General features: G+C 40.8%; 3 protein-coding genes across 12 annotated transcripts; all 3 read right to left on the reverse strand.

The window, feature by feature from the left end:
• Positions 1-46,227: 46,227 nt before the first annotated feature.
• On the reverse strand, positions 46,228-106,644 carry LOC125010492 (rho GTPase-activating protein 12-like). Of its 10 annotated transcripts, XM_047589146.1 has the most exons (19): positions 106,406-106,644; positions 95,936-96,710; positions 60,939-61,208; positions 59,114-59,320; positions 57,845-57,925; positions 56,772-56,900; positions 56,555-56,617; positions 56,139-56,213; positions 55,471-55,532; positions 53,013-53,094; positions 51,265-51,363; positions 51,066-51,164; positions 50,572-50,674; positions 50,190-50,312; positions 49,528-49,626; positions 49,091-49,168; positions 48,817-48,951; positions 47,631-47,736; positions 46,228-47,456 (listed from the first exon to the last, which is right to left on the reverse strand). In XM_047589146.1, the coding sequence occupies exons 2-19, from the start codon at positions 96,635-96,637 to the stop codon at positions 47,282-47,284; spliced, it is 2,688 nt and encodes an 895-aa protein (XP_047445102.1). In that variant the 5' UTR covers positions 96,638-96,710; positions 106,406-106,644; the 3' UTR covers positions 46,228-47,281. The 10 variants fall into 10 exon arrangements, with proteins under 10 accessions (XP_047445102.1, XP_047445104.1, XP_047445103.1 ...); XM_047589148.1 differs by lacking the exon at positions 57,845-57,925 and having other exon boundaries at positions 106,406-106,643; XM_047589147.1 differs by lacking the exon at positions 56,555-56,617 and having other exon boundaries at positions 106,406-106,643.
• Positions 106,645-109,281: 2,637 nt separating this feature from the next.
• LOC125010358 (kinesin-1 heavy chain) lies at positions 109,282-132,004 on the reverse strand. The gene is made up of 26 exons (XM_047588931.1): positions 131,585-132,004; positions 125,499-125,586; positions 125,329-125,402; positions 125,132-125,236; positions 124,577-124,625; positions 124,054-124,109; positions 123,870-123,957; positions 123,640-123,764; positions 123,426-123,530; positions 120,447-120,592; positions 120,208-120,356; positions 119,938-120,125; positions 119,562-119,630; positions 119,048-119,254; positions 118,392-118,535; positions 118,115-118,306; positions 117,896-118,013; positions 117,375-117,430; positions 117,152-117,261; positions 116,886-116,987; positions 116,674-116,734; positions 114,662-114,733; positions 114,442-114,546; positions 114,134-114,350; positions 113,050-113,185; positions 109,282-112,103 (listed from the first exon to the last, which is right to left on the reverse strand). Exons 1-26 carry the CDS (start codon positions 131,708-131,710, stop codon positions 112,100-112,102), a joined length of 2,892 nt encoding a protein of 963 aa, XP_047444887.1. The 5' UTR covers positions 131,711-132,004; the 3' UTR covers positions 109,282-112,099.
• Positions 132,005-136,935: 4,931 nt separating this feature from the next.
• pold3 (polymerase (DNA-directed), delta 3, accessory subunit) lies at positions 136,936-141,649 on the reverse strand. Its single transcript, XM_047589469.1, has 12 exons — positions 141,516-141,649; positions 140,995-141,050; positions 140,647-140,746; positions 140,527-140,566; positions 140,244-140,376; positions 139,887-140,148; positions 139,708-139,780; positions 138,913-139,081; positions 138,708-138,811; positions 138,414-138,499; positions 138,245-138,326; positions 136,936-137,315 (listed from the first exon to the last, which is right to left on the reverse strand). The coding sequence occupies exons 1-12, from the start codon at positions 141,570-141,572 to the stop codon at positions 137,119-137,121; spliced, it is 1,359 nt and encodes a 452-aa protein (XP_047445425.1). The 5' UTR covers positions 141,573-141,649; the 3' UTR covers positions 136,936-137,118.
• Between the last annotated feature and the right edge of the window lie 2,530 nt (positions 141,650-144,179).

Below are 144,179 nucleotides of genomic sequence, written 5' to 3' on the forward strand. Positions count from 1 at the left end.
ATTTAATTTTCATGTGTTTGAGTACTTCTTTAAATGCAGTTTGGGGAATATTTAGAAAATCCGTGGAAACAGAGTGAGAGTATTTAGACTTAGACTGGGGAAATTAATTGGTCATAGCAGCTTAGTTGTTACAAGATGAACCTTTATAAAGACGGATGGAGAAGGTTTAGTAGTAGTTGCTAAATCTGTTTGGATCTCTGGATTAATAATGATAAGAAACTCCGAAGCTTTTCATTTGGGTCAGGATGTTCTCACACTCTGTCTGATCCCGTTCATTTACATATCCACTATTTCACTGTGATTACATTTTACAGCGATGCATTCCTCACCACTTTAAACTGTAGATACTTAAGACAAATTAGATCAAATTAAATCAAAGGCATTTAAAACCCTGAAGCTCCCTAATGGAGACAGTTTGCTCTAATGGAATCGCAGATCACAGCCAAACTTTGACCCAGAAATTTCAGCTCTCGTTGAACACAAAGAGATTTCCTAGCTTGGATCCCAGTGGTCGACCTTTGAGGCCGCAGAGAACTGGAGATCGAAAGGAAGCTTTTAATACATGAGGAGCAGGTCTCATGGAGCGTTTCTTTTACCCCGGAGGGAGGAATTCTGCCCTGGGAATGACGAGTCATCAGTGTTCCAGTTACAAAAGTCTGGAAACTAGACGGTCACGTCCATGAAAGCTCCCGCCTTCTCCCAATGTAACTTGATGGAAGTTTGTTTTTTTTTTATTCCGATGACGTTAAACTTAATTCTGCACCTGGACACACCTCAAAGACTACAGCCAACCAATAGATGGTGCATTGTGTAGACCGTATTGATCATTTTCCTGAATCAGTATCAGTAGAAGCCCAGATTTTAAAGTAGTCAATGACATGTGACTTGTTGCCAGATACAGCTGTGTGGTTCAAAAACCACCAAACTATTAGCTTGATACATGTATTTAGTCTAGTCATCATAAAAACTAAAAAAAGCAGTCAGAGTGTCAGAGTCAGAGTGTATGTCCACACATGCACTAAAGGGTAATTATGCTTTGGTTTGGTTTCAAATCAGCTTCAAAAAATAATCAGATCAAATAATCAGACAAATGCCAAAAGGACCCAAATCCCAAGTTCACCCATTTAACTTGGTGAAAAAACCTCAAAACCGTCAAATCTGGCAACACTTTCTATGGAAAAAATATTTGTCTGTATTCGCTGGCTTTCATCGCTTTGTTTTCTCTTCTCATACAATGGATCAATGACAGTGTCATCTCTCATCTGAACATTTTTGCCGCCTCTGACCACTTCCATTAACACAAGACACACACACACACACACACACACAACTGTGGCGCTCACCAGAAACCCTGGCGTGCCACTGCCCTTATCGGTGAGCTCATTAAGAGACGACTGCATCAACAACAATCTCGTCTTTGCGAAGATAAAATTCCCCGACTGAAAGCGGTGGAATCACGCGGCAGTATAAACTGTTGGCAGCCCCACAGTGAGCTCTCAGCAGAACAGTTATTAGCAGATAACAGAGGAAAATGAAGCATCAAAGGTTCAAAGCGTGTCTGAAATGATGAGTCAGTTTGCGGCTGAATGATGTGAGCCCGAGCCATTTCTCCTCGTATTTGTGTTGAACGCCAGATGGGGAGAGCTGGTGATCAATGAGCGCTGCCTCTGCTTTATATTCACAGCAGCAGCTGCAGGCTGTTGGAGGCCTGCTGCCCGGCCGGCCGGCCAGTTGGCTGCGGCAGAAAAGACTCTCAAGAGTTTCTTTGAGAGCGGAGCACAGATCAAGCTCCTGTGAGCCAGAAAACAGAGAGAAAGTGAAGAGGTCCACAGAAGAGTCGTCTGTGTACAGTAATCACATGCACTGCATTCTGGGTAATGGGAGTCGGAGTGAGAGTGCTGCTCCTCTGTCTGCTGTAAATTAAAGACCAATTTAAGTCGTACGCCACCCTGAGGCACTCACTCTATCTATCTATCTATCTATCTATCTATCTATCTATCTATCTATCTATCTATCTATCTATCTATCTATCTATCTATCTATGTATCTATCTATATTGTTTGTTAACATGGAAAAGAAGCAAACAGATTACAAATTAAAGTCTCTTCACAGGAGCTGGATTCACTAGATTTAATTTGAGGCATTTGGGTCACAGTTAGTTAAAGATTACAAGTTAACATGGACTCAAGACTACAGTAGTTTCACAGTAATACCAATATCACAGATATTCTCTTTAATCTCAAAAATGCCGGATGTTCTTTAGATCAGGGAGCAATGGACGCATCGTCTCAACACGATCTCACAATGAGCGAGATCAACTGATCCACAATACAGACAATGCACCTATATGAAGAAGAAGAAGAAGAAGAAGAACTTGATGCACCTTTAGAATACTTTGCAAAGATAAAAGATATAAAGTACAAATCACAAAACTCTTACATAACTAGATGGGTAACTAAGGGGGGGTTGGGGTTATTAGATGATCCAAGCAGAACTTTGCTACTGAGTACAGTCCATATATATATAGTTTATTTTTCAAAAACAACTTCATGTTCAAAGATGATGCTTAATTTTTTTTTTTTTATGTCTTAGGTCCTACTAATCGCAAATATCTTGTGGAAATTAAAAATGCATCGCCAACAAAAGCTCAGGTCTCAGGAGGTTAATCAAATTCCAGGTGTTACCTCCAGGTGTCCCTTGTTGCCCAGTCTGCATCTTTTGAGCTGAAGTGCAGTCAAACTTTGGACCGACTGATGCGACATAACGTGTAGCGTCAGCACAGCTATAGAGCTAAAGGGGGCGGGCTGCTGATGACCGACCCATGTTATTGCCAAAATGAACTGGAATGACTTTGTTTTGTTATTTGTATTTACTAATTTTCAATAAAGTGGAAGGAAAAAGAAGCTAAGTTGTTGGTAATAATTAAACATTCAGTGGCACCGAAATGAAGCAACGAAAACGGAAAACATTTATTTTTCGGTCTAGTTAACATCAGCGTTACCGAGTATCTGTACTCGTCACTACTGATGGAGGAAACATGAAGATGTCTCTGGTTACGCTCACTACAGCAAATATCAAACCTTGATTATGATGGATGTGCATTAGTAAAGAAATCAACATTCGCCTGATTAACAGGTAGCAACTCAAGGTCCTAAGGTCAACACACCACAAGCCTGGTTATACGCACTCATACACTATTCATATAAACTCCAACATTATAGTTGATGTCAATTTAAATTCCAACACTAAAGGGTGTCGAGCATTTGTCTGTTGAAGATTGTTTAGCTACTTTATTAATTTTTTAACAAATGAACTAATGGATCCATGTTCGTAACCTTCAGAAACCCGGTAGAAGTCCTGTCTTTACGCTGCTGCCTCATCAATAACCCATGGAGGAGGAGGAGGTGCAGCGTGGGAGGAGCAGAGACCAGGAGGCTGCAGCGAGGCCACTTTCAACAGGAGTAAACGTGACCTTGATACCTAAAGCTGGTTTGTTTTTAGGCTCTGGGTTCTCTCATGCATCTAGACACACGTTTGGAACATTATTGACACTTTATAAAATAAAACTCTCCTAAGAATCACTACATTTTATGTTAAGTTCCTGCAAACTAGTATCTGGCTGGACGACACGTCTCTGATGTGAAGAAATAAAATCTTATACATCTGAATTATCTTCACTCTACGACTAATCCCTTTCTGAAGAGATTAAATCTAAGAATATCTAATATTAATCAGGGATTGATAAAAAAAAAAAAAACACCTACCAGCCAAGTACTCACATAATTACCTCTGCTGGCTGGATTTAATGAACTTCACCAAAAATTAATGACTGAAACGTGCACAAAAAAAAAAAAAAAAAAAAAATCGTGTGCTGCTGTTAACTAGATCCAGACTCGTCTTTGTTTCTGGGGGGGGTTTGTGTGAGAAGGTGGATCGTTAGTAAAATAGAGTCGCGCTGTTTAATCTGTACCTGACAGAATATCTGAAATGCCTCCGGGCTGCCGGTCGGATGAAGACGGCAGCACGTTTATACCAGAAGAGGGAATTTTCCTGCCTCTGCTGGGCGGACGACAACAGCTGAGCTGCATTTCATTTGATCTGATTTTAGAGGGAAGAAATTAGGTTCTGTTGAGCTTTGCAGTCTCTTGTCTGCCTGGAGGAAGATGCTACAGGGGGGAGAAAAAATAACAAATGTGTGTGTGTATATGACCAGTGACAGGAGAAGAGAACAACATGGATCATCTTGTGACAATTCAGTGTTGTACTGGGAGACTTTTGGACCTGGCAATCATTCATTCAAGTGGCAAAGTCAGACAATGTGTCTCCACGAAGCGTTTTGAGTCATCTCATCTGATCGTCACAGCGCGTAAACATCAGTCTTTAAAATTCAACAAAAGCTGCACAGATCGTCGGGTCAGTGAACCCGTCTGCCCTTCCCAGACATTAAAACATCACAGCTTTCTCTTGTTTTTATCTCTGAAACAGTGATGTCAGACAAACGCAGGTGTAAGCGACTTCACTAATCTTTCACCGCATTTCAGCTTCCCGTTGTTTTTGGAACAAAGCTGACCGGCGTCCTGGAAGCTTCAGACAGTTCGAGGTGTTTTTTGTCGCTTCGCGGCTCGTCTCTTTCAGGATATTACAGGAGGATTACAACGCAGCTGCACTCGCACAAAACTCAAACAATTAAAGCTCAAAATAACATAAACTTTTACTTTTATACAGGAGAAAAACGATGTTTAAATACACCTATAAATAAATGTCCCATTCATCCATATTTCTGGTATTAATTACAGGTGGACCCTAGTAGAAAACACAAGACCACCGTCATGAATAAATAAATCACCAAGAACAGATGTTCAATGGCTTTAAAATTGGTTTTCTGACCATTTTATCTGTATTACTTACAGATGTGAAAGGATTTTCTTACTCTTACTTTTCCATTTACGGTAACGTTGACGCACATCACATCCACTTACCGCAGTAAGACGATACCTTCGCTGATAACCCATTGATCAAATGCACGGTTTACTGGAACGCACATGGATTTTACCTTGGCTGAAAATAAACCATTTACTACTTTATATGTGGTGATCTTTACGAAACGTGTCGTCCAAGGAGCTCGCTAAACAGTGTAAAATTATCGTTTGGAGACGAGCTAATGAGAAATGAATCAATCAGTCAGAGCTGTGGAGTGTAAATGGATTCCACCAGAGCTTCGCTAGTTATGGCTTAATTAAAGGGAAAGCAGAAAAGGGGGTTTCATTAAACCCCAAAATAGCTTTTCAATTCATTAAAGGGGGTTTTGAAAGGAATTTTGTCCGAGCCACAAATCGTCAATCCCACAATCGCAATTACAGGGAGGAAATTAATCATCGTAAATTATTCACGCGCGAGAGTTTAATATGGATTTTCTCTGATTGTATTTTAGTTGTTGATAAGTTTCTCCCCTAGTTCCTTCCTCGGCGTCGCTGCTGTATGAACAGTGTGTTAGCGCAAAGACCACGAGCAGCTTTAACCACAACCAGCTTAATTACAGGCCGGCAAACACAGCAGGAAGCAGAGGGAGAGGAAGCAAAATGTGTCGAGTGACGGGACGTCAGAAAGATAAAAATATTGTGGAGGAATTCAAACTTTTATTTTTTTCTTTTTAAATAAAACCCTCGACCCGAAACCAGAGTAGTGAACAGTGAAGCAGTGTGGGTGACTGCAGGGGCAGCCTGCAGCAGAGGCTCAGGACCGTGAGTTTGCCGAAGACCCAGGAAACCGTGATGAACACCCTGAAATCCAGGGCTTTAAGATAACCTGGGGGAATGAAAACCACCTTCCTCTCCCACCTCTTTTATATTTTATGAGCGCTAGTAGAAATAACAGGGGTGGAAAGTTATAATGTCACGGTCACGGGATTCACAGAGCAACGGGAGAATGTGAAAACACAGATTTGAGTTTACGCCGGGTACGTACGGCTGAATCAGAACACACCGGAACGTGACACAAGCATGAAACAGCCTCTACTTAGTCGACTGCGGGATAAATTTCGTCAGGCAGACTGATGCAACGCAGGCGAACAGATGCAGAGCCTGTCAAACTAATGTTCATTTTATATCCTACTTTAGTCACAGACATGTTTTCTGATAAATCTGCTTTTTATTCCTTTAAAATTAGAGCATGTTGCATTCTCATAGACAATTGGATCAAACCTCCAACATTTTGTTTAGGAGTTTAAAAGTTTAAAGAGACAAAAAACATCAACAGAACTTGGTAAAGCAGGTTAACATTCAGCATGTTGAAAAAAAAAGAAAAAGTTAAGTCACACTATACTACAGGAAGTCACCAACCAGCTTCGCTAAGCTAATCTACTGGCTTCTGATGTTCTCATAGAGCTTGAGACAACTAATCAAAAAGGCACTACTAATTTATGTATTTATTTGTTTATTTATTTATTTTCAAGAATAGCTTTGTTTAAAGTTTAGAAGTTATCACAATAAGTATCGAAACTGCAGTTCCTTAACTTACCACTTGAGGCTAACTCCAAAAGAGAGTCAAGATTTTATCGTCTTTTCCAACAAAATGCAACAAATGATTTCAAAATATGATATAATAACACAATAGTAGATACACGTACAGCATAAACACACATTTTCAAGAGCTATGTTGAGTTACGCTCATGGTCGTCCATTCACAAATCTGTCACTTTGCACAGCACCGGTAAATTTCATGGACAAACAGACTTTCTAATCGCCCGCTAAGTCCACAATGCATATGAGCACTGCGTCTTCCTTCTGAGCCCCATAACCCTCTACCCTGTCTAATGTTGTGCCAGTCATGTCAGTTTCAGACTGTTCAGTCAGTAGACTTCGAACAAGTCAAGAGCTTCGTTGCTCTCCAGTCACATGACCACTGTGTAAACAAACCTCATGGCCACACACAACTCTAGTCAGAGAGTCTATGAAGAACCATTTGCTATAGAAAAAAAAAACAGGCAACCACAGATGCAGGTGGTAAAACATCCAGTGAGGACACAGCCAGGAGTTAAGCTACTCCGAAAGTTTTTTAGAAAGAATTGCTGAGAAAACAATTAGGTCAGAAGACAATGGACACAAACAGTGACTGAACAAACAATGTGTCTGGAGACTTTCGGCTGCAAACCACCTGGAAAACCCAAACAAACAATCAAGGACAACGACAAGGAGAAACTGCACAGCTATTCTAGTAAAAAAAACACAGAACCATTGAGGTCATAAAATTATCATGCAATTAATTAAGTGCAAAGTTGCTGCCCTCCCCTGAATCACTGGACACTGGACACTGGAACTCCAGTTGTGGAGTCAATCGAACTTTAAAAAGTAAAATGTTTTGTTGTTGTTTTATTTTCAATTTACTTAAGCTTTGAATGTCCTGTGTCTCATTTAATTTAAAGTAGACAGTTTAAATCTGATCTGAGCCTCGTGAAGGGAACCATTCTTCCTTCCTCTATTCACTCAAATGACCCTTATTTGACAAAATGCAAATGAAACCTTTTTGTTTTTTTGTTTTGTTGAACTGTGCAAACTTTAGACGCCGTGTTTGGTTTATCTCACCTCACAAGTGAAAACGGCTCTTTCAAGATAAGCAGCAGCAGAGCTCTTAAAGCCTCCTCAGCCAAACAACGTCTACACAATTACTGTTTAATCCCAAGCCAGGAGGTGAGAAGTTGTGAAAGAGCATCTGGTCAAATAGCCTTTGATTGAACTGGCATAACAACAGTCTAAAAGCAGAGTTCTCTCCTTTCACCTGATGCCACCTGATCTTACAGCGAGGCTTATATAATGAACCGCCATGAATGTGTGTGAGATTATCTCCGTCTTATGAAGTGAACAAACGATCAAACAGCTGCCTATTGTACGACTCCCAGAAAGAGATAAAAAAGACAAACAGAGCCGGAGTTTGTCTGAAGGTGTCAGGGTGATGCAGTAATTTGAACAGAGAGATGTTTGGCCGACATTAAATCTGTGTGTTCAACAGAAACAGACTGAAATACGCCAATCAGGCATAACGTTAGGATCACGTTCTAATATTGTGTAGGCCTCAAAAGAAGTTGTGACTCATCAGAGGATGGACACGGACCTTCTGAGGGTGGGGGGGCTTCAGGTCCTATGGGCTGAGGGGAGTCAGTTTGGGATCTAGTGAATTAGGAGATCAGGTTAACACCTTATGCTGGGCATCGTGTTTTTTGGCTGCTGCCACCAAAGAGTGTCATTACTATGTGGGGTGGGGGGGTCTGGTCTGGTCTGGTCTAGGTGGGTGCCTCATGTCTAAGCAACATCCACATGAATGAATCCCAGGTCCAAAAGTTTCCAAGTAGAACATTGAATTGTCACAAGATGGTTAATGTTATTTACTTTTCCTGCCACTACTACTAACTTCTCTGGTCATAATGTTGTGGCTGATTGGTGTATGTTGCTGTTATTATGTCTGTTTGATGTAAGAACTGGGACGTGCATCTGATATTAATAACTTCACATGAAGAGTGAAGTGCTCACGGTCTAGTTTATGTCAGATACTTTGAATCAGACAGTGGATAGAAGGAAAACGTTCCTTCCTAACGTGGCTCCAAACTTCAGGGAATTAGAAATAAAAGCTGCCGAAAGAAAAAAAATAAAATAAAATTCCCGCATCACTTCTGCTGGTCGGGGAGCTCACCAACCAATTTAAAAACATCTGGAAGCAAACACCGACAGCAGAATCCATGTGGGAGTCAGGACCCTGAAGAGTTCAGACCTGCAGCTCTCAACAGCAAAAGGGAGAAGCTGCAGCGTTTCATTTCAAAAAGCATTATTGGTTCCTCACAAATCAGCCCAAGGGACGATCACCTGATCTCTGCCAGCTGTGGTGAAGCAGCTGGACGCGAGAGTGCAGGTATTAAAAGGTCGATCTATGAGCTACAGACTATCATCATTATAAACATTAGTTCTCGTGTATTCTGTAACTGTTTCGTTAAAGAAGCTGGAAATGTATTTTTGATTGAGGTTTGTGGAAGGTTGCCTTTCTCTCAGTATCCACAATGAACAAACTTCAGCTCCGTCAACATTTCAGGGAGTTACCGTAGGAGGTTTAGAGGACTCGGAGCAAGAAGGATGATTCTGACATCTATAGAGAAACAGCAAGAAGTGGACCTGAGGCTGCCATCTGAAGCTGTGTACTGAGATTTATCTACAGGAACTTCTGCAGCAGTTAATCCCTGCTTTGTGTTCAAGTAGCTGTGTGTGTAGGAACTTACCGGGACATCAGAGGATTCAGGAGATGGTGGTTAAATGTTTTAATCGAGTTCAATATTTGCAACATTTTGTGCATTACTTTTTAATGGATACGTGTTCCATGGTTTATTATTTAAATGTAGTCAAGGTTTCTACTATAATTTTTTCTGTTATATATTATGTAAATGAGGTTATCTTAGCTTTCCTTTGTTTGTGTTTACTGTTTTCTCCTTCTGTATTATGGTCTGTTTGATGACTGTTTTAAATAACCTGAGGGGAGGCCCTTTGCATCTATTTTTTCCTTTATTATCTGGATTATAAGTATGTAGGTTTATATGTACGTGTGTGCAGCTTTCATTGTTAACAAACAGTAAATGTGTCTATAGATGCTCCACTCCACATCTTTGACCATTAATTTAATTTTCTTAGGCGGATTTAGGTATTTCCAAGATGGCGTCGGCTGGAGACAAAACGTTGAGCTTCAAAAGTTTAGGAAACCTTTTATATAGTCAGTGGTTCGCTCTATGTCTTCACGCGATTGTCACATGTTTCATCCTGGTAACATTTTTTTAAGAAACTGCGCCATTTATCAATCTTTTACTGTTTTAATACGTCACAACATTTTGATGACTTTCTAAAGGATTGGTCCCACGTGTCCAAATATGTATTTTACATGATAAAGGCAGTTGAAAAACTATTCAGTCCCTTGTTTTACATTGGTTTTCTTCTTTCAGAATTTTCTCTTACACATGTTCGTTGCATTCACCTTTTGTCACAACTCAAAGTAAATTTAATGATGACTTCCAAGAATAAGGAGACAAATGAGACACAGGTGAAACCACTGAGGGCAAAGCTAAGGCATCACAACAAGAATCCTTTTAAAATAAAACAAGAATAAACATTAAAACCTAAACTGAACTAAAGTCCAAATGACATAACAACAAAAAAAGTCCAAAATTCAGCACCACAGCACGTTTAAACTTGATCTAATCAGACATTCCTCTCCTGAACTGTTACCTCTTTGTAAAAGAGACTTGACTGTGTCTTAAAATGACTGTGTTTAGAGGTTTACATCCAGCTGGGCAGAACTCGTGAAGCATGATATTACACCCTGAGCCTCAACGACCCGTCTGCTGTGACTGACAGCTGGAACAAAACGGCACTAAAAGAGAGACGTCGGCTCGATAGTGTGAAACGACGAGGAAAAGGGACGGAGGGATAAACCCACTGTTAGAACACAGCCACTGTACAGATTACTGTGCTCTGAAAACACTGGACGACACTGAGTGAACCTGTCAGGACAGTGGACACAGATCGCTGGCCATGTCAACCAGTCCCTTAGGACCGTGAGAGGAGGGAAAAATAGATAAATAAATAAGTCCAACGTTTCTTTGTAACTGGTGGAAGTGGAACAGAGCGTAGTATTAATTACATGAAGACGCCAGTGAGTAGGACTGGGTGTTATGACCAATATGTATCTTATTTTTCAAAATTCTGACAATATCATGGTATATCACATTTTGTTTTCACGCATAATCATCTTCTACTGGTTGAGAGAAGAATTACTGCAGTAGATCTTATTGTCATGATGAGTGAATATTGTAGAATAATTACACACTAGCAGTAAAACAAGACAACTGCAGTCAAAATATTGACTTTTACTGTGCAAACTTCACAAACATCTTTTAGAAAACCGATACAGGGCTCTTCAGTTGTGAACTTAGCTTGGAGTTAAACACTTGGATAAAATGGTTATTTGGTCGATTTTTTGAAACCAAAAAACATCCAAAAAACAGGCACAGCTCCTTTTTTTGGACCTTTTTTTCACCTTCACCATGTCTCACAGTGACGCAGCAATATTAGAAATGGTCCAAACCTATGTAATCAAATACATTGATGGCGGTATATTAGAAATTCATATTCGTATGAACCGCCCAGCTCTACCAGTAAACCTAGAAGAAGATTTCAAGTGCTCTCTGACAGTACAGTACTGTTCAGACTCAAGATGGCGCCACCAGGTCTCATGAATTCTGGCCTCATTCTGACCAGTGGAAGGAAGTGGAGATGTGTCATCCATATTTTATACAGTCTATACACCCATTATTTTCTGTTCGTCTTTTTGTTTTCTTTTTAGTGTTTTCCTCCAGAGCCATATTAGACTGAATAAACTGTCTTTATGCAGTTTCCACAGGCTCAGAATCTCTCCAAACGAACAGGTACTTGACTCTGGCTTTTTAAAATGAGCAGAGTTGACTGTTTAAAAAGTAAAAACGTGGGATAAAAGAGGGTTGCAGCACAACACAGGACGGCTGGAGTCATTTTATAAAACTGCTGAGTTCTGCTTCGCCAATTTCGTTGCTTAGATCTATAAAAAGAAAATTGCCCACATATACATTTAGACAATTACTCAGTTTTAAGAACCTCCTTCACACTCCTTGGTAATAACATAATTTCCTGCTCTTCACTAACTCTTAATGCATTTAGCGCTGCCTCAGGCCACGTTCTCTATTGAGATTAAATTTCTGCATCACATATGTAATTTCCTCCGCTGCCTCTCATCCTGTCTCACTGCGTCTACACCATCTTCTCCCCGTCTCCCTCCACCTGCCGTCTTTCTGTTCATCTCTCATTAGCATCTCCTCCCCCCTCACTCCTCACTCCTCCTCTGTCATTTCTCTCTGCAGGGCTTCCTCCTGTCACAGCTGACACTTGTTTCCCCTCCACCAATCTCCTGCTGACAGCAGCCGGGCTGATATGAGCAAACTATTTCTCCTCCCATGTAAACATCCATTACTGACCACCGACAGAGAGAGAGACGGAGGGAGATGGTGTATGAAGCCAAAAGGTTTTTGTGTCCTCAACAAAACAAACCCGTTGAAAGGTTTGACCTCAATTCAACAACAGGTGAGGACATTTCCATGTGACCGTCTGCTTCCATTACACAAATCCAGAGCTTTGGGATTTCACAACAGAGGGAGAAAACATCAGCAACACACACGATGATGTGAAGTGAAGTGAAAAATATCTTCTACAGATCGAACGCGGATGTTTTCTTTTACTTTTTCTCCTTGAGCTGTAAAGTTAGCATGTTAGCTGACATGTCTGCAAATGGCTAAAGACAGAAAGAAGCATTTATCTGATATCACATGTCTGGACACATGTTGAAAATATATATGGACAATAAACACTCTGCTTTCAGGTCTGTTTTACTGTTCAGTAACTCTACAAATAAATGTGTGGTCGCTAGATGCTCTGTTCTACGATACAGAATTTGAAAACAACTACTTACTGCTGTGGAGCTGAATCTGTAGGACGTGTAACAAGAGCTGATTTTAAACATTTTAAGGAGGTTCTGGACATGGTTCATCAGATAAAGGTGCAACAGAACATGCAACAAAGCTGACAAAAGAACAAGGGTGTCAATAAAATACAACTTTTCTATAACTGCACAGATTTTATCATGGCACCAGAAAGTGTTTAGTGGAACTACACAGCATCTGAAAGTCACATGGGGCAGTGACTCTTACAACAAACCCATTAAGTTCATCAAACATCCAAACTCAACAAGTCTGGAAAAGCCTTGTTCTTGTAAAAAAAACTCTGATAAAACCACACCTGATACAGATTTACGCCTACACTCATAGAACCCCGGGTTACAATGTGTAACCCAGGGGTTTGGCAACCCTTGTGACACGTAATGCCAGTTTGAAAATGATCAACATTATCAACAATAATGCAAAGTTTAATCATGACATCCACCCACATATAGCACATCCAATCATATTTTTACAGAACAGATTATCTCTGTTGCATGTAAACTGGGACAAAGACCACGTTCAGAAAGTCGAATTTCAAGCATAGCTCCATTAAGCTGTGCATGTAAACTCACTGAGTAACGGCAGTAGCTTCCTGTAATACACCTCCAAGCAGATTTGGCAACGGCTAATAAAGCAAAGAAGGCAGGCGGCTGCCGGGAAGCTGGGGAACTGTTAAGTAATTTTATTAAGTCATGTAAGATAAGTTAGGTTAAGGAACCTCGGATTATGTAGCTCAGCTGTAGCAGCAGGAGTCCAGTGTGGTCAGTTATATTACATGTACCACTACCATCCACAATGTTTTCATTAGTTATTTGAATTTGATTATAGCAGCAAATGATTTAGTAGCAGCAGATACAAAATGTCTCTCTAACTCTGCTGCTGTCAAACAACTTGAATAAGTCCTTGAATGATGAGCCCAAGTACGGCAGCACATCTTAAAGGAGCATCGTAAAATAAAATGTCGACTCCTGAACGAGAAGCTGACAAATCCTTTGTATTTCCTCAAGCCGAACTCAGTGCAAAATTGGCACTAATGCTCAGACTGACAGAGAATAAATTAAACACCTCATTTCCCGGCAGCCCTTTCCCTTCTAAAGGTCAAGCAATCGCCAAACAATTCAGCAGTTTTACGATTGCGCTGAACTGCTCCTCAGAGCTCTGGACCGTCCCTGTGCTCGCCATCAAAATGTCACCTATCATCTGTTGATTCGGCTTCGTGATGTCGGATCTGCTCGGCTATATTTGAATTGTGACTTTATCTGAGCTGAATTATTCTGCTGTAATGATGCCTCTCTCAGTAACTGCTGACCTGCTTGTTTAGTCCATGGGCTGTGTGAATTGTTATCTGCGGGAGCTGAACTGCTGATTGTAGAATTAATGGAGACACTAATGACTCCACTAAATCAGACAGAGGTTGTTTTTGCTTCAGTAGCTGAAGGTTCAAAAGGGTTAATGGATTATTTTTGCTTTAGGGCCGGGAAGGCAAATAACACGGTGAAATGTTAATCTGAGGAGATGAGATCCTCCAACTCTTTTGTCCTTCTCTCTTGTTGTCTATCTAAACCTTTAGCCTGCGTTTTTCTTCTTAAAAAGCAGTAAATAACATCAGGTCATTTATTCATAGTACACTCATTTATGTTCTGCCAAGACTAATTAGCTGCTTAATATTCACCTTTTGTCACAGCAGAATTAATGAACGCCCTTACCCAAACAAAAAAGAAGAAAAACATTTTTTTTTTCTGTAATGAATAAATATTAAAATTGAAAGTGACACCGTTGTGTTGACTTTCAGCAGTTCAGAATCTTAATTATATTATAAATAAATGAATTCTGTTGACAATAATTAGAAGCTAATTCCTGTTTTTTGAAATAAACTCTGCCCCTTTTATGAGCCCCGAATAGCAAATAGCCGTTGAGCCAAGTTGTTTCAATTTAAAGGGTTGTAACTCTCCTAATTCATAATTTTAAAGTGCATTTTAGTCACCAATGGTCACTCTTACCATGTTACAGAAGGGTAAAAGTAATGCCTCATTAATAGTATTTGGTTTTTGTATAAGAGTTAGAAGGGAAGATTTAAGGTATTTGTTAGGGAGAATAAAAAAGTTAGAACATTAAAGGTTATAATGTGTCGTATCTCCGCCCATTTCGGGCTTCATTTTCAAGGTACAAAATCCAACAGGTGACGTCACGATGGGTTTGTGAATAGTATATACAGTCAATGGTTGTATCCTGTTAAATCTGTAAAAAACTAAAGTTACATCACCTGCACTACTCCTGGACTACTGCACAGCACCAAAAAGTACTGAGAAGAGGAGATTTAAATGAATAAGATTAAAGAATAAGAAATTTCCGTTGTCATTGTCTGGCGAAAAACAACGAAACACAGTTTGTCAGCTCTTTGGTTTGAGAGCAATAAAAATAGAAACTAGAGCAGCATAAAGATAAAAAACACTATTGCAGCTATACACAATAAAATACAACATAGACAATAAAGGCGCACAGTAGCACAAAAAATAGCAGCTTTTCAAACAGCAAACAATTACACACTAGCACAATGGCAACGTACAAACGCATATAACTCATAGAATCCGGGGTTGCAATATGTGACCACTGTAGGCAGCAGCAGTAGTTGAAGGTAAATTAACTTTAAAAAGGTTTGCCAAACGCCAATAAACCTATCGGACACGTATTGATGAGATTATTATAAAATGTTGTATCTTGTTAAATCTGTGAAAATGTATAATTTAAAGCCAGATTCATGCATCTGCATTAGATTCATCCTTTTCACCAGAAATATAACTGTACGTTGTATATGTATATGTAAAATACCTTTTTATGTCTTTGAGTGGCTGGAGAAGAATAGAAAATTTTCCCTGACTATGCCTCCTACACACCATGTATTCAAACATCTTCTCTTTTTTATTCTGCATTACATTTATTTCTAGCTGTTCAAGGGCACTTCGACCCTGGAAATGTAATGGAAATGCATCACACAATCAGTAGATTAGTCTCATAACCAATAGGCTCGACTTTCTCTAACAGGAATGTGAAGTGGTATGATTAAACGGTCTTATCAACAATTTACTATCTCAGGACCTGTTCCTAAGATTTTCATATGACTTTATATACAGCCCTGAGCCACAGGTCCACTGGTGCCACTCATATAGGCGGCATCGTATTCTGGGTCTAAATCAAGCTGAAGGACAGGGGTATTCGGTCCTTTAATAGAGGTTAAACCGGCATAAAATATAAAAGGCAAAAACATAGAATGCCTTCTAACAGCACGCAAAACGACTTGGCATGTTGGTCCTATACCTTTAGATGATACCAGGATTAGTTTATGAACTCCCAGCTTCATTAAAAAGCAGCTAATGGCAGTCTGCTGTTGTAACAAAGCAGAGCTGTGTATCGTGGGCTGTGCAATTATCGTCCATTTGACACAGTATGAGCCTCTTGTCCGGAATATGAATGAGATAAAAAATACAGAGATCACAGTGAAGCGGAGCCTCGTACCTGAAAGGATTATCAACGCCTCGACTCCCATCATTGTCCTCGCCGAGCCCACGCTAGCACACAACAATTATCTCATTCATGGCCACTTAGCTTCCTCAGATCTTCTCGCTTCTTTTGAGACGTGAGTTCCTGCAGAAAATCCCAAATATCAGCCGGCACTTCCCAGGTTTGTAGAGGCTATATGGCACAAAGCCCAGACCTGCTATTGATGTGTCCAGCTTATAGTAATGCTGCTAATAAGAGCTTAATGATTTGTGTGCATGTGTGTTTACTGTTTCGGTGCTAACTCTAACGGGAATCTGTTTCCCAGATAGCCGAGGTCAGGACCCCGGAGTTCGTTATCACATCCTGTTTACTGAACTTTGAGAAACAAAAGTAGAAATCAGGTCTTTCATACTTCCTCTTTAGCATTGACCTTTTTAACATATGCTAATCCTAAACACATCCGTGTAAACTGAATCCAATTATTTCCTTTCAGGTCCTTCTAAAGACTGATATTTGACAAAGAATGGTGTTTAAAATAACCGAAGGAATGTGTGTTGATTGACAGAGCTGGTTTGGCAGCGATGGGCAAAAGCTCAGTCGTAACTGGCATTACTGTTATTTTGAGATGATTCAAATAATCTTCTTTGTACATTTGAAGTGTTTAACCTTGTGTATCAAATAGACTTGGATGCACCTTCTACCTAAAAGAAATTGTCTTAAAATGGATTGAGTAGCAAACAATAATCATCGCTTCATTTAGACCTGCTGTCCTCATAAGTGGACGCTTTATTCTGGCATCTATAGGTAGCAAAGTGTCAATACACTAGTGACAGTGAAGAATAAGAATGTGACAGTGGGTCAATTCATTCTACAGCCAATCATGGGACAAAAGTGGACAAGGTACAAAACCTCATTAATTCTAGGGTTGAAACTTGTTCATTTATACTTATTAACGTTTCTAATTTGATATGATTGTGCAAATTTAACAAATTTCGTCAATAGAAACGAACTTAGACGTCAATAATTAGCAAGTACTCTTTTAAAGGAAATTGGGAATTCATTGTTTGCAATTCTGTCTTTGCTCAGCTCAAAGATAGTTGTTGTACTTACTAATCCCAAATATGAATTTGGAGAAATTAAAAAATGCATATCAAACAAGAGCTTGGGCTCCAGGAGGTTAAAGGGATATGCCACTCCTATGTACGCCTAGGGCCTAGGGCAGATATAAACCTGGGACTATATTCTGGCAAAGCACCAGCAAAGACACCACACAGCACCTGAAAACCCCCAACTTCTGTCAACACACCGGCGTGACTGGTTTTCATGTGCTGCTTTGCTGGCGCTTTGCCAGAATATAGTCCTGAGTCTCTATCCCTTTGTGTTAATTGCATTGACATTTGTACTCGATGTGGATGTACAGGTCACAAGAAGTAATTAGGAAAGTTTATTTATCACATTTGCAAATGACTGGCTAATTGGCAACACTACATGACAGCACCTATGCTAAGCTAAAGCTAACAGCTGCACTGCCGGATTAGGACAATGCCTTAATGAATATCCAAGGGAGGAAATTTTGCTGATTTGAGATTGGATCAGTACTAAGATCAGCAATTCTCAATATCTAAAGAGCTGAATCAGATCAGGGGACAAAAACAACTTGATCAAGACAACTCGTGTATCGTCCTATTTCAGTTATCTGAATAAATTTACCAGTTTCTAAAAGTCAAGATTTTCTATTTAACCATCCACTGACATCAAGGCCCCTTTGCAAGTATGCATAAATTCAGTTGTGGTATTCCTATCTTCAGACTTCACACGCTCAAATACTAAACTATCATCTTGTACCTCTGACTAATACAACACGAGGTTGAACTCACATCCTTAAGATTTGCTTGCCAGCGGCTCATAAAATCATCCCATCCAGCCAGTTCAGGTTGTCACTGTCCCCGTTCAAAACCTAATTTATGTCTGAATGTTGTCTCCTCCTGGCTGCAGTTCTTCCTGGTGAGGTAAATATGGCTTCATTCAAGATATAACAGCCCTGACAAAGGCGTTATAGAAAATTCCGAGCTTTCAAATGGCTGTCGGGTACAGTAATGGATTTCAGTGTAAGAGGCAGAAGAAATAAAGAGATAGAGGACAGAGTGCAAGGTAATAAGAGGAGAGACGGCTCAGGGAACAAAGAGCAAAGACAGAGACGTTTGGATATTCTGCCAGCTTTCATCCAACAAGGGGCCGAATAAAAAAGCACCAGAGAAAGAGAGGAGGCTGAAACGGAGAAATAAAGGTTGTTTTTGTCCGGCAGTTCTCTAGATGTCGGTGTGGGAATAAAAGACGGCGAAACACTGGAGATGTGCGCTCGGCTGGTGAATGAAGCTCCTCCAGGAGACAACACACCAACACATTGACCGTCTCTCTGTCATCTATCGAGGTCGGATCTCTGTCATCTAATCCACTGCACCGTCTCAGGTGAGCTGCCGACCAGCCCACGAGCAAGGCAGCCATTGTGTCGGTGTGAATTGACCCAGCCTGGACACCAGACGGCATTCATGGCGCGGGACAAAAAGTCTGGCACAGAGTTCCCTTTAAAGTTGAGCACTACTGAAGTTTATTCCTGACTTTTTTTGGGGACACTTTATGTGACAGCTGTGGTGTCTGTTTCATGGTTTTCTGAGCTTAGCCTACTTTATTTCAGGATTTATTACCAAAAAGAGAGAATACGCTTCAAAACAAGACTCTAAGTCAGCTATAGGTGAGCATTGGAGCTTTGGATTTATTCTGATTAGTTAAGCTTAAAGATAAAAAACAGAAGGAATTTAAGTAAGTTTCCAGTCTTCCTATCTAGAATAAATAAACTTTAGACCAAGTGATCAGCATGAGGTTTGTAGCTCTTCCAAGCTTCACAGCTCATAGTAGCTCCTCGGGTTTCCTCTTTTGAATGATGCAGGAGAATATATAATGACGGTATAGAGGGTCTGCATGTGACGTCACTGCAAGCGAAGTGTCCATGGTTACGGCCACAGGGTGACAAAAGGTGACAGTTGAACATGGAGATTAGCAGCATTAGATAGAATCATAGGCTTTGATAGATTCTTAATTGTAAAATTAATTTAAAAAAAATGGTGAAGAGATGCGATTGACTGAACCAAAAGACTTGAGTCAATGTCGATGTTGTTGTTTTGTCGTAGTTACGGCCGATAGTAACTATTTCAGTTCCAACAATAAATAACAATAAAACAATAAACAGAATATTTGTGATCACTCCTCGTCATCCTTTTAACATCGGGTCGGGTGCTACAGTATTGTATGGTTAACTAAAGCTCTTAGCGTTACCATCTTTTATTTAGCTACATTTATCATAACTTAAATGACCTAAAACTAACTGAAACTGAGGCTAATCCACTTTTCTAAATCCATACTGGTTCATATGGATCATTGTTGAGTCCAATTATCCTTCATTTTATCTGATAATCCATTTGTCCTGGTCTCTCTGCATTTACTGATACATTTGACGTCAGTGCATAACCTCTATATAATGTATTATTTTGTATATTGCAAACACACATATATATCTATGTATATAGTTTAAACTTTATATATACTTTTTATTCAGCTCTACTTCACTTTACTTTGTATTTTTACTTTTTTGTTGGCTCGTGATTACCTATTCATGTAATGATGCTACTAGATACCAATTTTCATGTTCATCATAAGTACCTCACATCATCATCATCCATCATCCTATCATCATCCATCATATCACCCATCCATCCATCCATCCATCCATCCATCCATCCATCCATCCATCCATCCATCCATCCATCCATCCATCCATCCATCCATCCATCAACCAGGATAGTAAAAACTGTAACTAAATCCACTAATTCAGTTTATCAATCAGTGATGACAAATCCTTCACTTCAGAGACTAATTTCCATTATTAACCCTCTTCCTTTCTTTCGCTAATGTTGTTTTCCTGCATCAGATGTTCGCTTTATAACATGATAATGAGGCTAAAGGGGTGAGACTCTTGAACTTCCTGGTGGCAGGCGATATCATTTCTGTCCCATTTCTTGTTGGCCACTTATTTCAAGTCCTTCATTCAGTTTCTGTCCTCGGGCACAGAAGAGGCTTGTTTGTCGCTTCTGATGCTCGTCCAATCAGAGCTCTTCTTCTTCTTCTTCTCTCACTGATTACATTTTAAAAACAAGAAGCTTCAGTTCGTGCGGCTCACAAACGAGATGCTCCGGGTAACAACTTGAGATTCTTTTACCAGAGAGTCTGATTGGACTGTATCATCATCATCATCATCATCATCATCTAGTGGCTTGACTCACACATACACACTTCAGTAAACTCTCCATCCTTCCATTACGCGACCATGAAATGGAAATTGACAAGCTCAGACTGTGAAATGTGGCCGGTAATGTGAGATAAGATAAAGATTCACACCTCCACTCATTACACTACTCCCATCCGAATATTTATACTGAGCTAAACTCCCTGCACTGATGAAGAGATGAAGTAAGTAAGAAAACTGTCAGTGCGATAACAAAGCACTGCAAAAGAAACACATGTAATTGCAGTCTATTCAACTTTTTATTATTATCATTATTTTTTAAAAAGACGTGTTTAACTAAACTCTCATTAAAGTCCCTACCCTGTCCCTGTGGAGGACTGGAAACCACTGCCAACACGATGACTCTGCTTCTTTGTATTTGCATTTCAGAAGCAGGAGGATAGCGTTGTCTACAGACTCCTCACACACAAGTTTGTATGGCTCCCTTTGTGAGGACCTGCATTGGCATGATGCATTCACTGGCCCCTTACCCTCTAACCCTAAACATAATGGAAGTCTCATAAAGAAGGAGGACGGGCCAAAATGTCCTCAATCTGATGGTGTCTCAACTCAAACTGGTCCTCAGAAAGATAGCTAGACAAGAACACATGTACACACACACACACACACACACACACACACACACACACACACACACACACACACACACACACACACACGGAAGTGGCCAATTTAATCACAACTAATCTTAATCTGTAACCTAAATCCAAGATCTTAAAAGGTTTTAACCTTCAAAAAGTCACGGGGCCCCACAACGTTAGTAATCCATAAAACATTGGCCCCCACAACTTCATAAGAAAAGAAGAACACATACACACATGCACAGCGCGATCTCTGTGGGAGCAGATTTGATGGATGCTTAATTAATGATTTCATAACCGCTCAGGCGTTAAACTGAGCACAGGGAGAAAGGAGAGAATCCCAGATGAGGAGTGAAAGCGGAGGCGAGGCGCTAACACAATGTGAAGGGTTTCTCCCCACCACCCGCCTTTTTCCTTCCTCTCCTTCTTTCCTCTGTCTCCCTCCTTGTTTCTCCACCTTGATCTCCGGTCAATCAGTCAGCAGGAGCCTGCAGCCGTGCGTGAGCTGTAAAGTGGAGAGGAGAAGGAGAGACAGAGGAGGAGGAGGGAGGGAGGGTAAGAGGAGGTTTCTGCACTCCCTGTAGACCTTTTACTGGAAACCAGAAGTGTTTTATGTTTTGTTTTAAGTCTGAACAGAGGCTAACTTTTTAATTGAATGATCTGTGTGCGCACAACCGAGATGGGATCAAGTCACCCATGTGCAAGTCTCAAGAAAGTCTCAAGTCATTTTGTTTTTGGCAAGTCACATGTTATGTCAAGTCCAATCAAGTCAAGTCCTGTAATAGATCAAGTCAAAACCAAGTCCAAGTCCAATCGAGTCAGATCCTGCAACAGATCACCTCCAAGTCAAGTCCTGTAATAGATCAAGTCAAGTCAAGTCCAAGTCAAGTCAAGTCAAGTCAAGTCAAGTCCTGCAACAGATCAAATCCAAGTCAAGTCCTGCAATACATCAAGTCAAGTCCAAGTCCAAGTCCAAGTCCAAGTCAAGTTCTGTAATAGATCAAGTCAAGTCCAAGTCAACTCAAGTCAAGTCCTGCAACAGATCAAATCCAAGTCAAGTCCTGCAATGCATCAAGTCAAGTCCAAGTCCAAGTCCAAGCCAAGCCAAGTCAAGTCAAGTCAAGTCACGTCCAAGTCAAGCCAAGTCAAGTCAAGTACAAGTCAAGTTCTTCAAAGCCGACAAATTCAAGTTGAAATGGTTGTACCAAGTCAAGTCAAGTCATTCAAGCCAAGCCAAGCCAAGCCAAGCCAAGCCAAGCCAAGTCAAGCCAAGTCAAGTCAAGTCACGTCCTGAATAGATCAACTCCAAGTTCAAGTCAAGCACGTACTCGGCAGAATGGTTCTTCAAATGCCGGACAAAGATTGAAGTTGAAGATGGGTTGTCCGAAGTCATTGCTTTGGTCATTCTGAAGTTTGCTGTTTCTCTTTAACGTAAGTAGGTAGACATGTAGAGAGGATTGATTGACAGTCAGTACGACACCATTCCCAGCATGCACTTGCATACCAGGTGATATTACAGGCTATAGATATTTATTTTATATTTCATACTCAAGCTGAAAACATGAACAACAATCAAGTCATTGTGTCTAGTCGAGTCAAGTCCCGAGTCTTAACCTTCCGAGCCCAAGACGAGTCTCAAGTTTTTTATCTTTTTTTATCTAGTCATCAAATCAGTGACTCAAGTCCAAGTCAGAATGACTCGAGTCCACATCCCTGGTTCACAACTTCACAGATAATTTCAGAGACCCAGTTTTACAGTCCATTTTTTCAATTTTTCTCAAATCACTGTCACAAAGACTTAATGTGTCAAAAATATCTGCATGCAACTGTGTAGTCCTACGACCAATCAGAGCCATTTTACTGAAAACAGATCTAACTTCATGTCATACTGGGAAGATGTAGGAAAAGCCTTGTGAAACCAAATAAATCAAAATGAGGGGTAGTAGGTGCACCAAAGCATAAATTAGAAAATTGCATCAGGTAATACCCCTAAACTGTGTTAGAAAACATTGGTATTCTGACATATTTTCACACATAAAAACAATGCTGTGGTGTCAAGACGTGTCCTGAACCTTCAGACCGACTCCTCTGCCGTCATTAACAACCTGGCTGCAGCTCAGCTCTGCTCTCTGGCTGCAGGCAAAGTCAGCCAATAAAGAAACAGGACAATTACGCACATAATGAACGCTGCCGAGAGGAGAAATTAAAGTTTAAACTGAGCCAGGTGTACTGCTGAACAAAGACAGACAGACAGAGAGAAGGAGTCTAACCTGCAGCCAGGTTTATGAAATTAGACAGAAGGACGAGAGGAAGAGGTGGGACTGAATAAATAACGGTGAGAAGTAGCCCTACGCTTCGTGAATTCAGATTTTGGTTAATTCCAGATCTGGTGGACGCAGAGGTGATGGACACAAAGAGATTAAAACACCTGAGGATGTGAAGAGCTGCCCAAACATTCACACTATTAGTTAGTTTTAGTGAGTTTTTACAGAAGTTGCAAACAAATCTTGTTTGAGGATAAAAGTGTTTTTATTCAGAAAGTTTGTGTTCAGCACAGAGAGAACTGCCTCATAACTCTCTGGCTCTCTTCTCCGATGACCTTATTTTCTCTACACTATAATACCGAGGTCTTGTTTTGATCTAAATAATGTTATTAATCAGGACCACGAGCAGAGGAACCACTAATGACCTTCATAATGAGAGCGCTGGAGTCCAAATCCTGTTTCTTCTCTTCTTCCTCAGCCTCATTCTTTCTTTAGTCTTATTTTCTGTTCTTATTTCCATTGGTTCCCATTTCCCTTTCATATCAAAATCATGATTTAAATCTTTCCAGGGGATATTTTAAGCTATGGAATGAACAATTATTGTTCAGACACTTTCAGAAGAAGAAAAAGAAGAGAAGAAGAAGTAAATGACTACATGACTAAATATGTGTGGAAGAACATTACTCTGTAAAATGAAGTCAGTCAGACATAAATTTGTAAATTGCGCAATGCTGATGTTTGTTGAGGTGGTAGTAGGGGACGGTCAATCAATACTAGCAAAATGACTGGAGAAAAAAGCACTAAACTGCATTGAAACAACAGCAAACAGTCAACACTTTCCTGGAGACGGCGTGAAGGATAAAAATAGGGCGTTTATAGCCCCTTTCACACTACACTGAACCTTCCTGGGTCAACAAGGGTCTTCTGCCTTTGATGTGCAATGGAGTGAGAAGGAAAGTAGCAGAGCCATAACGTCTGTGTGTGGATTAATATCAAATATATAAAACATCTGACTCGCTGACGTCCATGCTGTCCATTGTTTACCTCGCAGTGTACTTAAATGTGTAATGATGACGTTGTCAACGCGATGACGTATGAAAGGGGGGAAGAAAGCTAAAACACACCAAGACAGGTCGACCTGGGTCTGAAACTTCCACATCAACCCGCTATTTCCAGTGTGAAAGCAGTACATGACAGCACTGGATGACCAGAACATTTCTAGAGGAGAGGTATAAGCTTCCCTCTCCACACTACATTAACTGTCAGAGCCCTGTTTATTGGATATAATATGGTCACATCGTGCACACATGATCCAGGAGAAAACAGGGGAGAGAGAAGAAAAGCCTTTATGAATCTCAAGTGGAGGAAATAGTATTGATTTAACAAACAAATACAAAATGCTCTCACCAGTGTTGCCCGCTATGGCGTAGACCAGTTGCAGGAGTATAAACCAACCTTAAAAATAACAGCATGAGGTCAATGCTAAATACTCAGGGTAAGCTTTAGGAATTTATCCAAAAAAAATAAAGAAATTTGCTACTCGCTGAGCTTGATATTTTGGCCCAAAGAAAGACAAAGACATGACATTAACTGGAAAGATACATACTCAAAGCCAAAGCTAACATTTGAGTAGACACTTGCAACATTTCCATTACGACTAGAAGTGTGCAACACTTAAATACCACAATAAAAAACTGGCGTACAATTCGAAAACCCTTTCAAATGTCGCTAAAACATTTTTACACTCTCATGAGGTAGTTTTTCAGATGCATCGATATAAAAGTTTATTGCAAAAGCGCAATGGAAACACTTTTTTCGCATTTCCCCATTATTGGCGTCACCGGAAATGAGGCTGAGGGTCATGTGACCAGTTCATCTGAAGTCCATCTTCCTCAAAGTGAAGTCTCGCATGACTACAATTTAAGAGAATTATAGGACAAGATTTAACGAGAGTTACAGCTCAACAGCTTTCAATGGAAACATGTACAAAGAGCAATTGTACTTTATTGAAATTTCAGAAATATTGCTTTTATTTAGTGAAAAACCGCCATGGAAATGCAGCTGGAAATCAGCGGCTCTGGAGACTTCATCCTGGATTTTTCTGTCCTTTGTGTTTGAATTTAGCTCACTGTGAGTCTGATGTTCATCTCACATCTTCTCTCTTCAAACACAGGTATCAGTAACTCTCCACTAGCAGAACGTTCATCATTAAAATATTGTGCAGAGAAGTGTAAAACAGTCAGGCTCAGCTGGGCCTGTCACAAGTGAACGAGTTCTGCATAAAAACCTAATGTACTCTACTCGTACTGTGTATGAGCTAATGTTACTCTTGCCTTCTGTTAATTAACTGTGATTTGGTACTAATGACATTTGAGACTGTTTAAATTCAGCCATCTGTGTTGAGTTTCTACTTTAATTTCCTGAAAATGTGCTTATAATGATGGGTCCATTTCAGCCCTGAGCGAGGATTCATTTAAATTTATTACTGAGAATTGTATTTGTTTTTGTTGAATTTGTGTGTTTGCCTGCAGACATTTTTATGTCCTGTTGCAGTCAGACCTGCTGTTCACTGACTACGAGATCACACCAGCAATTTACTGGATTTAATTAACTGGAACCGAATACTGTGTTAATTTTACCCATAATTAGTGCCAACAAATGGGAGTCATTCCCAGGAAAATCATGATTTCGTAGTTAAATATTAAACCCATTCCAGGAAACTAAAGAAGAATGAAATATGGTGAATAAAATATGCCATCGCATTTTAAAGGAAGGAGATCGACCTGATTCAGTGTTGTTGTCCTGGTTTTCTAATCAAGTGAAGAGCCAAACTGTGGACGGCTGATTAGTGATGTTGACGTGACAAAGATATTAAACATGTGTAAAGCAATGGAAACACAAACTGTGCAGTTAATTGCCTCGTTGTGTTAATTGCCTAATGATTGCGATGGCACGTGCACAATCTATTGTAGTTATGAAGCTTTTGATAAATACTACTATATCTGATTACTGTGTACTGAAAAGCTAGGGACACAGGCACCAAAGAAAAAGTAGAAAGACAAACTCTGATGTTGCCTCATGTCACCAGTGTCTGGACAAAAAAAGTTGCACTCGAACATGCTACATACAATCCAGTCAACGGCAAGGTGTCACATATGTTATGCACCGGCGTGAAAGGAAGCAACTTGGCACTATAAAGCTTTTGCACGCTACAGATATTTCTACATTTCTGCATAAAAATATGACGAAAAACATCAACTCTTTTTTGACCTCAAAGTAAACAAAGACAACCCAATAAAACAGAACTATTTACTTATTTAGTAAAGGAAATGAATTATTTGTGCAAACCTGTGAGGCGTAAAACTAAGTGAACCACTGATTTCAGTATCTATGTCGCAATGGAATAGAATAGAAATTTATTGTCCACTGAGGTGGAAAATTGTCTCGACTCACCAACACAGAACTAAAATACGAAAGGTGACATATGTACATAATAAATACAAAAAGGCAGTGAAATAACAGCTCGAGTTACTATGTGTGGATCGGTCACTTAGCTGAGTTAAGTGGCATTAGGGATAAAAGTCTTTTTAAAAAAACTCCCTTGAGAGGCGCCTCATAGATTTCAAAAGTTCAAACTGATTAAAAAGAGGACAGGAGCTATCTACCAGGATGCTCCCAGCTTTCCTCCCTGTCCTTTCAGTATAAATGTGGGCGAGAGGCTTTTGGTGTTTCACACAATGGACTGACACCAAGACAGCTCAGTCTTCTCAGAAGGTTAAAGCCGCTGTAAACATTTCTTAAACATTTCCTTATCTGGAAGTCCAAAACTGTGCCAAGGTATTTAAAAGTTTCCAAAGTTTCAACAAGTTGACCATCAAGTAGAACCAGCACTGCTGTCAGATCTCAATCTGTTATTGAAACACTAATTTCTAGCTGGCTATCTAAGCACCATGCTTCAAAAGCCTGAGGCCACGTCCACACATAAGAGCTATTGCCAAACCGACAGACAGGTGGTAGTACATATCACAGGCCTATGTGTGGCACTGTTTCTGCTAGAGACCTCAGCCAAAAAAAACAAAAGAAGAGGAAGAGGCGGAGCATCAACATGGCACAGCGTGTACAAACATACAGTCCAGATTACAGTCCATAACCCTTTTTAGCTCATCATAGTGGCGAAACAACACTATATATTGGAACTTGCATGTTTCAAACAACGTTGGGCTCCTAATTCTCCTGAAATCATATGTATGTGCTTGAATTATTTAAAGAAAGATGTTTAAAACCTGGAGGAAAAGACTCCAGACGTAACGTGAACTAGCTAAGCTTTATAAGAGCTAGCTAGCAAAGTTAGATTAAAAGGAAACTATTCACTGTAAGTTCAATTTATTTGCTGATACTTTATTTAATCTTACATACATTTATCCATAGAACCCATCGTCTCAACAGCTTATTTTTAGTTTTCCTGTATGAACTGCACAGGCTGCTGCTTTTTGACACTAAATCCAATTACTGAGTTACTGTAATTTAAGGACGGACTGATACCAAATAAAAAAAAAAAAGCATGATCTTATTCTACGTTCCATATACTGTATAAATAGGTTTTAATAGTTGAAATAGGATTGTAATTATGGTCTTTTGACAATAGACGACCCCCGAGTAGGAAACACCTGATGGTGGATTCATGAACAATAAGATTAGCCAATGAGAGAGAGGCCTTTAGTTGTCTGAAGTTACCCTGAACTCCTTTGTGACCGCTAAGACTTTTATGTCTCGTTGTTGAATGATCTTTGTTGGTCGACCACTACGGTGGAAGGTAACAGTTGTCTTAAATCTGGTTAGAAATGTACTTAGGTGTTCTAAATATGCACAAGACATACTGTACACACTGCAAAAACTGTAACCAGCCCCTGGCTTCCTTTAGGCAAACAGCAGGTCTGAGATATGTGACCGTCTTCCTTCTGTCCTCCCATCTGCCGCAGCTGAAATGTATTGAATATAGAATGAAGCAATCTGCAATTCAGAATGTTTTTTCTTGGTATTAAAGCAACACATAAATAATAAGTGTCGCCAGAGACTTTAAATCCGTTCATAGTTTTACCAGCTTTACTTTTATCAGGGCTCAGAAACTGGAGTTCAGCCAAGGACACCTGTCCACCTCCACAAGCCAAATCCAGGTCCCACTGGACAGAAACATCTCCTGTTGTTGTGATGAAATGACCTTGGATTTTTTTTTTTTTTGTTTGGGGGAAATTTGTATCAAACATGATGAGGAGTTTTGTTGTCCTTAGGCATTCAGCTGCAGCAGATAGAGTCCCTCAGAGAGCCGGAAACACACAGCCTTTGTTTCTAGCTTTTCTCGTCACGTGAGAAGCACTTCATTCGTTTAATAGTTTAGCACAGGCAGATGCCTCAGCAGTGGAGGATTTTCAGGTTAACAAGTAATGAGAAGCACATGTATCTGCAGCAGCTGTGAGTTGGTCGCTTGACTACATCATCAGCTGCGCTGTGTCCTTGTAGACTTGTTTCTCTTGTTATTGTGAATGTACTGATCTAAATCCTGAAATTCAAACATATTTGATATTAAGTGGGGTTGTACCAATTAATCTGTGAAGGGTTGGGGGGTAGGAGATAATCTGGGCTGACTGTTGGAAGTAGGGTCCTGATCAAGTTCTTTTACCCCCTTGATCCCATACGGATCATTTAATATTCAGTATTAAATGAACTGGTTCGAGTCTTGATTCAGATCTTAAATTAATTAAAAAGTCCTCCCCTAGAGATTCAAAATGACTTTCCCTCTCTTACATGTGTTCTCCTCGATCACATGTGCACCATGTGACTGAATTATGTCCAATAAATGAAGCTGTGATAGTTAATGTGTGGAGGACGTAGCCTTTGTCCATCTATGGAGACATTTCTCATCTTTTAAACGTTGTTGTTCCAGTGCTTTATGTGAGTAGACTCCATGTAATCTGTTTTGTTTTTTTTTTGTGGGTGGTGGTATTGAATAAAGATTTCCTACTACCTGGGAGTGAAGTCCAGAACTGATAACATGGCATTAAAACAGACACCAATACTCTGATACCGATCGGAAGTCGGAAGAGTCGAATTCAGTAATAAATCAGCCTGAAACTCCTGCAGTCAGAGCATTATCCCAAATCCTCCACAGCATTAATAGTAGCTGATAATGATAGTTAATAGTAAACAGCTGACTATCAAGCTAACTTTGCTAGCTACCTCTTATATAGTGTAGCTCGTTCATGTTACGTCCGTCTTTTCTTCTGGTTGTCTCTCTTTAAATAATTGTGCACATACATTTATTAGTACAGTGTGAAGTCTTTATTTACATGTAGTAATGAAAATATAAAATAACAAAGAGTTTTTCAGGCTCTGTTCCATAATCAACAGTGTGGAGGCGTAGTCAAGTAGGTAGCGGTGAACTTAATGACTGGAGGATGGATCTAATGTGATGTAAATTAAAGACCTCGTACTGTACTAATAAATGTTCACAGAGAGTCTTGAATGAGTGACTGTGCACGGCTTAATCTTCTGCACTACGGCCAGAAAGGAAAATAATTAAAAACAGAAAGGAAAGGATTTTCTCTGATTGAAGTACACTGGAATAAAAATGATTAATGCACAAAGAACTGAGGAGGAGGAGACTGAAAGGATGCTTTGGATCAGTGAAGTCTATTTTCTTTCAGTGACGATACACAATACACATCACAAACCAAAGTCTGCTTGAACTGACTAGTCTTAATGTATGGTTACATTACTTCTGTCTGAAGCTCCAAATATAAATGAATTCAGTCATCACCCATCTCTCTGTTGGTGGATAGAGGATAAACCAGGAGGCCTTGGCGTGAAAAAACATTCAAATGTTGCCAGTGTACGGACAGAGTCAGGTCTCCTTGGTGTCACTGTTATCTTTTTATATACAGACCACACATCTATGACTGGGTTTGATGGTGAAGGTGAAGCTAATGGTGCGTTCCATTTAGCTCCGAGGACGGGATTCAGTGCTGGGAATGACGTCACACGTGAGTTATTGGCGTTCCAGTTACAGAAGTCTGAAAACTAGATTACACAAGCTCTTGCCTTGTCCGAATATAACTTGTGTTCAATAATTTCATTTTTTGAGTGCAGATGTAATACTTTTTTTTTAAATCTTGATATTAACTAATATTATTACTATAACGTTAAACTAAATTTAGGCTTTTTAAGATCCACAAATTGTAAAAAGAACAGATAACTTGAACCAACTCATGAGTTTTTTATTGGAATTATTAAGTCATATTTCAACTCAGAAAGTCGTAGAATCCTCCCCACCCCGAGTTGAATTTCCAAGATGGCCGCTTCGTGTGTAAACACTAATTAAAAGCTCCTATAATATTCCGTTTATTAGCACTTCTGATTACTTTTTGTTGCATTAAATTGGTCGCACAGACCGTACTTCACCACATACATATGTTTCAGTTTTTGATGTGTTATATGGGAGCTACATGCCCATGTGGCGCTCAACAAATAGCTTGATAAAACCAAAACAGTGGCAAACTGTGATTGTGTGTTTTATCCTACATTTACATTAAACAATTCAATATTCAATATTTTTATAAATTTTTATAAATTCATGTTGAAGTAAGATGTTGAAGTCAGACGTTGATTTAACCATTTCCACGTCCATTGCTTTTAGCATAAAATTCCGTCTTCTGAGCACAAGTAGAACGCACCATAAATACTGATCAGCTAGTTTTTAAATTCTCCCACTTGAACAACTCAGTCTCATCACATCATGTTTGATTTTTAAAAATATATTTTTTAATAAGAAACCAAAGCTGCCAAAATGTGTAGAGGTATAAAACGTATGGTGGAAGCAGAAAGTAGTAATGTCTGAATCACATGACATGACGTCCCCAGGTAAAACTAATCTGGTGTGACTAATGCTTTTCATTCTGAAACTATACGTGACTGTGAAGTAAACTGTCCAAAAAAGTTTGTGATGAGGTCACAGGCAGCAGCTCAGAGAGCAGAAAGCTGCTCCACGGTGGGTGGTTTTATTTCCTCTGGGACCATCTAAACTCAGAACCTGCTGCAGATAAGAGGGTCCAGCGAGACCTGTGCACATATGATGACACTGAGGTGCTGGTATCTGTCTCCGTCTGCTGCCTCCGTCGTCTCCTCACGTCTCTGCGTCATCTTGTTTGGTGCAGAGAACTACTTCTATCAAAATAAAAAAAACAACATCCTCCTGGCTGCCTGGAGGAGCCAGCACTTCCTGTCTGACGGCCTCCTGATAGAATCCAGTGGGGACGGGACTCTTCCAAAGGTTTATCAGCGGCAAACAGCAGCACAATTACACCACAGTCGACAATGGAGACGATTACTGGAAACGGCTCCTGGAAATTTACATGTTCGGAGCGAACGGCTGTCTCTCTGTCAGCGTCTCCGCCTTTTATTTTGCATTATTCTCAGTTCCACAGCTAAACCCGTTACCTCGAATTAGATGGAGCAAAAGGATTCCCCCCACTTCAAATCCCTCTGCCAGGCTTCAGTTAAACAGCGATTAGTGATGGAAACATGTAGAAAACATTGTCTTTTCCTTCCAAAGCAGCTCAAACATCTCTCGTCTCCGCCAACACACCTCCTACGTCTTCACAGGCAACAGGTTCCACCCTGGATTTCTCCTTTGTCACACAAGATATTTAAAGTCTCGTTTCTCCTACATGACGAGGATCGACTGGAGTTTGGAGAACACAAAGTTTTCTTCAGGAGCTCTCAGTGACCGAGAGGGCAGCGATTATGCAAACGTCTCCAGAAATCAAAGCGTGTGATGTTTTTCTACTGGAAACTTGTCGACGCCAAATGACTGGAGAAGTGGAACTTGTTGGAAGCAATCAGGCAAGACAGCGACGCCCGAAGCCGACACGGTGGACAAACTTAACTGAGCATGTAAAATCACAACGCGGCGCGCCTCCTGCTTTTGTTCCACGGTCTCCCCGCGGAGCAGGAAGCTCACTGATCTAACCAAGCATGCTGTGTTAGCAGATGCTGCCACGATCCGCGGGATTTATTCAAAGGTTTCAGATCGAGGTTTTATCTGCTCCTAGTGTCTTAAAAAAAAAACACACACAACCATTCAGCCTTGAAGTCCCAAGTTTAAGGGGACGTATTCCTTCTTTCTTCCTTCCTTGTGTTATTTTATGCCAGCGAATATTTACTAGGAGCAGCGTGCAGGAGAAAAGTGGTGACAAATCCCTGAGCTGATTCCTGACACTTTATGCTAATCTGCTCTATTATTTGTCTCCATTTGCCCTTGATGGAGACGACTGCACCCTCAGGCACGGTGGAGAAGCAGTTTTTGGATTAATGCCTGCCACACACACACACACACACACACACACACACACACACACACACACACACACATACTTGGTGTTGATGTGACTCTGTGACTTTCAGCATTGATCTGTGCCACCACACCAGCCAGCAGATATTTATAACATTTGTCATGCAAAACAGTTTCGCTGGATAACAGCAGCTGTTGAGATCTATAAATGCTTTTCGTGAGTGTCATCACTTTGAACCGTGACACTTTCTAACCAACTTCAGACCTTCGGTTGTTTCGGCGTTGGACTGAATCCACACGGCGCAGTGAGAACTGTCGCTAAAAGTACTACAAAGACAATCCGTGTGATGAAGGGCAGCTCTGAGGAAGGAGGAAACCAACTTCAAAGAACCATTTGGAGGTCGACCGGGACGGCTCTTGTGTCAAAAAGTTGCACTTGAATGCACCACAAATGGTAAATGGTCTTGCTCTTAAATAGCACTTTTCTACCTACTCAAAGGTACTCAAAGCGCTTTTACAGTCAGAGACACATTCACTCACCAGCGCCAGTTGCACTGGGAGCAAATGGGGATTCAGTGTCTTGCTCAAGGACACTTCGGCATATGGGACACTCGGGGGATCGAACCACTCTACCTACTGAGCCAAAGCCGCCCCACAGAGACTACAGCCAAAGAAGCTGGTACATATGTTCAGTGCCTGCGTGGGAGAAAATAACTCACCATACCAGCAGGTGGCAGTAGTTTGTATTCTTTCAAATGGGGAAACCAGACAAGTTACTATTTGCTGGGAGAACAGGAAGGTGGGAAGTAGAGATGACCCAGTCGTTATTAGAGCAGATGAGGCATCTTTAAAATGATCAGATCTATATCACGGTTCAAGCCTGATCCTTTGCAGTTATTTATTTTAGGTCTGACATAAATTAAGACAAAGTCCTGGTGGTTAATGGCAGTTGGATAATGTCAAAGCTGCCAAAAACTGAAGATGAAGAAGAACAACAACAACAAGAACGAAAATCCTGTGATTAAACACGTCTAATGTGTGGATTTACTTTACTTTGTTAAATGAAGTAAAACAGAAATTTGGAAATTGTGTCTTATTCAATTGTTATTTAATACGACCAACCTGACTTAACACCTACAAAATAAATCATAAATCAGGTAAATGCTGCATCCAAACAACCACAACAAACTTAGACAGACTTTAATGATCCACAAGGGAAAGTAATTGGTCAAAGTCGCTCAGTTGTTACAAAAAGATGAGCTGTTATTTAACTGGATAGAGTTTGGTTTCAAAGAAGTGGGAGTGGAGCTGAATCAGTCTGATGGAGAATGAGCTCCTCTGTTTTTCTAGTGTTTGTTGTGTAGTGGATGAGATGGACAAACGACTCCATCTCTCTACCAATCACATGCCCGGCCCTCTGGATCAATATGATGTCTTTTTTGCTGGTGCTACTCACAAACAAACCTAGAAACCACAGCGAAGTAGAGACTGGTAGAAACGCTCTAGTAACTCACTGCCCACACTGAAAGACCTGAGGAGTGAATGTTGCATTTAAAAGGAGAGAAGAGTTTCCCTGAGACAGCGTCAAGGAGAAAAATACTCCAGAGAGGGTTGAGAGGGAGTTTACGCCAGCGTTAGATGACCAGAACGTTTCTGGAGTAGAGAACACAGGTTTTCTGAAGTCCAGGTACGAGGTCCCTCTACCCCAGACCTTAGGTCTATTTATTGGACCTAATACAGTTCAGAAGAGTAAAGCACAGGACAGGAGATACAATACTGAATATTTGATGATCGTAATTGGATTGGGGGGCAAAAAAAAAAAAAAAACAGACAGGAAGAGTTACCAACAGTCGTACACATGCTTTTTTTTTTGTTTGTATGTTCTTTTGTCTGCATTTGTCCACATAGTTAAATACCACAGGATGTCAATGTTATATGAGATTGATGCAGTTATATAAATTCTTCTCGATGTGACCCAGCATGAAACAGAGGCACCTTATATAATACGTAAAAATCACTCAAATGTGTCAAGCTAATATTTTTCTTTTCATATTATTGTAAAAAAAGGGCAATGAAGGTCATTTATTTCTGACTTTTCTTGCGTTGCACCTGCTGGAATGGACATAATGTCTCCATTACTTATTTAGATTAATCTAACATTTTTTGTTAGGTCCATATTCAAAATAAAAGCCCTCATTTTACTTTGGGTAAACAGTCTTATTAACAGACAAACTGTTCCTAACCTATTCTCACTTTTACAGCTAGTTGTTGAGATGTTTCCCAGACATCATGTCTTATTGTGTTGCGTATGTTCCATGTGAGTGTTTGTCATCGGTCTACCCTGATTTGGAAAAATCCCACAAACAACAACGGACCTCTGACTCCAACAAATTAAAAATAAAGATTGTTGTTTTGCGGTTTCATTTAAAGTTAGCTCGCTTTGTGTTTTAGTTTTTAATGTTTAGCCCGCGGGGGGACGCCCGGCAACTTATCGATCAACGTACAGCGGGAGAAATGTCACAGAGCCACCGTGGATCAGCAGATTGGCCTTTCTGGATAAATCTCATTAACTTGGCAACACTGCAATTTTGCTGTCAAGTCATCAAATCAAAATGTCAAGAGAAAACTGGCACCTTTGCTCCGAGTGGGGGAGGGATTTCAGACGAGTCGATCAAACGTTTTGGAGGCGGGAACCTCTTGCTCCTCGTTCTGGTAAAGCTTTAACCCTCGTCAACAGGAGGTTTCACTTCCACAACGTAAATATCATGCAGAATGGATTGAACCAACAAGCAAACAAAGGGGTCAAAGAAGGATAATTGCAAACTCATCTAGTCGGCAATATTAAAAGTCACCCAAGCTGCTCCACGTAAGTAAATCTCATCTAACTTGAGGCCCTTTAGACATTAGATCAATTTGTAAAGTAGGTGTGATTTTTAAAATAATCTCAAATAATGTCCAAAGAGTCAGGCCATCTGTTCGGTGGTGTGTCACATTAAAAACCTTCTGGTACTCGAAGCTTTTTATTTTCAGTCAGAAACCATACACTGTAAATAAAGTGTGCGGCATGACAGCTCCTCAAAAACATAGGTCACAAGCTCCACCTCCTCCATGTTAGTGGGTGGGACTTAATGAAATAAAACACTAAAACACAAGTCAAAAACATTTTCCACAGTTTGTTTGTATCATTTTAGCTCGTTAACTCATTTAGCTCAGGCATCTGTAACCTTAGCAGACAAAAACATCCGGATTAATATTTTTTTCAGATTTTTTTTTTTTCTGCATAAATCTTAACTGACAAAAATGTCCCATTGACTTCCATTATAACTACATTTTTTATTGTGCCATAGCTGAGAGATCAAAAAATGTAGTTATAATGGAAGTCAATGGGACATTTTTGCTCGCTAAGGTTACAAGAGAGTAAATTTATAATTTATATCTAAATTTATATTTAAATCTGATGTTACACAAAAACTAATAATGCAATCAAGTCAAAATTTTATGAAAATAGCTAATTTTTCATGCTTTTTTTCCCTCTAAAATCAAGCTGGCATTTAATGGGTTATAGGGTGTATAGAGTAGGGACTAAGCACCAAAATGTTTAATGTAATTAACATACACCACTGTCTTCCACAGCTTTCCTCTCCTTATGTCTTCAAAAATTCATCAGATTCATTTATTCAAACGTTCATACAGCTCAAGGAAATGTTTTGGGGGCTCACAGGTTTTCACACGCACTTAAATGTATGCTGTATTATTATTATTTTTTTTTAAATCTGCACTTTTATTGGCACTTGAAAGTTTGAAAGTGGTTTGCGAAAACATTTTTTTTCCAACAATGCTCCCATAACTGAAACAACCTGAATGCCATTTCTCAAATGGAGGATACAACCTCATGAGTTTTATTTCAAAGTGGCAGCAGATATCTTCTGAGAGCAGACAGAGGAAGAAAAATCTGGCTATGTGAAATACGTTTTTGACAGGATGAATTCTCAGGCTTGTTCTGACCGATAAGGAGCGACTCTGTCTGGGATAAAATGTATAGTAGAAATTCAGAGCAGCGTTTCGAGAGGCTGAGCAGTTTCCCAGAAGATTTTTATCCTGCAGTTTAGCTGTTTTTTTCCCCCCCAATGCTGAATGCCACTCACGGCCTGATCACTGTTAACCAGCAGGAGACTGACAGGCTGTTAACTACCTGGAGCTCCTGTCGCTCAGGTCAATCTTAATAGAGATCTCTCTAGCACAGCTTGCAGCAACCAATGAAGCTCGAAGCCTCCAGGAGACAATAACACACCTGGAGCTTTAATACCAAAAGCATTCGTGCCTCTTGTGCTTTTATTAAAGAAAACAGGGTTTATCTGCAGATTATGAGCCATTCAGTCAGAGCCAAAAGGTTTGTCAGTATCACTGTTGACAGCAACAAATCAGACACTTCTAAAAAACAAGATATCCAGTCTGTTTGAGTTCCTTCAGCTGATACTGTCACATTTAACGCTCTTTTATGATACTGCAGGACTTAGACGCAGTTAGCTTCCTACGTAGCCAACGCTGGTGTGAGCCATTTATATTTCTGCACTCGTCAGTAGGGATGGATACTGATACTTGGTACCATAATGGGACAAATGCTGACGCAAATAGTAGTAATCAGACGAGAAGAAACGCAGATTTGGGTGCTTCATGTTAACTTTTAATTAGCGCCCCCAATGTGTTTCTAACAGACAAAGATTCCAGACCAACTTTCCACCACAAAAATTTTGTAAGTGAGTTAGCTTGGCACCACCACCTAAAGAGGGTTGTTGGCATGAAATGGAAATATAGTTCCACTTAGAACAACAAATGTGAACCACAGAACCAAAAAGATGACAAACTAGTCACAGTAAAAGTGACTGACACAGCGTCATCGCCGTCCCTAGGGCCATACTGTATTGCTGCTCATGCTAATGGTAGTAACCAGACTGAACAGCAACACAGATTTCAGTGGTTCATTTCAGTGAATTTTTGATTAGCTTAGCCCCCTTAGCTCTATTGCTTTGGCGACACTACACGTGACGTCTTAGTTTTTTCACCTGCATGGATGGAAGTGAACTTTCAAAATGTTTAAGGCCAAACAGTCAAAAGTTTGGCTGTACTTCCCCTCATAAAATGCAGAGTGGGCAACATGCAACAAGGGAGGTAACGCCTGGAATTTGGTTAAACATCTGATGATACATAACGTATTTTTTAAAAGAAATATAGCGTCTTTGATCGCCTGAGACCCCACGCTACTGTTTTTATTACGATAAATATACAGTAAATATACATTAAAATACAGTTTGTTGTTATTTTATATTGGTTCATTTATTTCTTAGTCTTAGTTTTATTTGTATTATTTAAATTAATATTCTGTTCAACTTGCACGTCACAAATTGCCTTAAAAAATAAAAAAGGCACCATTTTTGGACAAAGTTTGTATCTTTTTCATTCTAAAAGCACCAGCAACATTTCAAAAGTACCGGTTCGGCACCGGTATCGGATAAAACCTTAACGATACTCATCCCTACTCGTCAGTCTGGCTTGCTCTGTAACAACACCACCCAAACATTACCGATCCAAAACTGTCAATTCAAAAGTTGCATTGATGAATGAGCGGGTGGAACTAAAGCAGAAACACGCTACTACTAATACTTATACACTTAAGTCACTATGGCAGCAGCACACAAAATACACTGTCAAATCCTTATGAAGTGACTCTCTGACAGAGGCTCATACTGTATAACGACTGCTAAAGGCTAGTAGAATATAGAAAATGAATGACAATCTGAAATTGTGATGGCGCTGGCTTCTTGTAGTCGTTATTGTACTGTATTGTAGATGCTGTTGATACCAGACAATAAGAAGTTCAGGTGCAGTGACAGGTTTGCTGCGACCCACTAACACTCATCTACAGTCAAGTAGGGAGTAATCCTGAGTTGATATCGAAAGATCGGGGACAAAGACAAACATTGAATAATTCTGTGATATCTGTAGTATTGCTACAGCCTCACGTAGCCACATTTTTTAAATCTGGTTACACTCTGGCAGATGAACAGACAAATGAACAGAAGGACAAAGAGACACAGGACGAGAGCGTAAACTTATAAAACATCTACTCACCAAAGGAGTTGGAATTCCGCCAAGGATCATTTTACACAGCGAAGCAGCACAGTCTGCAGTGATTCCTCTCTTTCTATATATATCTCTCTCTTTGTAGTTTCCATTCAGTGGCGTCTCTGAGAAGAAAGTGAACGACATGTCAACACACTCTTCCCACCTGGCTGTCAGCGCAGCGACTGTAGGAAGCGTAATCATCATGCAGAGCTGCAAACAGTGTGTGTTTAAGTGACTAAAGAGACGATAATTACCATGCAGAACGGGTAGCGACACACACAGAGGTGGTCTGGTCTGCATTTACATGAGCGGAGATATGAAGGGATTTCCTCGGGGGGGTCGGTCGCACGCTCGCAAACACACATTCAAACACTCGGTGAAGAGATAAAAGACGTGTGTGTGTGTGTGTGTGTGTTGATCTGTAAGCGTTCGTCCGTCCGTCCTTGGACGCCATGTGTCTCCATTCTCTGACTGTCAATCAACTATTTAATGAAATTAATGTGGAGCTTGCTGTATTAGTTAAAGCTCAACCACAAGTCCATAACCATAAGTCTAGTTGTGTCTTTTGGACAGGGTCCACTGGTGGGACAATTTACTGGATCGTTGGGACACGCCAGGAGGATGTGGAGGAAGAGTCTTGGGATCAGGAGGACTTTGTTTCTCAGATGCTGTGGTCAGATCATGGATGAACTGATTAACAACACAACATTATGACCACTAACAGGAGAAGAGAATAATCCAATGTTCTGATGGGAAACTTTAGGACCTGGTATTCACTCATGTGGATGTTACTTAGACATGTAGCCCCCACCTAGACCAGACCAGACACACCCACCCCCCATAGCAATGACTCCTTGATGGCACACACACAAAAACACATGGCCTCCAAATTCACTAGATCCCAAACTGATCAAATATCTGAGGGATGATCCACAGAGGCCCCTCCCCTCAACCCAGGAAGACGTACAACAATATTAGGAAGGTGGTCATAATGTAATGCCTGATCGGTGTATATACCTGAGGGATGTGCTGGATCTATTTTTGGCCTCAAAACCTTTTGATTACGCCTAAAGTTTATGTTAATTACAAATAATAAATTGTTGGTCTCCCGACAGATATAAATAATATTACAGATTAGAGATCGATCGATATGGACCTTTTAGGGCCGGTGCCGATACTGAGTTTTTCTTACATCAGCATTGGCCGATGGATAATACGTGCTGCCGATTTTTCAGAGCAAATATTTGGAGTCGATTGTGCTTTTTCTCCCTCTATTTACATGATGAAAATGACACGATGATAACAAACGTGAAAACAAATAGAAGGGGCGATGTATGGGCTGCACGTGTCCACAGTGTCTCCAGCAGCACCAGTAAAAACGCAAATATCGGCCCGATACATCAGCCAGTCTCTATTTCAGATATTATATGTTACGCGTTGTTTTAAGTAAAAACCCAAGTGCATTTTAAGGGCCGGCTTCCAGTTTCTATTATCCTGACGGAGCGGACAACAGCTCAGTCTGGGTTTATTACTTCCCATACAGCTGGAGACTGAGCAGATATTAGCTCGGTCTTATCAGCAGGAGCCACAAAGGGCTGGGGAGTGGAGGGGAGGGGAGGGGAGGGGAGGAGGTGAGGGAAGGTGAAGTGGAGTGGATGGTGAAGAGGGGAACAGCTTCTCAGGGAGGCGGCTAATGATGGTGCCCGCTGATGGAGCCTGACACCGGGTCCTGGGGCTGTGAGGAGGACCGACAGTAAAGATAACACTCGGAGGGAAGCTCCTCGTTCTCCCTAAATTAACAGGGTATTGATATTAGCTTTTCTAATTTAGGCTTATTTCAACTCAAGCAGACAGACTGGAAGGTCAGTGTTTAAGGGCAGAGGAACTTTGTGCTGGCTTCAAGGTGTAGTTCCTCCAAATGGATGGATGGATGGATGGTTGTGCAATATATAGCAACTTTCCTTCAACTCCTGCCCCATTTTATCTCTTTTTCTCCTTCACCTCTGGACATCATCTGACATTTTGAGTCTTGTAACGTTTAATTTCCACTCAAGCAAATACTTTTTTTAATACCAAATTTAAACCATTAATGCTGCTTTTAGTCAAGTCAATTCACCTTCTATAGTCATAAATCATAAATTTGCATTAAAAACCTTTAAAATAATGTAGCCCTTACACTACATGCCATAGTTAAATTAAGGTGTAGAAAATAGGCCACACCATTTTGAAAACATCTCATACATTCACTGGATTAAACTTGACTTTTTTTTCTCCTGATTTAATTAAGGTGAAAGTCATTAGAAAGTAAAGTTTAACAAGGGAATTTGTATTCAGTCAGAGACTACTGCCCTGACCTCATCTCTCAGGTGTAATTCTGTAACTGGAGCAATTTAAAGTAGGACAGCCCTTAAAAAAAAAAAAAAAAAGAGAGAGTGCAAACTCAGCAAAACTGTTTCCTGGAAAAATTAGGTTGCAACGTCATGAGACCACGAAGGCCTCCAGATACCAACAGTTAGAGTAACTTCAGTCCAAATACAACACATTTAACAAGTCTTTCAAACATGCATTAACATCTCTGGTCACTTGGGGGAAGCAGGCATTTCTGTTTTGTTTTTGTTTTGTTTTTTTGTTGTTTTTCAGCTACTGCTCACAGTTTTATTAACTATTATTGTCTAAAACAGCAGACATTTCTTGTTTGTTTGTTTTTTAGCTATTGCTCACAGTTTTAGGCATAGACATGTATAAAGATGGATGAGGAACTGCTCCTCTAAAGTCAAAGCAAGTAGAGCTCCCCCTGGTGTCAGGCTGCAGTATAGCTCATAAACTCCACCTCCTCCATGTTAGTAGGACTTGGGCCACTTACTGCATTAATTCCTCTCTCAACCAGTAGAAAATGTTGTGAACATGTGATTATGCAAAAAAATGAATAAATAAAAAGTACAGTGAGACCGTCAGAATTTTGAAAAATACCATGACATACATGTTTGGTCATACCACCAAACATTAAACAGCATTTACTACATTAAACCAAAACAAAGCGCATAAAGGCACTAAAAAGCAGAAGCAGTCGCTAAAAATACTGTGTGTGTTTATCACTACAGTAAAGGCTTTACACATAGAGGTACTTATTTGGCTTTCGGTGTTTATTGGTGTTGTTTGGGTGCAGTCTTTGCCTGAGTAGATTCTATTTTGTGATATTTGGTGAATCACATTGGTAGTACTGGATGACAATCTCCTACCACCACCTCACCAAACTATTTTTACATTTCTGTCTGACGGAGTAAAGTTCTTCCACCCAGCAGACAAGTTTAGTCACATGATTTTGCTTCTTCTTCTTCTTCTTTGGCAGCTTTGACGCTAGCCAACAGTCATTAAAACAGTAGAAGAAGAAGCAGTATTGACTCCACATGGAGTCAATACCTACATTTAGACTTTACACTTTATTCTGGCTTTATTTACTCAGGAGGTACGTGAGCAAATGTGTATTTGTATTTGTATTAGCGCGTAGTGCTTTTTCATTATTGTCATAACTCATTCCAGCTCTTATTTAGTATTTGTATGCAGGGTATGCGTGACTTCTTATTAAAGGTCTTTGACTGAGGTGAAACTAAAAACCCAGCTCCACACCGGCTCATTTCATTTTCTAATTTGAAACGCCAGCAAACAAGGAAGGAAGACAACTGAGTCTTTAAACATATTTGAGAATTTTCTCATATTGACCAAAGTGACACCATCCAAATCTGGCACTATAAACAAATGATGAAATAATAATAACTGTAATAATTGTTAATATTAAAATAATATTTTCTGTTAATAATATTTATTTTTGGTGATGCCAGTTTCTTTGTGCACATTTGAGTCTTGCTGTCCATAAAAAGGTGAAAATAAAGTTTTGTGGTTTTATATTTCTTAATTAATTGACAGTAATGAATTTATTTCCTCAATGAGAGAATAAAAATGTCTGAAAATACCTGAAAATGTGCATGCAGGTTATAATTTCACACTAAAAATTAAAATTAGGTCCTATTTTATCAAAAGGGCGTGATTTTCATGTGTATGCAATGGAGTTTTGCTATAAGTTGTACCAATCACCCACCGGTGGTTCACACACTGACTTGTAAAGAGGTCATTTCTAGGACGATTCCCACCGTCAGTAAAGTAAAAATGTACTATTAAATGTTCAGAGGTTCTCAGCAGCATCACAGGTTATTTCACAGATGTGTGCTTTGTTTTTTTTCTTCTATAAATCTAAGCAGTCAAGACAAGAACACAAGGAACAGAAAATATTTTCACAAAAGACTAAGAAAGAGCCTTTACCTCTGCTAAATGATTTGAATGCGCAGATAAATTAAATATTAATAATAATAATAATAATAATAATAATAATAATAAAAATAACCCATTATCAAGGTTTAAGCACCAATCCATTTTATGACTGGAAATTGTGGAAATTGTATGAAGTGTATCTCACAAGTGTCTGAAAATAAAAATTAAATAAATAAATAAAAAATCTTGAAGCTAGGACACAATATTCCGAGGACAAGTATGTAAAATTAGTGACACATATAATATAATATAATATAATATAATATAATATAATATAATATATGTGAAAACATGTTGCAGAGATTCTGTTTTTGATGCTCATAAAAAAAAGTTTAAAAGTACAGGTGCTGGCCAGTAAATTAGAATATCATCAAAAACTTGATTTATCTCAGTAATTCCATTCAAAAAGTGAAATTTGTACATTATATTCATGCAATGCACACAGACCGATGTATTTCCAATGTTTATTTCTTTTAATTTTGATATTTATAAGTGACAACTAATGAAAACTCCAAATTTGGCATCTCAAAAAATTAGAATATTGAAAAGGCCAATGAAAAAAATGTTTTTTTTAGAAATGTTGGCCAACTGAAAAGAATGAACATGAAAAGCATGCGCATGTATAGCACTCAATACTTAGTCGGGGCTCCTTTTGCCTCAATCACTGCATTAATGCGGCGTGGCATGGACTCGATCAGTCTGTGGCACTGCTCAGGTGTTATGAGAGCCCAGGTTGCTCTGATAGTCGTCTTCAGCTCCTCTGCATTGTTGGGTCTAGCGCATTGCATCTTCCGCTTCACAATACCCCATAGATTTTCTATGGGGTTAAGGTCAGGCGAGTTTGCTGGCCAATCAAGGACAGGGATACCATGGTCCTTGAACCAGGTACTGGTGGTTTTGGCACTGTGTGCAGGTGCCAAGTCCTGTTGAAAAGTGAAATCTGCATCTCCATAAAGTTGGTCAGCAGCAGGAAGCATGAAGTGCTCTAAAACTTCCTGGTAGACAGCTGCATTGACCTTGGACCTCAGGAAACAGAGTGGGCCAACACCGGCAGATGACATGGCACCCCACACCATCACTGACGGTGGAAACTTTACACTGGACCTCATGCAACGTGGATTCTGTGCTTCTCCGCTCTTCCTCCAGACTCTGGGTCCTTGATTTCCAAAGGAAATGCAAAATTTGCTTTCATCAGAAAACATAACTTTGGACCACTCAGCAGCAGTCCAGTCCTTTTTATCCTTGGCCCAGGCGAGACGCTTCTTACGCTGTTTCTTGTTCAAGAGTGGCTTGACACACGGAATGCGACAGCTGAATCCCATGTCTTTCATGCCTCTCTTCGTGGTGGTTCTTGAAGCGCTGACTCCAGCTGCAGTCCACTCTTTGTGGATCTCCCCCACATTTTTGAATGGGTTTGTCGTCACAATTCTCTGCAGGGTGCGGTTATCCCTAGAGCTTGTACACTTTTTTCTACCACATTTTTTCCGTCCCTTCGTCTGTCTGTTAATGTGCTTGGACACAGAGCTCTGCGAACAGCCAGCTTCTTTAGCAATCAACTTTTGTGTCTTGCCCTCCTTGTACAAGGTGTCAATGGTCGTCTTTTGGACAACTGTTAAGTCAGAAGTCTTCCCCATGATTGTGGAGCCTTCAGAACAAGACTGAGGAACCTTTTAAAGGCCTTTGCAGGTGTTTTGAGTTAATCAGCTGATTAGTGTGGCACCAGGTGTCTTCTATATTGAGCCTTTTCAGAATATTCTAATTTTCTGAGATACTGAATTTGGTGTTTTCATTAGCTGTCAGTTGTAATAATAAAAATGAAAATGAATAAACACTTGAAATATATCACTATGTGTGGAAGGAAAGTATACAGTATACAAGTTTCACCTTTTGAATGGAATTACTGAGATAAATCAAGTTTTTGATGATATTCTAATTTACTGGCCAGCACCTGTAATGCAGCCGCCTCTTAAACATTTGCTTTATATGTGGCCAAACAACAAATGTGATAAATTCGGAAATGAACCAAACCACTGACTAAAATAAAACAATAAGTAATCAATAAATGATAGACAGATCACCTCATGCTCAGTTGACAGTTGTTCGTAAGTTAGCTTAGCTTAGCTTAGCTTGGATTCCCAGCTGTTACGATTACTCCACGGGGTCCTCTTGTCGAATAATCCACTCATATACTTTGTATATATTTACTCGGTCTGTTAAATGCTAATTAGTGTACAAAAAGGTGTCAAAATACGTCGCGAGTCATTCAAGTTGTTAGCTGTTGTTAGCTAAGTTACGAATGTAGCCGACCGTTAGGTTATCAAAGCTAAACCGTTAATGACGCCATTAACGCAGGCGCGGTGTGCGCCGGTAGGGAAGTTACCATGGTTACAAAATAGTACGGAGGAGAAGAAGAGCCAAAAATAATAAATTATCAATTAAACATAATTTAATAATAATGCATTTAATGTAAAAATGCACCAAACCTCCTCTATTGTTATTTAAACCCCCACCATTTATGTTTGAATACACATTATACATGTTTTATTGTGTATTTGAATTGATTAATTATTTACCAGGATTACTTACTTGACATCTATAAGTTTCAAAACTGTGGGTATTGTCTGTTGAACTTTTAAACATACTGACCATAACTAGCAAGAATCACAAGATTGAACTGAACTGTAACAGTTTAGCTAAACTAAAATATTCTGTCAAACTTTGACCTATTAGGAGCCACTTCTAGCCTTTCATTTAGAGTTGCCCTCTCCTCCGGGATTTATACATCATATATTCGGGACAAGAAAACATAAAGAAATTTGAGAATAAAGTTAAAATGGAGGTTTAAATCTCAGAGACAGAGTAAATTATTGCAAAGTCAGTGTGTCAATTTTTCCTTATTACACTTACATGGATCAGCCATAACAAATACGACCTAAAACCACTCCTCCAGACTCCTCCAGATATATGAAGTTGTGCTGTTATTTGCAGCCTCTTTCATGTCCCAGAAGTTGCGAGTCCTTCATTGATCGGACTTATATGTCCAGGACATCCCACATATGCTCCATTGGATTCAGATCTGGGTAATCTGAAGGCCGAGTTAACACTTTGACCTAGTTTCTGCTTTGTATCGAGGTGCACACATGAACGAATAGGCATAAGAACAACAAGAACAAATAATATCTTTGGAAATTCTCTTGTTAGAGGTCTTTATTCCAGTTTTTTAAACTCAACAGGTTTTACCTGACTCACAGGTAAAACTCCACATCCCCGTTCATAGCTTCATTCCTCTCGTCTGGCTGGTTACACACTAAACAGTGGCTTCTCCCTCGCCTCATATTTCTAACACTCCAGGCATATATATATATATTTACTATTTGTACAATATTTGTCATTTAAACCATCCATTCATAAATCCATCCACCCCCTATTCACATGCACTCACATAAACACTGTACAGAAATATCATTTAAGTCATTGAAGATACCAGCCGAGTACCACTCCGTTTTGTTTTTCAAGTGAGATGATTTGTTCTAAACCGAGAAGGTGGCGTGCAGATATAATACAGAATCACAGTAACGTCGCGTGTGTTTGAAACGGAGACGAGAAGCAGAAGGAAGACATTTAAAACAAAAAAAAAATACAAAGAGCCAAATAATGTTCTTCCCCCTGGTTCCAGCTTCAATCATCTAAAGCCGAGGCTGAGTTTAGCGAGAATCCAGCAGTTTGGTTTATTCTGTTGGTCAGTGTGGTTCAAACAGGAGCGGCTATACAAGTGACGACATTTACAGTACGGTACATCCAGGCTGCATCCAGCATCATAAAAACCTCCAATACTGACGCCTCATTCTGTCACAGAGGCGCTGAGGTTCGATCCTCTGCTTCTTTTTTGGTCTGAGTCCGTGTGTGCAGTAGCAGAGGTTAGTCAGAGTTACATTAGTTTAAGAAAATCAGTGTCGGGACTGGAGGACGTCAACCTTTGCAGTAAAGTGGCACAAATGTAGCTGCAGGAGAAAAACGAGAGAAGTGCAAAGAGTCTAAACGTTTTGGTCGCTAGTTAGTTAACACGTATATTTTGGCTTTTGTTGGTCCAGAGGTTGGAGAAGCCAGATTGCGACGATGAAGATGAAGCACCGAGCGAGCCGAGCCGAGCCAGGCCGTGCTGGGTTAGGAAGAGCTCTGCATTGGGAGAGAATAATAAAAACAAAATAGACGCCACTCCTCCTCCTCTGGCGTCTACCGGCCGAAAATGTTCTCGTACTCCAGCAGTATGAGCTCCACTATCTGGTTCTGATAGACCATGTGGACTGCCATGTTCCAGGTCTCCGTCTCAGGCCGAAGCAACGTGGGGCCGAACACGATGGCTACGCTCTGGGTGGTCATGCGGTTCTCCTCGCCGTAATCAATCACTCTGGAGTAAAAAAACAAAAGAAGTGGAATTAAATATCAAAAGTAAGCAAATCTGCAAGATATATTTATCTCAACAATCCAAATAAAAACGTCATTAACTTAATCAGAACAGACCTGGTTAATCTAGAGAGGGAAAAAAAAGCACTAAATCAATAAACTCCAGTGTTTTTCTTACTTCCTGAGGTGTTTGAAGAGCGCCTGCATGGTGTCGTGGTTGGGCTTGGGTAGTTGTCTGACCAGGTCTTTGATGGCTTGAACTCGCTGCTTGTGGTCAAATATCTCTGCAGAAGAGAGAGGAAAAAAAGAGAAGATGGATAAGAGTTCAACCACACCCTCCTGCATTATTATATACTATATTATACTATACAATGAACCTTCCTGCTTGAGAACAGATAGATAGAATGATCCGGTAGTGACAGGCAGCAGAACAAACCAATAAAGATGGAAGACGCTAAACAACATGTTGGTCCACTCCAGGGGAAATTTGAGTAAACAAAAAACAAGACAGAACAGTGGACCAACATAAAGTGTTATCACACTGTGCAGGAAGGGGTTTTTTCCTTTCACTGAAGCAGTTCCAGCTTAAAATACCACATTAACGCTAAGCATACATTAGTCAGGGATTCTGCTAGCACTTCAGCTAACGCGTCGCCTAGCTTGAGACAAACCAAGACAAAGACAAGATGGCAATGCTGGTTTGCTAAAATGTGTCCTCTCCTGCAACCACTGTCCCATATGAGAGACTGTTCTCAGTTGCAGCAACATTGTGTTGGGTTTTAAGGGGTTAATAAAGGCCTTGGGCCTGTGTTTAACACTGGGGAAACAGGAAGAATGCTACCTCACCATATAAGGTCCACTGCTTTACTGCAGCTTGCTTGCTTACGAGATTAGGGTACATCACACTCTGATATTTCACACGTTGGAAAACAGCTAAAGCCAATTGGCTACACATGGAAAACCACTGAATACATGAAAGGCAGCACTCCTCCTTTCGTCTCTGGGTGGAGCCTAGGTAGAACAAGGCCACTGTGTCTGCTCAGATGAGGGTTTTTGTTTTTTTTCTACCCTTAAGGTGGATAGGCTGAAGTCTCAGCGCTGAATCAATACTCTCTGTGTACCAAATAAATAACCTAAACGTGAGAAACTGTTGTGTGATTTGTGCAAAGATGGACTATCCTCTCCAAAATGCATAAAGATCCTTGACTGAAGGAGAGGAAAATATCCTCCTTCGACAATTGTAAATATGAACACGATTAATATAGATTAAAAATGAACAATATTTAATCATGACAAATGGAAATGAATCCACAGCACAGACAGACAGACAGACATAGATAATGAGGGATAAATGTGGCACGTACTGATTGCGGTGACAAAGTCGTGGAACAGAGCGAAGGTGAAGAGAGGCTCAGGCAGCTCCCTGAAGTACATCTTCAGAGCTCCAGTGGTGACGTGGATGTCCTCCCACTTTCCCTCAGAGAGGTTCACCTTCTCATCTGGACACAAACACTTCACTCAGTGAGTGCTGCTCATTTTAAGTAAATTATGAAAAAAGAAAAAAAAAACTACCAGAAATTCAAGACAGTATTTTTATTTTCTTTATTTTGCTCCAAAAATGGTTTTAAAGTGATTTACCGTGATTGACAGCGAAGCGTAGTTTCTGTATGACGGCCAAGTTCCCGCTAACTCTGTACAGCCCGTCTATACACAACCCTGGATGGGAACAACACCAGTTTCAACATCATTAAATTATTATTATTGGAGCCGAAAACAAGACACAGACAAAGAATATGTTCATTTTTTTTATATACGTGTTGCTATTTTTATGGCATTAACGGTTTAGCTATTTCTGAAAAATATTTCAGTTTTTGTGTGTTTTTGTCTAAGAAAAGGCTGGATATTTATGATCAGGACCGAAGCCGATTAAAGGAAAAAAAACACTAACTAGTACTATTTTTATGGACACGTTTGTTCCGTGGGTTTACACAGTGTAAAAATAAAGTTGTGTGGGATTTGTGTTGTGAAAGGAATCAACATTAACAGAAACTCTGGAGTCTGGAGCCTCGACCCACCGCTGTTCTCCACATGGTCGATGCACATCCTGACGAAACTCGGCACCGTGCTGTTCTCCCTTTGACACAAACTGGACAGACTGCAGCCAAACACCTGATCTGAGGACACGGGAAGACAAGACCGGCATCACAACACAGCACAAGTCCTTATTTGTTTTTGCTGGAAAGAAATACTAGGTTTTATTGAAGCCCTCCTAATTGCCCCTTGGGGATAAATGAATTTTTTTCTGATTCTGATACTAATGAGAAGGTTTGCAACTATCAGAGACATTTTTATGGATGTTTTATCTTGTTTAGAGCCATGTATATAAATAAACTCTTTATCCAGGTTATTTATGAGGAAAAAAAAGGTAAATAAATGAGAATGAAATCCCAAACCATGGTTATAGATACAAATACAAGCAATAGTGAAGCTTCCAGTGCTTAAAATCAGCTGAAAACCAATTTCACAAAGGAGCTTTGCTATTTTCAAGGTGGTAAAAAAGGAGTTATTCTGCATCTGTTGTGTGCAGTGAAACTTTTTTTTTTCTCACATTTTATGCTTTTCCCGAGATCGCCTGAACCAACACTAAGAAGATCTGAGCTCTGCGGGGCACTCTAACTTTTTAAAAACATGAACGTGTTAAGAATAAGAGAAGGCGTTAATGTTCCTCCTCTTGCACCTTTTATGTATCCCTTGTCTCTGACGGCCTGCAGGGTCGGACGGCGGGTGAGGAACTTCTTCAGCTTGTGTCTGGTCTTCTTGTTGTCGGAGGTGTCCATGCTGGCCGAGGGCTTTACGGCCGCTAACGAGAAATGACACAGGATGGTGTTATCCACCACGTTCACTGAAACCTGATAAAAAGTCGTTGTATAGAGGAAGCAGCAGGGCTGGGTGGTTTACCGGTTCATACTGAATATGTTATGAGCTGTGCAAACCTGTTTTACTACTAGTATGAGGCAGCACATGTGGGGGCCAGCTTCTGTACTTACATATATACATGTATGTATTAGTTTGTTTCTGTCTTTTCTTCTAAATACCCTCATCGATACATGTTTACAGACCTCGGCCTTTCTTGGAGTCTCTGTGGTCTTTCTCCTTGTCGTGTTTCTCTGCACCAGGAGATTCGGGCATGTCGTCCTCTATGGCCTCGTCAGACTCCCAAGCCTAGTGCACACAAAAACAAAACAACAAACACGAGGAAGTAAGATACGACCGGCTGTAACAGACTCAACCGACGTCCTTTACACTCTCACGGAAAAGGAAACTGAATTAGGTGAGAATAAATATTTCATAGTTTGGCAACTGCTGCATCCAAATGTAAAGGTGTGAATGGAAATATAAGCAATAGTACAAGCTTCTATATTCATACAAACTAAAAATCCTGGAGCTTTGCTGCTTTTTGATGCAATAGAAAACATAGAAAAGATTATTTTCTTGTACTATAATGTTAGTTGTAGAAGATGACGGATGACGTGTGTGCTGTATCTTGTCAAACCCCCCTGACGTATTCCCTCTAGCTAAATAAACACTTCTCCAGAGTGTTAGTTTTCCTCACATGGGTGCTGATGGAGTCCTGCAGGGCTCTGAACCACTCGTTGATGACGCCGTCGTTGTCCGACTGGATCAGAAGCTCCGTGCCCTGTCGAGTCTTCAGCTGCGTTCAGGAGAGAGGAAACGTTTCCCGGGTGTCAGCTCACGCACAAATTCACGTGAAAACAATAAAAGGGCATAAAAGGAGCTCTGTCTTCCCTCACCTCTAAGACGTTCTTCTTGCTGGACTTGTCCTTTGCCCAGTCCACCGAGCCGCCCCTCACGTCCACCGTGAACTCTGGTTTGGACTGACCTCCTCCAAACTGGACACAAAGAGAGACAGACCACGTTCAACATGTTCACCGAGTTCATCAACAACTCGTTAACCATGCAACTGCTGGTGTGGGAGGATGAACAGGATAATAATAAGATAACAGAGGACATGCAGACTGACAGTCCATAGATAGAGACAAACAAGCATTTTAAAACCCAACCCCCCCAAGGCTAAACTCCCTAATCCTCCTAACCCCCCAAGACTAACCTCAGCAATAACTCAGTTTGACAACATCCCATCATCTGTTAGTTTCATTAGAGTGGCTTAGTTGATTTTGCTGTAGTTGTATTTGTAGTAGTAGTGTAGTAGTAGTTGAAGGTGTAGTAATAGTTGTAGTTGTAGTTGAAGGTGTAGTAATAGTTGTAGTTGTAGTAGTAGTTGAAGGTGTAGTAGTAGTTGAAGGTGTAGTAATAGTTGAAGGTGTAGTAATAGTTGTAGTTGTAGTTGAAGGTGTAGTAATAGTTGTAGTTGTAGTTGAAGGTGTAGTAATAGTTGTAGTTGTAGTTGTAGTTGAAGGTGTAGTAATAGTTGTAGTTGTAGTTGAAGGTGTAGTAATAGTTGTAGTTGTAGTAGTAGTTGAAGGTGTAGTAATAGTTGTAGTAGACTTTGTAGTAGTAGTTGAAGGTGTAGTCGTAGGTGTAGCAGTAATTGTATTTGTAGTATTTGTATTCATAGTACTTGTACTTGTTTTAGTAGCTGTAGTAGTTATTGTAGTTGCAGTTGTAATTGTAGTCGTAGGTGTAGCAGTAGTTGTATTTGTTGTAGTAGTAGTTGTTTTATATTATTGTAGTTCTGTCAGTAGATTAAAATACTTTATGAAATTTATTTATTTTTCCTCTTGTCAAAGCACCAGCAGCTCCGTTCACATTTACAGTTAATTATAATTAGTTATTTGTTGAATGTTTATTAAGTGGCTTTTGTATTAATTTAGTTTTAATTATATTATGTCATGTGTTTATATGTATATATAAATGTGAGGGTATGTAAGTGTAGGTATATATGTATGTAGATTATATAGTATATGTAGACATCCCGTTAATAACACTAAAGAATGTAAGAATGTACCACAACTTCATCCAAATAAACTCTAAAATATGTGAAATATATGTGTGGCTGAGGGCAAACTGAGGGGTTTGGGGTCAGAGCCTGATAGACATGCAGGGGGGAAGAGGAGGAGGCACACGAAGGGAAGGAAGGAAGGAAGGAAGGAAGGAAGGAAGGAAGGAAGGAAGGAAGGAAGGAAAAAAGGAAGGAAGGAAGGAAGGAGGCACATACAGAGGAGGCCCGGCTGAGCCCAGAGCTGAGCCCAGAGCAGCCATAAGACACAGCAGGACGTTTCTTAGCCGACGGCCTCCAGTTACTCAACAGTGACAGGAGCAGTTCAGGAAAGGAGCCACTGTGGCAGTATGGCTGCATGGAGGAGGTACGACGGGGGGGCGGGGGTGAAGAAAGAAAGGGCGTGATGGGGGGATGTTGAGGTAAAGGGCAAAGAGATAGAAAGAGCAAATTCAAACCCCAAAACCCCCGTTCAGTGGTCTGACAGCGTTAAAATCTGAGCCTCAAAGAATGAAACAGAAGGAGGTCTTCTAATGAAAAAGACTAGTACACAACAACAGTGTGCGTCCTCTCAGTACTCACCCAGCTCGTCCCTCCGCCTTGACCTTTGGCAAATAGAAGCGTTGACCCTTGGAGGACCGTCCAGGAAGACGTCCAGTTCTTCCTGAAAACACATAACATGAAATGGACACAAACGTCGTTATTATTATTATTATTAGTTTACTGAATTGGGACAATGCACATTAATCAACATCGATGCGTTAGTCATCAGTGTAAATGCGCCGGTCTTAGATGCTAATTTTCAGTCGTAGTCTCAAGGCAGCTACACAACACAGACAAAGAAGACTTTAAAACAACAGTCCAAACTAATCAAAAAGGGCACAGACAGACAATGTCAGAACAGACATGGTCCAAGAATCCAGAGAACATACATCAGATTTAGAAAGCTTTTAAGGCTTTTTAGGTCCTTGGCCTGGAAAACGTTCAAGAACCCTGGACTAAGGCAATGAGGGTTGCGCCAAATAGGCAAAATAGTGCATGAAGTCCATTGTTACAGGTTAGGGTTATGGTTAAGCTCCTCCCAGAGACTCCAGGGTGGAGCTCCGTTGGCCAGCAGTGGATCTTATTGGTCGACCCCTGGCCAGCCCTAGCCTCTCGGATAGGACATTCCTAGTAGACTTCCGGTACTTGAGGCACGACGGCATTGTACATGTACAGCTGTCCACCTTGGTGTACACTCTATTTATCTTGGTATTAGTGTATTTCAGTTCTTTTCTGTGTTGGCTTTAAGCCTAGTTTTCCTTACCGTGTGTTGCCAGGATGCGGTCTTTTGGGTCGTAACCTCCATTTGGCGTGTTTGGCTTAATGAATATGCAGATATGGGCGTTTCTGACCGATAGCGAATTTAGTTATTTAGGGTGCGCAGTGTGATTTACCAAAGCTGAAACTGTTTTGTGCGTATATTTAGCCTTTTGAAAGCCTGGTCTTAGCTGGTGCCACAGTGGTAAAAATGGTTGTCCAAAGAAAGGCAACGGAGAGAATGAATCTTTTCTGCTCGCGTCAACATAACTGAGACATATCGCCTATCCAACAATGCCATTTTGGATCTATCTGTTTTATTTGCTGGGGTTTTATTCTAAGAGATTTTTTCCTCTGTTCTTCTTCTTATGTCTTGCCGTCTTTTCTTAATTTCATCCAGTGTTCTTCTTGTTTTCCCCACAGCACTGACCTGGTCACATACAGCCTCCCTTACTCCTGGTTATGTTAATATTTCTTTGCTGTAACAACTCCAAAATGTGTTTATTTGCCTCTCGCACCAACACCTCCACCTTCCTTTATGGCACAAAATGCTGGAGAATGACAGAAAGTGACATATGTCGACTGTCAAGTCTTCCACGCAAGGAGCCTGAGAAGAATCTGTCGCAGTATTTGACCCGACGAGATACCAAATGAAGATCTATTGGCAAGATGTCAGCATGGATAACAAAGTAACAAGACGAGGTAGAAGAAAGAGAGGATGATCCAAGACCACATGGCGTGCACAGTAGAGGAAGAAATGAAATCTATGAACCTCACACGGGGAGATGTAAGTGCTAACACCTCCAATTCATCTCAGTCTGTTCTCCAATATTCTCTCTGAATGGTGTCATTGCTAGCAAGTAAAACTGAAATATTCAAGCATACATTTGCTGTATAGATGTCCCAATCAAGACATCTTAGGATCCAATCGCAGTCCTTGAACAAAGTATTTGGCATCTCAAACAATGATCTAAGGATTATACATCCAAAGCACAGCAGCTACATTGGGGTTAGTGTTAATAAAATTCCTTAAAGATGACATTCATTTTTTGTCACTTCTCATTGCAAAGGTTTTATCTCCTATCATCACTACAAACTGAATGAATTTCATTAATGCTTCATCATCGCTGTTACAGGTGGTTTAGACTTCTGCGTCAATTTGAGCTACAGCGACAGCCCAGACGCCTACACAGACCCCTAGAAATGTAACTATGACCTGAAGAGCTATGATTGGTACGCTTGGTAGTAACATCTTTCTGCTTTAGTATTTCCATCTCCTTCACAGTCTCTGCAATTTTCAGATTGGCGGTTAAAGATAAAGAAAGATGGAACCCATCGAGGAAAGGTCAACTGAGGAGGTTCAAACATTTGAATGACTTGTCTCTGATGAAAATTAACTGGTGTTGGCTACGTACTCGCCTCAAGCCCCTTTCACACTGCACCAAAAACTTGCGTCAACATGGGTTTTCCGTGCAGGTTTGACCGGTTCGTTCTTCAGGTCATCAACAAATTTAAAGCGACAGAATGAGCAGGAGCATGGGACGCACCATGCAGTCACACTGTTTACATTGGTAGTGTACTTAAATGTCTAATGATGACGTATGAGAGGGAGGGAGCTCTGTCAGCGGGAGGTTTCTGGCAATGTGAAAGCACACCAGAGACGGGTCGACCCAGGTCCGAAAATCCCACATCAACCCACTATTGTCGATGTGAAGGGGTTATCAGAGTCACGGCTACTCACCGTACTTTCTTTCCATGTTCGGTGATTTTTGTCACATTCAGAACTCCGCACTTTTCTGACGGCTGCGAGAGGAGGAGGGAGAAAAACAAGCATTAGCACACGTCACTGACACAGATTAAGTCTGACAACCACAGCTGGATCAGAAAGATGCTGTCAAATCACGGTAAACAATAAGCACTCACATTACAAAAAACAAAAGAAAAAGAAAGAAAAGCACCGCCACCAGCACCAGAACAATAGCAGCTTTCAGCTTGGAAGGGAAAAAAAAAACAAAAAAAACAAAAAAAAACAAAAAACAAAACACAAGCGACTACTGTACAATTATTGCCACTCAAGAAAGCTCAGTGATTAAACACTTGAAAATAAACGAGAACAAGCTAAAGGTGAAGCTACTCAGCTGGTGCTTCAGATACACAGTGATTTTTGAATGACCAACCACCCAGGAAAAGAAATTATATTTAAATAAATAAATAAACTTTCTGTACCAAGTGGCACTGATTATTAACAGTGTTCCTGCACAGATTTTTATGTCAAATGTCTGAATCAATTATTTCCAGATCGATTGCTGGAAACCCTGCAATGAGCTATGAAGTTTGCCAAACAAAAAAAGAACAAAACCAAAACCCTGCAGGAGATGAGGAGAGGTGAGGTTAGTGGTGAGTACTAACAGAGCCGGGGGGCTTGGGAGACGAAGGGCAGGAGTCAGAGTCAGGGGAGGGGGGCTTTGGCCCCAGAGGAGCGTCCTAGTGAGGAGAAAAAAACACGGTCACATGAGCAAACAAAAGAAGGTTAATGAGACGACGATGCAAGGTTAAGGAGACACCAACGGCCGAAGGGGTGTGATGGTAATTAGCAGATATTAACAATCAAGCGGTGGAGGGTCATGCAGCTGCAAACAACCAATCAACACTTTTACATGACGATGATTCTTGATGTTTAATGATTCAAACTAACAGTGTGGTCGAAAAAACAATTACTCCTGCTGCTGTTTTGATTATCTTCATGCATGTGATCATGTTCGTGCGTTCAGATTCGTGGATGTGGTGGAACCGACGATCGATTGGGGTCGTGACTGGCTACTGACTTGAGGTTTGTACGGGTGCGGGCGGGCGGAGCCGCCACGGAAACGCCTGGATTTTAACAGCCGCTGTAAAAAGCAATGCGTCTACAACTCAAACATCTTACACAGAGCAGTGAGGTGGAAAAAAAAGACTTGTCACATTTACGTCTCTGTGGGAATGTTTTTTTTTAACACTAAAGCTCATGGGGAGTGTGTGGTTGGCGGGTTAGCCGTGTCAGACCTTGTCGTTGGGCTCCTGGACGTAGGCGCTGTGCCTCCACTTGGTCAGGACGATGGGCTCCACGTGCTTCCTGTCCAGGCTGCGACTTTTCGGACCGTCTCCGGACGGCTGAGGGGGGGACAGTTTATACTGCGGGGACAGGAAGTCACATCAGTTTGATTCTGATTTTAACAAACCTAAAATATATCAAGGATTTGTCTGTTAAAGTAACTGTTTACCAAGTTGTTGTGCATCTCGGTGCAATAAGAAACAAAGCAGACGATCTTGTGCAGAATTCTCTTATATTTTTTGTATTTTTTGACGGTTTAGGGTGAAAACATCTTCAAAAAGTCCAGTTGATGTGTCTGTGGGTGGGACTTATTTCTTTCAAAAGAAAGTTTCTGTAACTAATTAACTGGTTAGTCATAAAAATAAATGGGGGGATTCAAAGGACACTAGATTAATTTTTAATAGTAAAAGTGATAATAGCAACAGATCTAATTAACTTTAACTAAATTAACATTAAACAAAACAAAATTAAATTAACAGCCTAAGCAAATAAATAAGAAACAATTCTGAGAAAAGTCTGAGCATGAAAATAACAGATTTAAACCCCTGAAATTAATTCTAAGCTGAATAAAGTGTGAAAGTAACAATTACTTGGAGCAGAGGTAGTTTTTAAAGCATGTAATGTTGACTTCATCAGTCACAGCTCGACTGTGATCTTATCAGAATATGAGTGTGGTAACTTCATCTAGATTTCATTACGTGTCAGAGCTTGTTCTGTTGCAAACAAATTCAACCTCTTTTGACGTTTATGTGTGTGTGACTTCATCGCTGTTACTCTTCTTCTTCTCCATTGATGCTTGAACCCAAAACATTTATGTAGCATTTATGTATTAAATGAGAACATCGGAGCTACAATTACGCAACTACACTTTCCTTATTTTTAAATATGGTGCAACTAAACTAAACTAAACTCCAGAACAACTTTCGGCCACAAACAAATGTGTGGGAAGTTTGGACGTCTGGTTTCCAGGCGAACGTAACGTATTATTTAGAGGTGTAGGAGTTCTGTTCCTTCTGTTTCGTACCTTCGGCAGCTCCCACTCTGACCTGGAGCCGTCTGCGCTGTAGTAATAAGGTCTTCCCTGATCGTCAACGTGTTTTAACCACTGGTGGCACAAACACAAGCAGAAAACCAACCAGTGAGTCCTGACTCCTCTCTTTTAATCCGTGCAATAAAACCTTCTAAGACATAAACTAACATGAATCCAATATGTATTTTAATAAAGAGATTAATGGAGGTTATCTTTCAGTCTGCACTTACACAGCGCAACGTTTCACACACTAGCTGAGACCTGTCAATCTAAGCCTCCTGTACACAGTAGGCCCCGCCCCTATCGCTGCTGAGCCAATCACAAGGCCGCATATTAAACACTGACTGTGTCTCTCTCAATTGGTCGAGAGCCTATTTAGTGCCCAGGTGAAATCTAGAAGCTGCAACATTAGCAGAAGAGAAGCTAACGGTGCAGTTAGCTCCAATGAGCCAACTACTGAGGACAAAATGTTTTAGTGATTCATTGTCCCCCACTACGTTTAGCTGTGTTTAAAGGTAAAGGTATGTAAGTTTATGGCAGCTGCACGGCCAAACTAAAATTTGAACTTATGTATTATTTGAATAGCTTAATATTGAATGCAAAATGATAATAATGATTTAATATAAAACACATATAGTAGGTGGGGGGGTCCCTTCTAAATGTCCTCATATGGGGACATTATGTTTTAGGTTTGTTGCAGCTCATTCTACTTCATTTACACCTGTTGTCTTCATAAGGAGACACTTTTGTCTTCCATGTACTGGTAGCAAAAGGGTCAATACGCTTGTTTATTTATGCTTATTAACTTTTCTAGATTAATATGACATGAAAATTGAAAATTTAACAAATTAACAAGTACTCGTTTGAGGACGTTGGGATTTCATTGGTTTCAAATTCTGCTTTTGCATTAGTTTCATATTTTGGTTCACATTGGGGACTTAGATTCTAATAAACAATGAAATAATCCCTGTGTAAACATTTTTTTTTTTTCAATACCTACTTTCAGTTCAAAGATGATGCTTATTTTTTATACTTTTTAGGTTCTTCTAATACTAAATACCGGAAGATCTTATTTTAAAGAAATCAAGATGCATTCCAGACATATGCTTGGGTCTCAGGAGATTCATCTCTCCATCGGCTTGAAGAAAAATGTTGAAGACACCCCTGCTCTAATTATGTCTCGTCTCTCGTGTAACGTGGAGTCAGTGAGAAGGAAATGTACCGCCACCCATGCAGACCCAGAAACCCCTACAGGTCAGATACCTTCTCGTTAGTATAGTCGCTGACATAGAGCGTGTGGCCGTGTTCGTCCATCTCCTCCGACCAACCACGCGGCGGCGAGCCGTACTGACTGTCTGACTGGCTAGAGTAGGCGCTGAAGCAGGTGTCCTCCGACGACAGAGGCTGCAGCCGACCGATGGAGAGCGAGAGGAAGGGGAGGAAAGAGGGCGAGAGCGACAGAGGAGTGGTCTACCGTTCAAAAGAGGAAAGAGGGAGAAAAGAGGGGGCACATGTTTCACCGTGGGGAGTCAAAGAGGAGGAAAGACATGGGGGGGAAACACCAGGTTAATACAGAACAGAGACCCAGAAGAGCCAAAGGGAAGCAGACGACCACCATGAGTTTTGATTTGAGACGGTTTGAGGTGTAAATCTGGAGCGCAGAGCTGCTGAAGTGACAGCTGTCGTCCTGTAGGTGGCGGTGTGGTGCAGACGTTTAGTGCAAACGGAGGCTGGATGTGAATCAGAGACATGATGCACGCGGATGTGGTTTAGTCATCAGATGAAATCATTTAGAAAATACGAAACTAGGATTCTTTTGGTGTTTGATCAGAAACAAAACCAGAGCTTTAAGTTTGGCGTATTCGATGTATTTGATGTAAGTTAAAACTTTCTAGGCTGAAAGGAGCTGCCTCCCTCTCTGTACAGTCAGGATCGAGTGTTTTACGTTGGAAGTGACGCCATCTTTTGCAAAAGTGTGTGACTCTACCCTGTTTGTCATTCAGACAACTAAGGGGTGTTCAGTGTCTAGACGATACCTGTGTTCACACGTTTCTTCCACATTTCTCAGATATTAACTAACATCCTCCAATACACGGGTGATTGCAGTCATGGAGATTCAGAGGAGCAACATAAACCCAGTGTGTGTGTGTGTGTGTGTGTGTGTGTGGCCATTTTGGCCTCAAACCATCAATTAGGATAAAACTTTATTGACAACGTGGTTCTGGCCAAAATGGAGGATCAGGAAATATAACAGAAGACGTTTTTTTGCTTTAATGACGACACTGCTCTCAATAAAAGATGAAAGTTTTAACTTCACTGATCACCTCCATGTCTCTGTCCCTCCTTCGTTCTCAGAAAGAAGTGGATTCATCCCAACCAGAGGGAGTGTTTACATGCGTATCAGGATATATAAGGTTGTCTGTGCAATATCCACAATAATCGTCTCTGCAATTCAATATATTATTTGTATTTATTTCTTGTATTTTATCTAATTATTTATCTTTCTGCCTCTTTCTATGCTGTTGCAAACTGCAATGTTCTCCACTGGAGGACAAATAAAGGTTTTCTAATTCTAATTCTGCCATTGACCATATTATTAAAAGCTCACACCACCACCTCTTGATGTGATTCTGACCTGGCTACTTAGTTCCCATTGAGGCATTTTATAAAGGGGTTTTCACGGCACGTCACCGATACGGAAGTCGCCATGTTGGAGGCACTCGGCAAGGTAAACAAAGCGCACAGCCTCCTTTACTCTTTGCTTTTTGGCATTGTTCTCTTGGCAGTTTATAAACTTCCCAAATGTTTTTCACAATTGGTACAGCCAATAACACGACAATAATTCACCATTTTCCACAATCCACCTTCAGTCCGTGTGCTTTGTTTACCTTCCCGAGTGCCTCCAACATGGCGACTTCTGGATTTATGATGTCGAGATGACGCGCCATGAAAACTCCCTATTCCCTCACTACTGTAAATACAACCATTCAGTCTTAATCTGTAGCTTTTCTTCCAGCCACTACCTGATATTTTACACACCTGTGATTCCTGACCAATCACAGCCTCTTTAAAGCGCAGGGTTTCGTACCTCGGAGCTGTCTCCGGTGCTGTGGCTCTCTCCTCTGGAGCTCCCGGAGCTGGTGTCCCTGGTCCGAGGCGGCTTCCAGGTCCTCTCCTGGGTGGAGCGATTGTAGTAGTAGTGTCGGCCGTTCTGGTCCTTGTACGTCTCCCACTCGGCGAACCTGTGGATGGGCGAGCCGGAGGGCTGAGGGGGCTGGTTGGTCTGGCTGATCTTCAGCTCCTGGAGGTTGGTGTAGACGGGCGACTCGGAGCGTCCCTGCGATGTCGAGGATAAGACCTGAAAGGAGGAGGAGAAAGGAGAGGGTGTTATGTAAAAGAGGGGAATCTCAGGGTGAAGGTGGTTTACGTCCAACACCTCAGCTCATATAAGAGGAACGTTGTGTTCCTACTTCCCTACACATCGTCTACACAGTTTGTCTAAAACGATGACCACTGGTCACAGAGGAGCAGACCTCCGGATACTGGTTCATACCAAATACCGATATTTTTTTGGTTATGATATGAATTTTTAATATACCACTGTATTTGATTACACTACGTCAGGAACATTGCGCCACAAGACAGTATTTCAGACCGGACCATTTTCAATGTAGCGTTTCTAAACACACAAAAAAACAAAAATTAAGCGGCAGTACGAGAAGACTTGAGCCAAAAAAAGGTGCCGTGATGGTTGTTACTATTGTTTTTTTTTTAGTTTGGCCAGACGTCCCTGATTTCTGGGGACAGTCTCCATTTTAGATGACTTGTCCCCCGGCTAAAGCTGTCCCCGAAAAGGTCCCCAATTTTAACTTTTTATGAATGAGGAAAAAAAAAATGTTGCGCACAGTCTACAGTTATTACGGTAGCCAGTGGCTCTGCTACTGACATTAGAGACAGAGCAGTTCAAATATGAATAAATATGTCAAAATAAATGAAACTGTCATTGTCCCTGTTTCTTCATTTCCTCCTATTAACATTTAATTCTTTTTTTTTCTCCACATTTTTTCCAGATTTCCACATCAGCAGTCAGTGCTAACGCGGGGCCATGCAAACTGGTTTTTCTACTAGTGTGGGATTATTCTACAATATTTACTCATCATCACAGTATAATAGTCCATCCTTAGTCAAACTACTGCATTAATTCCTCTCTAAACCAGTGGAAAATGTTGTGAAAATGTGATTATGCATGAAAAAAAAGAAATAAATACAGTCAGAATTTTGAAAAATACAAAAAATATAATTTTGGTGATAGCGCCCAGCCCTGCCACCAGAAGAAATCAAGAGGAGGAGGAGGTGAGAGGGAAGGAAGTGGCTGTTGTTGTATGTTATATAACTGAGAGTGGCACGGACCCATGTCAGGTAGAAATGAGGAAGTGAAACTGGCTCGACATGCATCCTGAACTTTGGAAAGACGACTCTAAAAAAAGAAAAGCAACATGTCATGTGGGTGACGCTGAAACCAGCCGATGTCACAGAAGTCTGACCTCTTCTACCAGAAGAGTAGATAATGAATTAATTGACCTTTTCTCGTGTGGATTTCAAAATAATAACAATGTAAGTGTAATAATAAGTGTCTCCAATCTGGCCAACTACCAAAGTTACGTTTCAGATCCTTTTAACAAGCATCAAACCAGGTCTCTACATAAATAAGTAAATAAATAAATAAAACAAAGCGAAGACGGTTTTGGATGAGAAATCACTCTCTCTTCTTCTTTTTTTTTTTTTTATTACAGATGTTTCATGTCTCTTAATTTATTTTTCATGTGCGAGCTGTTACGTCTTGTATTTGTCGTCTTTTTTTATAAATATAGTTGGATTTGATATAAAATGTTACTGTATTATGTGAATATGTAAATTAAATTTATTTAATACAACATATGAAATTAATTCCTTTTAAATCAGCCAATTAATAAAAACATTGTGAAGTCAAGTAAACACAAGTGTTCAGTCAAACCAGAGCGTCACCACAGCACCACTTGATGACAGAGCATCCTTCAGAGACCCGGGTCAGCGACTGACCGGTCATTATTTCACGCTAACGCTACAAAGACCGGCTGCAGAGCCACATAAATAACGGCCCGGTGACCCTCTGCGACGTTTTTACTACGCTGGGGATCGATAGGGATGAAATATACAGGAGCAAGAGAGCGAACAGCTGGAGGAACCATAGAGGATCGAATGTTCATCGGACTGGAGCAAGAGAACTCTTCAATACGGGATCACAAACATTTACAGCAGCTTGGTCAACTTTTTTTTGAGGAAAAGTCCAACATATATAATAATATCAATAATGAAAAAAGAAACTATGATAAAACTAATAAAAATATGTATTACCTCTGGTGGAGGGCAACTAGTAAACGCGTCTTCGTCCTTTTCTTGGAGCGAGATGGCTCGTAAAAGACTCTGCCACCTCCGTGCGATCGCCATCCTCGTTTACGTATATAATTATTTTTTAAATCTGAATCGTCTCCTTCCCTGGCGTCGCTACACCGCAGTCTTGCTGCCTGACACTGTGTGTGTGTGACATATGTTATTCAGAGCATGGATATGTCAAAGGGGAAGTCCTGGTTGTCAATCGACCGTTGAAAAGAAGCGGCAGTGAGGTGGTAACCCACTGAAGTTCTGCCCATGAAACCACACTTTCCACTCAGGGCTGGTAGAAAACTTCTACATACACTCACATGCCACTTTATTAGGTACTCCTGCTCAATTGCTTGTTAACACAAACAGTTAATGAACCAATCACATGGTTGGAATTTAATGCATTTATTCATGTCGAGGTGATCGAGACAACTTGCTGAAGTTCAAACTAAGTATCAGAATCGGGTAGAAAGCTCGTATCATCTCAAACTGGTTTCTAGAACATGACGATGAGTTCACTGTTCTCCAACGGCCTCCACAGTCACCAGTTCTCAGTCCAGTAGAGGAACCTTTGGGATGTGGTGGAACGGGAGATCATCATGCCAACCAACATCTCTGAGGAACGTTTCCAACACCTTGTTGAAAGTATGACACAAAGACTTAAAGCAGTTCTGAAGGCAAAAACCTTTTAGTAGCAAGGTGTACCTAATAAAGTGGCCGTAAGTGTAGAAGAAAAGGAAAAATATGAAGATATTCTGTATGAAAAGTGCGATTAAAACGGCTAAAAAAGCAGATTTATTAGTGCAAAAACAACAAGAAAAAAAAACAGGACCTGGTTTGAATAGTGTGACTGGGTAAAAGTTAATTATTTGAGGCTGGAGCAGAGGTTAATGGGAGAACACAGGGAGGGGTCAGGGCTCGGCTGCAGACGCTTTATATTTAGTTTAGCCTGGTGACTTATTGAGAACGCCGTGTCATCGTCCTGATTCTCATGAAGTTGGGGGGGGTCACTCTGAAACCGAACGGAGACGGCGAACGCAGGGACGAGTCAGCTGGGTCCTTTCAGGGTTTGTTTCAGTCGCGGTTTTCAGTCATTTTTTTCGGTTTGATTCATTTTCAGATAGTTTCTTCTGTCTGAACAAGTAAAAACATAAACGACACACCTTCAAGGACAGGAGAAAAAAAAAAGAAACATGTCTGAAGTTTTGGAGAAGTGTTTTTTGTTTGCAGTCGAGTATCTTTCTCTGATAACATATTAAGCCTTAACTTATTTTTTAGCCTCTTATCTTTCCAGCCTGTTATTTAGGACAAACCCAAAGTAAACTGAACGCTGATCATGAACATTTTGGACTTTGTGCATGATCTCAGTCTCTTTTAAAAACCAAGACTCTTAAGTTTCAATCACAAAAGTCGGAATCACCCTAAGTGGTTTTGTTCTTGAGTAATCAAAGATGGAACAAAGTTAAAAAATGTGAAAATGTGTGTTTTTGTTGGTTGAATCCTATAATGACTTTGATTAATGAAATCAAGAGAAATTTTACTTTCCAACAACATATCGCACACAGCTTTTACTCAAACACAACCCGTGTGCAGAGCTCTGCATTATTCAGTGGTATAAATACGACTTTCTGAGGTAAAGAATCAGACTGAGCTGTTCACTAACACATATAAGGGAAACGCTAACAGAAAACTGATCACCAGGATTAAGCAGCTTCACAAACGGACAGAGGTCTTAACACAATGTACAGTAAATCAAAGTGGGAAAAAGAAGATGATCGGCTAAAGACCACAGACAATGTATCTAACCTTCATACCGGATTTTAAAATTATTACTTCAAAAACATCCCAAAAATAACACGTTAATATTTTTTTCTACATTTTTTTTACATAAATGTTTTAATCTACTTCAGTACTAATCACAAATACCAAAAGTTTGATTCAGTTCTGACTTTTAATCCTTTATATGCCCGTGTTTGTGACGGCATCAAATTTTTTGGGGAAAAAACAAAAATTAATCAGAAATTTGATAATAATCTAAATGCAAAGTGGATTTTTCTTGGGGGGGTTATTAGAGCCTTGGACATGTCAATGATCAGTAGCAACATTGGTGGATTTAGATTTTTTATTTTTTTGTTTAGTGGCTGATTTACAAAGTTTGTTACATAGTTACTATTAAGACACAAAAGTGATAATATGCTGTTTTTAATATATGTTAATGTCTTCAGGGATTCGAGATTCGAGTTTGAAATATCAAAATTTCCTAAAATAAATACACATCTTTGCCAAATACGATGGCAAAAAGCAGAACTATTCTTAAGTTATCAAAAAATAAATAAAATGGTAAAGGACACTTTTGTCCACATCAGGGCATGAGAACTAGGAAACAAGGACCTATCACAATTACTATTAACAAGATGCACAAAAGCAAGAACCAGGAAATGGCTGAGTGATTAGTGTCCAACAGTTTCAGACTGGACAGAAATAGTTCACAGATATTGGGAGAAAAGGAGACGGCATCTAGATCAAACTGAATATTCACTGTAGTTTTTTCTTTTATTCGCAAAAGACAGTGGAAATTTTTTATTTTCTCTCCTTCCGCCATTTTCGTCTATAAAAGGGACAAAGGAAACCAGTTCTGTATGAAGAAATCTATTTATTTGTGTGCTGTTCTAGAAAAAAACCTGTTCTGCAAAGACTAACCCAGCCTCTGTTTGTGGCAAAATGACACCGTGTGGAGACGTTTCACTTGGCAGCAGACGACCCCGTCTGATAAACATGTTCCATGCATGTATTTTAATTTCTAGATTTTTCTGCTTGTACGTGAAAAACAATAAAAAAAAAACAAAGTTTAAAAAAAATAGAGAGAGTTTACGACTTTCTGTGTGTTGAGCATGACTCAGCTGCACCTTCCTTCAGAGAGAAGATCACAGATGAGGCCTTTAGGGGGCAGCCTGACAACAAAGTTGAACTTTAAACCAACGGTGATGCAGGAGGAGGAGGAGGAGGAGGAGGAGGAGGAGGAGGCTCCACATGCTCAACTCTCCTCCCATTTTCTGTTCGACACAGACGAACCTGCTCTGCAACATACCGCAGGGAGCTGGGCCGTGCAAACGCAAACAATATTCACACAACAATATTCACGCTTTAATACTAAGCTCTAAGTGTTTTGTGCACATTAGCACATGGACAAACACAAAAACACACATAAACCAGCCACTTCCCTGTTTGTTCGGTTTAGATTCGGTGGGACGACGAAACGATGTGGAGCTTCACATGTTGACAGTTGCGTTGCATAAACATTAAATAGGAAACGTTTCTGAACATTTCCCACACGAGCAGCTGATGGAAGCAGAAATACACGAGACTTCCCTCACACAGGTTTAATGAAGCTAAGAGTCGCTTGGTTACATGACTTTAAAACCAGGTTTCTTTGCTTTAATGTGTTAAATTATCACGTCATAGTTTTTGGAGACTCACAGATTCATAAAATCTGCTGAGTAACTTCTAAAGTAGAGACCGTTTTCCTGTTTGGTCTGGACAGACTGGTTTCAGACTTTCAGACGAGATTAACGTGGCAGAATTTGGGATTTTTAAAAAAGTACGACGGAAGAGACGAGGTGGACAAAAGGAGACATCTGAAAGTGACGGGGGGGACACAAATTCCTGAAACAACATTAGTTCTGTGAAAATCTCTAAATGAATCAATATTGAATTAAATCAAATTGAATCAGGAAATCGGACATTCAGCCCCGGAGAAATAAAACATTTACCACAGCACGCAACCCTCTTTATTCACATCTGGGGTAAAAATTTAGGAGCTGTAAAGAATTTGAAACCTTGGGAGAATTTAACTTTTGATCTGAGTGAATTGTAGAGAAAGGCGAATACTTCCTGGATGTTACGTTGACAGCAAACGTCCAGTGAAACCGGCGCTGGAAGCGTGATCGAAACGGGAAGAAAGCAGCTGACGACAGAGGCGAGTGCACGCGTGGAAAATGTCGCTCCTGATAAGATCACATCACCGATACTAGAAGCGTGACAGGTGAGCTGAACAAAAAAAAAGGCCGTTTTGTTTGGTTGGGTAATTTCTTTAGCGCCATTGTTCGTGTTTATTCTGTCAATACCTCAGTCTCTACGCGCCGTAAATACCCTGAGAGGGATGGAAGAGGAGCAGGAGCACGAGAGGGGAAATAATCTTGCAGAGAATTAAGCAGGAACAAAAAGAGACTAAACATCAACACAACGTGAACCCAGAAGGACCCTGAGTCGTCCTCGGGCTGGTAAAAAAAACACACGTCCATTACTCGTGTGCCTCTTTCAGTCTGTTGCAGTAATCTCAGCAAATGTGACCCAAGTGAAAAAAAAAAAAGGAAAAGAAAAAAGAAAAGGAAGACAAGCAAACACAGAGAGGCCTTGAAACGCCGGCACCACCCAACGTGGTTACGCAACTCGACAGAAAGGAGCAGACAATGCACAGCAGGGACACACTCAGGGAGTTTTCTGAGGCGACTTTGAGCCCTGAGCGATCAGAGGAGGCCGACGTGCTTTTATCTGGATTAGTTTGAGATGAATCGTTTTTTGAAAAGAATGAAAAAACAAACAGACGCGTTTCTATCCAATGTGACCGTGATAAGACACAAATCATTTAGTATTTAGCATCGACCAGAGCCGGACCGATAAACAGGACGATCGTAGCTATTTACTCTCAGAATGTACCTTTATATTTCATCTTAAAAAACGTTTTCATTGTTGCCTTGTTTGGTTTCATTCTTTTCAGCACAACTTCACATGTGTCATTTTACAATTATTTTTTCCTTTTGAGAAACTGTGTTAACACATTGGACCTAAAACCAGATTAAAACCATTAAATCCAAGTAGATAATTGATACATTTTTCACTATAAAAAACACAAACACGTTTATTGAACCATTTTTATAACTTAGAATGTAAATCTAAAGTGTAAAGAAATTTGGCAAATAACAAACCTACTTATAACTATTTCCATTAAAATGCGAAAAAAATGCATCACACATTTTTGTACAACTATTTACGCTCATTTATAAAACCATCAGGTGAAACAATAAGTAATAATACTCCATACACTGAATACAACTCTTCCCTCTTCCTTAGCACCATCATTTCCTAATTGATTGATGTGATGCATTTTTCCACCAATAGGAAAGCAGCTATGTTGCTAGCGTTTTCCTTTTCATCGTTTCTCCCGTGCACCAACATTTATAATAACTCTAATTTTACTTGGCTTATCAACACAATTTAAAAACTGGTATATAGGCTTAAGTTAGTACTTTGCTAACTCGCTAATCACTTTAACCGAGTCGGTAACGGCTAAAGTTAGGATGAGTAAGCTACATGCTAGCAGACTAGATAAAACCAGAGCTAATTAGCATAATGAGTCGCTGAGCAAAAAAACGTTTCGTGAAAAAGAAAATGTGAACGTACGTTTAGTAGAGATCAGAGAGGCACATTTCACATCACGTTTTACCAGAGACTTTTATGACGCCAACAATTCATTAAATATTTATCATGTTTCTGATTTATTTTATGTTCAAAATGTTCATATACTGCTTGTTTTTCACAAGTTATGATAATAAAAGTATTTGCAAATAGTAAAATGTTCTACCTTCAGTTTATATCCTTGTATCAAGTGTTTGGAAGGATATTTAAGCCATCAGAGGAAATGTAAAAATTTAATCGGCCGATGTATCGGTTACTGGGATTTTTTATGCCCAAATATCAGAGTCCTAGTATCAACCGATCCGAGTCTTCTTGGATTAAGTCTAATAACTATTTCTGTCACAGTTACCGTAATGTGCAGAGGGTAGCTCGTACTTTAGCTCCAGAAAACCTGCGTTCTTCACTCCAGATCCAACGCCATAAACTCCCTGACCCTCTCTGGGAGATTTCTCTCCAGGAAACTCTTCTTTTAAACACAGTATTTGTTTGTCAAAAATAAAGATCTCCTACTACCAAACATTCCCCTTGACTGAAAACAACAAAGTTTGTTAAAAGAAACTTCAAGTTCTATTAGTTTCTTGGGTAATGAGATGAAAAAATAAGTTTTTTTCTGAGTCACAATCAGAAAGAATTTCTTCGTCTGCGATGAAGCCACAGCTCAGTAAATCATATTTTCTACTAATTCAATCAGGAATACAACGAGTGTTTATTTTCATCTCACTTAGACATTTTCTGCTCAGAAAAGAAAAAAAAAAAAGAATAACTGGATTATTTTTATAACAAAAGCTGACTTACATAAGTCTTTTTTTTAGCTCTCCTGTACACTGATCTAATTATTTTCTGCAGAGACTGTACGTACGAAATTAGATTGAGCGACTAAATGTGCAGCACAAGGCGAAAGAGGAAAGCGATTTGACTGGAAATAAACTTCTCCAGATGTGTTGTGTTCCTAAAAGTCTGAGACAGCAGCTGTTTGGATGCTGCTCTTCCGTCTCCGCGGGGCACGACGGATGCTCCCCGCAGACCAGGACAGTCTTTTTTTTTTTTTTGAATATGAAAGACCAAGTTTGAAAAAGTTTCAGACACTTGGCTGACATTTATAACCCGGTACATAAGTGTGCAGGGACAGATTTGATTTTGCTCGGGGTCATATTTTTACTTTCTGGCCCTGCAGCTGTGGACACAGTGACACACGTGTTTTTATTTAGCATAATATTCTCCTCGGTGACTCAGCAGTAAATATCTCTCAGAGCTGAGAACGAGAAGCACAGAGCTGCCTCGACTCCACGATTAATCCTCCGACTCCTTTTACCCGACTGGATGCAGGTAATGATGCTAACGCTCCTGTGCAGCGGTTGGATTCAATGTTTTTCTCTATATTTCAATTAAATCCCAGGTTGTATGTTAATATTCTGCACATCAAAGCTATAATTATGAGCATTATGAAGTCAAACAATTTACTGATTTTTTGTTTTTATTAGGACCTCGGCCAAACTGGGTGGAGCTGTAACAGTGGAAGGAAAACGACAGGAGAAGAAGAAGAAAACGACAAAGAAGAAGAAAAAGATGAAAAACACAACTAAGAAGTTGAAGAAGAGAAATAAGAAGAGAAGAAAAATATGATGATAAATAAAAGAAGAAAAAGACAACTAAGAAGACGAAGAAGAAAAAGAAGAATAAGAAGACAACTAAGAAAATGAAGAAGATGATGAAGAAAAAGACAACTAAAAAGAATTAGAAGGACATGAAGAAGAAAAACATGAAGAAAAATACTAAGAAGAAGAAAATGAAGAAAAAGAAGAAGACAACAAAGAAGACGTATGAGAACAAGCAGAAGAAAAAGCCAACTAAAAAGGAAAAGAAGAAGAAGGGAATGAATATGGGGAGGGTAATATGTGTAGGTTAAAAACTGGCAAAAATCCAGAAAAGAAGAAGAAAGAAAGAAAGAAAGAAAGAAAGAAAGAAAGAAAGAAAGAAAGAAAGAAAGAAAGAGCTGGAAAGGAAAAAGAAACGTGTCTTTTGAGCAGCAAGTTCAGGCTTCTTTCAACAAAATTAACTGCATTTATAGTCGATGTTATCAAAGTGTTGACTTTCCCTTCCAAGTCCATTTTAAATGGAAAAGGTGAGGAAATAATGTGAGTAATTGTGGTTAAATATTGTACTATATGTAACCGACAGCTACTATAATATACACACATATATACAAATAGTAGGTGTAGATATGTGCACATGAGCTGGTTATATAAGAGCGTAGCAGGGGGGCAGGTGCAGGAGGATGATGCACTTTATGACGATGCTGTTCTCCTCCAACCTGGGCCCTGTAGAGGATTTAAAGTTATCTAACGCACCCAGAGATAAAACCTTGTTGCCAGGTAGGAAACGTTACATCTGAAAAGCTGCCAGTGAATTTCAGGGAGCCTGTGATGTGACTATTTTAAGAAAAAAGTTTTGGAAATTTTTTATAAATCCTCTGACTTGACACAGCTGAGATTATGTGTTGCCGACCACGTCTCTTTAAATCACCATGAGCAGGAAGGAAAGGGAACATCCAGGGGGCCGTGATGAGAGGACGTCCCAAAAAGTTAAAACTTGACTTAAAAAAAAGTTACACAGACATCAAGTTTTACTTCTAACCACCGGCTTCAGCTGTGAAAGTGAACACACACAAAGCATGCCAAACATTTCCCACTGAATTGGAAATGGTAGAACCGTGGGTTAAAAGCCAGAGCGGGCGGTGAGCGACAGGGAACACCTGCAGCTTTATGCACCTGTCCAGTCCTTCACAAACAACCTTTTACTGTTTTCTATTAAGCCATAAATGAACACGAGAGCAAAAACATACACACGATTCACTCGTTGTCAAGAAAAAACGTCAACCATTTATAGATTTGAGCCTTTCAGATGAAAGCTGTGGCTGTTTTTTTCATTTTACAACAATCATAAATTGAATATTATTTTGGATTGTTTGGGAACACTCACACTAGATAATCGGTTCATAACCAAGCACGCTTTCACCCTAAGGTCCAGATTTTATAGCCCTATTTTGCACAGGGGAAGTTTCACCTGGGGACCTCTGGTAATTTCTAATAAACATGGAGGTCGTCTGTGATCTTAATCCTGTACTAATCGTTCAAGTCCTCTGATAACACTAATCCAGTGTGAATCAATATCTCTGGGAGTTTTTACTTTTTCGCAACTTTTATTTAAATTTGGCTTTTTCTGCCTCTTGTCACTTAAGAATTAGGTGCTGTAATTCAAAGTTTGGACATTTGTTAGAGCGCAAAGTCGAGATAAAGCTGAACTATTCACCCGATGAAATCATTAAATTGATCATTAATGTGTTCATCTGTAAAGGTGGGTCTGATTTAAGTCATGACAGTTCATTGGTCATTTCTTCCCCGGGATAAATAGTATCAAGAATATATTTTTTCATCATCCGTTACCATTATTTGCAAAGTACTTAAAACGCTCTCTGATGCAGTGGAGTGAGGTGGGAAGTAGCAGAGCCATAAAAACAGAACGTGGATTTGAGTTAAACACAGAGTGTGTTTATCTTGTGTGAATGCACCACATGAAACACAGATATAGGGGCTAATATTTAAAGCACAGGACGTCCTCAGTTATAACTAATCTCGCGAAAATAGGGCTTATGGCTAGTGTGATTTTAATCGTAACGTACTTGGTATCGTACGATTCCCTGGTACAGTGAGCAGAGGTGGACTTTGGCTTGGTAACTATGACGTATTAAGTAAGTGACCATCCCTCCATCACAACAACAATGGCAGCGACAAAGGGTTGACGTTGGTCAGAGGAAGAGGGTTGACTACTACTGAAGATAGTTTACAATCGTTAAGGTTTTATCCGATACCGATGCCAAAACAGTACTTTTGAAACAGAATGGAAAACATACAAACTTTGTCCAAACCTTTTTGTAAGGTGTGAGTTGAACAGAATATTAATTTAAATAATATAAATACAATTAAGACTAAGAAATAAATTAACGAGTGTCGGCATAGCAATAGAGCTAAGAGGCGCTAATTAGAAATGCAGTGGCAGCGTAATGAAGCGCTAAAATCTGCGCTACTTTTCGGTCTGGTTACTACTGTTGCAGCAGTACAAGTTGATCTCTGACCTGAAATGATCATTCTCATCCAGTTGAATTTGTATGAAAAACTACTTAGCTCACTCGATACCCTAGAGCGAGTGTCCTGTGATCCCTGTGCGGCAGACAGGGGCACATCCAGTCCACTTCCCTTTCAGCAGCACATTAGCGAACACAATAGGGACACAGTCTGGTTTCCACTGGAGTCCACTCAGACTCTTTTCCAACCAGAACAATCAAAATTCCCTTTTATCTGCTCCAAAAAGAAATTGGATACCTACAATGTATAACTATGTATTAACTGACATTTGGAAATATTTGGACGTTTGAAGCGTTTGTCTGCAGAAATACGAGTGAAGCCTCCTGGAGCTTTTAGCACATTCAGCTAAAAGTAGTCAGTGTATGCACGAAAACCTGAGCACAAACAGGAGAAATTCAAATTAAACTATTTTTAAAACCTTTTCTTAATTCCAATGTTTGACTGAGGGTGGAACGTTTGATGGATCTCTAAAACCAAAAAGCAACAGAGAGCGACGGAAAGCAGCAATGAGGAGACGGTCCGTGTGAATAAACGATCTGGAAATTTAGTTTAAAGTTGCACAAACTTTGGATGGAAACTCCGGTGGAAAGAGAACGGACAGTTAGCAGTGTGTAACCAAGATTAGCATAAAATTAGCCGTCTGTAAACACATTTAACAATTTCCCTTTCCATATTAAACGCCGCTCTGAGGAGTCGAGCACATCTGTTTCTTTCTCTGTTCATCTTGTCAGATCAAACTGTGACAGACACAGTTTTCGCCGACTCAGAGTTAAGACTTAATTGGTGCAAATGTTTGCCTAGAGTTAAAACGCAGGCCTTTCAGAGACGGTGACTGGTTGTTGGTGGGCCACTGATGAGCATCAGCGCCTTGCACCATTGGCACTAATCGGACCTCTGCTCGAGGCTTCTCTGATGATTCATGATCATGAGATTTGCACTGGAACCAGTTGCTCAGAGAGATCAGTCCGATTCAGGAGAGGCTAGCTCTGTAACTGTAACTCTAGACCTAGGCCTCCCAGCTTCTTCTTGCGTAAGCCAATCCAATGTGTCATCATCCAGGTCAATTAGGCCACCGCCATCATTCGTTCCACAGCCTGTAGTGGGTCTTCACATTCACATTAGGAACTATCCGCTGGACCCCACCTCGGCATTGCGGCACTGAAACGTCCCACGTCCGTCCTCAGCCGGTTGAGTTGAGTTGTCCACTGCTTTCGAGGCAGGTGGTGGCCAGGGACATCTCTAGGGTCACTGATGTACTGGTGAAGCCTAGAAGGTTCTGTTGCCTGCCACTGGTCGCTCCATCTTGTCTTAATCCAGGAGGCCTTGGTGGTATCGGCTGGCGTTGAATGTAGTAGTTCCTGGGCTTCTGTGGCAAAATGGCGCCGGGCTAAAAGTAGCTCTGTCTTTGGTCTCTACCATCTTCTAATAGCTGGATATGCAGACCTTTAAGAAAGCCTCGCTCTGTAGTCTGACGTGCACCTCCTGAGTAAGTTTAGATTTCTGGGCACTGATTCACTATTTCCTGACTGTTTAAAGACAAACAATAAAACTTTATTAATGAGGACACGTTGAGACTTCAGGGCAGACGTTAGACCATACCACACCCAGATGATAAAGAGGAATTTAAACCGATAATGTGGAAGAAATTCTTTCTTAGTGAGGAGAATAAAATGTGTTATTTTTCATTACCAACAACCCTGGAGGTGAGTAATAACGAAACTCATCCCAAGAGCAGTTACATAGCCTTAAGCTGCAGCCAACAAGTGATTGCTTCTACTTCGGGACTTACTACTACTTTTTTTTCCTTCATGTACCAATAACTGGATGTGAGGTCAAAGGTTGTCTAAAGGCCTATTAAAAACTGAAAGGTGACACTAAAGTTCACACATAAAATGACAAAGACTGACATTAGAGATGGTGGGTGAAGCAATAACCTAAAAACATTCTGGCACCAGTTCAGGGCCGAAGAAATCAACAAGACTGTAATTTAATCTCTGAACTGAAATGAACCTGAATATCTTTAGAAAATCTGAGCAATGAGACATAATGGAAACACCAAACGTCATCCACTGAAGGCACAGGAGGGAACAGTGGAACTCATTAACGAGTGGGCAGTGGAAAAAGAGTGAGTCACGGCCGAGGCAATGACACAAATAGATGTTTAAGTGAGAAATAAAATAACGGTAGAAATTAAGGGATGACAGTAAGTGAGAAGAACGCACTGCAAAAGAGAAGTTACGCCACTAAACCTTGATGGAGGTTTCTTTCCTCCTCCTCAGAGACTCAGTTTGAGTCACAAGTTTGTATATATGTATATATCTATTTACCAACCCACCTACATTTCAATCGGATTAATGAGCACTGATTCCTCACAGCAAGAACGGGGTCAAGATGGAGGTTATCACTTAAGGGGCTCAAATAACATTAAAGTCACCAGAACACACAAATAAGAAAAGATTCTGCATTTCATTCAGAGCAGTAAAATAATGGAACGGTTTGCATGAAGAATTAAAACAACGTCCGAACATGAAACAGTTCAAAGTTGGGTATAAAGAACCAAAGTTTAATTTCCATTCCTCACAAAGTTTCCTCTGCCAGCTCTGGCGTGATCGGGTTAACTAGGTTGTCGAACTCTAATGTAGGACAGTTACAGTTCAGTTTTATTTAGAAAGCTCTCATTACCTCCAGCTGCTTGAGAACATATTATTTTAGCCTGAAAAACAGTCTGTGAATTAGCTTTGTCTTTGGTCTAAGGGGTGTTTTCCATCTTTTTTCCCCCTGAACTGGAAAGTGAATCAAGAAGCAGTGGTGAGACAACATCAACATAAATATGGAAATTTAATTCACAGGATGAGGTATCGTTACCGATATTCCAACCTGATTCAATTTAATATAATTTAATTTAGAGATATTTGTGGTTCCAGAGATTTGAGGTATTAACGCAATATTTTACCTCTAGTTTCACATCGGCTTTGCTTTTGTGCGTCTCTTCTCTTGTCATCACACTTTTTAAATCCTGCTCGGGTCTGATGGAGCTCTAAAGAACTGTAGCTTCTGTCATGTTTTGGATTTCCCTCGCGCCATCTCAGTAGATTAATCGTTTAAAACCAGATTTCTAATGATGAGGATGCAGGAAATGGCATCCAAGGATATTTTATCTACAGAAAGACACTTTTAAACCTTTAAACTTACTGATTTCCAGCTTTTGCAACAAGGAAACGACCAGTTCCTCTGTTCATCATCATAAAATCAATGTATTTGGGTGTTGGGTCAGCGATATACATTACAAATTCCTGATACATAGGACCGTCGTGGTATAAAGGGGGCAACGATAATCGTGGTATTAAAAAAATGAAATCTCAATATCGGGTTGAAAATGTAAATACGATAATATCGTTTTAGTGAATATCATAGTTACTTTAGCTGTCGCACATTATGGATCCTCTGTTTATCATTTTTATTTTGTGCGCAGTTGCATAGTTGCTGTTACTTTGAGTGTAATTCATCTCCCAAAAGAGACAAAATGACAAGTAACGATGCATTTCCTGGTTTTTACCATTTTTATTTACATTTGTGTTGATATCGTGATAATATCGTTAATCGTGAGGTGAAAATCTGATACGTGACAGCCCTAATAAATAAAAAGAAATACATATATTAAAAATAACCATCACTTTACACCCTAACTTCAAACACAGGATGATATTTACTAGTTTGAGAGAGACTGGAAAGGACCAGGAGAGCCTTTTGGACCAGCCATTTAAACACAGTATGGTAATAGGGCAGTGAGGAGGCCAATAATTGCGAGTCAGGAAAACTGAGCAGCAGCATGCAAACGACGAAATGACAGAGCAATTAGTGAAGCTCGGAGTGTAATTAAGCTCGACAACGAGCCTAAACAGTCCCTCCAAAGTCTTCTCACAAGGTCAACAACGGTGCTCAGTAAACGAGGAAATAATGTGCAACTAGAGAGGAGATAAAATGTCTCTGCAAAGCTGGAAAAGAGGCCATCGCAATGGAGTTTCTCTCAAAAGGAAAACCACAATAAGATCTCTTTGCAAGAAAATGTTTTCCCTTAGTTCAGGAATAATTCAATAGTGCTGCTGCAGCAACATGTTGTCGGTGAAGTGATAAGTTTATAGTGTGAAAATCTATCTAAACCATCAGCAAACAAAAATGTTCTCTATCCCTCCTTTTACCCTGTTTTTTTTTTTTTAAATGGCTGATTTCACACTCCTATCGTTCACCACTGTATCGTGTATCGACCTGTTCCTCCACACCTTAAAGAATGCGGCGAGGAGACTCTAGGAAAAAGACAACGCTCAAGGAGCTTTTTTTTTTCTGTGCTGCAGCTACCGAGAAGGAGCCTCGTTTTTTCCTTGCAACCGCATGCCTCAACAGCACACCTTTTCTCTTACGGAGGTGGAGGGGGACAGGTATGAGGAAGACGGAGACAGGAAGAGCAAGCCCTCCGGCTAAAGGCTGCAGCATGCCAGGACTTTTCTCCTTTAAATGAAACGACTCAGAGGGCTCGAGCTGAGAGAAACATGTGTGCTGACAAAAAAAGTGTTGGAGTAAGATAAGAAATTTAGAGGTTATATTTGAATAAAATGGGGAATTGCAAGTAATTTAAGTCTGAAAACAAATGACAAAACAGACAAAAGGTGAAGGTGGTCAGAAGGTTGAGCAAAGCCTGCGATAGCAGCAGTGGGAAGCTAAACCAGCTAACAAGTCCACTTATATACATTTGTTTTCAGGAAAGATGCAGGATATAAAGAGAAGCTGCTAGAAAAACGATAAAAACGGAGGGAAGGACTGCATTGCACAGGTGTTGCTGTAGCTTGTCTTGAAATTGACTGCTGGCGGTTTTCCAGAGAGGAGCGGGTGGAGACAGCCACCGCTGGCTGCGATTACTTCAATGCAAATACCGCGAGGTCATTGGAATCGGAGCGCAGGGAGGCAGGGAGGTGGAAAAGGGAAAAGAAAAACTGCAAATATCTGATGCAGCCGTTTCAAACGAACATTGTTCCGGCTTTAAAAGAAAAGAGCTGAGTTCGAGTGAGTCGTTTAGTGAGAGAAAGCAGATTAGTAAAGGAAAATTAAGGCTACAAATCTACTTGTAATGAGCTGAAAATCCAATAGAAATGGTTTTTAACTCTATGAAAGAAACAAAAGATCCTAATTTATGTGGTGACATTTTCTTGAGCAACAGGTGTCGGGGTCAGATTTGTCCAAAAAAGGTAACTGTGCCGTGGTAGCATGAGTAAGTTCACTGGTAAGAGGTACCGTAAACCTACAAAACATTACGACTTGAGTCTCATTTCATTAGTGTTAAGTCATTGCTACAATCTGGGAATTCAGAAACATTGGTGCAAAGTCATCGGCTGTGTTTGCATGACTAATAATTATTCAATCAAACCAAAATATCTGGGATTCAAACTCAAATGTTTACGTGGTCTGATAAGAGACGTATGCTTACATGCCCCTGAACATCAATATTAATGAAGTTTTAGTAAAAAATAAAGTGGTTCTTCTGCTGTGGGCTGTTATAACTGCAGGAAATATAACAGAAGAAGAAGCAGCCCACATTGATTCTGCATTCATTCATCTATTCAAACGCTTATTTCAGTAACTGCTCGGCCTGCTACCTCCATATTTATGGATTTAACCCGAGTGAAACCAGAACATCAGCTGTGATTATTAGCAGCTGTTATTTCCCTCCTGAACACATCATCAATAGTTTACACCAAGCCCCATCAAAGCCGTCTGATCAGGTCAATCTGTTCTGATTGAGGTGGAATAATGTGGCCTAGAAAATCAGCCCAACTCCCCCCCAGCCCACAAATCAAGGCCAATCAAATCAAGGCCAATCAAACACTCATTCACATCCTCTGAGCACTGTGGCATTGAATTTGTTTACAACCAAATGGCGTGGTACCAGACTCATATTCTTAAAAGAACCGAGTCCGGTCGCAGCAGGCGAATGGAGTACTAGAGATACTAATACTAAAAGAGAACGGTTTGGTCCGATCAAACCAAAACGTTCTGCTTACACAAAAACAGCAGGCACAACAGAGGCCTGTACCACGGAGCAGGATTACGGACTTAGCGAGGTAACTTCAGGGTTAACTTTGGGTTTCCAGTATCACGAAGCTGGATTCATTCTTATCGAGGTAAGTTACCACGGTAAGTTACTCTGAAGAGCTAACCTGCCTCGGGTCAGGGTAACTTTCAGGATTTATCTGAATCCGATCCACTGGTCAATCAGCTGTTCGGGAAAGAATCACGTGTCCTTTTATTGAAGACCCGATTGAGATTAGAGCCCAAACTGCAAGAAGAGTGCAACTGCGTGAATGCATCTTTCAGGAGATAACCACACAAAGAAGAGTCGGCTATTTGTCCCCGCTAAGCTAAGATACAGCTCAAAGTCAGGATAATTTAATTCAGGCTAAGTTGATACAGAGGCTACGTCGGACTTAGCGGCGGTTCAGTATTTCTGGGTGCTTCTTCATCTGTTTTGGATCAATAAAGAATCACTATGTTCCTCTGAGGAAGTTTGGAGATTTGTACGATGAAATTTGGCCAAAATTTTGCAAACATTTCCTGCTTCACATTGTTGAAAGTGAAGCAGGAAGTTTGGGGGGGGGGGGGGGGTTACAGAACAAGCCAGACTGAAATAGTATAAACGGCATGCACCGGCATAGGCTACGAGCATACTTTAAAATCCATCTTATCTGCAATCAAAGCTCTGTACGTTTGTAAAAACGTTCTCTGTTGTCATTGTGAAGCAAAACGACAACCAAGACAATCAGTTTACATTAATCACCTGAATACAGTGCAGCGAGAGCTAACAGAAAACCACAAGCATTGTGTGATTTGACTATGTATTCAAACTAAATATCCAACTGTCCTTGGAAGAATACAACCTTTCTTCTCTCGCTCTGTTCAGAATACCAGCTATTCACTGGGGCCTGAACCTGTATTTCTGGTCTCGAATGCAAATGAGCAAAAAAGAGTGCATCGCGCCTCTGGCTTTTCAGACAGAAAACCTGCTCAAGACAAACCAGCTCATCCAGACAGAGACGAGTCAATGCGTTTACTCACATTATGCATATAATGAGTTAATCCGTTTAGAGCTTATTATTGATCAGACGGGAAAGAGTAAAGGAAGGAGGAAGAGGCAGGTTAGTCTCCGAGAATAATCTACTAATCTAATCTGAAATTGGATTTATTGCAGGAGCGCGGTTTAAACAGGAAGTTAAGGAGCTTTCATCCTCCACGAGAGGAGCCGACATTAAACTTAGTAGAGTTGACTGTGTGCAGCCGATGCCCCAGAAAGACTCTGCAGGTCCGTCCATTCATACACTAATGTTTGCTCTTTAATGGTTTATCAAGGCAATTCAATCACATTATTCTAAGCAAATCAAATGTTGAAATGTGCAAATTGTGGGCAGGCTTCCAGCCTGGTGACAAATAAAGCGGCATAAAGAGCAGGGACTTCACACATGAATGGCCGAGTCATCCCGGTTAGTAGTGCTGACTGTTTGACATGAATGTGGAGGTGTTGGTTCTTCTTCGGTTTAAGGTTCGTCTGAAGATGCTGTCAGAGTTTAGAGACAGTTAAATTTCAGATGCAAATATCTCTCAAAGTGGTGGAAAGTTGGTGTGTCGTCTCTCCATTGGGAACTGATTATGCTCCTGCAAAGATCTTACAGTGACACAGTCCTACACATCATCTGAGCACCGTGGAGTTGAATTTGTTTACAACAAAATGGCTGTGATTGGTTGTAGGACTATCCAGTCGTGTGCAGAGGTTTTGTTTTCTCTGTACTGGCTCAAACACGCCCGAAAATGACAAAAACTCTAGAAAGGTGTCATTTCCATAGGGTATTATGAGCAACACAGGCTCATTTTTGATGACTATTGAGTACTTTATAGAAGATAAACAAATAAAAACCTAAACTTTTAACAACTCATTTAGAGCCAGGGATTTATAAAATGATGGGATCCGTATCAGGCTTCAGTCAAACTCAGTCTTTTCTTATTCATTTTAGGTCTAGCATTAATCAAAACCATGTCCCTGTAGTGTCGAAAAAGAAGAAGTAAAAGATGGCTAAAGACGGTTTCCCACAACTCATTTAGAGCGAGGGATTTCTTGACCGGTTCGGAACCGATCCAGGCATTTTTAAAAGGATGGGATCGGTAAGTCTACAATTAATCAAAACCAGTCCATCAAAACTGCAAAAAGAAGACGAAGAACAACCAAAAGATGACGAACGATGACTAAAAATGTCTGCGGTGTGGAATTACTTGAAGCTTGTTACATTACGTCGTGAGAAGTGAGAAATAGTTTTTTACTCGTAGGGCTGTGAGAAGAAAAAAATATATAAACTTCACTGAGAAACTCTAGCTCTGAACTCCAAGGAAGTCCTCATAGGGCTGCATTCAGCCAAGAGAGACTAGCGGTCACTATGAGGATATTAGCATCTGTGAACTCACAGAATGGCTGCTAGCATTTCCGCTTTTCCGCCCAATCCAATTTCTGACCAATCACTGAACACTATTAATATATCACTCTGGAAAATGAAGTCAGTCAGACAGAAATTTAGAAATGCAGAAGTCGCCTGGATGAGTGGCGACACGTCTCCCAAGATACCCAAAGGTCTCTTACGTGTCCACTGAGGCGAATCCCTCCAAACGTGCACCAACACAATCTCAAATCCAACTTTATCCGCTGGTGCCGTTGAGCTCAACAACAATGCAGGAGTGGAAACACAGAAGATGTTGTTCAGCTCAATGAACGAGAAAGTGACGTCAGTGATGGTACAAGAACGTGATGACAAAGATGAAAGACTTGTGTCCACGAATCAGTGATCAAACAAATCAAACACAATCAGCTGGATGAGAACGCACGGGATGGTTTTAGCCACGGTCGCCTGGATTAGCTGAGCTGCATTTGAAAAAGAGGGGAAATTACGCAACTTAGGTATGAACCATCCAACAATTACACCACATGACAAGCTGATACCATTACGCTGGGGAGATCAAATAAATACCTGTCGAAACGGGTCTTAGGCAATTTAGCATTAAACTCCAAATAAGGAGGCCTTGAGCTATGAAGAAAAAAAATAGAACCGGTTTTATCCGAAACCATTTAGTTTGCTGAGAGGTTTAGAGTGAGGTTACGACCAAAGAATAAACTTTTAATAATCATTTACTTAAATTTACTTTGTGGATATTGTTATTTCAAACCGTGACAGCCTGGACTTATCATCCATAAAGCGTCCAGATGCATTTGCATGCCTTAAACCTTTTTATCTGGATAGCAGCTGAATGAAGAGCAGGTCATTTGTTTAATTTCGTACTATTTAAACAGTTATTGTAATCTAAACGGGGTGTGTTCGCTGGAGTAACCCTGCCTTGCCAAACCCAGGGAGAAGGTCATAATTTAAACATGGGTTTATGTGTAACAAGATGTTTATTTACTATAAAAACAGAGGCTCGTATCTGCCACATGTCATACGCAGCATTAGAACAAAGCTTAAAAAGCCGGGATCATCGTGTCACTGATCTGACACCAGCTCACATTTCCATTTACTCACTGGTTTCTACACCCAGTGACCTCTGCCCCGCAACAACGCTATTACAACCAGCAGTGCTTTGTGAAAAGAGGTTAAGACGACTCACTTGCTGAAAATGCACTGACCCACTGACATATAAGATACTCACTGTGAGCTCTGCTGAGAAAGTAGGTCTTTGTAATTGAACACTAAACCAGTCCGACTGCATTGTCCTCATGTGAGCTCCTGTATCACACAACAACGTACTGCATGTACGACTCTGCCACAGTCCTTGGAATTTAAGATGACGGTTGTACACCCAAGAAAAGGCGACAACTTCTGGGGAAAACTCTCACTTCAAGGCAGGTTCCCGAGACTTTCTTCAAGGAACGTTAGGCTGAAGTCCTGCAGAACTCTAAACTGCAGCATCTTTTCCTCGTTCACAGCACCGTGAATGGATGTGACACTGGGTTTTCTCATTCGAATAACAAGCAAACAAACAAGAGCTAGATCAAAATTGAGACCAAGTATTGCGAGATTGTTGCTCTGTTCATTTGGACTGAATAATTTGTGGTAAAATGACTGATAATTAGTGAAGCTAAAACTAAAACGGAATGAGATCACCAGGGCAAACATGTTAAATAAACCTCATGAGATCTTTGTTGTGATTTGGGACGGTGTGAGGGACGTCTAGAAGCCAACCAGGCTAACGGTTTAGCAAGCTAGCGAGCGGACAAATATAATGTAGGACATGAAAAGACATAATTAAAGTTCAGTCAAAGAAAACTCCCTACACACTCCATTTCATCGAAGCCATTTCTGAAAACATCTTGTCACAACTTGGAGCTTTGAGATGATTTTCATGGTGGTAAATAATCAAATTGTCCTCGTCTGGAGAGATTCCTATTCCTGCCTTTTCTTATCTCTAGTATTCTCCCAGATCACATGTGCACCGTGCAGCTCTGTCTAATAAAGTCTAATAAATACGGCTGAAGCCTGATCCGATCATCTCCTGATACCAATCTCAGGATATCCCCAGTTCATTTAGACTTTTCTCATGAACACAGTTAACACAGTCCCATTTGAAGGCAACAAAAATGTCTGAATAAGTCACTTTAATTTCGTGGTCTTATCCTGGACTAATTACGAGGACAATGACAAAGAGAGGGCTACGATTCCTTTGACTGAGGAATGTCACATAATTAGATCAAATACCAGGCCAAAAAGAAAAAAAAAAAAAAAAAACGTTCCCACGTTGTTAAGTTAATCATCTCCGACTCTGAACTCCACTCAGAGCAAAGTACACACAAAGACGGTCCCTTCTACTTGGAAGTGAGGAATTACAGCGCAGGCTGATAAGTGTGAGTACACATGGGTAGGGCCACGAGCAAACCTTTATTTATACTGGACCAGGAGATTATACAGGGCAGCGGTTCACTGTCATTTAGTTCTCCTCAGATGTGCACAGCGGTTTGGAGGAGATGGAGCTCGTCGCTCACGGAAAAGTCTGAGACATTTTGACCTGACGGCGGGAGGAGCACAGGAGCTCAGGAGAACGCTGACAAAAGCTGTGGTGATATTTATATTTACACGTGAGAAAGATCTAAGAAGAGATAAAAAGGGAGTAAATTGAGAACTTATGATAAAATGCACATATAATAATAACAGTGTCGTTAAAAGGGACTATACACAGCTAGTGTATTCACACACTTGCTAAAACACAAATGCTAATGTAGCAGCGGCTGCACTAAATCTTAGCTCCATGAAGGTTATAACCTCCTCATTTGTTCAAAATAAACTAACATGAAGACGTATAAAACTAGTCAGTGGGCTGTGCCGACTGCAGCACAAACTACAACATCTTCCAAAAACGATTAGTTTAATCAATAGCTGTGTGAAATTAAATATATTAGATATACAACAGAGAGACTTTTCCATCCTCTCTTCCTCCTCCTCCTCCTCCTCCTCCTCCTCCCATCATCCCCGCTGCCCTCAGCTCGTCTCACCAGCCACCAGCTGTCCAAACAAATGTTACGTAGCTGGCGCTTATGTAATGAAGCGTAGCAAGTGCTTAGCACATCCTCTTAGCTTCCCGGTCGCATGCCACCGTCAGCTCAAACATCGCAGGATGTAACTGAGCCTCTCCGCTCTGTTCCTTCTGGCCTCTTCCTTAGACTCGGTGAAAGTAGATGGACAATGAGCGATCACTGTTTATGGATCACGCTGAACACAAGCTCCAACTTTAGGGATAAACACTTCAAACACAACAGCACGACAAATGGACTTTAATAGAGACTTAAAGATGATTCCATGTGACTCCATCTGTGCGTCTCCTGCAACTTAGCTTTCATTGTGACCTTGTCTGTGTGTTTGGTTTTGTTTGACTGATTTCTTGTCCGGCCTTTTCAGTTAATTTCACTTGATCACCCAAAATCTGGTCTGATGTTGTTTCCATGGTAAACTTTGCATGTTTCTCCAGATATAGTACACAATCAAGTAACTATGGTGACATATCTTTGTGTTATGAACATGAAAAAGATGAAAAGGCAGCAGATGCAAAAGAAAGTGGATGCATAATGAGATCAACCAATAAGCACATACTTCTACCTACACCATGTATCCATGTTGCTGGGGTACACACTACTACAGGAGCTCAAACAACAGAATCCTAGCGGGGGCCATTATCCACCTTTTTTTTTTTTTTTTTTTTTTTTTTTTTTTTTTTTTTGTCTGCATTTGTCTGCATAGTTGAACACCACAGGGTGTCAACATTATATGAGGTTCATGCAGTTATATTCTTGCAGCTGAAAGCTTTATTACTTCAGTGCGTGAGTGTGACCATCACCAGCCCTCCCTGAGAACTGTCCTGTTGAACTTTATTGAGTGTAGTGACCTTGTGTGGCAGGGAGGGCAGTGCTACACCTCAGTGAATAGAGGGGGGGAACAAAGGAAAGAAAATATGTAGAAGGATGGACAGTGGAGGAGATTGATTGTGGTGCTAGTAGGAACTAGTGGAGTACAGGGTTCTGTGCTTCCCAAGTCACCTCACTCAAGTATGACTGGGTACAGTCATCTCTGGAGAGATGAGAGAGTCCAGGGGGGGTAAGGGTGTCCCAATGGAAGGAGAGAAATCTGCCATAGGGCACGTAGTGACAGAGTGAAAGCGAAAATCCAGCCCTTAATAGCCGGGACTCATCAATTCTTTTTGATGTGATCCAGCACGGGCTGGCAGGTGACAACACACATGCATGTGGGCATTCCCTAAATATGAGTGAGACCATTACCAGGGCCCAGAGTCAGGTCAGAAGCCCCAGCGCCCGAGAACCTCCACCCCAGTGTGGGGTGCATGGGTGACAGGACCAGAGAACCACCGTAGCCACGGGGCAAGCCACACCCCAGCGCAGAGGCGAGCGACGACCAACACCCCCAGACCCGCCAAGCAAGCACAAGTCGGTGCAGGCCAGAGCAGCTCCCCATACCCCCCACACCCCCCAGCCACCGCAGCCCGTCCACCCACCGCCGCCAACACCCCCCCAAAGACCCCACCCCCCGCCCGCAGGGCAGCCATGGACACCTCTCCAGCCGAGAGGACCCCCCCAGGAGCCCAGCAAAGCCCCCGCAGACGGGCACCAGCCGAGCGCCAAACCAGGGACGGGCCATCCGAGCAGGGGGGCCAAGGTGCCGGCCCCGTGCCCCTGGCGCACCCAGGCCAGGGAGACACGGGAAGAGGGAACCCCCATCCGCCAGGGAGAGACCCCAGCCCCCCATCGAAGGGAGAGGGAGAGCACCAAGCCACCACCCGAACCAGTCGATACCGGAACAACCGGGCACCCAAGGGAGCCGCCACGAACCCGTCGCCACGCAGCACCGGGAGACAAAGCCAGGCCAAGAGGACACCAGAGAACCTAGGTAGGTACCCCTACCATTATCCACCTTTATGTAATCCCAAAAGTGGTTTTGTCAGTTTGTATCCTAAGGGGTCACTCTGTCTCCTCCATCAGTCACTCAGGCCATGTTTACATGAATCCGAATTTTGGGTGAAACCCAAAAAGTTTTGCACGTTTAGGCCGACCGTCAATGACGTATCCGAATTTTTCAGTGAGCCTGCGTGGACACTTGATATGAACACGATGACGTCTCATAACAACAACAACATCAGTGGATATGGACCCTTGTTGGGTGGCTAGGTCCAGTTTATACTGTTGCTTCACCACTACGATGACTTAAAAATGATTACGGATTGTATGTTTGGATACGTGCATGCTCCACTTCTTCTTCTTCTTTTTTTTCTGTTCTGTAGCAGAAACAGCACCACCCACAGGTCTGGGATATGTACTACAGCCTTTCTACAGCTAGATGCAGTTTTGCAATGTGATCCATTTTTACGGAGAAATTCTCGAAACGACGCCAAGGAAAACTTCGCCAGCGATACGTTAGAACATGCGGTTTTTGAATTACCGTAACTCACAATGTTTTGCGCTATTGGCAAAATTCAAAGTGGGGCTGAACACGGGGAAGTTCTGCTTCGCATTTACCAACAAATTCCTCCAAACACCTCTCTCCTCCTGGGTTTCCCCGGTCATGGGTTGCTCCCTAACCTGCAGCAGACATCAGCATTGCATCATCATTTTTTCCCCCAGAAATCACAACTTCCCAGTTTTCAGTGACTTACGGTAATTCAAATACTTAAAGGGTTAATCTACAAGGCAAACATTCACAGGATGCTGTTTCAGACTTCACTTCTTTCAGCCATGGAATTTCTGACGCCTTCCAACGTCTTAAAATGACTCGACAAGCTGTTGTTTTGCACCCAGAGAAATGACTGAAAAGTTGGTTCTATTGGGTAACTGGGATTTATCTCCCCCAGTAAGCAGAGCTCTGGATTTGAGGAGATTTTCTGATTCGATCCAGTTACTTAAAATATTTAGGATCTGAGTCCAGTAAGATGTGATTAAAACACATCCCCACATACAGGGAAGGCTGCGCCGTGCTCTGACAGAACCGAATACACCGAGGCTTCTGCTGACACGGCAAGAAAGAAACTAATTAATTAAATAAATGTGCACGGAGTTTAAGAACAAATTGTCTGAGTGTCCCCTTCGGTAGGTACGTGCGTGCAGATAAAGGAGCGGTCTTACCGTCTCATTATTCTCGTCTGGGTACATATTGTCCTGGAGCCGAGTTGCCTCTGCGGAGGAAATAAGCCTCGGCGGCGGCGGCGGCGCTGACGATGCAGAGAAAACACAGCAGCCTCTGCCTATTCACCAACTCTCCCCCTCTGACTGACATGTCACTGTAGCGGACCGCAAGATAATATCACACCGCACACACACACACACACACACACACACACACACACACCCTCAAACACACCAGCGATAATTCAATAACACATTCTTACATAAACAGAGGGAGAAACTGTGCTTGACCTCCCCTCCCATAATGCTGCTCTGCACATGGAGGATGCTGCGGCTGACATAATAACACACACACAGACACACACACACACACACACAGACACACACACAGATATCCGACTGAAGCTGCCAGGGGGATTAAGAAAAGCTTTACACAAGTGGGGAACAGAGTATTTTCTTTGTCTCTAAATCAAGTAAAGTCTCACAGGGTGTATCTGCATTATCATCCCTCATCAATCAGGATCAAGTCCCGACTCCTGAGAGTTTTCCCGAAGCACGCAGCGCACAACGTTTGGCTATTTTTAGCCGCCGAGCATCACTCCCTTTAAAAGTCGTTTCAGGTCACTGCGTGAGTTACTGCGAATCAATGAGAGGAGGCGGCTTCGCAGGGCGGCGTTGGACTTAAGCCGTTTATTTTGTCAATGGGACGAAGAGAGCGCGTTTGCATTTTGTTTCGCTGAATCAGACAAAAACAAGTTCATCTTTTTTCCCCAGTGAAATCAATATTACGTAAAGTGGGATTGAAGCCATTTGTTGGGTCGGGTCAATCAGAGCAGGTGGATTTGAAGTGAAGGCAGAAGAACAAGGGGAAAAACAAGGGTGTCAAAGCAGGTCGATGTTACACAAGAGACAAACTCAACACAGAGGACCGGGCTCTGTCTATGTGTGTTTTTGTGCGTCTCAGGTTGTGCTATAACCTCCACAGGGCTGCTTCATAACATCAGTGATGAGGATATAAACTGACACCGCCGCTGTACTGAGATAATCCACTGAGACTTTGTTGCTTTTGCCCCAAATGAGCTGCTGAAGTTTCACGAAAAAGAGACGCGTGTGATGTTTTCTTGAGGTTTGAATCTTAAAAACGTAGCAACAACGTAAACAGATATTGACACAGAATACCCCAATCACATTAAAAATGGCTCATGTAAATCAGAACCAATCAGAACAGACTTAGAAGGAGTTTTTGATCAGATTGAGAAGCGTAAAGCTCTAATAATCCATTAAGTAGGAAAATATTAACTCCTAATAACCATGTAAACACTTGAACTGGTTGTTTCTCACTGGTGGAATAAACCTGGTTTTTCTGCGCATCGATGAATATGAACATCATGTTGAAGAAATGTTGTCTATGTAAACATAGCCAATAGACCCCTTCGCAGTTTGTAAACAATGTGATTTTTTTGAGGGGCGGGGCTTAACTGGAGGCAAAACATCTCAAACACTACAGCCTGTAAACACCCGTTAGCATATTTCAATGCAATTTTTTGGCATGAATGGATGAGGAAAACACATTTTAGAGAATATACTAATATACTCACTCCCTGAGACCGTGAGTGTTGTTTTAAAAAGTTGACTCTGGCTAATGGGAACTATGTTCACCGACCCCTACACTCTCACTCACTGGATGGACAATTAGACCAAAGGAGGACACAGAGGGGACGAAGTCTGGTCTGTCTTTATCAAGTGAAGCCTCTCCAACAAAGATATTACAAGAAGTAAGTGGAACCACTGTGGAGGGTAATGTAGTAAATGCAACTTCTGCTTGGACACCCCTGAAACACACAGCTAATGTTGAGTTAGCTAGCAGTTAGCATTGGCATAACTCCTTTCTTTTAACCAGCAAAGCCAAACCAAAGTCTACGATTAACAGTGGGTGGTAATAAAACTTCAAAGCAGCGTTTTTGCTCCGAAAATACAGCAAGTCGACATTTTCATGGTTGAAAGTGACAGTGTTCGCATCAAGCTTCCCTCTGTTTTGCCTCCAGCTAATGTTGTGACGTCACTGTGGTGTAGGATATGAAGGGGTCTATTAGCTGAAATAATGTGTTGATTTTAAAGTAAACAAACAACATTTCTATAATTTCTCAAGCTAAAAAAATGCCCCAAATTATTTGGCTAGAGTTTCTCAAATGTGAATACCTGCTAATAAAAGGATTTTGTAGTTTTCTTTAGCTGAAACAAAACATATGAGGAAATCATTTATTTGCCTACAAGGATATCACGGGTGCAGTGCCAGTAAACACAACCCAGATGTAAGAGAAGTCTATTTGTGACAGAAGGTCGGCTTTAATCCACAGACGATCTGACAGGAAACATGACAGAGTACGATAAGGTTAAAAAAAACAACAAAGAAACATAAAACTGAGGTCAGAAAACAACTGAGCTGGGAAGACGATAAGAACAGAAAGCCTGAGAAAAGTTTTTTTTTTATATATATATAATGCTAGATTCATTTTAATATCAAATATACTTGATTTTTTGTCAATAGTTACCATCATAGTGCCTCTGAGCAAAGTATGTATTGGCTGCAGTTCATCAGCAAACAGTAGAGGAGAGGAAATCATAAATCCCGTTGATGCAAAACACCTAATTCATGCTCCATTTCAATAATTTTTCCGTCCCGTTACCATCTGATTAAAACATTTGGGAGTTTCCTTAAAGAGTTCAGAACCTCTGGCCAACATGTGATATAACAAAGCTTTTTAATAAGGCGGAGAAAGAGAATTAGCAGCGGTGCAGATGGTCTGACTCCCATTAACATACCCCTCAGACTGTGAGTGCGAGCTGATGAATAAATTGGTCTGCTCGTACGTCTTTGCATAACTGAACACAAATGGGTGTCCATGCTAATGAGATCACGGAGACTTCTTGTGTGTCAATGAATGTGCATGTGTCAGTACGCTCGGGTGTGATATACACAAGGTGTGACGGTGTCGAGACGCAGATGCCAACTCCACTTCCTGCCACGCTGGGTAATCAGATAAAATGAGGATGTGCTTCCTCCAATCAATCATCCTGCTGAGAGTCATTAGAAGGTTTTAGCTGATTACTGCCGTCATAAAGAGCGATGGGAGTCTGCAGGGTTGAGTGGGTGTTACTGGCAAATCTGAAGTGGGGGGTACGAAGAGCCGATGTTTTCTAAAGTCAGATTTTACAAAAGCTAAGACGACCGAAAGATATGGAAACACAAAGGGCAGCACAGTGGGAACGCACTGATTCCTCCCCTCGTCCAAAGACTTTTAAGACTTTCAAGATAACAAAATGTATTGTCATTCAATCAACTATCCCTGGAGTTGGTCCACTTCCTGGTCTCATTTGTAGTTTTATTTCTGCAAACTGTTTTATTTCACAAAGAACTACACGGAACTAAACTGTGAATGCCACCAACGCTTTGAGCAACTCATTCAATCTTGTGCAAAGATCCAAGGCAAAACACATCTAGAAGCCCAGTCCAACTGAAAACCCACCAGGAGGCTAGCAGTCAGCTAGCAGCTAGCAACCAACAAGAAGACCCCAGCTAACTAGCCTAGCCAATGGCAATAGGCAGTATGAGGCACATCACCTTCACCAATTTTCATTAGGTTGGGCCCACGACACCTCAAGAAGACCTAACAGTGAGCCACCTCCATGCTGCCACCGCACAACCCCATGACTTCCAACCACAGAGTGATAAGCTTAGCCCTTTTTACTGGTATTCAATGAATATCATCCATTTAAATAAACAGACATAAGGATTTAAGACTTGACTAAATGTATTTTAAGACCTACAATGCAAAATATGCTCATATTTACTGCCTTAAACTGGGGTTATCAAATTTTAGAGACTTTTTATGACTGCAGAAACCCTGCTGTGATGTTCGTGATACATGTCCGACTAGTGTCAAAACTGGCTTGCTAAAGGGTCCAATCTGGCTCAGGGATGAATTTGCAAGTCGTGAACTAGCACAGAAGACTTAAGCTGAGATTTTTCAATAAACATCACAGCTATTTGTCCATTGTTTTTATTAAGAGTAGTGGACAAAACACAACACCTACCCAATAACTGGCGGCCGAAATAGTACCTATTTTAGTTCAGAAATTTGAGGTTGTTCATAAGATGTTTAGTAAAAGGATAGTGAATTGAATGTAATCATTTCACAATGTACTTGTACTTGTTCGCACTAAATAAATAAATAAATAAATAAAAAGATTTGGAGTTATTTATAGGTTATTATGTTCCGGCCTACTTCAAATCACATTGGCTGTATTTACTGAACTAAAATGAGTTTGATCTAGAGGACAAACTGAAATAGATAATGGTTTTATACCTCACATTGCCTGTGTTTGAACCAAAAAGCTGCACTTAAACAAACTGGAAAGCCTACAGCCAACACAGAATGTACAAGCAGCTACAGTATGTTGTGTACCTGCATAAAAAGGACATACCTTTTCATGCCAGCATGTATCTGTATACGTCATTCAAGATGGAACAAGGAAGAGCTACTGAAGAGCTGCAAAGCTGCCGTCTCCAGAATCAAGTCCACATTTTAGTTACATTCATCATTTCAGTTTCTCCTCTCATGCACTGGTTCTCTCTCTCTCTTTTTTTGCAATGTTTCCCTCGTCTATTTCTTTTTTTCCATATTAAATCTATCTACAAATGTTGACTGTGTAGTAAAATTCTTCTAATTTACCTATTAAAACAGACCCTCCTATAATAAGGATCATTATTTTGAGGTTATGACATCCAGTGCTGACACATTATTACTATGATCCTGGAGGAAGAGGGATCGTGAGAAGCAGAAGGATGAGAGAAGTGCAGTGAAGCAGCAAATTAAAACACACTGTGGCCTCGACAGCCATTATTTTCAGTGGCTTGCGGCGAACATCTGCTTCGGTGAATGCAATGTGTAATCCACTGTGGCCAGGAGGGTTAAAAAGAACAGTATCGAATGCACCAAGCTACAGGGTGACATCTCAGCCAGTGCTACTGTAAAACTAAGGCTCAGTGGTCGAGAGGTTTCTAAAGAAAAACACAGGACTAACGCAGTCAGCGCCACTCTTCAAACACACCTGCATTGTTAGGGTTTATTACTTTATGGTTGTGTTGCAGCATGTCTCCTCTTAAGCTATGCGTCTTCTGCTTCGGCACAAACTAGTTTAAGTGGTGTACAAAATGTCCACATACAAATATAGAACAACTTCTAACCTCCCAGTCAGGAATCCACATCTAAGAAATCTCAAATGACAAATATCCAGTCTGGAAAATGCCACAAAACAAGACAAACACTAAAATTCATTCATAAGTGATCTCAGCCATCTCATGATTAATAATAAAAGTAGTTATTCAGAACCACTCACTCTCCGTTTCTCAGCAATAAGTTTAAAGAAATACAATATAGATTACTTCACAAACACACAGGACACCTCATGTTATGAACAAAATTGCCCCTCATAGATCACCAATGTGCTTTAAATGTAAATTAACAAGTGGGACATGAATACACTGCTTCTGGAGCCGCCCAGGAATATCAAACTTCTCGTCATGTGTATCTGAGGAAGTGACCGGAATATTTAAACACAGGGTAAGTTAAGACCTGAGATCGTTTTCATTGGGGCTTTGAATAAAGTTATGGATGCAAAAAGATCAACATTACCCAATAAACTCTTGGTTTATAATCGGATCAGTGAGAATCCTTCCACTGTAACTCAGTGATACAATGACATTTCTAGAGTTTTACCTAAGGAAAGACTAAGAGCCAAACTAAAAGGAAATGACAACACCTTTATGGACATATGGCAGCTTTTACTGGATTATCTGTCTAGGGAGAGAGGAGGAGGAGGTGCCAAGCTGAGGTCAACGGTGATAAGAAATGTTTCTTAACAGGTACAAGGACACATATCATTTGTTGATAGGCTAACCCTAGACCTAGACCTAGACCTAACCCTAACCCTAGGCCGTAGGGTTAGGGTTAGGTCTCCCAATCAGGAGCTGGAAATAAGAACGAGGTCTTGCAGCTGGACTCACAAACACAACCCTACTTCCTGCATTCACTCTGCTCCTTAGCTTCTACATTCATCCATCCTTCTCAACTGGCTGCTTCAAATATATGAGAGCAGAGATGTGGAGGGTACACTTTGTATCCTGGCTCACACCTGAGCTGTTGTCACCAGCACCATGCTGCCAGGACTGAGGAGAGAAGAAAAACAAAAAAAACACACAAACACGTCAGCGGACAACACCCACCTTCTGGCTCAGACCGGCTCTGCAGCACTGACCAGACAATCAGTCACAGCAGGACTGCGAATTCATTAAACCTCGTCTTGATGACACCAACATGGAGGACGCAAACAAAAACACACAAGCCAAACTAAAAGAAGGTGTAACTTGGTGCTCGTCTTCATAAAGTCACGACTGCAGCAGTTTTAGATTCACACAGCAAGTGTCGGAAAGAGGTTTAAAGGACTTAAAAAAAAAAATCAATTTTCTTATTCAAATCTATCTCCATCTGATACTGACTCATTAAATCCTTCGATGTTTTTCCTAAATTCACGCCCAGACGCTACATCCTCTCATTAGATATCTCACGAGACTGTTTGTAATTTTGCATGCAGATACTTGACAGATGCTACAACTCATTACTACAACAAATCTTTGAAAGCAGTGACAACATTAGTTTTAGTTTGAAGTAAAAATTGTTTCAAAACTGAAAAATCTCTAAATTGATTAATGAATCGAATCGGGAACTTGTAAACCAGAATCTAAATGATTCAGGAAATCAGTAAAGACGACCTTAGTATGGCCTTAGTAGTGTGAACATGGACAAAGAAAACACACTCACTGAATCTGAATTAAAAATGGTTAATTAGCTGCTTACATGTTATTTGTTTGGATTTAAAACCAATCAAAAAAAAGCACAAGGAAAGAAATCCAACAAATCAAAGGCAGGGATATTATATTTTGCCGTGATACTTCCACTGAGAATGAGAAAAATCACAGTGTGTTTGCTGCCACACAAAGCTAGACCGGTTGTATACAAAACCAAAACAAGCTTGACAACTTTGACCTTTGCGCTGCCATTTAAACAGTGGAGGAAGGAAGGAGCTCCATTGTTAACCTGGGCCGCTTTCAGAAAATATACTTTGAAATTGTGTATGTTCACTTCCAGATAACCTTTCACACACAACATGCTGAGGCAGCAGTTACGTCAGTGTCGAATGCATCACAGTGTGATCCAGACTCCAGAAACTAAAGGTGACAGATTAACCAGGAAGCCCGACGTCTCCGCCAAAAGAAAAACAGAGGTGTCCTTTAGCAGAAGGGAAGGACTGTGAAACCAAGCGAGCACTTGTAAAATGAACACAACTTCTCCCGTGGTCCACAAATTAAAGGTCTGAGACCAGGTTTCTATTTTCTCACGTGTTTTTGTTCTGCAGTACACAGGGCTGCAACACAAAGAGTTTCACCAGCAAAAGCCACTGGTTATCAGAAGGTGGATGTGGAACAAAATTTGCAAAAAAAGAGATAATGGCCAACGACAGCAACACAACAAATTCATTCCACCAACACAAGTACAACCAAAAGTCAGAGTACGACAAGAGCCAGAAAATGCATCTGGAGAAAGAAACCACATTATCTGGTTAAGATGACCAGATGTCCCCAATTTCTGGGGACAGTCCTCGTTTTGGACGACCTGTACCCCCTTGATTTTAGCTTTTTATGATGAGAAAAAATAAAATGTTGCATGCAAACTACAATTATTACGGTGGCCAGCCGTGCTGCTATTGACATTACAGACATAGCAGTTTAAATATTAATAAATAACGAAACCGTAATTTTCCCTGTTTCTTCATTTCATCTTGATAACATGCAACAGAAAAAGCAAAAACTCAGCTGATAATTGCTGACGCATTCGGTCGGTCCATTCCTTATGAGAAGCAAAGCAAGCGATGTAAAGATAGAAACGAAGTGTTTGCATTTCAACGGGTGGAAGATATGTTGCTGTTTGCAAACTCGTTTGAATAGTCACTACAGTTTCCTCCAAAACAACTTAAACATGTAGTGAAGCAGCTTATTTGACTATAACTGGTCAGTATCATCTTATGTAGAGACAGACTGAGTCAAAAACATGGATTGGAATTAGAATATTTTTTATCATGATTTTTATCGGGATAAATGTTTGTAGTCCATGTTGCCCATCCCTAGTCTGAAGATGCATTGGTAGAGAAAGGTTTTAGATTTGCTCCAACTGTCATTTATTAAAATAAATATAAAAAGAAAGAAAAAAGCCAAGGTAGCGTTGACTTTACCTGGAGATGTTCAGTTGAAGAGCTGCTCAGTTCGTCTCCGGACTCCGAGTCGTTGGTGCGCCTCTCTTCACCCGCCGAGTCGCAGTGCTGGGTGGTGTCCACGTCCAGCGGAGCCCTCACCAGGTCTGGGGATCGGGCTCGAGAGCGCGGCAGAGTGCTGGACCCTCCTTTTTGAGGGGGTTGAGGGCCGGCGCTGCCACCGTGGACGAGGATGTCGGCCAGAGCCCTGTCGTGCTCGGTGGGACTAGTGGGCGGGTGGTGGTGGTTGTTGTTGTCCCTCCGTTGACTCGGGGGGCTGAAGTGGCCCGATGAGGCGGTTTGCGCCGAAGGAGAGCGCCGGTAGGTGGAGTCGTGTCTGTTCTCAGACGGCCGATCGGGGAGTCCCAGCTCCAGGTTGCTCGGTTTGACCCAGACTGCATGCCGACTTTGTGGAGGAGTGTTTCCGGCGGAGGGAGGGGGATGTGGAAGGGCTTTGGGAGGCGGCATGAGGGCTTTGCGGACTTCGCGAACATACTGAGCAGGTACATAAAAAGCCTTAGCCCCTTCGTCCTTCCTCACCTGCCACCAGTCCTCGTTGGTCTTCTTGACCAGCATGTAGCATTCCCCCTGTCGGATGGAGATGAGGCGGTCCTTGGACTTGTAGTCATAGTCGTAGTCCACCTCGATGTAGACCTGGCCCGGGGCGATAGGCAGCTCCGCCATGGCGCCTCCGACTGTCCAGCAGGCAGTTCACCTCAAGAGGAAAAGACTTTTCACCATGGCTTCATGGGCAGAGCTGGGGAGAAAACAAACAGGGCGTCAGGTAAAAATAAAAAGAGACTGCCACGATCTAGTGGTCTGATTATGAACACCATTTTAACTATAACGTCAAAAAGGGGACTTTTGTTGCATGGAAAACCTCCCAGGTTTTATCTGACACTACTCATAGTCCATGTCTTCACGAATATGATTTTGTGTGTACGTTTCTGCCGACCATCGTGAAGGATTTGGATTTTTCAGTGACTGAAACTGCACCTTTTTGAATCCCAGGGTGAAATACATAAATACGGAGCTTTTATGCGGTTCACAAACACACTGATGTCAATGCCACACCTCTCGCCACCTATAGCCCCTCATAACAACAACAACATCAATGACTACAGACTTGTGACGGTGTTGCATCAGATATGGACCCATGTTGGGCAGCTAGAGCGATATATACTACTGTATGTTTACTGTATGTTTGTGTACAGCATGCACCACCACTACTACTAATTTTTTTTTTTTTTTTGACCGACTTCTGTAGAAGAAACAGAGCCACACATACGTCTGGGTTATGTACCACAGCGCTTCTAGATGGGATTTTGCAATGAATCGATGTTCACCAAGAAATTCCCAAAATTGAATTTCACAGTATGACACCAAGAAGAAATTACTTTACCAACATCTTACTTGTTGAAAACAAACTGGCCTCCCAGTCAAATGGGATTTCTCAGGCTGTACGTTTAGTTTTATCACAAAATAATTTAGGAAACAGTTTTTAAGTGTTTTAACGTTACCCCGAAAAACTTAATACAACATGAGGATAACCACTTTTCAATCCCTTAAGCGAAACAACGGTTCATTCTCTGCTGAAGCAATCAGAAAAAATCAGAAACTGAACATAGCTCAGAGCTTCAGAGTAAAGGATTAGACGGAAGGAGTCATGTGAGTCACATCATCTTCTTCCACCCAAACCAACAACATGCTGCTGCTGCTGCTGTTGAGAAATTTGTCGAATCACACACATAGTTTCCTGCTGAAGTCACACTCTCTCCGCTACCACATGACTTGTAGCACACCTTGACCGGCCTCAGCTTTCAAGTGGAGCTCTCTTTTCATGACACGACATTTCAAAAATGCTCGTAACGCAGCTGAAAGACGCCGACAGACAGAAACGCATCACCACAAAGCCAAGACTTGGGCAAACGTGAGTTAAAAAACAAGAAACCGAGAACTGCTTAATTGATTAAAAGGTTTTATTGAACGGAATGAGTGCGACATGATGAGATCTTTTCATGAACACTCACTAGAGAGTTCATTAGTTATTTAAAATAACCGAGACAGCTGTTGATTCATCTGTGTCTTCCCTCTGGAGGCTGTTTGTAGAACTATTAAAATTGTGTTATTTTGCATCAACACATGCTTCATTATTTTGCCATTTTGCTTTTTCTGTTGAGAATGTTTCTGGCATTTAATTAGAGATAAAAGTGACAAACTAAAGGAAACTTTGCAGCTGATAATGTCCAAATGTAAGACAAAGGAATAAAGGATTAACTGTAAAATAATAATAATAATGATAATAGTGCTTATAAAAATGACTATTTCAAGATATTTCAAGAATATTATAACCGTCAGAAAGGGAGTTTGAGTGCAGGGCTGTTATATTTTCATATTTTACTACATGTTATATTAGTTATATTACCACCAGTAGTAACAGATCCTTTCTACTACAACAGTCCTCCGCTGTAATAATGTTCAGTTTATATTGAAACAGCGTCATAAAGGTTAGTAATTCAACTGCGGGAGTATTTTGGAGGATGGAGTTTGTGGTGTCGTTAAACTGGATTTGAACTGTAACGTGTTTGTTTTGTCTAGCCCACTGACTAAAATGGGGTTGTCAAAATAATAGAAACAGCCGGCAGAGTGTGTATAACCCAATACTATTTAACAGTACTACAAACCACAGACTCCAAAATGAAAACCCAGTGGAATTCCAAAAAAAGTGTCTGATACACTGTTATTAATTCTCCTTGTGTTGTGTAAAAGCTGTTTTTGTAACTGTTATTAATACAGATTTAACTCTTCTCTTGCAGCAACACTGGAGGTACATTACAACAGACTGACATTATGAAACTGTGACTACAGTTTCCTGGAATAAAGAGATCTAGGAAAAACATTTTGCAATAGCATTTCTATTTTACAATCCCAGCAAAGTGCCTCAAATGTGCAGTGTGCTGATACTAAATGTCCTCAAGTTTAGAAATGTTGCATTCGGATTTGGAAACTCAATTCTCATAGATATTTTCACAGTAGCTTGGTGTAGAAAAATAAATACTTCGCCTGGACAATGCGATAGTCCTACAACCAATCATAGCCATTTTAGTGTAAAAAAATTCAAATCCACATAATGAATTCCCAACGGAGGGACTCCAGACCAACTTTCCACAACAAAAAAATAAATAAATCATTGCACTGGGTAGCTGGTCAGGGTTTGAGGAATTTTAAACGTTCCTTATCAATACTATTTCCTCAGCCATATTTATATTCACAGGTCAAAAACCACAGTTCATCATTTGAAAACTTGAGGGTGGCACCAAACATGAGTCAGTCCACAAACCTCCATGATAACTTAATATTAAAATACACCTCTTGAATGTCATGAATGAAGGACTTGGCTATAGAGACCAAAACTGTTTCCTGTACCAGGTTGTAAACATGTTGATTTGCAACAACAACAGGTTTGGCAAGAAATTACAGCTAGCATCTTTGGGGTTGCCAATCGTTTTTCCTGGCATCGGCTCCACCCCCGTCACCATTTGTGAACCACCCAGGTGGAGTCAGGTGTTACCAAGGTGGCGACGGGTGGAGATGTTCCCAAAATTGCTCTTGGGGAAAACCAACAACAAACGGCAGATTCGTCCATGTAAAGTTTACATAAGCACTAGCCTAAACTAAAATGTGAGCTTCATCTAATCCGGAGGAAGTTACAGGATATTACAGAACGAGCAGCAGGATATTACAAAGACGGTCATAATTCCGATCCCACATGTGTGAGTCACATCCAGAGAAACCTCGGCCTTACAAAACCAACGTCCTTCCTCAACATATTGGACTACAAGTAGACAAAACAACACGGCTATTTTGTTTTGTTTTTTTCATCCCAGTATCAGTGCAGTAAACTGGGCAGTAGACCAACCTCATGGCAAATAAGAGCCACTGTAAAACGTGGTGGTTATAGCGGTTCCACTTTTCCTTTCCGTCCCACACAAGCTACGCCCTTTTTTTTTTTACAACCAATTCATTGACTGTGAAGCTGTTTTACGGTACAGTCGTCATAAACCCTACAGCTGAACAGTAAACCTGGATTTGGTAGATATTATCTGAAAGTACTGCAGCCTTTTTGACCACCTTCAGTTGTGCATTAGCTTAATAAAGACCTGTGATTAGGCCACCAGTGGCTGGATTACTCTACCGACGCCGTGGCCACACGAACAGTATCACCCCAGATTAACTCGCCGGTTCAGGATAACAGGCGGTGAGGGAAATCTGACCGAATTTATCGGCTGAACAGAAAGTCCATTAGCCAAATGAAACTGGAAGGGGAAAAAAAAAAAAACGCTGCGTCTGGTGCCAACATTAGACTGGGTGATGGGTATGCAATGACTAGAAGTGGCAGCTTTCCTCATTAACCTGTGACCTCTTAAATCAGTTGACAGGAGGAAGACCAGGCCCTAATCCTCACGCTGTAGACATATGGAGTCTAGTAAAAGGCAGTAATACAAATAATAAGCCAGAGTCCACTGTACTGTTTCACATAAGTGAGAAACAAACTAAAAATCTAACTCCAGGCTAAGGATGGGCATTGACAATTCATTATTGATTCTGCTTATCGATCTGATTCTTTATCTATATTCCCTTATCAATTCCTAGGCCTTTGTGGTTTCCTGTAAAGAACAGAAATTTATTGAGTTTCTAAAAGAGATAAGAGCTTGTGTAAGTAAATAAATCGGAGACTGGTCACTAGATCCTCACTAGCTCTGCTCTGCTGAGACTTGTTGACGGGAGATTGTCGAACACATGGCGCTCTCGGTATTTAATGCCGTGTGTCGTTGACAAATGCTTCAGCATGTTGGTGGTGTTGTCACTTTTTCTTGAAATTATGGTGCTGCATAAGTTGCAAGTGAATTCACACTTTGGACCATTTCAGTGCTGTCTTGAAGGAGAAAAATAAAGCCTTGTCCACATAGAAGGCAATAAAACCCTTCACGGTTTGTAAACAATGTAATGTTTTTTGAAGGGCGGGGCTTAGCTGGAGGCAAAATATGTCACACACAAAGGAGGACACAGAGGGGACGAAGTCTGGTCCGTTTTTATCAAGTGAAGCTTCTCCAACAAAGATATTACAAGAAGTAAGTGGAACCGCTGTGGAGGGTAACGTAGTAAATGCAACTTCTGCTTGGACACCACTGAAACATACAACTAATGTTGTTAATAATGATTAACGTAATTTCAGGACGCTTTAATAGATGGTGGCAGATTGTTCCAAAGAGATGGTCCTCTATGATGCAGTGTATCCGGTATAAAGGGCGATGAATGTCTTTAGACTGTCTAAATGTATGATACATCTCAAAATAACATCCAAGGCTGTTGCTGTGGTCAGCATGGTGAATTTGGTGGTAGGAACCAAGTAAGACGGTTTCTTCCTGTGTGTTAACACTGATCAGTAATCACACTGATTGTGTATACACATAGTTAAAATACTATATTTCTTAGCTGGGAAAGTTTGGGACTTGAGTCATCACAGCTGTTAGACAAGAGTTAATTTCCCGCAATACTTGCTCAACATTTCCCCTTGTTGTTAGTTTTTTTTTTTTCCCCACTCTGTCACTTATCCTGCCAAAGTTTTAATGTAAATCGCCAACAACTGTGAGCTGTTGATTGAAATACTGCCTTGTGGTTATAGTTCATATTTTTACAGGGACAACTTATTTTCAATTTTAAATTACGGTTACCGCAATGGACGACATGTACTTTACAGAAAACCCCTCCATTGAAATAAATTTCTGTTTTTAAATATGTAAAACTTAATTTGATCTCGAGTCAAACGCTTTTTTCAGGTTTGAGTGTCGAAAACATGAGAATATTTTACGTTTCTTTGCATTTTCTGGTCGTCAGCTTAATTCTGGGTCTTGGGTTTAGATAGTTGGTCCTACAAAACAGAACATTCAATCGCATTTTCCACTACTTTCTCTGGCTTGACCTCATAAAATATTAAATGAATGTTGAAAAAAATACCTGGTTTCACTTGTCAACTAATTAAACATCTCATATCTAGCACTTAAATTGCATCAGGAATAAACAGAGACTAGGGCTACACTATGAAAATACCTCAAAACTACAGGACTCTGGAAGGACCTGAGTGTCTCCTTCTCTTATCCCTGCCTAGATTAAGCCTCGGCTTGAGTACTGCTGTTTACTAAAGAGCACAAATCTTCTCAGAGTCCAATCAGCAAAAAATCAGAAGAAGCACCTTAATTTAAAGCGATGGTAATGAGATTTAGGGTGGGGCGTGGGGCAGACAGGGCGGGAGTCGTGAGTAAAACCAGACGGGACATTAAAATAAGGCCTCTGTTGACAGGGATGGGAAATAAAAAGAAAAACGTGTGAGGAGCTGATTGAACTGACAAAAAATCTTGAAAAATCTGCTACTGTCAGCGAGTGTTAGCAAACACACCCTCACATTTCTTTTGCCACCTCAGCACAACAGGAAGCAGCACCTTGGAAAAGAGGTTCCTTGTTGCTAATGGCGCTGAATGTTTCTGCAGAGACGAAACCGAGGCGGCAGCTTCGAGTCTCACATGACTCCTGTTAGCGAACTGTTTCAACCTCGAGCCGGGCTGCTAGTTATTACTTTGAGTGAGTTATTTTCATGAGACAGAGCGAATCTCTGTCCCCTAACGGAGGCATTTAAAGAGAAGGGAAAGCGTGTTTGTCCGTCTCAATTCAATGTCCATATTTTGTATGTGTTGCTATGGAAGGAGAAACAAAGCGGGGACTGTTTTCCCATTCACTTAAGTGAATTAATATCACAGCCATCAGTTTTTTTTAAGACCTGCAATAACCCGTTAGAAAACAGCTGATGGCAAGTTTTGACAATTGCTGCCTTTACATTATCCCTGGAAATGTGCAAAACTTAATTTAATAAGAGAAGTTATGCAGACATTGATACTAGAAGAAGTATATCTTCATACTACGGCCAAACATTTTAGAGACATGTTTGGACGTAGCTAACACACCAAATACGCGGCAAACATTTCCCTTTAACGCACCCACACACCAAACCAAATTCGAAGAACTACTGGTAATGAAGGCAGAGTCATGTTCAGTTGCCTCACGTTGCCTCCGTCTGGGCCAAAACGTTGCACAATTACGACTCACAAGGACCTGATTTCGATGGATTGGACTTAATTGAGAGATACTTAAATGAATTTCTAAGTTATGAAAGAGATTTTCACAAAAACTAATGTTGTCATTGGTTCACAGAGTTTTGTGGTATTTCCACCACATTTGACCTCTGCTTTCACATCTTTCACGTGGCTTTGTTTTTGTCCAGCTGTTCTCTGTCGTCTTACTTCTAAAAGTCAAAACGCTGCCACGTGTCATCAGCTTTCAGCACCGGCAGGGCTTTCATATTCCGATATCACACTGAAAATAGTGACCAGGCCTTTAGGCTTTTAGTGGGGTCTGACCTCCCGCTGTGAGATTTAGATTCTTTTTCCTCTCATACGTCACCAACGACGTCTTTTTTACACATTTTACACACTGCGAGGTAAACAACGAACAGCACGGACGTAAGTGAGTCGAATGTTAGCAATTTTGTCCCTTTCGGAAAGTATACAAACGCAGCACAGACTGGAAAACTGATAAAAGGTGGGCCTGCCATATCACTACACAAGCTGTATAGAACACTGTGCTGTATATTCATATCAGGATTCCCCCTTTCTGTGGGATTTCCCAAGCATGACGTAGGGCTAATTGGCGTACATTAAAGATAATGTAGCTACACATTTGATTTGTTTGATTGAAAAAAAACCTGATCTTATGGGAGTCGACCTAAACTTTGCTCCTTTTCGAGATCTGAGTGAGCGGCTCTCGCAGCCCTGGAGCTTCTATAATGACTCCCTAACAGGATGCACACTGACAAAATCAGAACGTGACAGGCATCATCGGGTAATTTAGCGGGGTGACACGGGATGCGCTTCCCCGGATAGATTGGAGGGTCATTTGATGGGGAAAGAAATGCCGTGTCAACCCTTTCACACTGCCGACAAGACTCGAGACGACGTGCGATAATAAGACATTCAAAATAGATGTTGTATCAGAAGAAAACATACCTTATTGATCCTGTTTCCCACCCCTAACATATCTAATTTACGCTGTACAGTTTTATTTTTTATGCTTATATAGGTTCTGTGTTTTTGTACAGGTGAGTCAAATTCCTTGCATGTGAACACATACTTGGCCAATAAAGCTGATTCTGATTTTGCACTCATCCAGGTATGGTGGCATAACTAAAACAAAACCTTTGAGTTTTCTTGGCGATGTTTCACCACTCATCCAAGCAGCTTCTTCACTTCTAAATGACTTACGGGAAACATCTTAACCTGAAACCCACAAGACTCTAGAGTCGTTTTAATGACCCAATACTCACCAGAGAGAGGAACCATTGGTACCAGCCACAACTACTGGCCAAACAGCCATTTCAAACATCGTATTGGCCTCAGATTTAACGGAAAATGTTAACATCTCTCCGTGGCTGCTAGTGCTGGTGCTGCGTTTCCAATATTCAACTCACAACTCAATCTTTCTGTTTTTCATCATCAGAGCAGCGAAAACACTGACCTCTCTGTGAGAACCGGATGAACGGACCCAATCTACGACATCAGGAATGAGCGGAACCAGCCAAGTGGCGCACCGTGACCTTCAAATACAGGCCGGCGCTGGCCAGAGCAGCAGCAGCGAGCAGCCTGGATTCAGCTCGGCCTGGATTCAGCTCGCTCTGCCCCAGTTAGGCACCTCTCACCACGATTTCCCTCGAAACTCAACTCCCTGAGGTCTCTCCTGCGACTGTTATAACCGCAATCTGTCACACTTCAACTCACCACAGCCAGCTGCAGCTCGCTTAATGAGGGAAACAGCATAAAGGAAAGAAAACCCACACAGAATAGAAAGGTCTTGATCTAGTAAACTTTACCCCTTCTGATAATTAATACCAAACAAATGATAATTGTTATATTGGGGGTATTTGGGCGAGAACTGCCCCAAAATATAACTATTATACAAATACAAAAGACTGAAAGTCCAATCAAGAACAAGCCTAAATGTAAGATTCTCTAAAAGTATATTCCAGTTTCTTTTGGAAAAGACGATCGCTGCAAATAACTGTGAAGTTGCGCTGCATAGTTTTAAATGGGAGAGGAATTTCCTCTGCGGAACAGCTTGGTTTCTTGACGGGATGCTGTTGTCGGTCTCATCTCTTGAATCTTGACCTATTGTTTATTTCTTTTTTCCTTGTTTGCTCCTTTATTGGATGCTGTGTTGCTGTATGTTTATGTCTGTATCCCTGCTTGTACCAATAATAAATAATGACATAACAAAAAATCAGTTCAAACATACTGTTCAGGATTTCTGCAGGTTTGAGAAAGTGAAGTTTAAGACATTTTAAGACCTTTATGGGTTAAATTTACCTACACAAAGTACAAAAACAATAAGGAAAATCTGAATTATTTTCAAAATAACGAAACTTATTGTCATTGAACTATGACCTCAGGAAATCCCTGGACTGGACGCCACTAATGAGGAACAGAAACATAGTAGGTCAGTCAAAGGGGGGGGGGGGGTCATACTGCAAATGAAGTGGTAATAAACAGATTTACTAAATGTAATTTAAGTCCTACACGCAAAATATGCTTGTATTCGAGACTTTTCAAGGCCTCGAAATGGGATCATCAATGTGATTAATGTCGAACACACACATATTTAGTCTGTGAAGCTGCCCAGACTTGCTTTACAACCTCTCTTTGTGAGGAAATGTTTGACTTAACCCGATAAAAGATCAAAGCTAATGTTGCTTTTACCTGATTAATGGATGAATTGACAACTATTAATGCTATTAATCCCAAATCAATGCATCAGTCATCGACTTGTAAGAAGCAAAGACACGTCTGCTTCTGTTTTTGACCAAACTCAGCTACTTTTATTTCCTCTGTGTGTGTGTGTGTGTGTGTGTGTTAGTACTGGGAATATGTTACCACCCATTTTCTGTCCATTTATATCCATTTATATTAGTCATAGTAGTAGTTTCTTTACTATTATTAGTCTTACTTTGTTTATACTTGTGATAGATAGATAGATAGATAGATGGATAGATAGATAGATAGATAGATAGATAGATAGATAGATAGATAGATAGATAGATAGATAGATAGATAGATAGATAGAAACTAGCCACCTTATGTCTATTTGTCACGTGTCGCAGCAGTTTTTTCTTATTATTATTGTTCATATACATTTCAGTCCCACTCACAGTTAAAGTCTTAATCCTAACAATAATATCTTGTAATGTTAAGCCGTGGTTCCCAGCTCCCAGGTCCTGTTTTAATCTGTCGCTAACTAATTAGCTTCCTGGTTACAGCATTCCTGAGTGTCCCGAGCACCTTCACCACCTACCTCCTCTTCTCTCGATCCCCGGGGACGATTAAAAACACACCCTCCGCCGCTCCCGAGCGAGAAAGGTTCAGTTCTCCGTGAAGTTTCCGTCCAAGAACGACCACCGTGTGAAACTCGTTTCCCTTTTACTTGTGTCCGGGGGGGGGGGGTTGTCAGATACGTGTGCTGTCGCCGGTTCTCCCGTGTCTTCCGTGGCCGTGGCCGGTGTGTAATCCTCCACAGGGTGACAACTTGGTCGTGGTTGAACTACCTTCAAACCACAGATCCTCTACTGGCAGGATAGACGCGATGTATCACTCCGCTGGTTAAACAGAACGACTTCACCAACTACTTTCAACCAGAGATCCTCTACTGACGGGATAGATGAGATGTACCACTCCACTGTTTTTGTCGTGGCCAGATTTCCGGTCCAGTGAGGACATAGAATTTGAAGTTATTATGTTATTTTTTATTATTATACTTTGCTTAAATGCTTGTATATCCCATCTCATTGTTATTCTATTTTTTTAATTATTTAATTTTTATTTTTATTCTTATTCTCATGTCTATGTGTGGTTCATATATGTTCTTTCTTATCTTGGGACTCTTGGACAAAACTATTTACCTGTGGGGATCAATAAATATTATATATATATATATATGGAAATTACAATCCTGTATGTGTTGCACATGTCAGAATTGATAATAAAGTTGACTTTGACTTTGATTTCCAGCAGCTTCCTGCAAATATTAAACAATCTTTGCCTCCGAGAAAAGAGACTTTTTTTTTTTGGCTTGACCTTTTTTGTACACTGAGTCTATGTCAGTCGTCCAGTCCAGTTTGTGATCCAGCTGTAGACCCAGGTTCTTAAAGGTCTGAACCACCTCCACACACTCACCGTTGATGTTTACAGACTGCAGGTGGGGCCTGGACCTACAGAAATCCACCGCCATCTCTTTAGCTTTAGCTGTATTGATCGAAAGGGGGTTCACTCCGCAATATTGGGATTTAGTTGTTCACTGGATTCTTGTACTTCTGTTCTTGTTACATCCCGATACATCCCACAATTGTAGTGTAATTTGAGAACTTTTGCATGTGACTTGACTGTGTTGTAGTGGAAATAACCATGATGGTACACGACTTCTAAAGTCAATATTTAAAATTAAAACACAAGCACCGTTTTAAATGGCCTTTCAGTGCCACTTTGTCCGTGTACAGCTAAGATACACCTGTATGTGCTCTAGTTTCTGTTAATTCGTGTGAATGTTTTTAGTGGAAATACACTCAGAGTGAGGACTCCTGTCTACTTTGAATTCTGTTGGCCCCTCAGGTGTTAAATATGCAAACGGAGAGTTAGCGCGCCCTGGTGGTAATGACATGTAACTACAAATATATTGCACGTAACTCCGGATAAATAAATAAATTTATAATACAAGATTAACAATTCACAAAGTTTCTTCACTGGAGTGAACCAGTTCAGTCTATAGATAATTTTAAATTCTTATAACTTTGAGTTTTAATTCTTCAATTTCTGAATATTTGAAAAAAAAGAAAAAACATTCTGGCTTCCCATCACTTAAATAGCGCCAATTTCGATATACAATAACACAAACTATTTTTTCCTTTCTTGATTCTGCAGATCAGGTATGAGCTACATGATTCAGTCGGCTAAATTAGCTTAGCGGCTAGCTTAGTTTACAAATATCGGGAATAATTATGCTGACTCTTCCCAAAGTGGTGATAAAATTGTCAGTTATTACCACAATATAATTAATTTGTTTAATCTGCAAAAATTAAAAGACAAAAACAGAAGTTTTTACAGTAATTCGCCTTTAGCTGGATGGTTTATTGGCTAGGTCCTGTTGCCAGGCAACCAGCACTAGTTCAGTTAGTTGGTCGGGATTCAATTTATTCACTGGTTTTAATCACGGGGAACATTTTATAATTCTGCTCAAACAACAGAAATTAATGGAATTGCAAAGAAAGACACACAAATCCCACTGATATATACTAGAAGAATACATGTTTCTTGTTAACTTTTTAGTTTTAGTCGAACTTGGGGCAGTTGTCCTAAATGGGGCTACTTCCTACTTCCGGCCGGAAGAAGACAATGGTTGCCTGGCAACACTGAAACCTCCAGTACGATCGCTAAATAATAATAAATAAAGTTATTTAAAAACATCCAGATAAGCTCCAAAATTGATTGCACCACCACAATAATAGCAACCAATATTATTTATTTATTTATTTATCAATTTATGCATAGAGTGAAGCAGTGACTGTGCTCTACTTGACCACAGGGACACTATCTCTTAGTGTAGTTAGCAAAATGTAATTAGCACAATAAAGATACAGCAGATGATAAGATGAACAAAAATAATGTTTTTAACAGGAAAAAAAAATCAAAACAAAACAACATACATAAGTTTTAGCCATGTCAAGTGTTGCTACCATGTATTTAATGTGGTTGAAACCAAATGAGCAGGATGATATTAAACTAGATTATTATTATAGTCATGTTTAGACACATTTTGGCTTGTGACTGAAGCTACACAATGATGCTGTTAATACAAGGTGACTGGTCTGCTCCATATTTACCACATTTATCTGGATCCAGTCCCGGAGGTTGAAAGGTTTTGCAGAAGAAAAATGGCGTAAAACTGAAGATTCAAGTTGTTGTGAAACTATCAGGGGATATTTTATTTTGTCTACCTCTGTCCGTGTGTTATTTTTGTGTGCTGCTCATCAGACTTGCATTTAAATGTTTTTAGGCAGCTTTGTATTTTAATTTGAACATGTCGCTAAAAACAAAAACGGAGACATTCCTTCCTTCATTCAGCGTTTCCTCAAACGTAAACTCAGCTCAGCATGAAAATAACACAAACACAGGCGTGAATTCTTTTTTTTTCCTCATAATTATTTAATCACACATACATTTACATCATGCAGTCAATCCAAAACTGTGATCTCATTGACTTCCCGTCTCCGTCCTCATCAGAGCCCTGCTATTTGTGCCCCAGTTCTCCAGGAATGATCCAGTACCATGTCCACTGATGGATCCCCAAAACTGTCCTTTTTAAAAATTGACCAACTATTACACAGTAATAAAAAAAAGTGGCTACACTTTTCGTTTTTTTTTTTTGTTTAATTTTTAGAATCAATGCAAAATTTTTACTTTAGATAAACACCACAAGTTTGTATTTTCTTTTTTTCCCCCATTTCATATCCAGTTTTGGTGGAAGGTCAAAGGATAAACATTTTGAGGTCCATGCTGCAGAGTATTACCTAATCTAAGAAGGTTACACACGGAGTATAAACCGTCTCGATAGACACCAAACACAGTCCTGTCACCAGTGGGAGGGAGCTACTCCTCCCTGCAGCTTGAAGCGTGTAAATTATTACTACTGTCAACAAACAGTTCCACACACTGGGCTTTGGAAACTTCGTTTTTTTTTCTTCTTCCCCCTCCAGTCAAAACAAAAAAAAAAAAAAAAAAAAAAAACAACAACCACATATGGAGTGTTTTCTTTTCTTTCCGAGTGCAGACATTGAGTGAAGAAGTGCTATTTCCTGTTAAAAGATGACGAGTGTTTAGTATGACACCTTCTAGCTGATATCCTACTTTTTATTTTTTTTTTTCAGTCAAAACTGATGTTTGAGTGTCAACTTCCGATTAAGCACCCTGATCACACCTGCCAGCCGACTGATATACAGTGTATTTTACAGTATATTGCACAAGATGTTAGTGTTCTCATGCTGTACGGGGGGGAGGGAGGGGGAGGGAGGGAGGGGGAGTTACAATCACAACGAGCTCTTTGCCAATGCACTGGGGCTTCAGAGGGTTAAAAAAAAAGGAAAAAACCTAAAAAAACAAAACAAATCTGTGGTAGGAATTTAAAGGAAAACACTAAAAAAAAAAGAAAAAAATACAACAAAACACAAAATAAATCCTACACCCCTCGACTAGTTAAATAAACCCTTCCTCCACATGAAGATTATTGTGCAATTTTAAGACCCTTTGCTCTCCCTGATTGGCTGATCAGCAGCAAAAGGTCTGACCCACCCACCCACTCACCAACCAACCCCACTCATCCGCCGCGGCTCCACCTTCAAAAAAAGAAATCTACGCCGATGACTAAGGAACAATGAAAGAGGTACAGTACAATAAAAACCCAGCATGACACGTCGCTTTCTGGAAAAATTTACAACCAAAAAGGGGGCGGGGACATTTAACAGGGTCGACGACAACAGCAAAACCAAAAAAGGAAGAAGAAGAAGAAAAGGGGGCGAAAGAAGAAGCGAGGCACGCTTGATAAAGAAAACGACAAGAACCGAAGCGAGAGTGAGACCCAGCGAGGACAGGACAGGACGGGACGGGACGGGACGGGACGGGACGGGACGGGACAGGACGGGGCAGGACAGGACAGGACAGGACAGGACGAGCATCGTGTGCCATCAGCCTCAAGAACAATAACGTCCATGAACATCATCAACCTCTGAGAGAATTAAAAACATGTAGCTACAAAGCGAAAAGGTGGAAAAGGTTTGTCGTGTTAACCGGATCATTCTCCTTCCTTCCCTCGCGTTCCTCCCGTTAACGAGTACAGGTTTTAACTTAACGATTAAAAACAAGGTATTTAGTTAAATACATCTACAGTTCACCGTCACACGTCCGTCATGGCCTTTCTTTTTTTTTTCTCCTGTATGTATATTTATATATATATATTTATATATTTTTTAAAATCCTTCTTTTTCAGCCGCCGCTCCAGCTCCAGCTCCTCCCGTTTTCTAACTTCTCCGGGGAAAACGTGTGCAGTTGTGCCAATTTTACAATCTGTACAAGACCGGACAGAACAGTGGTGCTCGACGCCATCTAGTCAAGTCAAAACGCTTATTTTTTTTTTTATTTATTATCATTTTTTTTTATTATTCCTTAAAGAAGCATGTAAAATCTATCCAGAGAAAAGTGTGGTTAACCGATAATAAGAATCATTTTAATAACGATGACATGTACAGTGGTTAGCCTACAGGGGTCAAGCTACTTCTCGTGGTCGGATCTTCTTTATTTTATTTTATTATCGGTTTTTTAGTTGTTTTTTTTGGTCTTTTTGCTTTAGGTGTTTATCTTCTCGGATCTTGCTACCGTTACATTCAGCTTGGCACAGTGCAGAACTACTCGCACGACGACGACGACGACGGATGACGACAGACTGCGCAAAGGAGAAAAAAGGAAAAAAAAAACGAATGAACAGGAGAAACGAAAAAAGAGAAAGCTACGCATTCGAGTCGCGCGCGCTTTTTTTTCGCTCATCAAGGCTGCACTCAAGACTGCGTTTGGTTTTGGTGGATAACAACATTATCTCGCCTTTTATGAATCAAAATCTGTCTTTTATTTTATTTTATTTTTTATTATTATATTCACTAAGAGAAAAAGAGATAAGTCATGATGAGGGTGGAGGTTTGTTTGTGTGTAAAGGGGGGAAGGTAGAGAGACAGAGGGAGGGGGGTGAGGGGGGAGGTTGGGGGGGGGGGTGTGGAGCTGTACAGGCCGGGAATATTTATATATATATATTTATAATTCAGAAACTCCTTCGTGGCTCCAGAGCGGTGACGAGGAGCCTGTTCGCTGTTATGGAATGACAGGTTGTCGGGGTGGGAGGGGGGGGGGTGGTACTGACTTCTTCTGTGGTGTCGTCCTTCTGCCCCACTGCTCTTCAACTGCAGACAATAAAAAAAAAAAGGACGTTTTCTATGTTTCTGCATAAAAATGAATCAAAACATTGACTGAAATATTACCCGTTTGAGTTTATTAAAGCGCCACCGTGTGAGGTTTTCAATAGAGGGTATGTATGTGATGTCACAGTAAGCAGGGTCTCCATGGTAACGGCCACTGAGTGGTAAATAGTGGCAGGTGAACATGGAGATTAGCAGCATTAGCTCGAATCATCAAATTCCCAGTGGAGACAAACTGATAAAAGCTGAATAATTTTTTTAATCTTAAAGGATAAAACTTGTTAAATCTTTTCGTGCCTCCTGTAAAAATGAATGTATCAAACTCCCAATTATTTTGTCATTTTTTTTAGAAATAATATTCTGTATTTTTTGTTTTTTTTGTGGAAAATTAAAAATTATTCTTTCACTATCTCTTCCAAACATATTGTGAAAAATAAATTAAAGTGATGTTGCGGAACAACGAGCAGATCTGGTGCAGACACAGGAACCAGCGCGATGGACGGTGACTCCAGGGGACAGGTTGGTAAAATGACACCGTAATAAAACTGTCTGCGGTTTGTGTTACTGTGAGACGAACGTACCGGGACATTCTGAACTCACCGACACAACTAATGGCCTGAACGGCTCAATATGTCACTCCTTAAAGCAGCACGTTTGTGAATGAAGTACTAATGTAAACAAACAATCTTTAACCATCTAAAAATGGTGCTAGTGACCCACAATGCATTGCATGATCATGAACTTTTCACCCTCCTCCACATGTAAATATCTGGTCACTAGTGAGTGAGTTCCTCATGATTAACACCCACAGATGTTCCTCTTTAAGCTTTAACAAGAACAGATGAAATGTCCAGTTGGATATTCCTGGTCTGTAATGTTTTTGTTTTTGTTTTTGTTTTTTTATTAAGGATTTCTCTCCGTCTGAACTCACTTCTTGTCGGGTTTGGTGCTGCCTCCTCCCCTGATGGACACGGTCTGGCTGTTCTGGTAGAAGCCTCCTCCACTGCGGTTGATGTTGGGATGAGTGGGAGACGCCACCGGCGGCTGCCCAGGCCGGATGGGTTTGGCTGGAGGACGGACAAGAAGACGACTTTTGAGCATCATTCCTTCACCGTGAGGAGTTTAATTACAAATAAACTGGTCATTAAGTGACCATTTCTCAGGACTAACGTATGTTTCTGTTCACAGGTTGGATAAAAACCTCTACACAGAGTTAAGAACATGTAGAACTCCAGGTGATTACTGACATAAATACATAAGTTTCCTGTGAATTTATATTTAAATATACAAAATGAGGAGTTAAATACGTGTTACTTTGCATACATTTCCAGAACAAGAATCTGAATAACGGCTAAAGTGAGGTTCAAAATTCTTGTTTAATTTTGTTGACATATTGAATTTCCAGGTATTTACAGAAGGAGTTCTGGATCTCTCTCTTTTCATCACCATAAATCAAAAAAATACTGTCAACAGTCAAAAAAAAATCTATTTTGCCATGTTTTTAGGAGTAAAATGTTCTATAAATCAGGTTCTCAATGATATATGAAAAATATACCTGCAAATACCTGCAGAATGTAGTTTGTATGTGTAAATGCTACTGAAGTGGAGATTTCTGGCTCAGAGTATGAAGAAAAACTAACATACTAACATATATAATATCAGAATAACGGATTAAACTTTCGATAAGTTCATTAAACATTAATGATGATCCACTGCTGATCGTCTCCACTTCGTCTCCTTTTACCAAAGACAATTTATTGCCGGATGAACTGAGATGAGTCTCCTCTCCTTCATCCGTCTTTCCCTTGACTTTTCTTGGTAATTTGAGCTGTAATTCTCTTCACTGCATTTGTAAATGTCCCTGACAGATAAACACAGATCGGCAGACAGCGACACCAACCGATGAGTTTAAAATTAAAATCATTCCTCTCGGCCCCTTATATCCATTTGTTTTTTCCCCCAGAATAAAAGAATTTGTCGACCCGTCTCCCAGACGACCTCCGTCGTGTACTCACCGATCTGGGCCGAGTGTCCCCTCCTGGCCATGTTCTTGGCCCTGACGGCCTCCTTGATGCGGTCCACCTCCTGCTGGTAGCGCTTGCGGTCGCGGGCGGCGTTCTCCTTGGCCTCCTTCAGAGCAGACTCCAGGGCCTTGACCCGCTCAGCCGTAGCACGAAGACGCTTTTCCAGTTTTGGAAGCTCACAGCGCAGGTCTGCATTATCACGTACCAGCTGTGGGACGGACGGGAATCGGTTAGCGTCCGGTATCACCCACCAATAATAAAAGAAGTGCTTGTTTCTTGAGGGCACAGGTGTCTCATACCTGTTTGTGAACCTTGGTGAGTTGCTCAAGATTGTTCTCAAGAAAGGATATTTTCTGCTTCTGAGCTGCACTCCCACCTGTGTCGTCTGAATCCATCTCAGCGCTCTGCAAACAACGAAAACAAAAAGACAAGTTTGTCTTCTGATCGCAACTGAACATATTATTGTTTTAAAACTAATTGAAACCCTATTTAAGATCAGACTATCATCAGCTGCTTCACCTTTTTCACTCTGGTGGCCAGGTCCTGGACAAAGAGTTTCCTCAGGTTGTGTAGAGTCTGTAGCTCTTTGGCCTGGAACACAAAAGCAGAGAGAGATTTGTTAAATGTGTGTGTAAATGTCATTAACTCTCAGGCATCTTTTTAAATTTGATGCTACACAAAAACTAATAATCCAATCAAGTCAATGTTTTAGATAATCTTGGTCGTACACAACACTGATCTGAAAAAAAAAATGCCCCAGTCACCAAATATTAGTTTTATGGAAAATAGCAAATTTTTTATTTTTTTTTCTTCATAAAAACAGAAGACTTCCAGTAATAAAACTGGCATTTAAAGGGTTAAAGTTCTTCAAAACGACTGAATTTTTTGCGAAGTGCTGAAGTGGTTTAAAATATTCATGCAGAAAAAAATCAGAAAACATTATTAATCTGGTAAGTTTTTCTAGCAGTTTTTGGACATGGACGTTTTTGTCCTCTTTAAAAAGAGGGTGGTCAGTTGTCAGTTCTGTTGACCTTTTAGTATTATTAGTTATTTATTTATTTTTTTTATTTCAAAATGTGCATGAATAGACTTTGTTATAAAAAAATAAATAATTAAGCCATATGCACTAACACACTCACAATTACAGCCAAATGAAGAGGAAAATTTTGCCCATATGGACAAAAATGTCCCTAATGTTGCCCTGAGAGTTAAAGGGAATGTAACCTCCAGTGTCATGAGACACACATCACACTAAAGGCTCATTAAAATACTGTGAGTCGCAGCCTATTTATACCTGCGCCTCTTCATTCTGACTCGCTCTGTAACAACACCTCCCAAACACTAGCTGGCGCTGTGTCATTTTTCTCCAGTCGGGTTCATTTTTGTTTCTACTTCCTGCTTCACTTTCAACAACAACAAGTGAAACTTTCACAGAAATTACAAATGTTTGTATCTCCCAACCTCCCAAGTTAACCTTTCCTTGACGTGTTCCATCTTTATTGATCCAAAACAATCAATTCAAAAATAAACAAAGAGGGAGAAACAGTCGGGGAATACTAAAACCGTCTGCTTGTGGTCTGCACTGAGGTTTTAATACACAAAAACACATCCCACACACAGGACGTAGTAGATAAAAGAACTTGGAAAGCACAGTTGAGTGGGAATCAGTATATATATATATATATATTTATATACATAAAAAAAAAAGTATTTAACACCCTTGCAAAAAGCGCAAAGGGCTACGTACATAGATAATTAAAAGTTAGTAGTTGGATAAAAGGGCTCAGCTACTCTCTGATGGAGTCTGATGGATGTGGGAACTAAACTCGACTGTGTGACCTACGTCTGTGGCCTGAGGGGAGTAGACTTAGTTCTGTCCTTTTGTTGTAGATGCTGATAAGTGGTTCCTGCTCCAGTCAAATTATTCTACTGATCATTGATACGATTTTAGTTTAGTGGAGCGCGATGGATCAAGGATAGGGATTTAACCCAGGCTGGAGACGTTGAAGGTAATGACTGATTCAATGAAACCTTGAAATAGAAGAAGTTGTGACGCTACAGGGACGTAGTTTGGATCTAAAATAAACAACTAGAACAGAAAAGCAGCAAACAAGAGTGTAATTGATGGAGCCATCGTGACATGGACACGCTGCCTGGAAGTATCAGACAAGAAAAGAACAAACATGCGTACAATTAATCAATGTAAGTCTAAATGGTTTAATAAGATCCAAACTATGAATTTAATATACTGGAATCACTTCTAATCTAAAGAGCTAACGGCTACATTCTGGTGCTAACTGGAACTAGGTCCTGTACTATAAGTACTATATGTATGTCTTTTCTTTTTGTTTTGTTTTGTAGATTGTTGTTGTTTTTTTTAGTTTTTTTGCCGTGTTTTGAGTAGTTGAGCACTGCAGTGTTGGGTGTGGACTCCAGGAATAGAAGCGACGGCCAAAGCTAATGGAGACGCCTGGTCCCTGGTCGTCTTTTACTGTCGATAGTTCATCATTTGATCATTGTGCTGAACTCACCACTGTCTCCTCCAGACCCTTCAGGTCCTGTCTGGCCTGCTCCCTCCTGTCCTGCATCACCCTGGACGACGACAATAAAACACGATTACAACAAAAACCACGAGGAGCATGAAATTACACACAATTACTGCTCACGCTTAATGTCGCATGACAATAAAAGGCCGGTTGAATCCGGCTGATAAAGATGATAAATGAGTCGAATAAAAACGTACGTGAGCTCGTGCAGCTTGCGGCTCTTCTCCTGGTCGGTGGATTTCAGCTTCTCGTGCTCCACTCTGAGCCTCTCCTGCTCCAACATGATCTTCTGGTTCTGACTGGAAGGAACGAAACATTAAACATGATTAGAACATCTCCTCAGTCAGAGAATGAAAAGTCCTGGACTCATTTAAGGGCCAACATAAGTTGCTCTCTTTCCGTTGAAACTGTTAATAAATATTCTTTCCGCTGTGATTTCAGTGAAGAAGTTTTAAAGCCTTACTCCTGCAGCTCAGTGATGAGTTTCTCCTTGTTGTCCAGCTCGTCTCTCAGGCTGCTGATCTGTTTCTGGTGAGCTTCACGGTGGGAGTGGATCTGCTTCTCCACCGCTTCCTGAATGTAAACATGAGGAAACAATTCATATTTTAATTATAAAAAACATGGTAAGAAGTTTCACCCAACTTTTCTGCAGGTGTGTGTGTGTTTAGTGGGAACATGGATCGTACCTTGACTTCGTTGGCCGTCTGGATCTCATTCTCCTTCTCCATCGCATGAACTTTCTCTGCAAGACAGAAAGAAAAAAAAAGAAAAAGAGTTCCCAATTATTCAACGATAACACACGAATAAACATTTGTATTCACCCAAAGCCTTTAGTTGGAACTGGCATTTGAAGCAAAAGTCTTTTTGATTCAAATTGATCTCAGTTTGAAAGATCACGCATCATCTTGTTAAAAAGGTCTGAAAGCTGATGTGTGGCAGCGTTTAATATTTTGAACTATGACAAAGCAGAACATCTGGAAACTTTAGGTAAAATACGGTGGAAATATCACAAAACCCTAGAAACACAGCAAAGCAAAATTGTTTAGAAGCTGAATTATCTCAAACCAGACCCAGATCTTCAAACTCAAACCAGATCCTGGTCGTCTCGTTAGATGTCAACAGTGAAGTTCTGAAATCGTGTTTAATTTTCCTTCTCGTCGTCTTTTAGATTAGATTTAGATTTTAAGAGCGAGCGCTGCTCTCGTACCCTGAGCGCTGAGCTTAACGAGCTCCTCGTTGAGAGAGTCCACGTTCTCCTCCAGCTGCCTCTTCTTCTGCTCCACGTTCTGCAGGTACTCGGTCAGGGACTTGATTTTAGCCTCGTGCTGGAGACGGAACAGATCAAACACACACGTTAACGTTAGACATGAAATCTTTATGATGATCCAGGTTGTTAAATACTACGTTTTTTTTTCCTTCACGTTACCTGGGAGATGCGCAGCTGGCAGGCGGCCAGCTCCTTCTCGTTCTCGTCCATCTTCTTGTTGCTTTCTGACTGGGTGCTCTCCAGCTGCTTGCAGCGCTTCACCATCGTCTTCACCTCGGACTTCATCTTGCTGATGTACAGACGGGCGACCGTGAACTCCTCGTCTATCAGGCCGCTGCCGCCCTCGTGTTGCTGAACGGACAGAAGAGGAAAGTTAAGACCAGGAAGGCGGAGACTAAAAAAGAGGGAGGGATGAGCGGGAGAATGAGAGCGGTACCTTGATGTCGTTGCTGCCGACGGCGATGCCGATCTCAGCCAGGTCCTTCAGCAGAGACGACATCATCTCAGTCACCCTCTTCTTCTGGTGGTTGGACATCTCCTTCAGCTTCTGGAGCTCAGAGTCCAGGGACGAGAGGATGGACTGGAAAGAGAGGGACGATCTGAATATTAGATGTTTTTTTTTTCCATTTGTAGCATCAGCAACTCACATTAGCGAGGGCACATGAGGAAACACAACAGCTCAACGATAACCTTTACAAACCAACATAAACAGCATCGCTCCACAGAGACGAACATCAGCCTCTTGGAGGAGAGCAGCTGACTCAGCTACAACACTGATACCAACACCATGACTCTCAAAGGACCTTAAATGTTCTTTACAGAGTCTGGTGAAGCTGGACAGAAAAAGAAACTTCTATCTTTGTCCAATGCTCCCTGATGTCCCTGTACCCTAAACACAACACTCCTCCTGTAGTCAAGAGGCTCCGTCTCTTCTCTGTCGAATTCTTGCAGGAAAATTTCCTTGATTGAGACACATGGTTATTTCTGGCTTTCACATTAACACAACTGAAAACAAAGGACAAATAAAAGCCACCAGGCTGGAGATAAAGCGTCTTTTAGGGACGTTGGGATCTGTCGTCGTCGTCGTCTCACCGATTTCTGGCTGAGCTCGTCGCTGATGGCCTCGAACTCCTTGGTCTTATCCTCCACCTCCTGGCTCTTCTGGTCGTAGTTGACGGCCAGCTCCTCCAGAGCCTGCAGCACCTCCTTCACCTCCTCCTTGGAGGCCTCGTTCTCCGCCTGCAGGCGGTTCAGCTCGGCCTGGAGGTTCTCGTGATCGCGCCTGGAGGAGGCTAGAAGCTGAAGACAGGACGGAGACAGGGATAAGTATATTTTTTCCTTTTAAAAAAAAAGTGTGTTTACATGCAAAGCTTAATCGAGCTATGCACAAAATTAAACTTAAAACTGTACTTAAGTGCCTGTAAACGTACTGAGTGCTTCATCATTTGGATGTTAAGTTAAAATACTTGAGAGAATGACGGCATTAAATAATACAAGCAAGTTAAATATCAACATCTCTGATAATTTCATGTGTTTTCTAACATCTGTCAAACAACAACGATCATGGAAAAGTTCATTTTGCACCAGTCCCATCTCCAGTTCTCACCTCCTCCTGGTCCAGCATCTGCTGCTTCAGCTTCTCTGCCAGCTGGCTCTGCTGGTTGATTTCCTCATCCTGTAAAAATGCAAAGTCACACAGCAGCAGCAGCATTAGCATTCAATTTGTAATGGGCCGCGCTTCTTGGACGGATATTAAACCAAACGGATTACATGACTTACGGAGTAAATAAAATCCCTTTTTTTTTTTCCACCAAATGACTTTATAGAACAGTAGGAGTCGCTACTATCGGGCTCAGATATAATAAACTATGTGTTGTTGTTGATACTAAACAAGCATCTACAAAAATCCACTGCACGGTTCCACCTGAGGAGTTTATCCTCCACTAACATGTTTGACACCCTCGTCACCAGCTCTTCCTGACCTTATCGTCCAGCTGTTTGTAGAGTTTGGCCAGCTCGGCCTCACACTTGTCCTTCTCCACATCAGTGAGGCGAACCCCCGGCACGTTGGGCGTGGAGGCCGGTTTGTCGTTGAGTATGTTGTCCAGGGCCTGCACCTCGGCGTGGGCCTTCTCTTTGTCGAACTGCTCCTCCACCGGGACGCTCTCACCTGAGGAGGAGAACATGAATATTGAGGAGGCGCTTACGGATGCGACCCTGGTCACGTTCATCTAATGGATGAAATCTTTTACCGTTCCTCCAGCGATTGAGCTCGTTCTCCAGCCAGGTGATGGTGTTCCTCAGGGTCTTGTTCCTCTCCTTCTCCCTCTCATACTTCTGCTTCCACTGCTCCGCCGTCAGCTCGATGTTCACCGTCACCGTGTTCTTGATGGTCTTTGCTCTTAATGGTGGAAAAAAGAAGATGATTTATCTCACCTGGAAGTCAACTCATAAACCAACTCAGCAGGCGTCCTCCTCCTGGTCTACTAACCTCTGCCCGAACATGAGGGTGGATTTGGTTTCGGCCTCGTTGTAGGAGGAAGGCGAGCAGCAGATGACGATGGTGGTTCGACAGTTGCCGCCCAGCGAGTCCTGCAGGATACGGGTCATCTTGCTGTCTCGGTAGGGGATGTAGGCCTGGAAATGTACAACACACAAACAGCCCTGTGAGCTTTCAGAAAGTAGAGATTTCAGCTTTGTTGATCGGCAAATTACCGTCACCGATCCTTCAGAGAAACTCATAAAACCTCTTTTATAAAGCAGTTCAAGGTTTCACACAAGGCTGGGAAATAGAGTTGGGAATCAGGTTTCTATTTTTTATTTTTTTTTGATACTTTGAAGTTTGCTTCTAAAACCAAAAATAAAAAAGAAACATTTCCTTTTATTCTGTGGTTCACAGGGAAAAAGGGAAAGTTAACATTAGACTTTATTCGTTTTTATTTGAAAAATAAAAGCTGGAATTGAATTTACGACAGTGTTCAAGGTTCAGCTCCAGCTTTTTTGATTGCTTCTTGAGGGAATAAACCTGGAGCTTCTTCTTACTCCACATATAAGACAAACGCACAACAGCTGAAGTCTGATGACAAACCTGGTGTTAGAAAGTCTAAATTAAATATGAATACTGTTCCCACGTCAGATCCTTGCTTCACTTTGACCAACAGAAAAGTTTTTTGTAGAAAGCTCCACAACCATTGACAACATCTGGTTTTGAATCATATAATGACTGCTTTGTCACTTTTTTCTGCTTTCTATGTTCATATTTTAAAAGACAGATGGTAAATTTACTTGATTAGCATATTTTGTTTTTAGTTTTTAAACTAAAAATCAAATCAAAAATCCAAAAACAAAAAAAGTACACCAACCATATCGCTTCTGATTTTCCGATTCTACTCCTGGATCCCTAAGGATTTTATAACTCAATATTGAGTCCCATTCTGAATTGGAAGAATATATTTTCTTTTAAACTCAGGCCTACTAAAAGCTGCTGAAATGCTGCTGCCCTGAAACAGAAGAAGAGCTTTGTGGCTTCTCTAGCACTGAGCCAACAGGATGCAACGTCTAATATTACAGTTCTCACGAGTTCAGTAAACCTAGATGGCAGGTAAAACGATAATGTGATATATGATTAGCATTGCTAACAAAGGCTAAGCTGCAGCAGTTATTCTTCAAAATTCCACCATGCGAGCGAGACGCCTCCGGACAAAGGCTCGTTTGTTTTAGACCGTCACAAACACATCAGTAGCAGCAGCGGTCGGCCCCAGGTTGTTTACAGAGCGAATTGGCTCGAGAACAAACCAACTGTTGATCAAAGTGAACGGGGTGAAATCAGTATGAAACAGCCGAAGCACAAACATGGCTCGGAGGAAAGTTTTTATCTGCTCGAGTTGATTTTGCAGCACAAAGGATTCATAGACGGTGGGAAAAGTTGAGAAATGGATGTTGATGCGTGCGAAAGCTCCGGGCTGAGCAGCTGGTAAACTGAACCGACTGTCCTTCTGTCTGCTTTAACGGGGAGATTTGGAGATGCACCTAAAACATACGAGAAATCACCACCTGAGGATATGAAAGATTTAACGGCTACTGCGCTGAATGAGCTCGATACCGAAGCAGATCAAAGCTCGGTGATAAAAGACACTTAAGTGTGTCACCGTAACTTCAATTTTACTATAAATTAAAAGAGCAAAATCCACCACAAAGATACTCCATAAACGGGCCTCCATAAAGCTGTTTGTAGATGACAGCTGATTGCTAGGGGACGGCCCAGGATCAGGAATCTATAACTCCTGAAATGAGCGGATCATAAAAACACATCTAGTTTATGGACAACACTTGCTCTTCTTGTTATTAATGTCGGTGCTCCATCTGGGATCAACAGATTCTCCGAGCATGCTACAGGGCTTAAAAACAAATCCTGAGCCTGGACCTGCCGATATCAGACAACAGGTTAATTGTCACCATTTTCTAAGCATTAAAACATGTGCAGCACCTATTTATTTTTATTCTGGAAGCAGTCATTTCATCAAGCCTGACAGAGCTAAAGCTGTCTTGAATGTAGCATCGGCTGAAGCTGGAAGTTTTCCAAGACTAGGGATGGACATCCAACTGGTTCAGTTCATCGATATCATTAGACGCAAATCGTCAGACCAGAAGGTGGCAGTAATGCACCTAAAAGTTGTTTGTCAACTGTCATTAAAAAGGAAAGAGGAAGAATCTTTACGTCGAAGCCAGTAATCGAAGAAGGTCACACGATGGCGTCGAGACACTTTACTGTAACAGCGCAACGTGCAACTTATGCAGCACCAATAATTTCAAGTACGGGCGTCAAAACCACCAACGTGATGAAGCATTTGTCAACGACACACGGCATTAAATACAGAGAGAGCCATGTATTCGTCAATCTAAGGTCAACCAGGCTCAGCAGAGCAGTTCTAGTGAGGATCCAGTTTCCAGTCCAATTTCCTATTCGTTCAATCTCTTATCTCTAGTTTAGAAACTCGATAAAACTGCCGTCGCTTACACAAAACACCTACTTTTTTTAAAAACATTTAGAGGATATATTGGTAAGAGAACCGATAAATAATCTGAACGATAAGCAGAACCGATAATGGCGATGCCCATTCCTTTGCAAGACCCACCCCAACCCTACTCCTGATTGGCTAGTGATGTTAGTTTGGAGAGGGAAAGCTGTGTTACTCTCATTCCATTGGTAGATGAACTCAATTGGGGTCAGACGCCAGAAGCCCTGATGCGATGATGAGCATGGGAGGATTTGGTGGTAGGAAACAAAGTCTTGATTTCCTTGTGGTTAACATTTTGGAAACTCTGTATCAGCAGCTCCCACCATATCACTGCCTCAGTCACGTCGTCTAAAAAGTTCACATTAGGTCTCTTCGCCTCCCATTCCTAGTCTCCCGTCTCTTCCAGTGCACTAAGGCAGCGTTAGAGATTTAGGTGAAGCAGAGTTACTGACCGTTCCTTCAGCCAAAGCAGAGATGACGTTTCCCAGGGACGACAGGGACTTGTTGATGTTCTTGGCTTCATCCAGCACAGCTCCCTCTGCACCTGTTTTACTGACCTGGAAACCACAGAAAGCTCAGTGTCGACAACAACAGATTCTTATTTTACCAAAATTACAGCTGGAGTTAAGAAATATGTGTAATTCTGCCTGAGATGCTTTGGTTTACCTTTTCGCTACCAGCCAGATCGACCAGGTAGAGCTTCCCGCTGAGCTTCTGCTCAGTCTGAGTGTTCTCCTGTTTAACATTTATCAGGAAGATGCTGTGACTCCTGGAGCTGTGCTCGTTCATGTCTGATGGAGGAGAGACACTCGGTCAAGAGAACGTCGACCTCAAAGAGGCAAAAAAAATAAATGCACAGAACCAGAGTGTTGTCAAACAGTGGGATGGCGTCTTACTTGTAACTGCTACGTGTCTGTTAGATTTGCCTTCATCAATCGTGTCCATGACCTCATCTGGGCTGCAAACGAATCTCTCAGTGCAGCCCTTTTTGAAACAGAATTATAAAGAAGAATGTGAGGCTGGATTCTCAAACCGGTTTTACCAGATATCCCACATGTGGCGTCGGAGGGTAGGTCTCACCTTGACATAAGGTACTCTGTTTTTGTCTTCGTGCACGGACAGATTGGTCTTCGACACTGGACATGAGAAGAAATAGATGCATTAGAGAAAGCCACAGTGCATTTAAAACGACTTGTCTACGGAAAGTATACCAAGCCTTAAAAGTTTGAAGTGCAAACATTTACACGGACAGTAAGTTGTATTGAGTTTCTATCCGTCTGTGTGTTTAAAATGTTTGCTCTCTGCCTGCGTTTCAATCGTTTTGCAGTCACGCCTCAAACCTATGAACAAATGAACCAGGAACCTGCGCTCAGGTGGTTTGTATAGATAAACACAATGAAACTACAGCAGCTAAATACTTTCACTTTGATACATTTGCCTCAGAGTGGTTTGTTTATTGGAGCCGGTTTAAAACTTTGACTGTTTTTATCATTTTGGAGGATTTAAAGTTGAACACACTGGCTCACCGTGCTCATTACGTTTCATTTCAGCTTTCAGTTTAGTAGAGTTAGAGGAAATTAGAGCGTCAGTGTTTAACACTCACCGTCCAAAAGGTCCCGGATCTTGTCTAAGTAGATTTCAAAATATGAAACCTGTGAACAGAGGAATAAACCTCATTATCAGAGGATCTATCGTAGACAAACAGACAAATCAATAAATATGCTTTTCTCATAAACAGCGAAATAATAAAACTTCTAATTAAAACAGGAAATGGAAAACCCAAGAAGCCATGAAATGGGAGAAACATTTCAAGTTGTGGCTCCGTTTCCAAATTCTTTCAAGATATTTTAAAAGCACTCAAAGTATTTAAGGCCACAAGCTAAAACATGAGCTCAGAGAAGTTGACGTGTTGGTGAAGGTTATTATTCAGTCAACTGTCTCAAGCAAAAAGAAAAATGTCAAGTAATGGCAAAAGGGGAAGGAGCTTGGTTATATTTACCCAGACATTTATCTTAAACGTATAAGCAGTCCTGCCTCACGACTGTAATGTTCAGTTTACGTTGAAACAGCGTCAGAAATTAACCGAATGATTCATTTTGGAGCTGTTAAACTGAATTTAGTCTCACTGTCTGCTTCTCTGAGACAGATCTTCACTTACTTTGATATGAAACTCCAGGTTTTCGTCCATGGAATAGATGTAGTTGAAGATGTCTTGCACTATCCGGGGGATGATGCCCATTGCATCTGTGTCATGGAGGTTCCCCTGCAAACACAGAGCAAATCAGACGAAGGAATTCGATTAGGAAACGATGCACACTCCAGAAAAACTCGTCAGGTCTCGGATATCGTCCTCACCTCCATGGTGTGCGTTTTGCCAGATGATGTCTGCCCGTATGCAAAAATCGTCCCGTTGTATCCCTCGAGAACATCTGGAAGACACCACGCGGACATGGATGAGGCGCTCATTCAAATTATGTCAGTCAAGATAACACCGCCACAGAAAACGGATAAAAGAGAAAGCTCACCTTTTACGATCTTTTGGGCACAGGCGTTGTACACTTGTTCTTGTGTTGTGCTCGACTGAAACACTCTGTCGAACATGTACGGTTTACCCTGGAATAAGGAGAGGAAGAAGAAGAGTGAGACACCTATAGACAGATCTGTGTCCAACAACTGTAACATAATAGTCACTCATTGTTTCCTGTGTCGGGTGTTTCCTGAAAGAAGCCGTCAGGGAGACTGTAAGTTGTGCAGCAGCAACAGTGGCCTGTTGTCGTTTGTCGTTTTAAATCACTACACCATGAGCAGCTGATACGGCTTAGAGGTTTCTTACTTAAAGAAAACATGTTTGCATTGCAGTCCTTGTGAAACTACCACATATTTCCCCCTTAAAAGATCCTCACAATGCGTTTGTCTCTATTTATTTTTTTATTTTATGAGTTCCAAAAGGGAAATGACAGGAAATGAGGATATGTGTTGGATTACGTGGTCAGTCTGATGATTTCATGTTGCCATTGACCTGGTTCTACCTTTGCTGGGCTTCTGATTCGCCTTCTGACCACCAACAACCACTTCTCTTCTACTCTTTAGAAAATAGATATAGTCGATAAATGTGGGCACAGTGGAAGAAATAAGCTAGAGAAGAGCAAGGTTTCTATTCTTTGTCTAACCTAGAAACGGCAACGCAGGAAGTAAGGATTCGACAAAAGGTAGGAGTCGTCTGGTTGTTGGTCAGCAAACCAATTCACAAGGGCAACATAGGGTCAGTGCAATCTCTTCCCGCTCACCTCTGAAGGCAACTATCCCCGACAACCTCTGCACTGCATTTATAAAAGAACTAAACCAGAGCTCTCGGTACTAATTTTAGACTCACCCTGCTTCAAACAGGCAGAGCGTAGCTGACTGTGATATTTCCACAGGCTAGTCAGACCTTCAAAGCACAATTCCAGTGAGATAGCGAATCAATGGCTGGGATTTAAGATGGCAACCGCCGGGGTAATAAAACTGATGCTACAAGCAATTCTGAAGTTCAACCCGGGGATGGCAGGTCGTCTTTGGGGTTTGCAGTTCCAGGTGATTCATCTCGTCTCCTTCCCCCGTGAGTGGTGTTGTAGCCGAGATGTATTAGGGGGTTTAGGAAACAAATAAAATTGGCACGACTTCACGGCAGCTGGTCTACTACTACGAGCCGCGGTGTCACCTTGGAGGCCTTAACGTTTAAAGTCCGGTAACACCCGTAAACACATTCATAACTGAAGGTCAAGCCACCAACATGTCACAGTCTGGCATTAAAAGCTGCAGCACGTTTACCGGGAAGAGACTTATAACCACCACGCCTGTCCTCAGTTTGCACCGCAGCTCATAATCCCCCCCCGACAGAAGGTCACATCTAAAGCGCCGCTCGCTGCAAATTCAAACCAGCAGCACCTTAAGATGTTTGTAATTCACTCCAGCTATAGCACGTCCCCGGAAATTAACCCCCCGTCCGAAAAACGAGAGCCACTATCGGGACTGCCAGGCGCTGTCAGCAAACAATGGTTGCGGCCTGAGTTTAAAGTCCTCGTCGTTGCTGGCCTTGTTACCTACACTCCCATCTAATTGGATTAGGAGCTGAAATTGTAATTACAGGGAAATGTACTGAAGTGCTGTGTCATGTTCTCCTCCTCGTCTTGATGGCTTTGTTATGAGACTGTCCAGGGGGAAGCTTCTAGACCGCTTCCAACACACACTTCAAGGTTAATCTGCACCATCCACACGACTCTCGTCTTATTAATTTAGTTTTTTTGGCAAACTTAGATTGTGGTGCAGTAGTAACAAAAAAAAACGTCAATAAACACAACCCACATTCACTTTAATGCCGTGTTTTCAAGTACGCGTTGCACCTGCGTGTTCTGTGATTTGAGCTTCGGCCAAACCGGTAGTTTGAAAAAAATCAGGAAGTAGAAACAAACCTCGCCGAAGAAAAAGAGAAAGGAGTCGTCCGAGAAAACATTTATTGTCAATGTGAACCGAGCCACCGTCTGTACAACGAGACGGACGGTACAACAAGTCTGCAAAACACCACCCGCTGGCACACACACAGCAAACGCAGCATATTTTTCAGCATCTAATGACTTCGAGGACCGTAGTTGTCTTTGTTTGGGATTGTTCCAGTAATAATAACACACATTTGCATAAAGCCAGCGAGTTTGGCCACTCCCATGATGATAAGAGTATTAAAAACGCACATATATTTAGAGCACTGTGCAAGTAATCATAATTAATGACACGTCTAAATCTGGTAGGAGATATTTTAATCATCTCTCATACTTTCCTTTCATCTCCTGCCCACTTCCACCATTACTCTCTTTTAAACGCAGGATAGCCGTGTGAAAAAATATGAAATGTGACAGTAAAATCAGGCAGAACCACCTGACCCGTGTGCGTACGCCTGACGAGGAAGTAGCGGCTCCATAAATAATTCACCTGCAGCACACTCACACTACGCTGGCAACACTTGGTTGGCAAACGGAGCTAGTTACACCACCCCATAGTAACTCTTCTGGAAACGTCATCCGCCTCCCTTTCTGGAAAAAAGACTATGTTGAAAAGGACGAGCGTAAATATGTCTGAGAGGCTCATCAAGAATCGGTGGTTATTCAATTTTATTGAGAGCTTTACATCGTGGTCTGTGTTGGTTGTCGTTACTAAAAAAGGCATTATGGTCAGCTTCATCCCCAGGAAAGAGTCCACGCCCTAGATTGTTTCAAAGCGGATAAAAATAAATAAATAAATAAACCTGCGTCGGTCGGTCGCCCTGGCGCACGTGTACAAACGTACACGTACAAAGCAAAGTACATCATAATAATTACCCTCCCAACCCGGAGAGATTGCCCAGTGCCCCGGCCAGACGCCTGCTCTGATTGGTCCAACAGCTGGTAACCAGGAGAGCAAACACAGGAGGGATTACCCAGGAGGCCTGAGCTCTGCTCCACGTCTCAGAGCAGATGCACCAGCAGAGGTGACTGGCTTCTGCCTTCCAACGCTTGCATCGCTCGCTGGTATTCTGGCACCATGACGGACGCTCTATGAACTGGGGCAGGGCCACACCACGCCCTCTGGACACAGAGCTGACGTCGAACTATTAGTTAAAAGCCCAAAGTCAGCGAAACTATTCAAGAAGTCACCGCGGCTTTTAACACTTGCCCTCCGTTCTGCACGACGGACGATGAACAGTCCCGTTGTTTTCTGAATTCACCTCGTAAAATTAGTAGCTTAACTCAACAGAAGACGTGATTCATATTCGTTCGGCCAAAACATGCAAATTAACGAACAGAAAGAACCGGAGAGATGTGTATTGGTTTGTAGACTGTTTTAAAAGTGTATATCCTTAGAAGGGCATATAACAAAGACACCAAAGTCCAAAAAGAGATTGTTAAGAGTGTTGCTAAGAAAAACCTTAATGTTTAACCAGGTTTTTAGTCTTTATGAGATGACACTTGCACCGTCAGCCTAGTTTTTATGCTTTTACATTTCATTGCTGAGGGACAAAAGAGGAGGATCAAGGTAATTCAGGTCAATACCTACAGTATAGGCCTGAGATGACAAAGCATCAAGTGCAAATTATTTCCAAACTGACCTAAAATGGCTGTATTTTTTTTCTCTATTCACTTAATAAAGTGTGGTTTCCTTGGCAGCACATTTGCAAAGTCATTTCCTTCTTTTGTCTGTGCCCAAAGCCTTTTTATCCTTATCAAGTGCTGAAAGGGTCTGTATCAATAGAAAGGCCGAATCACGCGGACGACAACAACCATAAAGACATAACATAAGTTACTGTTTTACAACCTGGACACGTGAAAAATAAAGTAGGGTAAAACCTATCAAGACTCTCTTTAAGAAAGCAGTTAACAATTAAAATTAGACAGGAAACATCTTAACTTTAATTACAATAATGTCCTAAAAACGTATAATATTCTTTATCCAGACAGCTATCAAATCTTTATGGATTCCTGCCTCATTTCCAAAGCTGATGCATACTCTCTGGATTCCTGGTTAATGTTTTCTTTTTTTATAATTGTAGGTCAAATGTTTTGTCCTAATATCATCTGCTTCAATACCCTCTGTCTGTGTCCTTTGTGGTTTGTTTTGACATTGTCTGTGTCTGGTTCTGTAATTCTCTATTGTATGATTGTTGTTTTTAAAGTCTTCTCCGTCTGCATTGTGTACCTGCCTCGGGACTACGGCTGAAAATTTAGCATTTGTGCCAAAGTCCGGCACATTTACACTGATGACTAACGCGTCAATGTTGATTAATGTGCATTGTCCCAATTCAATAAACTAATAATGATAATAATAATCTCTAAGATGAGCAACAATGAAAGGAAGGCGTTTCCTGAAAATTACAGAACTGAAAAGGAGCCTCTGGAGGAGGTCAACAAAATACAAACGCCCTCATATAGTTTCACACATCCACTCCCATTTTTGTTGCTATTATTTCAGATTATCATTGTTTTTCTTATTTCCTAATAGGTATATTTATGTTTCCTATAACAGGGGTGCCAAACTCATTCTAGTTTGACCGGTAACATAACAGAATAATAACCTATAAATAACAACAAGTCCAGACTTTTTCCCCATTTGTTTTAGTTCAAAGAAGAACAAGTAAATTAGGAGAATGGTTACATTTAATGAACTATCCTTTAGTTTATTAATTAAATAGAAGAGTAAAGTGCAGTTTAAGCACTACAGATGTCTGCTGTTTAGTCCTGGGTCTCAGTGTTGCGTTTCTGTCCACTTCTCTGATTAAAACAGCAGATAAATGAGGAACAGCAGTTATTTTCAAGTGAAAAATGGGAGTCTTCTATGTAGTTATCGCACTTTGCCAACTCGTTTTAGTTCAGGGGGCAGCACACAGTCCAATTTGATCTCAAGTGGGCCAGACCAGTAAGATAACGACTCAATAAGCTACAAATCTATTTAACTTTTATGCATTTGTGTATTTGGTGAGGACAGTGCAAATTAACAAAGACAAATACATGACGTTGTGTCAATATGTCGGATTTAGCTACAAGCTAGTTGCCATTCGTAGTCCTCAAACTGTAAATTCATGTATACATGAGCTTTTAAGTTTACAGTTTATATTTTATTTTACTCTACTTTTCTCAGTCATACATCTATACCTATATTATTTATCTTGTGTGCTGTATTACTGCAGATACAACAGCACATTTCACTGTGCATTGCACTATGTATAACTGCATGTGACAAATAAAACCTAAAATTTAACTATCCTGAACTGTCCTTTAGTAACAAAAAGTAAGTGCAACTGGGACACGCTGCTGTCTGCTGGGAGCAGTGGTTCTTTCCATTGAAAGATTGCATGTCATTTTCGCAAATGTCAAATTGTCAAATTCTGGCAGGCCGCTTTTTGGCCCGCGGGCCCTATGTTTGACACATGTGCCTTATAACATCTAATATTAACTTCCAACATGGTTAACAGGAGGGCTGGTTATGTGGCCAGCTGGTCAGTTACCTCATGTTAGCTTTAATGAATTAATTAATTAATCTACAGTATTAAAACTAGCCAGCTAGCCAAGGCCGGCTAATCTGTCAACCACCAGCTAGTCACTACAAAATCAAAGCTGGCTTACGCTTTAAGCTGACGCAAACTGTTCATAATTAATAGCTTTGTGGTGACTTGGTAGTGGCTAGTTAATAATAATGATAATAGTAAGGGATGTGGTGGTGATTTTGTAGTGAATAGCGTGGAGGAAACTGGGAGGCTAACCTGGCGATGTGTCTGTGGCTTTGTTGAATGACAGCTCGTTAGCAATGACAGGGCAACTGTGAATACTGAGTTTTTTATTATTTTTTTATTTTGTATTAACCAAAACAGCGACTTAAGCTGCTTTATTGATGTGTTAAATTGTTTTTCTTTTACTTCTGACTCGTCCAAGGACAGAAAAGAGAACAAGCAGATTTGACTGAGGCGAGGAGGCCCGGAGGCTAACGTTAGCTAAGGTGCTAACAACCGTAGCTAAGAGACAATCAAAAATGGCGACTGAGCCAGGGAACGGGGAAGGGGGGGGGGGGGCTCTGTTAAACAGTCAGTAAAAATGCTAAAATAACTCACCCCGATAACGACGGTGTCTTCCCCTTGAAACTTGGGGATGTATTTGTCGCCTCTGGTGACCTCGGAGCTGTTCAGGGGCCTGAAGCGGCACATCACTTTGATGGTGCACTCCGCCGGGTCCGCCATCTTCCACGGGCTACGAATGGAAATTCACCGATAAAAAAATATTAAAGTTTATCCTGGATCCCGGGGGTGGGGGGCGGCCGCGGGGCGGGGGGAGGCGAAACGGGAGGCCGAGCCCCTTTCTGTCCCACTCTCAGCTGCTGGAAAAGGGCGATAAAAATGGTGTCGGGTCGTTGAGAAAAGATCCTTGTTTTGCTCTGAGTCGCTTCCCCCCCTCCTGTTAGGAAGCCATGATACCGGTGGATCAGCGGCTCTGGATGGATGGATGGCTACCTCACCCCTCCCTACTCCTCCTCTTCCTCCTCCCTCCTCCCTCCCTCACCCCTCCCTCCCCGCCTCACCCCTCCTGCTGCCGTGGATGTGGATCACGATGACGTCACCCCCCGGCGCTCCCCTCATCTCCGGGTTGTTGTAATAAAAAATATATAAATATACAGGGAAAATAAAAGTATATAGGAAAAATAAATATATATAGGGAAAAAATAAATAAATAAAAAATCTAGTAAAATTAATAACTGAAAAAAAGTGTCGCCATGATGAAAAAATATATATATATAGGAAAAATAAATAACTACAGAAAAGTATTGCTGTAATGAAAACATAAATAAATTTATGTAAATTTAAGAATAAAAAAGTGGTGTAATGTAAAAATAAAAATATTTAGGAAAAATAAATTGCTGAAGAAAAGTGTCATAGTAATGAAAAATAAATATATATATAGGAAAAAAATAACTAAATAAAAGTGTTGCTGTAATGGAAACATAAAAACAGGAAAATCAAATAACTAATGAGAAGTATTATTGTAATGGAAAAAAAATATAAAAATAAATAAATAAAAAACAGTTAACTAATAAAAACAAAAAAATGTGGTGTTGTTACAAAAACTTAAAAGTAAAACTAAAAGTATTCTGACAAAAAATGTATAATATAGGACTGAAACAAATAATAGACTGTTTTATTAAGTATTAAAAAACAAAACATGGTGTTGTAACAAGAATATAAAAGAAATTATTAAGATCTGGGGGAAAAAATAAAAAGTATAATAAAGTATAAATAAATAATAAAATAAATAGAACAAACATATTACATAAACTAGAAAAAAATGAAAAAGGACAAAAAAATTAAATTAAATTTCAAGACAAAATGTCTTGTTGTAATGAGAAAACAACAGAAAAATAAATAAATAATTCACAGAAAAAAAGTCTGGGATGTAAATAAATGTTTTTATAACCTATAATATAATGTAAGCTTTAAGTTTTATAACGCATGTCTACTTTTATTCATGCTACTTGTCATAGAAGTAACTCGGAGCCGTGCCACTGTAGAAAACTCGCTTCCTTCCACCACTGAGCATAATGTCACCAGTAAGTTCATCCTAATCTAATAAATTAGTCAGACATTGATCTGGGCACTTACAGTAAAACATGATCCTGCACAGGAAACAACGATGACAGTTCTTTAAATCTGTGGAGCAATTAGTATTTTGCCTTGAAATGTTTTTTGCAGCTGATGGATGAAACAACAAAATATGAAAAAAACAGACTGTTACGGTACCAGAACAGAGGCTTAAATCAGTCAGTGGTACACGGTACCATAGAGGAGCCTGCGGTTGTGTAGTAAATTGTCCAAAAGATAACTTAATAATGGAACAAATACACAGATGGGGATATCTCCTTTGGGCTACTTCAACACATTCATGTAGTATTACTATGAAGCCGGCATTTTCATTCGTGTGCAACACTGGTAAAACAATTCTGGGCAAAAAAAAAGGTTCAGTTTTGTGTAGGGGATGTAAGAAACGTGTCTGTAATTATCTGCTCTGACTCATGATGTCAGGGTTTGGGTCCGACTGCTCAGTTACTGGAAAATATGAGTGAAGAAATGAAGACATGTTATATACCTCTTAGATGTGAAGGTTTCTATGAATACTGTGAATGATGTTAACACCGTGGCGGCCGTGTAATCTGTATGAAGACGAACACTGGGGCTATTGTCACGCCCGAAAGCGGATCCGGGCCGCGGCCTGTGACTCAGCTGTCTTCAGGGCCGCGCTCCGTGGAAGCTGCAGCTGTGGGAGCTCCTCCTAAATAAAAAACGCATCACGTCTCATGACCTCACTCGAACAGATGCCACAATGGAAGAAGATGCCAAACCGCGAGGCGGCCTGCGAAACATTTTCCGGCCACTCCCCGAAAAAAAAACACCCAGGGATATCCTTTTTTTCACGTTGTGGCGCTCGGCTAATACAAATACCAGCCCGACTGGCCCGCTTTGTGTGCGCTCACAGAGGGAGCGAAAGGGCGTGGTGCTGCTGCTGCTGCAGGGTAATCTGGTTATCACCGAGCAACAGGTCCCCAAACACCACATTGTCCACTGTTCCTGCAACTATCCAGTAACACAAACATCTATTTAGAATATTATTTATATATATATTTATTTGGGGACCCAACAATGCCATCACCGCCACACACAAACACGCACCTCGCCCTCCCAACTATGTGTACCAAAGAGCTCAGCATCCGACTAAGCCTATTAGCCGACAGCTGTGTCTTGGTTATTACAGTCTCGCGGGGTGTAGATCTGCTTTCAGTGTTAATGCATTAAGCCGCAGTCATCAATGTGTTCACGGGGGCTTAGAAAATGTTATCTCCTCAATGCTATATGGTGCATGTTAGAGGAGGAGGGGGAAAAAAAATTGTCGTTTATCAAGAAAAGTGAGGTTAGAGGTGAAGCTGGGGGCTGGCATTCACTTTAAGACACATTTATAACAATCAGGCAAAACATTATGACCTAATACAGATACTTGATCGGTTTGGGATCTAGTGAATTTGGAGGCAAGGTCAACACCTTGGACGCTGAATTGTCATAATGTTGTGGCTGGTGACTTGTTTCACATGTTTCCTTTTACATATTCCAGCTACACCCCTGGTGACACTGACAGCTTCAGTTACATGTCACTTAACGTTGCAACTGGGTCTAATTTAGATTCATCTCTAATAAAAATACATCATCGTCGTCATCATCGTCCTTCTGAGGTTGATTATATTTTAAAGCAGTAATCTGACTCTGCTGATGGAAGGAGAGTGCGTTTCACAGAGGATCACTGCCTGACGTTTCCCTGCAGCCAAGGACCAGAACAAACAGACTCAGAAGCTGTCATAAACTCTGCTTTTCTTCAAATCCAATATTTGTAATTAGTAACTTAACTTAAAAAAAAAAAAAAAAACTTAGAGACAAACAAACAATGATTCTGATTGATGTGCCATTATTATGGCACCGCCAGAGCCTATTTAATGGCTCTGGCCTGGGGCTTTGGTAAGCAAAACAAATGTGTGGACTCACTGATCAGCCATAACATTATGACCACCTGCCTGTGTTTACCTTCTTCTTCTTCTGTGACCAGCTTTCTCGGATGCAGCGGTTGTGGTGGATGCGCACACGCGTTGTCAGATTAAAAAGTCCAGAGAAAATCGCATTATCTGGGTATCTTAAAATGAAAATGAGAACTCCGATTTAAATAGGAGCAACGTGCACTTAAGTTCTCCTTTTATAGTCCAATTAAGGCAATAATTCATTTTTTTTTTTTTACATGCATGTATATTTACTGAGTCACTGCTGGTAGTGACACTTAGCTCCAGCCCCAACAGCAACAGCAGAAAGTCCCATGTAATTAATGAGCGAGACCCTGTTTGACAAAAGTGTTAAAAAATGCATTGCAGCTATAAGAGAACGCTGCTACTTAGCTAGCTAATTAGTCTGAAATGCTTGGTCCTGGCTGTTTATAGAGTAAAGTGTGAACTCTTTTTTCTATCTTTGGTACGACTTCCTTCTGGATCATCAACTGTAAAACAGGAGCTGAGCTCATTCACATGACGTACAAATAGATAGATTTTCAGTCTTTGTTAGCGGTTTGTGAAGTTTTGTGCTCATGCTCTAAGTTCGCTTACATCTTGTGCACCTCGTGGGGGCTAAGCCTCCCCTGTCCTTAAAACCTAGTGACGGCCCTGCCTCGAACTAATGGACGATTGCACCGTCTGTCGCACATTTGCATTTGCACACAAAACACTTTAGCTGTTTTTCTTATTGCGTGACTCCTCGGACAAATTATTTTCCCTGTGGGGCTCAATAAAGCGACCTTGAAGGTGTGTTGTGGCATCTGTCACTCAACACATTTGCTTCAGATCCTTTGTGTTGTAAGTTGTGTTGACGTGGGGCCTGCATCGATCAGCCTTGTTTGTCCAGCACGTCCCACAGATGCTCGACTGGAGCGAGATCTGGGGAATTCGGAGGCCAAGTCGGCGCCGTGACCTCGTTGTTGTGCTCCTCAAATCATTCCTGGACCTTGTTTTTTTGGGTTTGTGCCACACTGTTCCTGTGAAAGCCTGTAAATGGTTTTGCAACAATGCTTTGGGTCAAAGTAACATCCACATGAACGACAGGGCCCATCAGTGAGCCCATTGGAAGCTCACTTTTGTCCTCCCTTGGTTCACTTTTGATAGATACTGAAGACTGTAACACTGGAGAACAGTGGGGACGAGTGGGTCGACGCTCTGACCCAGTCATCAAGCCATCACAGCCTTGTTGAAAACTCTCAAATCCACTTGTCCATTTTTTCCTGCTTCTAAATTCAACTTCAAGGACAAAATGTTCCCTTGTGTCCTGATATTTCGCAGTCACAGACAGGAGCCATAACAAGCACATAATCAGCATTATTCACTTCTAATAACAGCTGATCTGTGTACATGTTTGTTCATGTTGTTTTTCATACTGCTCCAATTCAGAAGTGGAATTCTTTGCTTTCTGTGTGTTTTCAATGATTTGCACAAAATTGAAATGCCTTTAGTTTTATCCTCCTCCAGACAACATAAAAACAGGCTTAAAGACAGTAAAAATCACTGCTTTACATCCAGTATGAAGGAGTAAAGAGTATCTGCCAGGACACAAGGTACAAGAGGACAAATTCCTAATGATAAATAATAATAAATATCCCTCAAAGCTTGTGGAGATGCCCAAAAAAGAATATAAAAGGTGAAACAGCAGCATAAGGAGCTTCCTTTGGTAAATAAGAGTGCAAGCAGAAGTACTTCATTAATTCATGAAACTAATTAAAATAGACAACCAACAGAAGCTCTTAATGTGAGTTGAATGACAAACATTGATGCATTTCAGGTCCTGACAGTAAACAGCAAGCATCATTTTTAACTTGGAATAAAAAGTCAGCAATAAAGTTTAGGTTCAAAGTTTTAATCTTTATTGAATAGACATGTGTTCACAGCGAGGAAATGGTAAAATACAGTAAAATGAGAAAATACTCTCGAGTCTTTAACAGAAGTGCTTTGATGTCCTGGAATTGTCCACGTGAGTCAGTCGAAGTTTACATCAGTGCCTGTAGAAGAGTCATCATCCCACATTTACTTCTTTTGGAAAAATCCCATAATAGAAGCTTGTTTACTTCCTTTATTTGCGTTCGCCGACGTTTTCTTCTGACTTTTCTTCTCGTCGTCTTTGCTCCTCGACGGCAGCTTCGCTCTGACGGGTGCTTGTTTGGAGGGTTTGAAATCGTCCTCTGATTCAGAGTAAGATTCGCTCTCGTAGCCTTTTTCAGTGACTGTCGACGACATAAAAAAAAACTCGAGTTAGAGATGAACTAATAAGCTCACGGAGCACGAGAGGGGGGAGTTTAAACTGTTTTCTGTTTGGAGATTTTTCTGGTGAAGGGTAAATTTATGTCTAATAAAGACACAATATGAAACTACATACAAGTACTTTGTCAAAATGTCACTGCCACACATATTTAATGCAGCTACTGAAAAGTGTTAACTAACATGTGATGTCACAGCCAGTGAAGTCTCCATGGTTACGGCCACTGAGTGGCAGAAAGTGACAGTTGATCATGGAGATTAGCAGCATTAGTTTGAATCACAGGCTTTAATAGCATCTAAATTATAAAATTAATTAAAACAAAAGGTGAAGAGCTGTTAATTGACTGTACTAACAGATTTTTAAAAGCAGTCAGAGATATATTTTTATAGATATCTGCCAAAGACAAGAGATGTAAATTGATCGCTGCGTTACTAAGGAACAACTGGAATCCAGACACAGAAACCTGGTGTTGTGGTTCATATTTAGTGTCAGGTAATATTAATTTATGCTGTATTTTTAGATGAAGTCAAACCTTAAGTGACTTCTTTAGTTACGCATTGTATGGATAACGTTACTTCTCAGTAAAGCTCTTAGCGTTAGCATCTTTTATTTAGCTACACTTATCATAACTGAAACCAACTTGGACTAACTGGAACCAACTGGAACCAACTGGAACCAACAGGAACCAACTGGAACTAACTGGAACTAACTGGAACTAACTGGAACTAACTGGAACTAACTGCCATTGGAGCTCATCCTTTAGTATCAGTGTAGTATTCCCTGGTGTTGAGATCAGGTCCATATAAATACCAAGATAAATTATTTCTGGCCACCTTTGTTGTTGTCCAGCACCAAAGTTTTTAAATCAGGTTTAAAGTAATTAGTTTTTCATACCGATGCATCCTTCATCATCCACAAACGTACGAGACTTCAGGACTCGTCTCCTCTTCCTTATCTTAGTGTTAGAGTTTCCCTCCTGTAGAATAATAATAAATAATAAATAAAAATAATAATAATAATAATAATGAAAGCAATAACAGGATTTGCTGTTTCAGACACTTACATGTGGACGTGAGACAGACTCGACCTCCTTTTTAGGACTTGGTGATTTTTCTTTTGTTTCCATGGGCTGTGGAGAATCTGGAATGACTGAAGAAAAATGACTAAAATTACTCATGAGACACGTTTAAAATCCCTCTTTTATCCCACGTCGTGATGATAAACAAATACTAATCCTTTAAACTACAGACAGTCACAGAGGAGAGCTCAACTACATTTATGTGTTTTACTCATGATCAGGTGTGTTTTAACCTCCCTGTAGTGTTTAAAAGACAAACAGATAATAAAAGGTGCTGACCGTCTTCGTCACTGCTGTCTGATACAGGTTTCTTAATCCTTCGCCGCTTTTTCTTCTCCATTTTCTCCTCCTCGCTGTCAGAATCTTTTATCCGCTTCGTTTTGCTGAAAACAAAAAAAGAAAAAATAAAGTGATTCTCATCTTTTGACTATTTAAATAGTAGTATTTGGGTGCATGTTGTTGTAAATCTGAATATAAACCAAACCTCCTGGAGTCTTTCTTAGTGTCCTTCTGTGGCTCCACTGCAGCAGCTTCTTGTTTCTCCTCGGCTCGTGAACTCGGCCGTTGCTGCTCCGCTGTGGACGCTGACGCCGACGACGACACCGACGTCTCGGCTGCTTCCTCCACCTTTGCGCTTTTTTTCTCTGGTTTCTCTAAAGAAGTGAGCGGTAATGATTAGCGTCGACTCCTCTGTGTCATATAGGAAGAGGTTCTGCAGCTCGGTCCTTACTTTTTGGGAACATGTCAGTTTGAAAATGTGATGCTTGAACTATTTTCATGTAAATGTTACAGGCTTTAAATGATCTGCACGTCACTGCATTTGCATTTTATGGTCTCAGCTTTTATGGAAACATGGCCGTGTGGTTTTAATCGAAAAAAGCCTCTAGGATCAGTTGTACAGCATCAAATACGGATGAGTATAATCAGGGTTTCTGCAGGTTTGAAGTTTAAGATTTTTTAAAGAGCATTATGGGTCAGATTTAAAACCTGCACGAAGTAAGGAAAATAAGGAAAAAATCGGAATCACTTTTAAAATAACAAAATTTATCGTCATTCAACTCAGGACGTCCCTGGGGTGGTCTCCACTACTGAGGGACAGAAACATATGACTTTAATGATCCACACCGGGTCAAAGTAGCTTAATGGTTACAGAAAGATGAGCTGTTGTAGAGCTAGACAGAGCAGGTTTTGTAGTTTTGTAGCATTCACTATTTTTCCACTTTTTAAGGTCTTAAATTGGGATTATTAGACTTCAACCAACACATACGATCGTACTCACTTGCTGTTTGACTCCCAAAGAAGTTCATCATGTGATTGGCCTTTGGAGCTGGTTTGCTTTTGGAATCATCAGCCTAAAAATATGAAAAATACTTATTAACATTTAAAGAAGTTCCTCTTCTACTCTGGAGACTAATCAATTACAACAACAACAACATAAAAAAAGAGAGGATGTCATACCACAGGTGGGTCTTCTTTCTGTTCAGACTTTATCTCTTTGCTGCTTTCCTGATTCTTCGGCGCAGGCTTATTTCCAAACATTCCCATGATGCCTTTTTGCGGCTTGGCCGGCGGTTTTGAAGCCAGACCACAATGTCCGTTCATGCCGTTCATGGGTTTTTTGCTTTCGGGCTCTGGTGTAGGAGGACGCTGCTTTTCCCTCGTCTGCTGCAGCTCCAGAGAAGACATGGGAACCGCACCGGCACAGCGGATGGCGCTGTATCTACAAAACCGAGGAAAGTCGGACCAGTTAGATCACGTCTCACTGAGGTAAAATATCGATCACTCTGAGCATAAGATGACATGACATCCACGTACTTGTGGCAGTCTTTGAGATTGTCTTTCACGGCATCATAGTCAACGCTGTAGAGGGGACCGCTGTCTTTCAATAAAGCTTTCTGGACACTGTAGACATGGACGCTCACAATCGGGCTCATCTTGGCTTTGTAATCTGAAGAACAAAACAGTGGAAGTCACATTGTTGCCTCGTCAACGACAAATATATACTTAAATGAGCAAATATATAAAGAAAACTCAAATGCACAGTGCTCAGAAGAGGCGATAGTTAGAATAACTGTGGTGGAAAATTACATTTACACACCTTCCAACTGCTCCTCTCTGACGACTGACACCTTGTGACTCTGCAAAGCAAACGTAGCGTCAAAGGAAATCAAACTGTAGCAGCAGGTTTGTGCATCTAGATAAAAGTCTTGTTACTCACGGTGTGACCGTTGTCCACAAACTTCCCCGACACGAGATATGTGGCGTGGAGCTGAGCCGAACTTTCCTTCCTCTTGTGATCAAGGTAATGGAAGAGCATCCTGATAAACAAAAGACACCTTGAATGCCACGATACTTAAATTAATAAGAAATGCCAAACACACCACAGGGTTTGGTGCTTTGCTTTGTCATTTGGGTCTTGGACAGTTAGTCAGAAAGCCAAAAATATTACAAAGATGCCATCTTAAGTCTCTAGGAAAATAATGAGACATTTTTCTGACAATTAAATCACCAAACTAAAGGTTGCATTTTATTTTTTTCAATATAAACATTGAAACAGACCACTTACTGTTTAGCTGTGTTGACATGAACTCCAAGAGTGAGACTGAGCCATTTATAGGTCACCTGTACACAAAACACATAAAACAACTTTTAGTTTCGATTCACGTTCGGCTATGACAAAATAAAATATGTATTATTATGCCAGGCTGTCCGGGTGAAGAAAGAAGAGCAGCATAAACGACTCTCAGCCTTTCATTGTAGTTCCACTTGGCGGTTAGCAGCACCCACTAGAACTAAGTCACTCAACTGTAACATTTTACGATTTTAATTCAATTAAATGGTATTTTGGCATAAAAGATCATAAGCCGAATTCACCCAAAGACATAAAAAAATCGTGCTAATTAACAATTGTTTACATTGCATTATAAACATTGTCAATAAATCATGAAAATATTAAATGGGCACGTTTTTGAACGTAGTTCCGCATACAATCATGCCGCGGCTAGCGCACTTTCTAACGCTATTAACTGACATTAGCGTAACCATAACAACCACCTCACAAAAAGACAAGGTCAAAGGCGCGCTTACAATTTTGTCGTGATCGTTGACAAATTCGTCAATGTTGTCCAAATACAGCTCGTCCATTTTGAGACGTTTTGTTTTAGCGAAGCCCACTACTGATTTAACTGCGCGGGAAGGGAGTTTATTTACTTCCTGTTTCATGTCACGTGTCTGTATCCACTTCCGGTAAGGGAGGCTGCAGGCTGACCTCTACAGGTCAAACGAGGCTACAGCAATAAAACGAGTGAACATTTAGATTTATAATAATAATAGAATTTTATATTAAATTGTTACTCCACTACTAATATTATTACTATTTTTATTATTATTATTAATAATAATCAATCAAATGTTTTTATATATCACGTTTCAGAACAACTGAATGCAAAAGAAATTACATTTTGATTGCCAAAAATGTATAAAAAGAGGAACAAACAACAACAACAAAAGGACTTGGAGACTAAAGGCACAATGGGAAAATGATAAGAATAAGGATATAAGCAAATAAAAATATAGAAACACTCAAAATTAAGTTAAATAATAATACAAAAACAAGTAAATAAATAAGTAAATAAAAATAAATAAAAAAAATAATAATAATAAGGGATGTTTAATTTACTCAGTGAACTGATATGAGACCTGCTCAAGTGTCTCTCTGGTGTGAATTAATGGGTCAGAAGTATTAAGGTTGTGTGCATGTTAGAGGTTTCTCGTAGATTTTATTTTTACGCAATCGCCAGGAACCATACATCCAGTACTGGATTTCACAGATAAAAAAATACACATCAAAGTTTTGAATTTAAGATGTAATCTCTCCGCGAAAGCTCAGAAAGCAATCTCAGTGTTTAACACCTGAAGTGCCTGGAGGTGATAATGAGAGTCAGGTACCCAGCAGGCGTCAGGAGTTACACAGATACATTCAGACAGACAGCTACGGTCACGGTCGGATGAAGTTCTCACACCGTGGATGTGACAGCTATCATCGTCACATGTAAAAATAGCTGTCACCTTAGACTTTTCACTGCCAACGCAATCCATCAACCTGACGCACTCAGACACACACATGTGCTAAATGTCAGACTCACGTGTGCTTTCGATGGCTTTCAGATTGCGCGTTTGGACTAATCAGATCTAACATTTGAAAGCAACTTGGGGAGACCAGCAGGCGTCAAGTTTTTAGAGCATTAGTACTAAAATCTAAAATCACCAGATCTTCGATGCCTGATCTGGGCTAAACTTTGATAAGGGATGATAATGGTTGCAAAGATTGGCAGCATTGTGACTTTTCCACTGCTGCTTTTGTGATAATACATTCCAACCGCTTTTCCACAGAAACGATATATCTATTCTCAGAAAAGTGCACAATGAATGCGTCGAATGTCTCCCTTGATGCTTCCAGACTCATTTCAGAGGCACCCCTTCACCAAACAGGCCGCAGGATCCCCTCCACTCAGAGTCCTGATTGGTTTTATGATTTAAAAATGGCCAAATGCCGATAGCTCAGAGAGGAAGTTATCTCCTTAAATCCATGGCTGCCAACTTTCTCAAACTGCTGTCACACCTCCCATTGCAGCGCTCTGGGAAGCAGAAATGTGTGAAATAACAGCGCGATGGATCAGAGGATGCACGCAGCCAACAACTGGCACGCTGTGCGACCTCCCACGGGTGCCTGCTTCCGAAAGCTCCGACTGTTTTTCATGTCAGGAACTTCGCTTTGATGCGCTCCAGAACACGGGTGAACATCTGACAATATGTTTTCATGCGCAAACATCGACCGAGAGGATTGTTGTCATTAGATCAGACGTCAGATCTGAATTGTAATCGTCTGCTCGGCAGGCGGGAAGGGAGTGTAACTGTAGGCGTATGGAAAATTTACAACCCAAACATGTTTTATACATCTTCTCAGCATGCCGCGGGGAAGAAGAATAAACCACGAGTGTAGTTTGAGAAGACGCTGTGGGAAGGAAGGGTTCGTGTTGAACACATTTATTTTTTTAATTCCACATCATGCAGGGTCAACGAAGGGCCACCTAGGACTAGGCGTATCGATATAAATATCGATAGTATCGATATAAATATCGATAGTATCGATATCGTTGCCAGTATCGATATCAGATCGATACTGGCATGATAAAATCGATACTTTGTTACAGTTCTCTCTTTGTTTTCTTAACCTCTCTTCTCATTTAGCGCCAAATAACATGTGAAAAGATTAAAATGCACAATGCAATGCATGTGACATGTTACACTTTTGGTTTATAACACAACATACAGCTATTGTCTTTAAAGAAATACACTTGTGCCATTAAATACATAAGAAACGCACGCATAAAATATACTTATTCATTTGCATATACCACAAGTTTGTCTTGAAGTGAATCTTTTACATTAACTTTGTAGTTGGTGCTGTAAAATTTGACTTTTTAACATGGAGGTCTATGGGGATTTGCTCCCTTTTGGAGCCTCAAGTGGCCACTCGATGAACTGCAGTTTTTGCACTTGCTATGGGCTTCATCGTTCACACGTGGAGGATGCAGCCTGATTTTACACCAATACAGAGAAATATAACTCAGGATGCAATTAGATAGTCCTCCAACCAATCAGAACCATTTGGATGCAAACAAACGCATCACCGCACAAATCTTGAAAACAATTATGTTACTGGCATTGCAGTTTTTTGCCAAAGAATAA

This window comes from Mugil cephalus, chromosome 7 (assembly GCF_022458985.1).
Source record: "Mugil cephalus isolate CIBA_MC_2020 chromosome 7, CIBA_Mcephalus_1.1, whole genome shotgun sequence".
Taxonomy (NCBI): Eukaryota; Metazoa; Chordata; class Actinopteri; order Mugiliformes; family Mugilidae; genus Mugil; species Mugil cephalus.

What these genes read in the sequence shown, in the direction of transcription:
- LOC125010492 (XM_047589146.1), bottom strand. Translation starts at nt 96,637, where the DNA reads ATGGCGGAGCTGCCTATCGCCCCGGGCCAGGTCTACATCGAGGTGGAC. An exon ending in CAGAGTGGGAGCTGCCGAAG is followed by an intron (nt 56,901 to 57,844) that starts GTACGAAACAGA and finishes CTGTCCCCGCAG; the next exon opens with TATAAACTGTCCCCCCCTCA. An exon ending in CTCTTCAAACACCTCAGGAA is followed by an intron (nt 47,457 to 47,630) that starts GTAAGAAAAACA and finishes TTTTTACTCCAG; the next exon opens with AGTGATTGATTACGGCGAGG.
- LOC125010358 (XM_047588931.1), bottom strand. Translation starts at nt 131,710, where the DNA reads ATGGCGGACCCGGCGGAGTGCACCATCAAAGTGATGTGCCGCTTCAGG. An exon ending in TCGGCAGCAACGACATCAAG is followed by an intron (nt 118,307 to 118,391) that starts GTACCGCTCTCA and finishes CTGTCCGTTCAG; the next exon opens with CAACACGAGGGCGGCAGCGG. An exon ending in CGCAAGCTGCACGAGCTCAC is followed by an intron (nt 116,735 to 116,885) that starts GTACGTTTTTAT and finishes GTCGTCGTCCAG; the next exon opens with GGTGATGCAGGACAGGAGGG.
- pold3 (XM_047589469.1), bottom strand. Translation starts at nt 141,572, where the DNA reads ATGGACGAGCTGTATTTGGACAACATTGACGAATTTGTCAACGATCAC. An exon ending in AGAAAGAAGACCCACCTGTG is followed by an intron (nt 139,781 to 139,886) that starts GTATGACATCCT and finishes TCATATTTTTAG; the next exon opens with GCTGATGATTCCAAAAGCAA. An exon ending in AGTCTGTCTCACGTCCACAT is followed by an intron (nt 138,327 to 138,413) that starts GTAAGTGTCTGA and finishes ATTATTCTACAG; the next exon opens with GAGGGAAACTCTAACACTAA.